This window comes from Eleutherodactylus coqui, chromosome 4 (assembly GCF_035609145.1).
Source record: "Eleutherodactylus coqui strain aEleCoq1 chromosome 4, aEleCoq1.hap1, whole genome shotgun sequence".
In the NCBI taxonomy this organism is placed as follows: Eukaryota; Metazoa; Chordata; class Amphibia; order Anura; family Eleutherodactylidae; genus Eleutherodactylus; species Eleutherodactylus coqui.
This window is the reverse complement of record NC_089840.1, coordinates 287,205,590-287,310,816: the sequence shown is the minus strand read 5'-3', so window position 1 is coordinate 287,310,816 and position 105,227 is coordinate 287,205,590. Positions and strand designations below refer to the sequence as shown.

The following is a 105,227-nucleotide window of genomic DNA, read 5'->3' as shown; positions in this document are numbered from 1 at the left end:
TTAGTGTCAATACGGATAGAGTCGGTAATCTGTCCGTTGTAGACCACGCTCTCTATGGCTATGAGGTTTACAGATATCTAGCCTCAATAGTCATTTTCTGTTAGGAATGTAGGCAAATCGATTAATTTCTATTGTCTAGATACTGCCTAATAGACTGCAAGGGCATTCCGCAGCTAAAGTTACAAAAGTGACCAAATCCCCATATAGTGGAGGAGAGGTGGTCACAATTATAACGGCTCAGTCCCTGCTGCTAGTGAAAATGCAACACTTTTTGCCCAAACTTATTCAAAAACTTCCCTGCCTAACACATTTAGTCGCAGGAAAGGAAAGAACAGATAGGCGTGTCCCATAGCCTTGATGGTAGACCAGGGAATGGCGTGCTGTCTGAACCAGCCCTGCTTATATCATGGGTCAGGCCCCGCCTCGGGGGAGTAACCCCAAGACGGCTGGCCTATCGGCGCTCACTGCGATTTGTAAACATCCTCAGCATGGTGTCCAAAGGTGTTCACCACAGACCTCAGAGGAGCGATCGTGGCCCCAATGTGGAGATGGATGAGGGCAGAGCACCTCTTATGGTTTGTGGGGCTTACTGATTACTTGGGGGACACCCAGGGGTGCTGGTAGTATAGTCCGGACCGGTGACAGGGGGTGGCAACCTTGCGTGACGCTCTAAGCCAATCCCCATAAAGCAGGAAATGATGCGCCGCTTCCGGGACGCGTCATGTGTCCACAATGTCATTTCCGGAACTCGTCATGCGTTGGGAACGTCATGACGTCAACAGGGCAAAGTTCGGCCGGCGCCATCTTGCTTGATGGAAAATATCCAAAATAGGCAAACCAATTGGCCATAGTATACGTGGAGATGCATTTTTAGATATGGAGATGCATTATTAAATCGCTTATTGCATATAGAAAAATTCAAAATTGCAATCAATTCATATTGTACTCGCATGATGCATGTGATGTATATTTTTAAATGCAGATAATTCATTCTCCATCCTGTACCGATTATGGCCCAAACACCTTAAAGGTACAATAACCTTTAAATGATAAAATAATGGTTTTACTGGTTACTGAATGGAATATTGTATTGTGATTGATATTTAACGTCAGAAAGAATATGGTATTATAAAAAACAATTAAGTGACAACTGTTCGCTGAGGCCCATTAGTTGGAGAGATTCAAACCGATAGATCCACCCAGCCTCTTTACGCAGTAACATGGAGTCCATATCACCTCTTCTACCATCGGACTTAACCAACTCCATACCCTAAAATTTTAGGCATTCAGGGTCACCCCCGTGGTGGTCCCAAATGTGTGTGGCAACTGACGTGGTCTCTTTTCTGCCTATATTGCCAATGTGGGCTAAAACTCGTCGTCGAAATTGTTGGCAGGTTTTTCCAATATATTGTTTCAAACAGGTACATGTAATCAGATAGATTACGTTTGTCGAGCGACAGTTGATAAAGTCTCTCGTTTGGTATTCAATCCCTGTTGATGTAGATTTGAAGGAGACGCTTTTCTTAATGTATTTACATGCAGCAATATTTGAGCACGTGAAAGTCCCTTTTGGTTTAGAGCAGGAAAGCCAGTCGCCCCGTGGTGTCATGGGGCTCATGTGGCTCTTAACTAGATGGTCACGAATGTTACGGCCACGCCTGTCTGTAACTTTTGGAGTTGTTGGTATAAATGTTTGTTTGTCTCTGTCGTTTTGTAGAATGTCCCAGTAATTCTGTAGGATCTCTCGAATAGCATTCTGCCCAGTATCGTAATTCCCTATTATCCTCATCTCAGAGGACGACTCCCGTTTTTTTTTGGATTAGTAATGTGTCTTATTTTTTAGTTTGATGGGGTATCCATGACCCGATTGGCGACGATACACCTCATATCTTATTATTGATGTCAGTAACTGTGCCCCATGTATACTAGTTTTAATAGTTAATTTAATAAAGGCATACCTTTTTAGATAAGTCTTCTCTGTGAAAAGGGCTTACACGCTACTAATTGGTACTAATAGGCATTAGTACCAAGTAGTAGTTTATGCAAAATGATCGCTCAAAAGCCATCTTTTGAATGATCATCTTTGTGTTTAAATGGGCCTTAACTCCCTGCCTGGGTCCCACAGGTGAGCCCCCCGCAGTATACAGCTGTTATGGAAGAGGTTCTGCAGCAGCTTCTTCTTTTTCCCTGTCCACTGCATCCTGAATCAGGGAGTTATATTCTGACACCTTGTTCCTCTTCTTTCCCGCTCCTTCCTGGATGAAGACAAGGCCGCAGGCCTTCTCCTCTGGAGCACAAAAATGGCAACTGCTTTATTTGAGTATGGGCAAGAGCTGCGTCCGTGGTGCTGCAGAGCACTGTGATCCACTCCTTCACAGGTGGGGGATGATACTTGGAGCTACCGCTGCCCCATCCCGACAGCGCAGGACAAAAGTGCCAAACTCCTCCAGCCGCGGGACCCTCTGATGCTAATGGGGGATGTGGATGCTCGAGCAGGCCAGGCCGCGATTTTCTATCCCACGGTGCAGCACTGGAGATACATCTGGAAGCTCCACAGGTGCCGATGAAAGTGACTGGAAGGCACAGGCAGGTAATCCGGCTCTTCTTATTTGTTGGGCTGCTTGTAAAAACTGCAAAATGTCTGTCTAATGGCAGAGCTCAGCCACGGGCATCTCCCTCCTCAGCTTGCCAAGCCATGCCCCCTATTTATGGATTTTATAATGGTCATAACAAATCAATCAGGACTTACAGCATTACATTCATGTGTAAAGTCAAGATGCAGCAAAAATGAACAAAACAGTTAAGAGTGACATTATCTGAAAGGTTTCTTGTATTATTAATAAAATAACATACATTGCACATTTTCCATTTCTTCAAAAACTGTAACCCATACTAAAATGGGATAGTTTAAACACAGAAAGACCACAAACGGATTTATTGGGTGGGGAAGGACAAAGAAAGCGGGAAGAACACAGAAGGAAATGTCGGGAAGGTGAAAGGGTTAAGGCTGTAATATGGCCATCATATGAGTAAACCCAAGATGGGAAATTAATATGAACTTCTTCTACTGACCTGGTCGGAACTCCTCATAAATCCACTGGAGGAGTAGATGAAACGCTTGATGTTAAACTCGATTATCTTGGGCAGGACCCCGCTCTGGCTGTTGGCTTCTATAGACGCATGGACTGCGAATAATGATACCAGGATGACAAAGTCTTTTCATACAACCCTTCACAATCCATAAGGGTAGCTGCCAACTTCTCATTGACCATGATCCAAGATAATTTTATCTTCGCAAAGTCAATACTAACTGAGGTTTTTCTCCAGGAGAAAGCAATTGCAGTACGTGTAGCCAGGAAACAATAGGATATCCATTTGGTTGTGTATTTGGGTATTTTAGGCATTTGTTTGCCACATAGAGCTTCCCAAGTCAGTTTTTGTAGCAATACGTTTGTTATGAAGAAGTTTGGATTATATACCTGAATCCAAAATCTTTGAAGCCTTCAGTAATTCCACGAAATGTGTAGGAAGGAACCCTCGCCTCGACATCTTCTGAAATATAACCTTGTTGTCCCTGGGAACATACTGGCTATTCTGCTTGGAACCAGATACCAATGTATTAAACGTTTATAGCCCGCCTCTGAAATAGCTACATTAATGGAGAGTTTTGTGGTAGAAATTGGCAATTCCCCGCCTAACGCCTCTTCTCACCTATGCATATATGGGAGTTTATCTGTGGGTGTTGTAAAGTGGGTGTACAACTTAGTAATTGTTTCAGAACCCGTGGTATTAGAGTTTCACAGACTTTCGAAAATAGTTAACTCTGACCCCGTCTATTGTCAGAACATACTAAGACATAATGTTTCATTTGTTGAAGATGAAACCTCTCTGAATGATGTCCCTGGTCATCCACCATCTAAACTCTGTTTTGTGCATACCTGGGAGGAAGGCAGGATTACCAAATATACTGAATATGGGAAGGTGTTGAGATATCAAGTTATAACTTTTAGAAAGTCTATCTTAAAGGGCCAGGGAGGAAGACAAGGTGGGGTTCATTATTGCCTTTTTATGCTTCGGCCTGTGCCATATGACCTCTTCAAGTGATTGTGGTGAGACTGCCTGTGCCCAAAGGGGTTTATCATGACGGGAGAAAATGGAGGTTAATTGTGCTAGTTGGGCCGCGTATAGGATTAACTGCTGGATATGACTGGTTAGACCAAATGAAGGACAACAGTTTGGATTGTAGGCTCTTCAAATCGGCTTCTGGGATAGGAATGGGCAAAGCACAGAAGAGGTATAGTATTTTTGGGAACCAAGACATTTTGATAGAGAGGATTCTACCTAGCCAGGATAAATTATAGGTTGCCCAAGTATTTAGGTCTTGTTCTAAATTCTTAATCAAGGAAGGATAATCAGCTCATTGTAGGGTCTCATAGGACTTTATGAGGTGTATTCCTAGAAAGGGCAGACTCTCTATGACCCATTGAAAATCAAGGTTAAGTTTTAGAAGTTTAAGCATGGGGTGAGGCAAGTTTACATTCATAGCCAAGGATTTGGTGTCATGGACCCTGAGGCCTGATATCACTCTAAATTTAACCGAATCTGATATATAAAAGATAGGAAAGTGAGAGGTGAGGAAATAAATAACAGCATATCATCTGCATATAGAGGCATTTGTGTTCTTGTCCCCCTATGTCGATACCCTTAACATTTGCATTCACTCTGAGCAACGATGCCAACAATTCTGTAAAAAGACTGGCAAACATATAACAATAAAGGGAAAAACAGGGACATGAGCAAATATCTCCTTATCTGTGTACATGTATATTCTGTAACATCAAACTGGGACATGAATGCTCAGCAGAGTCTTACCAGCATGTGAACTGCAGAACTGCTGCGGACTCACACTGAACCGCAGAACTGCAGAATGGACTTTATACTCGCAGACTGAAAGAAACAAATGGCTGAAAAATGCTCAAAACATGCAATAAGCAATACCCACATGTATAACAGATGGACTAGATATAATATGAGGTATTAATTTGTATTTTGGCCAAGATACTTGAGCCTGACTTCAAGGGTCCTTGTTATCTTGTGGGTCACTACTAGAGATGATCGAACGTGTCCGTTACGGACACTTACGCACCCGGACACCGGCTTTCCCGAACACTTCAGTGTTCGGGCGTAAATGTTCGGGGGCCGCCGGGGGGCGGGGGTCGCCGTGGCAGCGCGGGCGGCAGCAGCGGGGAACAGGGGGGAGCCCTCTCTCTCTCCCCCCCACTCCCCGCCGCACCCCCCCGCGCTGCCACGGCGACCGCCGAACATTTTTCGCCCGAACACGGAAGTACTCGCAAAGTTCGGTGTTCGGGCGAAAAGGGGCGGGGCCGAACATGTTCGATCATCTCTAGTCACTACACTAAGGAGACAACAAACCTCATGAAACCTGTCTGAAATGCGGGGCAATCGTTCCGACAGGGATGACCCCATGCGAGAATCTAGGGACCAGGGGCGTAATTATAGAGGATGCAGTGGATGTGGTTGCATCTGGGCCCAGGACCCCTGGGGGGCCCATCAGGCGTCTCTTCTCCATATAGGGAACCCAGTACTATGAGTAGAGCTTAGCCCAGGGGGGCAAGTAGGTAGGGACAGGGGTTGCGAGCAGTTTCAGGGACTTCCAGTATCCTGGACCCCAGTTCCCTGACAGTGAGGTTCGAGTATGAAAGATCAAAGGATTTGTTTTTGGTCCGACATTGTGACGGTGGTACAAGCGATAAATAAACAATCTGCCTTTTCACCTCCAATCTTGGCTCTGCTGCGGCATTTGGTATTGAGCTGCTTGCAGTGCAACGTACGTTTTAGGGCAAAACACATCCCAGGATGTCAAAATGGTGTTGGTGATGCCCTTTCTCGCTTTCAGATGGAGACATTCAGGGAACTACAGCCGTCAGCTGATGTCGAGGGGGTTTGTTGCCCTTCCTTCTTGTGGAACATCGTAGAAGCGAGCTGCTAACTTTGGTGCGGTCATCAGTGTTCAAGGCCACGTGGAACAGCTATAATGGAATATGGGCATCATGGTTGGCCTGTGCTGGCAGGGTTTTTCCGGATTCGGAATGGGCTCAGTCAGTGACTTTGGATACTTTGACAGGATTACACAGGAGGGAAGTATAAGCCAGGGTAGCGAAGCGCCAGTTGTCTGGCATCCCCTTTTTGCTGCGGTTACATGGCAGGAAAGATGTCACAAAGGACTTTGCTTTTAGACAGATCATGAAAGGTTGGAGAAAGCAGAAGAGGTGGGTAGACAGGCGTCGGCCTATCACTTTTTCTCTTGTATACTTACTTTTTTTTAAAGGTATTAGAGGGTGTATGCGTCAGTCCTTACGAGACTTTGCTTTTTCGGGCATGTTTTTTGGTAGCCTTTTTTTATAGCCCTTCGTGTTGGGGCCTGGTCCCTCCCAGTAAGCACAAACCGGATGGACTGCCAGACAAGGATATGGTGGTGATGGACAATTTGGTAAAGGTATGTATCAGAAGATCAAAGATGGACATTTACGGACGGGAAGAGTGCATAATGGTCAACGCTTTGGGGTCAGAATGGTGCCCTGTGTGTTTTTTGCGCCTATATTTGTCCAGTCACTCTGGTGATGGTCACTTGTTATGCCGTTCTTCCATTAACTCTCTATCAATTCTCATCTGTTCTGCGTTCGTGCATCAAGCTTTTGGGCCTGGATCCTAAAGAATTCGGTTCTCACTTCTTCAGGATTGGGGCAGCTACAATGGCAGATGCTTGTGGAGTGACTGCAGAAGGCGTTAAGTTCCTGGGCAGATGGAAATCACAGTCATATAAGTCTTATGTCTGCCCCGATCTGAAAGTAGTGTAGGGTCAGTTTTAAGTCAGGACTTATCAATTTTGTTGGACTGTTTTTCTTGTTGGTATTTCTTTTCTTGCAGCCAGCGGGCCCTGGAACGTCTGGATGGTAGGCCATTCTTACATTTACTGGGCTGAGAAGAGGGCAAGAGTTCGGTCAATTGGAGTAAACTTGGAATAAACTTCAGAATCCAACAAAGGTTATACTGTTGATTAATGCTGGAAGAACGATTTAGGTAAAGTGAAGGTGGGGGAATTGATAGCGCTAATGAAGAGTGATCTCAAGCGCTTCGGGGATTTCTCTGGGAAAGTAGTTTTAGTTTGGTCAGACATAGTGCCACGGAGGCTGTTTAGAGGGGCTAGGAATCCAGAGGGAATGGACAGGTCTAGAAAGGCTGTTAATGTTAAAATGTCAAAATTTGTACAGTCTCTAGGAGGGGTTGCCATTAGACATCGGGAGTTGGAGAAACAGGATTAGAGTTCTTTGAGGAGAGATGGTATCCACCTAAGCTATATAAGGCTGGACAATTTCCTTTTTAGGTAGCAGGATGGGCTGGAGGCAGCTAAGGTGTTGGCATGTGGGGAGGGGTGAAATGCAGCATAGAAATACGTAGCATCCTTTATGGTGGAAAGTGGCTTCCCATGCCACCATTGGTTTAGAAGAAAGGCGGTCCTTCAAGCCTGGTTTAGTTCTAAACGAACGCCTTATGGGACTCCAAGTTATTTGTGGGAAATCATGGGAAGTTTAAATAATGGTTGTCTGTAGTCATTATTTAGTTAGGAGGGAGCAATAGATAGTAAGGCTAAGAGTACCCCCAGTCCCACTAGCTCTCGTGCTGCACGTCCGCAGCTGGTGACGTCACCAGAAGTCCCTGAAATCTATTCTTTTGAATGGATTCATTCACACTGGTGATAATTTCCTCAGTGATGCTATGAGGAAAGAGGATACATAATAAATGGCAACACGTTCTATTTTTGCACGTTCCCTTTGGAGCGCCTCACCCAGAGGCGTAACTTGAAGCTCCCGGGCCCCAATGCAAAACCTGGAATGGGGCCCCCAACTATAATGCTTTATTCATAGTACTGGGCTCCCTATATGGAGAAGAGAGGCCTTATGGGCCCCCTAAGGCTCCTGGGCCCGGGTGCAACCGCATCCCCTGCATCCTCTATAGTTACACCCCTGGCCTCACCCAGTGTTTTCATTGGGATCTTAAAAGACATCACATGGCACTTACATGCGGTGTGATGTGCATCCGAGTGTGATGAAATCAATGGGAATCACCTGCGCTCCCAACCCGCCTGAGGATCTCAATTTTACAGAAGTGATGTAATATGTATTTTTGTCCAAAACGCTTTTCATCGCCATGGATAATACACACGGGGGCGAGCGCAAGATCAGGTGAGCTTCATGACCCAATATGGCGCTCCCTGTGGGAATCTGGCCTCGGGGTCCGCTCACACGGTAATATTCATGTCAGATTCCTGACTGACTACAATCTGGTCAGATATCACAGGTGACGATGGCCGACGGATTCATATCATCTGATTCACATGGACGATGTTCCTCTCAGACGGTCCGAGATGGGAAATCCCTGCCCGCCCCCCGCTGCTGCCGTCATCTTCACTGGATGCTTATGACATAGTGAGACCCTCTTACCGGTAAACGGCCAATGAGAATGTACTAGAAAACATGATGGAGTAACCGGAGTATAAAGAGCCGTATACCCAGTAGTCCCACTGAGAGCATGGAGCGGAGGTGCGCATGTGTGTCCTTCATCACCCCACACTTCATGGCCGGACTCACTGCTCATCAGGTAAGACCTGTCAGGAGGCGCCCTTCACGTCCCGGAAACCTGTTTAACCCCTTAGTGACCAAGCCTGTTTGCGCCTTAATGACCAGGCCAAATTTTGGAATTCTTACCTGTGTCTCATAACATAGAGATGAAACTTCTACTTTTATTTACTTTTACGCGATCGCCATTACCCAGCAAGGCTGTATATGTACATTACACACACACTCGGCTCCGCTCCTCCGTCTCACACACACTCGGCTCCGCTCCTCCGTCTCACACACGCTCGGCTCCGCTCCTCCGTCTCACACACACTCGGCTCCGCTCCTCCGTCTCACACACGCTCGGCTCCCCTCCTCCGTCTCACACACACTCGGCTCCGCTCCTCCGTCTCACACACGCTCGGCTCCGCTCCTCCGTCTCACACACGCTCGGCTCCGCTCCTCCGTCTCACACACACTTGGCTCCGCTCCTCCGTCTCACACACGCTCGGCTCCGCTCCTCCGTCTCACACACGCTCGGCTCCCCTCCTCCGTCTCACACTCACTCGGCTCCTCCCTCTCACACACACACTCGGCTCCGCTCCTCCATCTCACACGCGCTCAACTCCGCTCCTCCGTCTCACACACGCTCGGCTCCGCTCCTCCTTCTCGCACACGCTCGGCTCCGCTCCTCCGTCTCACACACGCTCGGCTCCGCCCCTCCGTCTCCCACACACTCGGCTCCGCTCCTCCATCTCACACACACTCGGCTCCGCTCCATCCACTCTCTGAATACATCCTCACACAGCAGTCCTGCATCCACTGAGCGGAGAGACCTGGTCATGTGACCCCCTTGTCTCCTCCCACACACTGATCACATGACAGTGACATCATCACAGGTCCTGTAAGCACAGAACAACCCCACGGCTCCTGTCCGGCTGCAGGTGGAGGTATGTGGGGTCACCAGCACTGGAGGGCAGATTAGGTCGGCAGCACACGGACGGGTTGGACTCGCCCCTGTGCCGGCTGCCATCGGTGCGTTCCTGTATTTTGCCCAAGCCCCCGCGTGCCTGTCATTTCCTTCTCCTGTACTGTGGGGGTCCGGACGGCTCGCTGATGGACATGTGCAGTACAGACTTTCCCGCGCCGTCGCTAGGAGATGAGGCGGGTCCCACCAGATTTCCGCAAAGTTAAGGTCCATTTAAACATAACGATTATCACTTAAAATTAGCACAAAGCCGTCTTCTGAGCGATAATCGTTGTCTAACTGCACTGACATCCTGCAGTTTTCGTTATGCCGTCGCTCACCGTTGTCTTTCAGCGTGCTGACATGAGCCTTATCAGGGATTCACAGCGGGATACAGCTGATACTATTGTTTCATCCCGCTCCCTGAACACAGGCGGAGTATGAAGAACAGAGCGGTCCAAATCCAAATTAGAGGTATGCGTAGCGTTTGGGACCCTCCTCTGTGGTTGTGGTACGTCTTTCCTTGAGTCCAGTTTGCAGTTTTCCGTGTTCTGCCTGAGTTCTTCAGTTCTTGTGTGAACTGAACTTAACAACCAGACAGACCCATGGACCGGCATGTTGCTGTTTTAGGAAGATAATACCCATATTTCTCCAATCCTGTACGAACCCAACAGGACCACGGCCACACATGGGGGTTATCCACAACAGCTTTTCCAGTGATTCTGCTGCGAATTCTGCAATGAATCTGCTTCAGAATCAGCATTATATAACCTTGTTGAGAACTCTCCATGAATTTCATACTGCACATTGGAAGGACTGAAACTTGGGAGGTCACCGAGCTCTAGATATACGCATTTATACTGAAGTGTTGTAACTTGTGACTGACTGTAGCGATCATGTGAAGATGCCTTCATCTCCAACATGGAGGAACTGACTTCACAAACTATTCACCTCCATCCCGTATAAAGAGAGAACACAACATCTACACTTTATTATCTCCTCACCGGTTTTCCCTTATAATATACAGTAATTGTATTATTCCAGGGGGTTTGTATGATGTTACATTGTCTCGTCTTCTTTCCATTGAGGATCCTCGGCTGATATCTTCTATATCAGATAATTATCCTGATTGACCCAACAAGGATGGAGAGGAACCGGGACAAGATGGCGGAGAGTATATTCACCCTCACCCTAGAGATACTCTTCCAGCTTACAGGAGAGGTGAGAGATTCTGGGGATGACGTCACGTTCCATCATTCTTATCTATACTAAAGGAATTGTCTAGATTCAAGCAAAAGCAGGACAATGTTGGGTAACAATAAAATAAGACTTACCAATTGGATTCAGTGCCGCCACTCCAGTTATTCCTGGCTTTGTTGACCCAGTGTCAGTAATGTCACGTTGACAACACATGACCACTGCAGCCGACTCAGCGGCTATTATAAAGTATTATTGGTGTCCCGTTAAGGGAAGTTATTGGCTGAAACAGTCAAGGGTTGTTGATGTGACGTCATCATTGCAGCCGGGTAAACAAAATCCATTGAAGTAAAACCGCAGCAGTAGGGCTGCAAGGCAATGTTACATATAACAAACTTTACTTATTTTTGGCTGAAATCAGACAACATCTTTAATAATAGATCTGACTGGAGACGTGAGGGACTCTGGAAATGTCTGCAGGGATATTTATGGATGTATCTCCCCATAAACAGGATTACACGGTAGTGAAGAAGACTTCTAGTGATGGCTGTCAGGCTCCGGTGTCTGATGGATGGGGAAGACCCCTGAGCCCAATCACAGGGCCTCCACCTCGCCCCCTGATACTGGAGGAGATCAATGAGCAGAAGATCCTAGAACTCACCAACAAGATGATTGAGCTGCTGACTGGAGAGGTGATGCTGCTGGGAATGCTGGGACATTATACAGTAACGCTATGGCGGTATAACGTAACTGGGTGATGATGGTATCATTGTGTTGTCAGGTTCCTATAAGGTGTCAGGACGTCACTGTCTATTTCTCCATGGAGGAGTGGGAGTATGTAGAAGGACACAAGGATCTGTACAAGGACGTCATGATGGAGGACCACCAGCCGCTCCCACCACCAGGTAATAGGACTAAATCCACACAGTCTTTATTATTTCTATGTAAAGAATGAATTTAAGCTCCTGTTCCATTCCATATAAGAAGAGAGAACAAAACATCTACACTTTATTATCTTCCTGCAAGTTTCCTCTTTTCTCCTCTGTATTATGTGGGGACACAGTTCTGCGGCCGAAGTAAGTATTGGAACTTACCCCCGTGTCCTTTCTCTGTCATCCTTGTGGGAAATAGGGCATCTTCTGCTGGGGAATTCAGGTATCCCTCTGCTGGGGGTTCTCTTAAATGTTACCTGTCCTTCCTCCTGTTTCCTCCTCGGCTCTGGGCCCAGGTCGCTGCTCAGCAAATGCTTTGCTGGGTATGGGGTGGGGAATGGTTAGAGCAGCTCCTGGGGTGGATGGCATGGCACAAGGGGCCCTTCTGGGTGATGGCCTGCCTCAGCTTAGTGATTGCTCCTGGTGTAGATCGCTGCAGGGAGCTGAGCCTGGGAGCTTGCAGTGCGGTTGCTCATGTTGTAGCGCTGGGCAGCTCCAGGCTCCATTACTCCAGGCCCCAGCCACGTTGCTTGGTTGACAGTTCTTGGCGTTGTTAAAGCACCAATTCTGACACCATAGTGGAAGATTCGAGACAGGTGTCGGCCAGAGCTACATGTTATGCTTGTTCTCGCTGCAATTCAAAATTTTCATGCGGACAATTACAGGTATTTGGTCTTAACTATATTTTGTCACAGCAGCCAGCCGTAGATCCCACTACAGACGCCCCTTCTGTGCAGCCCTCTCAGATCTCCAACCCAGAATGGCTCTCTGTCACTGGCGGTTTCAGGCCTTATTTGGGCATCCATGGTGATTCTGGATAAGTTGGACCATTTGTCCATTACAACCCTTCAGAATGTATCTGACAGAGCCAGCTCCATCTTTCAGGGTTGCTCCCATGGCAGGCCATGAAGGAGGTTGAGGTCCTGTCACTCACCTGGGCCTCCTGTCTCATCTTGCCATTCAGGGTCTCCAGAAGTGCACTCCAAATTTCACTCAGAACACAACAGTTGCTCAGTGGGCAAACTGTCTGAGTCTCCCTTTGATTCCAATCTGGATAAGGAGCTGACATCCAAACTCTCCGTGATGGTGGATAGTTTACAAGCCGTCGTAACAGATACCAAGCAGGTATCAGATCATAAGTTTTTTTTCCCTCCTCATGAGGACTTTGACAATGTGTGAATCAGAGAATGTTATTTTCCTGATAAACGCCTCACTGTGCCGAAGTGCTTAGACCATATATATCCCTTTCCAGATGAAGTAATCATAAAATGGTTGGTTTTACCAGTAGTGGATTCATCAGTGTCCCGTTTGGCGAAACATACCACTCTACTTATGGCGGATGCCTCTTTTTTTTTTTTTCCAAGACGTGTGTGATAAGAATATTGAAACCATAGCGAAAACCTTCTCTGCGGCACTGAGTTCGGCTCTTAGCAAAGCGATGGCTGAATAGGGCAAACGACTACACGGGTTTTCTCTACCATTTTTCGCCTAAGGAATGGGCAGATATGACGCATCAAATAGGCTAGGCAAGGAAGTTTATTTGTGAGACCTCGCTGAACGTGGCCAAGCTCTTGCCTCGCACTTCGGCAGCTTCAGTGGTCACACACCGTACTTTGTGGCTAAAATGCTGGGACGCAGATGCCTCCTCTAAAAGGTTGGTAACAAACCTTCCTTTTGTTGGTATGATGCTTTGTGGCACCAGACTGGATGGTAGTGAGTTCCAGAGGACTAATACTGCTCTGGAGAAGTCTTGGAGGCGGAATGAGAGGTTTGAAATAAAGGGGCGCTCAGTCTGGTTTCATTAGCAGAGTGGAGAGCCCGGGCAGGGTGCTGGATTAAGATGAGGGAGGCAATATAGGGTGGCGCTGTGCTGTGGAGGGCTTTATGGATGAAGGTAGTGAGTTTAAATTAAATTCTGTATTTAACGGGCAGCCAGTGCAGTGACCAGCACAGGGCAGAGGCATCTGAGTGGCGGCTGGACAGAAAGATGAGCCTGGCTGCTGTATTCAGGATGGATTGGAGGGGGTAGAGCCTGGAGCAGGGAAGGCCGAGCAGCAACGAGTTGTAATAATCGAGACGAGAGAGGATGAGGGCAGCAGTGAGCATTTTTAGAGTGTCTGCGGTGAGAAAAGAGTGGATTCTTGCGATGTTCTTGAGGTGCAGCTGACCTGTTCAGGCCAGAGATTGCATGTAGGGGGTAAAGGAGAGATTGGCATCGAATATGACCCCAAGGCAGCGGGCATCCTGTCTGGGAGTTATGGTGGCACCACACACTGAGATGGAGATGTCAGGATGAGCTCTGTTAGTAGAGGACGGAAACACCAGTAGGTCAGTTTTAGAGGGGTTTAGTTTTAGGTAGAGAGTGGACATAGTGCTAGAGACAGCGGACAGACAGTCGGTGATGTTTTGGAGGAAAGGTGCAGAGATGTCACGGGAACGTGTATAGCTGGGTGTCGTCAGTGTAGAGATGGTCTTGGGCGCCAAATCTCCTGATGGTTTGTCCAATTATGGCTGTGTAGATGGAGAAAAGGAGGGGGCCAAGCACTGAGTCCTGGGGGGACCCCAACAGCAAGGGGAAGAGGAGGGGAGGTAAAGCCAGCAAAGGAAACGCTAAATGAGCAGTCAGATAGGTAGGGGGAGAACCAGGAGAAAGTAGTGCCCTTTAGGCCAATGGAGCGAAGCATACTGAGGAGGAGTTTGTGGTCAACAGTGTCAAATGCTGTGAAGGGGTCGAGGAGGATCAGTAGGGAATAATCGCCGCTCGATTTGGCTGTCAGGATGTCGTTTGACACCCTTGTAAGGGCAGTTTCTGTCGAGTGTAGGGGTCAGAAGCCAGACTGTAGGGGGTTGAGATGAGAGTTCTCTGATTAGATAGCTTACAAGGTGGGAGTAAACCAGGTATTCTAGTAGTTTAGAGATGAAGGGGAGATTGGAGATGGGTCGGTAGTTGGCAGCATCAGTCACGTCAAGAGTCACCTTCTTTAGCAGTGGGGATATGATGGCATGTTTCGAAGAAGAGGGTAAGATGCCAGAAGTCAGAGAAAGGTTGAATATAGTGGTGAGATGGGAGATAACCACCGGGAAGAGGGACCGGAGGAGGTGTGAGGGGAGAGGGTCACTAGCGGTGGGGCAAGCAGAGGAAAGCAATTTGGAGACTTCTTCCTCTGTCGTTGGTCTGAGTACAGGCAGTGAGCAGGAGCTTGATGCACTATTGATGAGACAAGGGTCAGGGCTAGTCTTAGATTGGGAAATTATTTCCTGATGGATGTCATCAATTTTCTTTTTGAAGTAGGCAGCCAGCTCTACAGCACTGAGATCCGTCATCGGGGGCTGCAGTTTAGGGCTGAGAAGGGAGTGAAAAGTATCAAAGAGCCGTTTAGGGTTGTGCAATAATGAGGAGACTAGAGAGGTGAAATAAACATATATATTTACAAGATTACTTGGTTTCTCTTGCTGAGAACAATCACATGGTGCCACTGTGATTTTCATATGTTCTAACATGGCGCTGTATTTATATATTTTTTTCCATTTCTGCTTGGCTGCTCCTACTGCTTGCACACAAACTGGTTAGCTTGGTGGCTGCAGGGGAGGAAGTCAGAGGAGCCAACACTTTTTTCTACTTAGTGTCTACCTCATAGTAGCAGTAGCTATACCCAAGGTCTCCAAGCTGTGTTCCCCAATGAACAAGACAAGAAAGTGATTTTTATGTTAAGACCAAAATTTTGTTATCTTCAGTAATTGTATTATTTCAGGGATTTTGGGTGATGTTACATTGTCTCGTCTTCTTCCCATTCAGGATCCTCTCGGCTAATATCTTCTATATCAGATAGTCTCCTGATGGACCAAACAAGGATGGATAGGAACTGGGACAAGATGGTGGAGAGTATATTCAACCTCACCCTAGAGATACTCTTCCAGCTTACAGGAGAGGTGAGAGATTCTGGGGATGACGTCACGTTCCATCATTCTTATCTGTATTAAAGGGGTTGTCTACATTCAGACAGAAACCGAGCAGTGTTGCATAATAGCATAAAACAAGATTTACTTACCAATTGGATTCAATGTTGATACTTCAGCACGGATGGTTTATTTATTTTTGTTTAGCATCATGTCGACAACACATCATCATCAATATCGCTGCAGTGCGGTCAGTGGCCAATATATGCTACTAGCTTAACCCGACTTGATTTGTTAAAGTTGTTTACCTGCGGTTTGCACAGAAATTTTATGAAGTCGTTGTTACTTCAGAGCAACCGAAGTATAGAATATGTATTCACATAGAGGAGTGTTAGATTCTCCTCAGACTGCATGTACTGATGTCCCTCTCCTCCCTATTTACCCTTAAAGGTAACGCCCCTTTTTATTGAAATTTACGCCCAGACTGGAGGTTGCAGTCCCTTCTTAGCCTTAAAGGCATGCTCCATCTCTGCAGTTCATGGCCACTTACTTATATAGTTTACAGCCTTTCAGTATATGCACTCAGAGATCATTTCAAATTTGTATGACACTGGGAAGTTAGAGAATTAGATTAGGTACATTTCATAGGGGCATCACTTACTTTTGCACTTAGCATTGAATTAATTAAGTTTCAACCCCTTTACTTGTCCTATTTAGGACTTAACAAAGTTTGTATAAAATTTCTAGTTTGTAGGGTACAAATGTGTGTTATTAGTTACATCACATTGGGGGGTCAATTACTTTTGCACCTAAAATTGAATAATCAGGTTGTGACCCCTTTACTTTTCCTATTTATGACCTGGTTAGACCAAATTTCAAGTTTGTATGACACCGGGGAGTTAGAGAATTAGTGGCGAGTCAGTCAGTGATAGATAGATAGATCATCGCCGCAGTGCAGTCAGTGGCCAATATATGCTATTGGCTGCAGCAGTCAAGTGTTCTTGACATGATGCCATCACTGCAGCAAGGTAAATGCAATCCATTGGTGAGAACTGAAGCGGCAGGGCTGGTAGGCAATGTTGAATAAAATAAAGATTTACTTAATTTTTTTTTTGTCTAAAATAATAGCCCCCTTAATAACAAATGACTGAAGATGTGAGGGACTCTAGAAATGTCTGTAGTGATATTTATGAATGTTTCTCCCCATAAACAGGATTACACGGTAGTGAAGAAGACTTCTAGTGATGGCTGTCAGGCCCCGGTGTCTGATGGATGGGGAAGACCCCTGAGCCCAGTCACAGGGCCTCCACCTCACCCCCTGATACTGGAGGAGATCAATGAGCAGAAGATCCTAGAACTCGCCAACAATATGATTGAGCTGCTGACTGGAGAGGTGACGCTGCTGGGAATGCTGGGACGTTATACAGTAACGCTATGACTGTATAACGTGTCTAGGTGATGACGGTATCATTGTGTTGTCAGGTTCCTATAAGGTGTCAGGACGTCACTGTCTATTTCTCCATGGAGGAGTGGGAGTATTTAGAAGGTCACAAGGATCTGTACAAAGACGCCATGATGGAGGACCACCAGCCCCTCCCATCACCAGGTAATAGACAGGACTAAATAATCTTACAGCTTGTGAATCAGGATAAAGGTCTGATCCATATTGATGCTACAGAGACCCCTGTGAGGGGGAAACAGCAATGTAAGGCAATTTGCACAGCCAAGAAACCCGCACATGATTTGTGCATTGCGAGACGCACAAATCGCGCACAAATACGGAATCCCTAGAATGGTAGAGTTGGAAGGGACCTCCAGGGTCATCAGGTCCAACCCCCCGCTCAGTGCAGGATCACTAAATAATCCCAGACAGATATTTGTCCAGCCTTTGTTTGAACACTTCCATTGAAGGAGAACTCCCCACCTCCTGTGGAAACCTGTTCCACTCATTGATCCCCCTCACTGTCTAATATCTAATTTGTGTCTCCTCCCTTTCAGTTTCATCCCATTGCTTCTAGTCTTTCCTTGTGCAGATGAGAATAGGGCTGATCCCTCTGCGCTGTGACAGCCCTTCAGATATTTGTAGACTGCTATGAAGTCTCCTCTCGGCATTCTTTTTTGCAAGCTAAATATTCCCAGATCCTTTAACCATTCCTCATAGGATATGATTTGCAGACTGCTTACCACCCTGGTAGCTCTTTTCTGAACTTGCACTAGTTTGTCTACAGTATGTCTTTTTTTTAAGTTGGAGTACCCAGAACTGGACACAGTATTCCAGATGAGGTCTGACTAAGGAAGAGCAGAGGGGAATAATTACCTCATGTAATTTAGACTCTATTCTTCTCTTAATACATTTCAGAATTATGTTTGCCTTTTTGCTGCTGCATCACATTGTTGACTCATGTTCAGTATGTGATCTATTCGTATACACAAGTCTTTTTTTCAAATGTACTGCTACCTAGCCCAATTCCTCCAATTATGTATGTGGGTTTTTATTTTTCATTTTTCTTGTCCAGATGTAGGGCCTTGTATTTTTCTTTAACACCTTCCTGCTATAGTACGTACATTTACGTCCTGCAGCATCAGGGTATGCATGAAGACAGATCGCGTGGTGATCTCTCTTCATACAGCACAGGCACCAGCTGTTTATTACAGCTGACACCTGGCGGCAACAGCTCCGATTAGCTACGAGGCTGATCGGAGCAGTTAACCCTTTAAATGCCGCTGTCAATTTTGACAGCAGCATTTAAATCCCCCGAACATCGTCACCGATCATACATTAGGACCTGACAACTTCAATTGAGTAAGTGCCTCTATGTCAAAGAAATACAGAAATGACGCAAGCAGTCAGTATGCTGCCTAATTAGTGAATATGCCTTCTTACGATCTTGATTGGCTTAAAGGAGATGTCTCGAGGAAGCAGTGAATTTTTTTTTTTGCCCAGTCCCCCCCATTAAGTACACATTACTAAGCCCCCCTGTAAATGACATTTCTAGCTGGTTCGTACTTACCGTTCCAGTGTTTCAGCAACTTATAAAAGTTTCCCCAAGATGGCCGCCAGCTCTTTTCCCGTCGCTCGCTGCAGCCCGACGTGCGCGCTCCCGAGACGCTGTCAGCTGTGTCTCCATGGCAACCAGACGCCCCGCAGCCGCCGACCGGACCCACCGCAGCCGCTGACCAGTCACCCACCGCCAGGCAGCAGGTAACCGGCGCAGCGACAGCCCCCCCCCCGGCCCAGCGCTAGTTCCCCCGGCGCAGCGACAGCCCCCCCGGCGCAGCGACAGCCCCCCCCGGCGCAGCGACAGCCCCCCCCGGCCCAGCGCTAGTTCCCCCGCCGCAGCGACAGCCCCCCCCATCGCAGCGGCAGCCCCCCCCCGGCGCAGCCCGGCGCAGCGGCAGCCCCCCCGGCCCATGACTTACCAGGACAGCTGGACGGCGGGACAGCTCGGCAGCTCTGCACCTTCCTCTAACAGAGGAAGGTACAGAATGGCCGCTCCAGCGCGCTCCCGAGCAGTGACAGCTCGTCTGCGCATGCGCAGAAGAGCTGTAGCGGGGAGCACACTGAAGCGGCTCGTGCTGAATGGAGAAGACCGGACTGCGCAAGCGCGTCTAAAAAAGCAAGCTGCCGGCGAATTTAGACGGAACCATGGAGACGAGGACGCTAGCAACGGAACAGGTAAGTGGAATAACTTCTGTATGGCTCATATTTAATGCACGATGTATATTACAAAGTGCATTAATATGGCCATACGGAAGTGTATAACCCCACTTTGTTTCGCGAGACAACCCCTTTAAGTCATTCCTATCTCCGCCTCTGGGTGGGTCTTTCATCCTATATAAGCAGGGTCAGGAGCACAGACACTGCAACCTACCAAAAGGGGGCAGGCTTTATATTTATTTTGTGTCATCTTTATTAAGATTTTTTTCTCTGTGAGGCAACTTAGATTAGTACTAGCTATGCAACCACCTATCATCGAAAGGGCAGATACCGACATTAGAAGGAGGGGAGGTTTGCTTAGCTAAGGGTAGAGGCAAAACCAAAGTTCATTTAGACTTAGACTGCCAGCAAAAAGAAAAAACAAACAGACTATTCTCTTTGCTCTATAGAAAGGTGTAACAGGAGGTCTGGAGGCGATGTTTGTAGATGAGTGAGATCTACTCACTGAAGATACTGGGTTTCCACTGCTCATCCTTATTTATATCCAGCAGGGACCTCTGATTTACCCAGTCTCCATAGCCCGGACACCGTACACCTGCCTCAGTAATCAGACCAGACACGCTATCAACAATTCATGCCCTAATTTATAAGGGACTCGAATATAATGGGAGATATCCTTCTCTATCTAAGCTAGGGAGGTTCCTGATGAACTACTCCATTTTGTAGGGAAACGTGTCGAACCCGACCCTAAAAAATTATCAAATTTGATCCGAACCTGAACCTTAGGCAATTTTATCGGCATCCAGCTCACAGTGCGGAGCGATCTATCAACTGCACAGCGATAGTATGCGGTAACAGTGCAGAGTTATTTACCAACTGCACTGGGACATCGAGTGATATCACGAACCCAACCCTAAAAAATATTAAAACTGATCCAGTGTATTTGGATATCACATACATAGCCTTAGTAGATGGCTACATCGCATACTATACAGTCCTGATACGCAATTTCATTGTCTTCTATCTCACAGTGCAGAGTTATCTACTAACTGCACTGAGATATTGGGGGATATTAGGCACCATAGCAGGTGGTATGTTATGGTTGTGTGTGTTGTCTGAGTCCTAATTGTGAATGCATGTTGGGTTCCTGTTCCCTTCCATACTTTAGTAAGGGCTGCAGGCGCCTCTTTTTGTGTGCCCTGAGTTTTTAACCACTTGAGAATACTAATGAAATCATTTTAAAATTGTCTACAATGTGAAAGGGCAAAAATACATATTTGGTATCGCTGCATCTGTAAAAGTCTCATCCATCAAATTTATGCATTTTTTACCCCGCACGGTAAACGTCGTCTGAAAAAAAAAAATAAATAAAGAAGGCCAGAAATCCACTTTTTTGGTCACCTTGTCTCCAAGAAAAAAATGGAATAAAAAGTGATCAAAAAGTTGTATATATTCCAAAATGGTACCATCGCAAACTACAGGATGTCCCACAAAAAATTAGCCCTCGCACAACTATATCGACGGAAAAAGAAAAATGTTACTGCGCTCAGAAGATGGCTGCAGATAATTTTAAAAAAATGAATTGTCTTTGAAATGAAAAAAAAAAAAGTAGCACAGCAGATAATATAGTATATAAGTTTGGTATCGTAGTAATCGTACTGACCCATAGAATATAGTGATCATGTCATTTTGTTGCTGTTTGTGCGCCGTAGAAACCAGATGCACTGAAAGATGGCGGGATGTCGTTTTTACTCAAAGAATTTAAAAAAAGTTTTTTTTAGTACCTTATATGGTACATTAAATGGTAGCACTGAAAAATATAAATCCTCCCCCCAAAACAAGACCTCATACAGCTATGTTGATGGATAAATAAAGGAGTTACAAATTTTTAAAAGGGGGGAGGAAAAAACGAAGATGGGGAAAAAAAGGGCTGCATCTGTTTGTTGCTGCTGTTCAAGTTTTTCTAGATCTTTTTATCCTCTCTCTCTTCCCTAGTGTTAGCTATCCCTCCTAGCTTTGTGTTGTCCGCATATTTGATCAGTTTTCCATCAATTCCCTCCTCCAGATCATTTGTAAAAATGTTGACCAACACTGGGACTAGGACAGAGCCTTGTGGTCCCCACTTGATACATTCTTCCACTTGGATGTGCAGCCATTTATGACCACTCTTTGAGTATGATCACTCTGCCACCTGTGAATCCACCTAACACTTGTCTTGTCAATCCCTAAAAGCTATTTTCACTATTTAGTCCCATGGAGCCACAAAATGAGTCACATAGGAATGACTAGATTAAATGACCTCCGGTCTGCAGTAGGATTTAGCTAGTCAAAATGTGTAATGATAAAAAGTGTTCCTTACTGGTTGTATTACTAAAAAAAATATATAAAATCTGTTTTATTCTTGGCAGATGATGGCACCAGAAGTTCAGAAGGACATCTAATATCAACAGATTTTAAATTACATGTTCATGATATCCTACAAGATACATATGAAGAACCTGCCATTATCCAAGATACATCCTCAACCCCTGAGAACAAAGATCTATTATCTGATCTTTCTAAGCAGATCCTATATTTTTATCCATCACAGCAGAATAAAATTCACAGTAGCAGTAGTGTTGAACAGCAGAGATATCACACAAGGAAGAAGCCATATTCATGTTCAGTATGTGGAAAAGGTTTTACCCTGAAATCAAATCTTTATAGACATAGGAGAATTCACACAGGAGAAAGGCCATATTCATGTTCTGAATGTGGGAAAGGTTTTAACCAAAAATCATATCTTGTAAAACATCAGAGAATTCACATAAGGGAGAAACCATATTCATGTTCAGAATGTGGGAAAGGGTTTAACCAGAAATCACATCTTGTTAGACATGGGAGAAATCACACAGGGGAGAAGCCATATTCATGCTCAGAATGTGGGAAATGTTTTAATCAGAAATCATATCTCGTAAAACATCAAAGAATTCACATAGGGGCAAAACCATATTTATGTTCAGAATGTGGGAAAGGTTTTAACCAGAAATCACATCTCATTAGACATGAGAGATATCACACAGGGGAGAAACCATATGCATGTTCAGAATGTGGGAAAGGTTTTAACCAGAAATCACACCTTGTTAGACATGAGAGAAATCACACAGGGGAGAAACCATATTCATGTTCAGAATGTGAGAAATGTTTTACGGACAAATCAGTTCTTCTTAAACACAAAACAATTCACATACGGGAGACACCATATTCATGTTCAGAATGTGGGAAAGGTTTTACAAGCAAATCAGTTCTTCTTAAACACAAAAAAAATCACACGGGGAAGAAACCATATTCATGCTCAGAATGTGGGAAAGGTTTTAACCAGAAATCACATCTTCTGAAACATCAGAGACATCACACAGGGGAGAAGCCATATTCATGTTCTGAATGTGGGAAATGTTTTACAGACAAATCAGTTCTTCTTAAACACAAAACAATTCACACAAGGGAGAACCCATATTCATGTTCAGAATGTGGGAAAGGTTTTACAAACAAATCAGTCTTTCTTAAACATCAAAAAATTCACGCAGATGAGAAGCCATATTCATGTCCAGAATGTGGGAAAGGTTTTACCAAGAGATCAAATCTTGTTAGACATCAGAGAACTCACAAACAGGTGAAGCGATTTTTATGTTCAGAATGTGGGAAATGTTTTAAGCGAAAATTACATCTTTTTACACATCAAAGAACTCACACAGGAGAGAAGCCATTTTCATGTTCTCAGTGTGGGAAATGTTTTATTCAAAAATCAGGGCTGGCATACCATCAAAAAAATTCACACAAACTGTGAAGCCACAGTCATGTTTTGAATGCAAGAAATATTTTACGCACAGATCACTCCTTAAATATTAAAGAACTTATCATGAAAGTAGCCATTTTTCTTTTTTTACTTGTTATATTGACATTGGAAAAAAATAATTTAAAGCGCGCTGTAAAGTCATATATTTAACAAGAGAAAGGGAAAGCAATTTAGATAACCAAATTATTGGGAAACATATACAATTACCAATTAATATACTAATGTGACCTAAAAATGTGTTGTTAGTTTTTAATTGATGTGTACTCTTAAAACCCATGTCCTTATGTTTGGGCCTATTTTTCTTCAAAATGTAAATGTTAAGACATCGCAGACCGTCTCGAGGTGAAGGAGAGCTGGTGGGTATTTTATAAGGACAATTTCATAGGTAATAACTGAATGAAACATTTAGAGCAGTGAAACCGGTTATGGCTCCTCCCATCCATCCACCTCATTGTTATTGGTTGTCTACTAGAAAAGGTTTTTGAGATTACAATATGCAGATATGATATCACTACTCTTCGGCAAGACGACCCAACAGTCATATCTCAGGGGTAGATTGTATCAGAGGCTGAGCGCCTCACAGAAGAACATCAATCATTTCATTTTGAAAGGTTGCAAATGGGAAGATGGAACAATGCCTCCACAGTGCCACCTATTGGATGGCAGCATTCCTGCAAGTCAATGTAAGACCTTTTAACAAGCTTTGTAATAATGACTGGGAATAGAAGCAAAAACGAGGATCTTCTCCTAAAAAAAAAAAAGTAAACCATACACAGATAGCCGTTTTGTAATATTTACCCCTCATCAGTGTGCAGTAGGTAGCACTGTACAGACAATGTGTCGGTAGAAAAGACCTTAACTATACTCGCAATATAATAAGAATCAAAACTGTGAAGCAGGTCCGGACTATTGCCTGACCCTGGGTTTCACCCTGCCAACTTCTGCTGGGCAAAGCCAATCAGTATAGGGTCTCGGTTAACATATTTCTTGCTGATGCTGCAACTGCAAAGTCCAGCTGCGGATTGGTATTTTATGGACAATGGAGTGGTAAAGTGACATTGAAGGTGCTGTGGAATACCACTCACTAGAGACAGAGTCTCCGGGAAGATAAGGTTTATTCATGGCCCACCAGGAGCATTAAAGGGGTTGTCTCACGCCGAAACGTTTTTTTTTTTTATTCAATAGGCCCCCCCGTTCGGCGCGAGACAAATCCAAGGGATGGGTTAAAAAAAAACAACAGTTTATTACTTACCCGAATCCCCGCGCTGTGGCGACTTCTTTCTTCCTTCACCAAGATGGCCACCGGGATCTTCACCCACGATGCACCGCGGGTCTTCTCACATGGTGCACCGTGGGCTCTGTGCGGTCCATTGCCGATTCCAGCCTCCTGATTGGCTGGAATCGGCACACGTGACGGGGCGGAGCTACGAGCACCAGCTCTCCGGCACGAGCGGCCCCATTCACCAGGGTGAAGACCAGACTGCGCAAGCGCGTCTAAAAACGCCAGAAGACAGCGAAATTAGACGGATCCATGGCGACGGGGACGCTAGCAACGGAGCAGGTAAGTGAATAACTTCTGTATGGCTCATAATTAATGCACGATGTATATTACAAAGTGCATTAATATGGCCATACAGAAGTGTATAACCCCACTTGATTTCATGAGACAACCCCTTTAATTCATGGCCTACCAGGAGCATTAATACTTCCAGCACAAGCCAAGATAATGCTCCCAGGATGAAAGGGCCGCTCTGTTTTTATACATAAGACTAACAGTAAGGGATCTCTGGGAAAATCTATCAGCGATCCTGAAGATCCCACCAATCAGGAATTGGCAGATCCTACTACTCAAACCTCATGGCCATCCTTTTTATTGTATCGCAAACGTGCGATTTCCGTTGCTATTATCTTTCTTGCAAGACAATCACAGAAAATGCAAGCTGCAGCAATGTTTCTGCAAGTAAAAGCAGTGCTGACCCTCAGACATCTCAGGAAGAAAATTTAGATTTTGCTACAATTTCCTCACGGTAAAATCGCGATCGCCAGTCTGAGGGAGCCCTGACGGATATCAAGGCAGAGGAAGTTGGTCTGGCAATTCACGGGCTTCAGCCCAATAAGTTGAAAGATTCATAAAACTTAACATGCAAGTTTTATAATACCTTTCAGGACATCTTGGCTCCCCTTTACCTGAAATATTAATGAATGTTTATTTTTAGGCATTCTAAGTTAAAGGGGTTGTCCCGTGAAATCAAGTGGGGTTATACACTTCTGTATGGCCATATTAATGCACTTTGTAATATACATCGTGCATTAAATATGAGCCATACAGAAGTTATACACTTACCCACTCCTCTTGTTGGTCCTTCAAAGATATGGCATGCCAGGTAAGGGGACTTAATTGGCCAGATATCTGATATGAGAGATCAGAGAGCTTTACATTTGTGAATGTTTGGGTTGGCAACTCTTTTAAAGTTGTGTCCAGTAACCATTAAAGGGGTTGTCCCGCGAAAACCCCTTTTTGAATCTTATTTTTTTCTATTCTCTTTCTTTCTTTCATTGGCTCACTTGCCTGTCTTTCCTTCCATCACCCAAAAATGGCTTAGTTAAATTTTTGCTATTTAAAGAGGCCTTAAAGGGGTTGTCCCGCGAAACAAAGTTGGGGTATACACTTCTGTATGGCCATATTAATGCACTTTGTAATGTACATTGTGCATTAATTATGAGCCATACAGAAGTTATTCACTTACCTGTTCCGTTGCTAGCGTCCCCGTCCCCATGGTGCCGTCTAATTTTCAGCGTCTAATCGCCCGATTAGACGCGCTTGCGCAGTCCGGTCTTCTCCCTTCTGAATGGGGCCGCTCATGCCAGAGAGCTGCTCCTCGTAGCTCCGCCCCGTCACGTGTGCCGATTCCAGCCAATCAGGAGGCTGGAATCGGCAATGGACCACACAGAAGACCTGCGGTCCACCATGGGTGAAGATCCCGGCGGCCATCTTCGCAAGGTAAGTAAGAAGTCACCGGAGCGCGGGGATTCGGGTAAGTACTATCCATTTTTTTTTTTAAACCCCTGCATCGGGTTTGTCTCGCGCCGAACGGGGGGGGGCTATTGAAAAAAAAAAAAAACCCGTTTCGGCGCGGGACAACCCCTTTAAGGTTGTCCTTTTGACTCTCCTGTTCTTCATGTTCGCAGTTGACCGTTTCCTTTGGACTGTTAATTGTAGACCACTAGATGGATAAGGAGGTGTAGGAAGTCACTTTGAGAGTGGTGGCCTATGCCAAAGATATATCGGCACCTTTGTTTCCTGTGTCAAAAATTCGCTAACCCGGGGCGTGACTTGGCCAGCGGCGGGAAAGGAACGCACATTAGGAGCTCCAGACCGGCGCGACCTATATAGCGGCGTCCTGAGGCTCCACGGATCCCCACCGACCGCAAAACACCACCGCTGGCATCGCGGCACCAGGAGGAACAGTTTGAGACCCTCCGCGGGTCTCTAGGCGGAGGAGAAGCACTGCGGCCTGCCCGGAGAGGCGCATCCCTGGACTAAAGTTATAGGCACTCCCGGCCGCCGGAAGCGCTGGACGAGCGGCGACGACTCCATACTATAGAGCACAGCCCAGGGCTGCGCGGCTCCCAAGACCCCCGCGGGAACCACCGCGGCTACAAGAACGCCAGGAGGAGCAGGAGACAGAACGCTCCGGCCCGACCGAAGGCTGCGGGACCCCAGACCCGGGGAGTCACTCACACACACCTCACTGCAAAGGAGAGGAGAAGCGCCAGAAAGCCAGGGGACCCTGTAAAACAGCCGAGTGGGTTCACAAGGGCACAAACAGCAACACAGCATACACAGAGAGGGGCAACTTCAGCTCCCCTAAACAGCGTGTGCACACAACTGCCCTTCCCCCAAAGTCTCCCCACTTACCATCGGGAAGCAGACAAGGGAGGTGGAGAAGCTCCAGGGACACTACGTGTAGCAGAAAGCAGAGAGGCTGGCTGCATGCAGGGGAGAGAGCTGAGAGCTTGCTGAGGGAGCAAAAGCAGCCCTGCTGCCACCTTGTGGTCACTTAACAGAACAACACCCCACAAAAGTAGAAACTCTCCTCTCTGAAAGGGAATTAACCCCTTAGAGGAGCATAAAAATACATTCTGCAGACAGAAAAACAAGATTTAGCGCCTTTCCAGTGACTTGCTATTTAAATTAAAAAGGGGAAACAAAACAAAGATCCTCTTTGCCTCAACGGCCAGTTGGCTCAGTACCAAACTCACATTTTCACTTTCACTTCTGTGCAATCCGAGGGACCCTGAGGAGAAGGACCCCTCCATACCAAAGATGGCACAACAAGATTGAGTGATGTAGTTCCTCCCCACACACACGGCTCTAAAACAGCTCAAAGCAAGGCTACCTAGCGCCAATGGACACTTACAACTGCTCTAACTAACCTGACTACGTCTCCCGTGGCTCTACATAAATACCATCCCTTCTGGTGAAACAGTCGGAACAGTAAAATAGACTTTCTCAACGCATACCTTCAGATTCTATTTACACACAATGGTTAAACTCCGCACCAAAGCGATTGCCCCAAGAAGACTATCGGAGTTCTTCCCCCCGGGTCCATGGAGCGGTAGGAACAAACCGGCGACCCCCCCACCCGAAGAACCCCGAAACAGCAGAAACAACCATCTCTCAAAGCCCTGCTGCCCCATCACAAAACTCCTCCCCGGGCTCCCTATCTCCTTCCTCGGGCAGCCCTTACTCTCCCCCCAAAAGCGGAGGCAAGAGAAATGTTCAAGAATCCCCTCCAACTTCTCCTTCACCCAAGGGCCCCGCAGCAAAACAACAAACCGCAAGAAGCCCCACAACAATCAGCCACTATTAACAACCTCCAAGCTTACCCAGACTCCGAGAGCCCCTTAACCATAAACACCCTGAAGAGCATGCTAATATCGCTACAAAAAGACATCTCCAACGACATACAAAACCTATCTGGACAACTCCAATCCAATATAGACCACTTAGCTACTCGAACAGACCACATTGAACAAAAACTCGGAGAATTTACCAAAGCCCACAACGAGTTGGTGGACGCTCATGGTAATCTAGAAGACGAAGTAGCCCAGTTGCGAGAGAAGGTCGTTGATCTAGAAGACCATTCCAGAAGGAACAACCTTAAATTCAGGGGAATCCCGGAGGCTGTGCCTCCTTCCGATATACCACAGTATTTACTCAAAATGCTACAAACACTCCTCCCGGACCTCCCCGAAATAGAATATGCGATCGATAGAGCCCATAGGATTCTGAAAACGTGCTCCGTCCCTGAGTCAGCGTCGAGAGATGTCCTGGCAAGGATTCACTTTTACAAAATAAAAGAAGAAATCCTATCAGTGGGAAGACGTAGGGATACATTGCCAGCCCTATACGAGAATATCCAAATATTCCCTGATCTTTCAGCGGCCACCCTGCAGTCACGTAGACTATTCACAGCAATTACATCGGCCCTTCGAGAGGCCCACATCAAATATAGATGGGGATTCCCAACAAAGCTTCTGATCTCCAGAAATGGAACTCTCCATGTTGCGACTACAGTAGAGGAAGGCATCTCCCTCCTACAACAATGGGAAATCCCTACACACCAGAAATCCCCTTCCAGAGTCGAAAAAGACTGGTCGATCGCTGATAAGCGAGGCAAACATGCGTAATTGGTGCCTGGAAAACGCCTAGATCCATTTTTGTACTTCTCTATAGCGGAGCCCGAAGTGGATGGTTTGAGTATTCTATCCCCCCCTAAAGTTCATTCATCCAGTGCATATTGGCGCTGGGTGAACAATGTTTTGACTAAGTTTAAAATTAATGTTTATTTTCATGTTTTATTCAGTTATAAAAATGCTTCCAGGAGGTCTCCCCCCCCCCCCCCCCACACCGTCACACCTGATAGGCTAAGACGTCACGACAGTTCAGCTTACAATCCCCCTAACAGTCATGCCAGTTAACATTTCTTCCCTAAACGTTTAAACAGCCCTTTTAAACGTAGTATGCTCTGGAGGCAGGCCATCAAATCCCACTCCGATATTTTCTTTGCTTGAGACCCATTTCCTAAGGGACAAACATCCCCCCTGTAAACACCCTAAATTTCCACACATCTTCCTGGCTTCTAGCAGGGAAAAAAAGAAAAGAGGAGTAATGATAGCAATAAGCGAAAACGTATCATTCTCCCAAAGAAAACTATTTGCGGATCCAGCAGGCCGCTTCCTAATATTGGTATGCGAGATAAACAACACCATTTACACCCTGGTAAATGTCTATTCCCACCCCCCCCCCCCCCCCCCAATAGACAGGCTAAATTTTTTAAACACGTCATGTCGGAAATGGCTAAAATCCGGAAAAGGAAACTTAGTCATCGGAGAAGACCTGAACTCAGTGCTGGATCCTGAGCTGGACTCCACGGCAAGCAACAGGGCATATCTCCTGTTGCCCCGATTATCCATGCAGAGGGGCTTTACAACGTGTGGAGATGCCTTCACGGGTCAGAGAAGGATTATACCTTCCTCTCTGCGCCACACGTATCTTACTCCAGGATTGATGTATTCCTGCTGCCGAAGAAAGGCCTAGAAAACACCCTTCAGGCCGAAATCGAAACAATCTCATGGTCCGATCACGCCCCTATATCCCTGTCCCTCAGAGAGTCATTCAAGTACACCCCATCATCTCCATGGAGATTGAATGAATACACTTTAAACCTCCCTGAACACAAAGCATCTCCTAAAGGGGAGCTAGAGGTCTTTTTCGCAAACAATATAGGTTCGGTCCCGAACATGTCCACCGTATGGAACACCCATAAAGCTTTCATGCGGGGCATGTTTATAAAAATCGGAGCCAGAGCAAAACGAAAAAGAGACGAGGAATTCAATCGTCTGATGGGTCAAATCAAATCCCTAGATTCCTGAAATAAAAGAGAACCATCCACACAAAAGACAGCAGACCTGTTCAACCTTAGAGCAAAGCTCCAAAACCTATTAGCCACTAAGCACGACATCTCATTTCTAAAACTAAAAATACAATTCTACGCACACGATAACAGGACAGGGGCCTTGCTAGCAAAACAACTCAAAGACGTAAGAGCAAAAGAAAGAATCAGACACCTGTTTGACTCCCAAGGTAGAAAAATCTTCCATCCCCAAGGGATTACCAACGCGTTCGCGGCATATTACTCCTCCCTATACAACCTAAAAGACAACCCAAACATTCACCATCCCCATAGCGAAGAAATACAGAATTTCCTTCAAAACATAAATTTCCCCTGCCTCTCACCAGAGCAATTAGACTCCCTCTCTGCACCAATCTCCACACAGGAAGTATTGGACAGAATCAAATTATTAAAGCCTCATAAGACCCCTGGCCCTGACGGCTTCTCAAACGGCTATTACAAAAAGTTCGCTCCAACCCTAGCCCCCCATATGGCGTCTGTGTTCAATGGAGCAATGAGGAGTGGCCCCTTCCCACCTGAGATGCTGGAAGCCCTGATTGTCACCATCCCTAAACCTGGGAAGGACAAAACATCCCCGGCCAACTTTTGCCCCATCTCCCTCCTAAACACAGACATTAAATATACGCAAAACTCCTCAGCATAAGATTACTCTCAATCCTCCCCCTACTGGTGGCAACAAACCAGGTTGGACTTGTCCCCCAAAGACAGGCCCCTGACGGTACCCGACGATTCTTGAATCTTGTCAGGGTGGCAGAAAGGAACAGAACCCCGGCCCTGCTCCTGGCGCTAGATGCTGAGAAAGCGTTTGATCGCATACATTGGGGATTCCTGGAAGCCACCCTGGGAAAATTCGGTTTCTCAGGACCCATCAAATCTGCTATCTTGTCTCTGTACTCGGCCCCAACCGCAAGGGTCCTCTCCTCAGGATGCCTTTCCTCCCCGTTTGCTATTTCTAACGGCACTAGGCAAGGGTGCCCCCTGTCGCCCCTAATATTTGACCTGATCATGGAACCACTAGCGGAAACGGTCAGAGTCAACCGAAACATCCAAGGAATGAAAATAGCCTAGCAGGAACACAAAATTGGATTATACGCAGACGACGTTATCCTCGCCATCACAAACCCTCTATCCCCCCTGAGACAGGCCCAAACTGCTCTAGTCAAATTTGGCGAGGTTTCATATTATAAGATCAATGACACCAAATCTCAAATGCTAAACTTAGGCTTAGACGCTAAGACTACTCAGTCTATCTCAGAATCCTTCCCCTTTTCCTGGTGTAAGGGCTCCCTGCCATATTTAGGTATCAACATAACATTCCCTAGCTCCCTAACCTTTTCCCAAACTTACACACCACTTCTACATCGCATCCCAAGCATTCTAAGTAAATTCCGCAAACCCTTCATTTCTTGGGCTGGCAGAATAGCAGCGGCTAAAATCATGATTCTCCCACGTATATTATACGTCTTCAGAACGGTTACTATCCCGAACCCCAACCACTTTATATCAAAACTCCAAGCTCTCATCAACCAATTTATCTGGGAAGGAGCGCATGCCAGAATTAAATTCTCAACCCTGGCAAGACCATATAAGCTAGGTGGTATGCAAGCCCCCGACATTAAGCGATACTTCACCGCAGCTACATTGGACCAAATTAAACATTGGTGGATCCCTGCATCCCCCAAGAAATGGGTGGACATAGAAGCAGCAACTCTGGGAGCCCCCCTGATCTCCCTCTTAGGAGCTACTCCCGCCCCACCCCCTACCAAGCATTCAAGCGTCGGTCCAGATATGGAACCAATTAATCTCCTCAACCTCAGAAAAGGTGACGGCCACACTCCTCCCACTGAGATTTCTATCTTCCATCCTCCTGGATTTTGAATACGGGACCTGGGAGAAATTTGGAGTTAAAAAGATTGGAGACCTCTATAGAGAGGGGACCATTATGGACTTCCCCACAATAGGTAAGATACACAAACTCCCTAATAAACTAGGCTTTTTGCATCTAAGATTAAGGTACGCATTACAATCCATAGATGTTCACAAGCCCACATTCCCCAAAGCGGCCTTCACCTTCTTTTCATTATCAACAGAGGTCTCTGGAGGCATATCTACCTTCTACGAGTCTTCATTCTCCCAGATTGCCAAAACTAAATCAATTCACATGACTCTATGGGAGCTTGACTTCAAACAAACTTTCAGTTTGGAGGAGTGGAGCCGGGCGCTATCATGGACCAAAAAGATCTCACATGGCATCTCTCACTGGGAATCTTCCCAAAAGATATTTCTCCGCTGGTATCTTACCCCGGCAATAATAGCTAAAATGAACCCTTCAACCTCAGAAACTTGCTGGAGAGAGTGCGGTGCAAAAGGCACCTATTTCCACATGTGGTGGTTATGCCCCATGATACGGTCCTTTTGGAACCTAGTATTTAACCTAATACACTCCGTCACAAACCAGCACGTACCCCCGGACCCTCACCTGGCTCTCTGCTTCTTGAAAACAGACAAAATATCCCCTTTCTATTGAGCCATCACCTCACACATTATCCTAGCGGCACGTCTAGCAATAGCTAAACACTGGAAATCAAAAGAAGCTCCCTCCATATCAGAGGTTAGAAATTCGGTGGAACTCACCTTCCACCTAGAGGAAGCCTACTTGCGGGGATTTGTTTCCCAACACCCCCGTACATCCTTTTAGGCAACTTGGTTGGACTACACAACGAAAAAAAACCCTATAGAGAGGAAGGGAACCAGGGAAATAAATGAAGAAGGGGCCGTGAAGGATAGATAGAAAGGAGACTTCCACAAGCTAATGACTCCCCCCCCTACCTACCTCAAGCAACCTTACACCACTACCCCCTCTACCCTTCTTCCCTACCTTTTTCCAACCACAGCTTTAAAATTCAGAACCCACCCTAAAGTGAAATGACCTGTTAGCAGAACCCTAAAATGATCACCTCTTTAAAATATGGAAATGTACCTCCGATGTTTTTGTTTACGTCTTTATACTTATATATATTTTTGTTTATGTTCATGTTTTAATCTCAACACTGCTATGATTATTGCTCACCTATTAACCCCTTGAGTGGCACACCGGGAAATTTTCCGGGACGAGCTTCACTGCTCATAGCGACATAGCCTGGAAGATTTCCGGGCTATGTATCACTATGGGAGCTGCAGAGCACAATGCCACAAGCTGTGACAGTGTGTTCTGCCTGCACAGACCCACAGAGAACAAAGCAAGGGCTTTGAAAAACCAGCAGAAGATATTGCCGATATGCCGGCAATCTCCTGCTTTGTTTACAGGTTGCCATAGAGATCATCAGCTTGTCAGAAGCAAGCCGATGGTCTCTGTGGCAGGGAGAGCTGGTGCTTGGCTGTGAGAGGACAGCTAGGTACCAGCTCTTACAGTAGAGATCAGAGAAAACCTCCGATCTCTGCTGTGTTAACCCTTTACATGCTGCAGTCTATGTGACTGCAGCATGTAAAGGGCTGTCACTGCAGCATGTAAAGGGCTGTCACCATCGGACGCCCGGAATGTGATCAGGGGGTCCTGATGGGTCCCTGTGGAAGTCCCCTAAAGGGACAAAAAAAAAATTAAAAGAAAAAAGAAAAGTAAAAAAATTATAAAAAAATAATCAAAACACTTCTCTCCCTTTACTTTGTAAAAAATCAAAAATACAACCACACATGTGGTATCCATGCGTCATAATGACCCAGAGAAGGAAGTTAATACATTATTTAACCCCTTAATGACATGGCCCCTTTTTTCCCTCCCCGTTTAAAAAAATCACAACTTGTCCCGCAAAAAACAAGCCCTTATATGGCCATGTCAATGGAAGAATGAAAAAGTTATGGCTCTTGAGACGCAACTGCAAAATTAGTTGAAATTCAATGATTAGACCATTTTAAAAAACCTGCCCTGGTGGGCACGACAGGGTGGTAGGAAACCCGCCACTCAAGGGGTTAAGGTGCATCTTTAAAACTGTGAAATGTTAATTTTGAAAAATTCTAATAAAAACGCAATCATTAAAAAAAAAATTCGCTAACCCCCTACCATTCTTCTGGCATCAGTGCTCACATTCTGGGTGCTATGATGCTAGGAGTTCTAAACAGTGATGCTGCGGCCTCTGATTGGTAGGAAGTGCTAAACTGACTTCTGCTTTTAACAGAGAATTTCTATGACTGATGGTACGCTATATGTACAAATTACTTCAACTATTTCTTTGCTGTAGACTTGTCGTGGGCATTTTTTTTTGCATGCCACGCCTTCAGCTAACCTAAGCGGTCTATATAAACCAACACCAACTCCAAACACCAGCTTAGGTAGGTGTAAGTAATCAATCTGCAGTCACTGGAATGGGTAGTCTGGCCTTGAAATAACAGTGAGGAGATAGTTTGGCAACTTTGTTTGGGTTTGTTGGGCGCAAGCAATACATGCCTGCACAAACCTGGTCACTGCATTGTTGAACCATTGGGCAATGAAAGCAGAAGATAATATACCACACATTACCTCCTTTGACTGGTGAGTTGGCCCTTTTTACCCCTAGGGGCTGGTTACTGCAAAAAGGACAACAAAGGAAGTTGCTCTAGCTTATGTATCCATCCTTCAATTTCTAAAGGGCCTCCAAAGTCACTTCCATGGTGTGAGCCTAGACCTTGATGACAGCTATCTGTTTGGGAAGAGATAAAGCCAACAAAGTTCTACTCTGCCAAAATAGTGTAAAATCAAATGTGATTCCAAAAGGCGTACATTAACAGTCTTTCCTTCAGGTAGTTTATAGACTTCAGTGAGTGCCATCAACTCAGCATTCTAAGCAGACTTTCCAAGAGGGAGTGGTTTTTTGCCAATTACCTCGTTTTTGGTTACCACTGCATAGCCTATCTTCCTTGCCCATTTTCATGGAACCTGGAACCATCTACAAAAACTCAAATCTACATTAGCAATGGAAATTTCAACAGCATTTTTGTATAAGAGTTGTCTTTTCTTGATCTATTATGATTTATGGCCCTTTTACACAGGCTGTTTATCATTCAGATTCTCGCTGGATTGTGGAAATCTGAAAGATGATTGCTCAGTGTAAATTCATGCACCGTCTGAACGACAAACAGTCATTTATTCGGGTATTGTTCAATTTATGCATGTATAAAAACTGACCAATGTTTGGCCTGTGTAAACAGCAAGTCATTCATCTATTAGCGACTGCCTATATACTGTAAATGGAGGAAGGTTCGCTGGAACGAACTCCAGTCTGCTCTGGCTCCAGTCATTCAGCGATGATGCCTCCTGTGTAAACGCACAGGAAAGATTACCACTAGGGTGAATGTTGGAAGCATCTGCACTAGAGATGAGCGAGCACCGAAATGCTTGGGTGCTCGTTACTCGAGCCGAACTTTTTGTAATGCTCGAGAGCTCGATTTGAGTAACGAACCCCATTGAAGTCAATGGGAGACTCGAGCATTTTTCAAGGTGACCCATGCTCTGCATAGGGGAGGGTGTGTGAATTGGCTGAAAACATCAGAAAGTGATGGAAACACCACAGAAATGGATAGGGAACAGCAGGGGCAGCATGCATGGGTGCATCTGAGGCTCCCAGGTCGCACTATTAAGCCAAATTGTGGGCAAGAGCCTGGTGGTCACCCCCCTAACAATTTAGTTGGGCCAGACCATAATCAGCAAGGCACACGCGCTGGCACATCTTAGCTAAGCACCACACTAGGTGGAACAAAGGCCAATCACCGCCTGCGGGTTACACCACTGCCTCTCCTCCTGTGTTACATGCTGGCATTGCTGTCCAATCCCCCCCCCCCCCCCAGGACACAGACACAAGCCTGCGTCCACAGTGTACCGAAATTTTTCCCAGCGCAGCGTCCAGCTGTCCCCATCCCAGATGGGGTAAGGCACACCCCTTCGCTTACTTCACTGACGGGAGCTCAGTGACACCATAGGCTGGTCCTTCGGGCTCCTGACGTCCGACGAACCAATGCCGCCCCCGCGCGGAGCGGCAAGCGAAAGAGTAGCGGCCCTCTCCTTTCATCCTGGGGGCTCGGGTCAACCTGCGTATGTCTGGGAGTACTGGGCAAGAGCTGGCGGTCTTTGACCTATTTTCCCAAAGCGCTGAGAAGTGGGGATGCACACACTCGAGTCAACGCACCGCAGCCACTCCTCTGCCATCTCCCTTTGGGGCAGAGCCACTGAGTCCCCACTCTGCCTGTCCAGCTGGGGTAGCTGGGGGGCTGCTGTCCGGCCCAGGCACCCCCTTCGAACGGCCAGGCACACAACGACACCTCTGCTGGTTGAGGAAGCGTGCAAAGAGAAAAAAAATGAAAAAAAACGCCTAACACCCCACGGTAGGGCCAAACCTCCGAGCTCCAGGGGACGCCCAAAAAAGCGTCGGCAGAGGCCGATTTCGACGGAGCATTCCCAGCCACGAGGCAATGCGAAGAGGGTGTCAGAGAACCAGTATGAGGAAAATCCTGGGCAGTCCAGGCCAAGCGCTGCTTCCAGGATGGTGGAAGGAGCAGGCCTGTTTGCCCTGATAGCGCTGACAGCGGTAAAATAAGGCCTCGTACAATGTCATGACAAACACCTTGTCGGGGCTAATGGGAAAGAGCTGTGGTCTTTGACGCGTTTTCTCAAACTGCTGAGAAGGAGCGAGGATGCACTCAGTCACTGCACCGCAGCCTCCCCTCTGCTGCCTCCCTTTGGGTATTGCTGATAAATTAACCTATGATCATAATTCCTCAGATGGGGACTCAGATGCCAGTACTTCTACACATCTCCACAATTCAACAACCTATTCTAAAGCAAAAGATTTTTTACCCAGAGTGCGGGTGAAACCCTGAAATATTTGTGTACCAAGAGTAAAGGTGAACCCCTAAAAGGATTTGTTTACCAAGAGTATAGGTGCACCCTTGAAAGATTTGTTTACCAAGAGTGCAGGTAAAAACCTGAAAGATTTTTTTGAGCGACAGCTCGTACTTGCTTGATGGGATTCAGGTGGCGGTCCCAGCCCCTGCCTCTCCACGAGGGGCTTGTTAACCAGTGCCCCGGGAAAGACAGCATGAACTGTAAAGAAATTAGTGACCAAAGATGGACACTGGGCTGGGATACGTTTCCGTAAGCCGTGTGACCCTTTTAAAATTGTGCTTCATAGCTGACAAATCGCAGACAAATTAATGTATGATTGTAAGTGCCAACCCATGCCACCTCTATCGCAGCATTTCATTAGCCACAAAAGCCAGCACACCACAATTTAGTTGGGACAGACCATAATTAGCAAGGCACACGCACTGGCACATCTTAGCTAAGCACCTCACTAGGAGCAACGAAGGCCAATCACCGCCTGCGGGTGACACCACTGTCTCTTCTCCTGTGTTACATGCTGGCATTGCTGTCCAATCCCCCCCAGGACGCAGACACGAGCCTGCGTCCACAGCATACTGAAATTTTTTCCAGCTGTACCCATCCCAAACGGGGTAAGGTGCACCCCTTCGCCTACTTTGCCGATGGGAGCCAGTACTCAGAGGCGAGTATTTCTACATTTTTTATGAAGAAAACAACTCATTTTAAAAAGAATAATTTTTTTTTTACCAAGATTGCAGGTGAGAACCTGAAAGATTTTTTGAGTGAGAGTGCAGAGTATTTGTTTACCAAGAGTATAGGTGAACCCCTGAAAGATTTGTTTACCAAGAGTATAGGCGAACCCCTTAAAAATTTGTGTACCAAGAGTATAGGCGAAGCCCTGAAAGATTTGGTTACCCAGAGTGCAGGTGAACCCCTGAAATATTTTTTTTAACATAGAGCTCGTACTTGCTTAATGGGATCCAGGTGGCGGTCCACTGACAGGCAAGCTACAGCCTGTCCCAGCCCGTCTCTCCCCGAGGGGCTTTTTAACCAGTTCCCCAGGGAAAGACAGAATGTACCATGAAGAAATTAGTGGCCAAACCAGGACAATTCATTCTGTCTCGGTGTCAGATAGCTGGACACTGTGCTGTGATACATTTGTGGGTGTATTAAGCTGGAACCAGCACGTTTGCTGAACTCTAGTGGTGAACCTCTTCATAATAGGGGGCAAGAACCTGGAGGCGGCCCTCAGAAAAAAATATTTTGACAGGGCCTGGAGGCAGCCCTCCGAAAAATAATAGTTTTTGCAGAGCCTTTTGGCCCTCTGAAGAATTGGCTGTTCAGAGTGCTGACATGCTGGATTAGGAGGAGGAGGAGGATCAGAAAAGGATAGATCAAGCTATTTCTACCCTTTTTTGGGGTGATAGAGGGTACATGGTAATCCAGTTTCAGCTTAAAGATACTTTATGTTAAGTTGCTTTCCACTAGTGGAGAAGAGAAGTCTGGGGAAATCCAGCCTTTGTTCATCTTTATGAGTGTAAGCCTGTCTGCGCTGTCAGTTGACAGGCGGGTACACTTCTCCGTGGTAATCCCTCCAGCAGCACTAAACACCCTCTCTGATAACATGCTAGCAGCTCCAAGGCGTACAGCACAAGTTCATACCACGTGTCTAGCTTTGACACCCAATAGTTATATGGAGCAGAGGGATCATGGAGGACGTTGGTACGGTTGGCTATGTACTCCCTCATGATCTTTTTACAGTGTTCCCTCCTACTTAGCCTTGACTGGGGAGCGGTGACACAGTCTGGCTGGGGTGCCATAATACTGGCAAAGGCCTTGGAGAGTGCTCCCCTGCCTGCGCTGGACATGCTGCCTGTTCCCTGAGTCTCCCCTGCTTGTTGGCCACTGAACTACGTCCTCTACCGCTAGCATTGCCAGATGGGAAGTTTAGTATCAGCTTTTCCACCAGGGCCTTGTAGTATTGCATCACTCTCGTACTCCTTTCCTCTTCGGGAATGAGAGTGGAAAGGTTCTCCTTATACCGTGGGTCGAGAAGGATGAACACCCAGTAATCTGTGTTGGCCAGAATGCGTCTAATGTGAGGGTCACAGGAAAGGCAGCTTAATATGAAGTCAGCCATGTGTGCCAGAGTCCCAGTACACAACACATCGCTGTCCTCACTAGGAGGATGACTTTCAGTCTCCTCCTCCTCCTTTTCAGCCTATACACACTGAACAGATGTGAAGGAAGTAGCATGGGTACTGTCTGCAGTGTGGGCAGCAGTCTCTTCCCCCTCCTCCTCCTCCTCTTCCAATACGCGCTAAGAAACAGACCAGAGGGTTGTCTGGCTATCAAGAGGCATATTGTCATCCCCATCTTCTGTTCTATCCGCAAAGCGTGGGCCTTAATGCTTAGCAGCAACCTTCTCAGCAGGCAAAGCAGCGGGATGGTTACGCTGATAATGGCGGCATCACCGCTTACCATTTGTGTTGACTCCTTAAAGTTTCCTAACACCTGACAGATGTCAGACATCCATGCCCACTCTTCTGTGAAGAAGTGCAGAGGCTGACTACCATTCCGATGGGCATGTTGCAGCTGGTATTCAACAATGGCTCTACACTGCTCGTAAACCCTGGCCAACATGTGCAAAGTTGAATCCCAGCGCGTGGGCACGTCGCACAACAGTCAGTTGTGCGCACACGTGATGTACCTTGCTGAGCAGCTCAGACAAATTGGGGTAGTTTTTAAGAAAGTGCTGAACCACCAGATTGAACATGTGGGCGAGGCATGGAACGTGTGTTACTCTGCCAAGCTGCAGAGCCACCACCAGGTTATGCTCATTGTCACACATGACCATGCCTGGGTGGAGAATCAGCAGCGTAAGCCACAGATCTGTCAGCTCAGTCAAACCCTGTAACAGCTCTTGGGCGGTGTGCCTCTTGTCACCTAAGCTCAGTAGTTTCAGCACGGCCTGCTGACGCTTCCCCATGGCAGTGCTGCAGCGCCTCGAGCTACCGACTGCAGGTGACGTGCTCACAGATGGTAATTAACGCGTTATCCACTATCCACCTCATCACCTAATCGCACTGTTGTCATTTTAATAATGGTGTACCACGCGGACCTGCAAACTGTGAAATGAAGCTATGGAGCGTAGATATACTTCTCTCTCAGTAGCAGGCACTGTTTCACCCCGCCCAGGACCTCGGCTTCTGCCCACACCCTCATTCGGACGCCCACATCTACGTCCACGTCCTCGACCCTTACCCCTAGTGTTGATCATGTTGTATAATGCACTGCGTAAAAATGCTACGCAAACTGTGAGGCATTTTGGTAAGCTTTAAGCCAAAAATAGACAGTGTAAAATGGGTACAGTCTTGTTATATAGTGAGGATTGACAGGACACAGACTAAGGGTATTTTATGTACTCTTTAAGCCAAAAATACACCGTGTAAAATGAGTACAGTCTTGTTATATAGTGCGGATTGACAGGACACAGACTAAGGGTATTTTACGTATGCTTTAAGCCAAAAATAGACCGTGTAAAATGAGTACAGTCTTGTTATATAGTGTGGATCAACAGGACACACACATGGGCCTATTATGCAAATGCTTTAAAACAAATAAAAAAATGAAAAATGAGAGTTTTGTTAGTTCCTATATAGTCTGTGTACACCAGTAGAAGTATACTCTATAGAACCAGTAACAGTATGCACTATACAGCCGGGATGCTTGTGAATGCTTTGTGCGCACTACTGGTCCCAGGCAGCCAAACTGATTATGCACAAAAGTGGAGTTGTAGTCCTAAAAAGGACTGTTGGGCTCATGGATAATGGATCTAACCTACACTAACGCTCTACCTCATTCACAGCAGCTCTGTCCCTCAGCTAATCCAGCCTCCATGTGAGGCGAGCATCAGGTGACCTGAGTTTTTATGATCCTAGGTCACCTGATCTGGCCAGCCAATCACTGCTATAGACGAGCACAGGGTTGGCACATCATAGCAGGAGGTCCCAAAGACTCCCCTGCTTGTTCATCGGCTAAAAAAGCCGCTAAACATGTGGGGAGGAGAGGGTGAAATTTTCTCGAACAAAGTGTGGTGCTCGCTTGAGTAACGAGTACTTTCAAGTATGCTAATGCTCGAACGAGCATCAAGCTCAGACGACCATGCTCGCTCATTTATAGTTATTAATAATAACTTTAGATGGATCGGTGATCCATGAATTATTCCAATTGTCAAATTGGGGCGGGGAAGGAATTTTTTTCCCTTAAGTGGGAAAAATTGGCTTCTACCTCATTGCAGGTCTTTTTGCCTTCCTCTGGATCAACATTGGGGTTGATAGGCTGGACTGGATGAGTATAAAAAGCTTATGCCAGGGGGCTAGATCATGTATATAAATTTGTTTTGCAGTTGTATATAATGTGGTTTAGGTATGGGTATGGGTACAGGTGGTGGTGGGGAAAACCCGAGGTGAACTTTTGCACCCAGGTCCTTGAGCTTTGAGCTTCCACCTGAAGGTAACACCTTATACTAAGGTGGAAATATCAGAATTAGGTAGGCTGGTAGATAGCGGAAACACAATTTTTTTTTTACTTTTGCATGGTAGATTGTGAGAGAGAATTTGATGTTATAAACAGTGGAAAACTATCACTGGTATTTTGCAGTAGTGAATCGGTGATGTCTTGGGAATAAATATATAATTGATTGCCATCGACATTGAGATGGTGCTGAAATCCAAATCTGCTGGTAGTTTGTCCAAAAGGGGCTGCGTACGTTGAAAAGAGGAGACATAGGACCAAGCCCCGAGAAACCTTAATATCAAGAGGAAAAGAAAAAGTAGAGCTGGCAAATGTTATACTGATCGAGTGGTCACAGAGATAGGAGGAGAACCAGACGGAAGCATTATCATTAACCCCTTAGTGACTAAGCCGTTTTCCGCCTTAATGACCAGGGGATATTTTTGAAATCTGACATGTCACTTTAACATAGAATAACCCCATAAAGGTTTTGCGTATCCCAGTGATTCTGACATTGTTTTTTCACCACATATTGTACTTCATTTAGGTGGTAAAAATAGACTGATTACAGTTTGTGTAAATCTATTAAAAGCACTAAAATTAGGAACATTTTCAAAAAATTTTCTTTTTTTTTACATTTTCAACTGCAATTTAGGACAGGTAAATTTAAAATTAGTGATTAACATTTCGAGGAACATTTTGTTTTCCTGCACCAAGCCAAGATTGCAAAGGCTCATAGGTGTCAGAATGATAGATACCCCCACAAGTGACCCTGTCTTAAAAAATACACATCTTAATGTATTCACTGAGGGGGTCAGGAGTATTTTGACCCCACAGTTTTTTTTCAGGAGTTAATGCAATTTTGAGGAGAAAGAATAAAATGTCATATTTTTGCAAAACGACAGATAACCCCCACAAATGACCCCATTTTGAAAACTAGAGCCCTTAACAAATTCATCTAGGGGTGTACTGCATATTTTGACCCCACAGTTTTTGAATGAATCTAAGCAAAGCAGAAGAAAAAAATTATGATTTTTATTTTTTTGAGCAGTTGTGTCATTTTAAAAAAAAGTTTTTTTTGTACAGCACACATATATAAACGAAGACTTTCACCCCAAAATGGATTACCTCGTTTGTCCTGTGTTCAGAAACATATATATTGTAGCCCCAATCTGCTTACTGAACACATGGCTAGGCCTATAATGGAGGGAACACTCGTTGACTTTCAGGGCACAACTGGATACATTCTAGGCCCCATTGCTCACTTGTGCGGAAAAAACATCGACTCCCTAAAATGCATGAACCCCCCCCCCTGCCCTAAATCTTATCCATCCTCCTCCCATATTTGCTGCAAACCCAACACTTTTTTGGGGGGTATTTCTTGACCTCAGCGGCAGGGACGGGGTGTAAAGTGCCATCTCTGAGTCTCTGTAAGCTTGCTGAGGTGCGGCGGTCTCACACAGAAGACGCTCAACAAGCTGCTCCTGGAACTGCAGGAAGGCGAGCGTTCCCGGGGCTTGTAAATTACGGATTACAGGTAGCGGTCTGAATAACGCCATACTCACATGGCCGGATGTGGAATCCGCTTGTGGAGGCTAGGAGCGCATCCCAGCTGCGAGCCCTGCCGTGTAATGTACTGCGTATAACTGTGTACAACACAGGCGGTCATGCGCAATGCACCTTTTTCTGTTTATATTTTTCATGCCGTCGCTTAACGATGACGCGGGTATCCGCAGCTCGTACACAATGCAGTTATCAGGGAGATTGTAAATTTCCCCAGCAATCCTCAGCGATTTAAATCTGGGGGCTTTAGGTACGTAATTTCATCGTCCCTTATGAATATGATCCATGAGGAGAGATGAAACTTAATTTTTTTTGCTACTTTACATGATCGCCGTTATCCATTGGATAACGACTATCATGTGACCGGGAACTGCATGCCATGGTCGACGGTGACATCTCCCTGCTCTCGGCTACCCGTGCTAGTCAAGGAGATTTCCAATCTCCCAGACCAATCGCGTCTTCTGCACATGCGCTGCTACTTTGGCGCACATGTGCAGAACATGGCGGCAGGTCCTTTCAGGACCAGATTGCTACGGGACATCACGGAGGATGGGAGGGAGTAATTTTAGTTTCCCTCATGAATGCGATCTGAGGAGAGCTGAAACTTTAACTTTATTTGACTTTTTATTTACTATTCCATTGGATAACAGGATCGTGTGACCGGGGTCACATTTTGCAGCCCCTCATGACAAATCCTCCAGGTTGTTGGTTACCTCTGGCAGCTGAGAGCAGGGAGCTGTCATGCTCACAGCCCCCCGCAGATTTAATCCACATGGCGAGCGTATTTTTACAGGCCTATGGATTACAGCTCAGCCAGCTGGGATGTAAAAAGGCAACTGGCTGGTCACTAAGGAAATAAAGGGGTTGTACCAAGATTACACATTAACCCCTATCCAAACCCTGTGAGATAACCCTCTGATTGGTGGGGTTCTCACCGCTGAGACCACAGCCAATCTCGAACATTACACACATGCACGCCCCCCAAAATAGACACTAAACACACATATACAGCCTCCTTGTAGGCTCCGCTCCTCCATCTCGCACACACTTCGCTCCTGTCTCGCACACGCTCGGCTCCGCTCCTCCGTCTCGCACACGCTCGGCTCCGCTCCTCCGTCTCACACACGCTCGGCTCCGCTCCTCCATCTCGCACACGCTCGGCTCCGCTCCTCCATCTCGCACACACTCGGCTCCGCTCCTCCATCTCGCACACACTCGGCTCCGCTCCTCCATCTCGCACACACTCGGCTCCGCTCCTCCATCTCGCACACACTCGGCTCCGCTCCTCCATCTCGCACACACTTCGCTCCGCTCCTGTCTCGCACACGCTCGGCTCCACTCCTCCGTCTCACACACGCTCTGCTCCGCTCCTCCGTCTCAGACACGCTCGGCTCCGCTCCTCCGTCTCGCATACGCTCGGCTCCGCTCCTCCGTCTCACACGCGCTCGGCTCCGCTCCTCCGTCTCACACGCGCTCGGCTCCGCTCCTCCGTCTCACACACGCGCTCGGCTCCGCTCCTCCGTCTCACACACGCGCTCGGCTCCGCTCCTCCGTCTCACACACGCGCTCGGCTCCGCTCCTCTGTCTCACACGCGCTCGGCTCCGCTCCCCCGTCTCGCACACACTCAGCTCCGCTCCTCCGTCTCGCACACGCTCGGCTCCGCTCCTCCGTCTCACACACACTCGGCTCCGCTCCTCCGTCTCGCACACGCTCGGCTCCGCTCCTCCGTCTCACACACACTCGGCTCCGCTCCTCCGTCTCGCACACGCCCGGCTCCGCTCCTCCGTCTCGCACACGCTCAGCTCCGCTCCCCTGTCTCACACACGCTCGGCTCCGCTCCTCCGTCTCGCACACGCTCGGCTCCGCTCCTCCGTCTTACACGCGCTCGGCTCCACTCCTCCGTCTCACACGCACTTGGCTCCGCTCCTCCGCCTCACACGGTCGGCTCTGCTCCTCCGTCTCGCACACACTCGGCTCCGCTCCTCCGTCTCGCACAGACTCGGCTCCGCTCCTCCGTCTCGCACAGACTCGGCTCCGCTCCTCCGTCTCGCACACGCTCGGCTCCGCTCCTCCGTCTCACACACACTCGGCTCCGCTCCTCCGTCTCGCACACACTCGGCTCCGCTCCTCCGTCTCACACACACTCGGCTCCGCTCCTCCATCTCGCACACGCCCGGCTCCGCTCCTCCGTCTCGCACACGCTCAGCTCCGCTCCCCTGTCTCACACACGCTCGGCTCCGCTCCTCCGTCTCGCACACGCTCGGCTCCGCTCCTCCGTCTTACACGCGCTCGGCTCCACTCCTCCGTCTCACACGCACTTGGCTCCGCTCCTCCGCCTCACACGGTCGGCTCTGCTCCTCCGTCTCGCACACACTCGGCTCCGCTCCTCCGTCTCGCACAGACTCGGCTCCGCTCCTCCGTCTCGCACAGACTCGGCTCCGCTCCTCCGTCTCGCACACGCTCGGCTCCGCTCCTCCGTCTCGCACACGCTCGGCTCCGCTCCTCCGTCTCGCACACGCTCGGCTCCGCTCCTCCGTCTCACACACGCTCGGCTCCGCTCCTCCGTCTCACACACCCTCGGCTCCGCTCCTCCGTCTCACACACCCTCGGCTCCGCTCCTCCGTCTCACACACACTCGGCTCCGCTCCTCCTTCTCACACACACTCGGCTTCGCTCCTCCGTCTCACACACCCTCGGCTCCGCTCCTCCGTCTCACACACCCTCGGCTCCGCTCCTCCGTCTCACACACACTCGGCTCTGCTCCATCCACTCTCTGAATACATCCTCACACAGCAGAGTCCTGCATCCACTGAGCAGATAGACCTGGTCATGTGACCCCTTGTCTCCTCCCACACACTGATCACATGATGGTGACATCATCACAGGTCCTGTAAGCACAGAACAACCCCACGGCTCCTGTCCGGCTGCAGGTGGAGGTATGTGGGGTCACCAGCACTGGGGGGCAGATTCTACATGTGTGAGCCCGCAGTGTGTGGGCCAATGACCCTGCACACTTGCTTTCTTCTGTATTCCTAAGGTGACCAGATGTCCCTATTTATGCAGGACAGTCCCGCTTTGGGACCTTGTGCTGCAGGTTCCCGTCCAGTAATCACTCTGTGGTGCCGCAGCTGGATGCACACACTGACGGCAATGTGTGCCTCCGGCTGTGGAGACCAGGAGGAGGGTAAGTTTATGGGTCTTAGGGGAGCGCAGTACTATTGGGGCTTCTGTGGGGGGCACTATTATTGCTGGGGCTACTGGGGGGAGGTCACATGTGACATATGTCATGTATCGGCCTGGTGGTATCCACACCCATATGTCGTATAGATCATCATATTCGTATCTGACCTGCTTTATCATTCGGGATGGTTTTTCAATGTATAAAAAGTCTTGCTGTCTGTGAGTTTACAGATCAGTTGTCCCCAAAAAATGAAGAATTCAGGTTAGCAGCCCTGACTGGGGCAGATTGATGGGAGCCCATAGCAGCCAATGACAGCGCAGCTCTCATGAAGAGCTCTGTTGGAATTATAAGCTGGATTGTGATTGGTTGATATGTGCGACAGGGACTGTTTTATGAATCTTCCATCATCTGTCTTGGGGTCACTGGGACAGATTCAGGGTGGTTTCAAACGGGTGATTGTGACATCACCGCAAGAAAATCACGGCAAAATTGTGTCTTTGTTCCCGCGAAGTCAGCAGGAGTTTCTAATGTTAAAAATGCATCGCACGAAAATCACAACTTGGTGCTCCCTCTCTGCAGGGGAAGGAGGCTGGAAGAGTCGGGATCAGTGCTCTGAGCTCCCGCCCTCTCTCTGCAGCAGTCTCTGCTCCGACCTCTATGTAGTGGCTGGTGCTTGTAACTGCAAGTATGGCTCTCGTTGAAATTAACGTGAGCCATGCCTGCAGTTACAAGCGCCGGCCACTACATGGAGATTGGCGCAGGGACTTCCGCTCCAACCACTGTGTAATAGTGACACTGTTGATGGGCGCCCAATGCTGATCAATCGGGGTCCCAAGCCACGGACTCCAGCCAATCAACCATTGATGACGTAACCGGGGACCAGGTCATCACTAGTATTCTCCCTAGAAAACCCCTTTAGTTCCAACACTTTTTTTTAAATTTAATTTTCGCCATTGATCAAGCTGTTCGAGGGCTTTTTTTTGTGTTTTTTTTTCCAGGAAGTAGCGTGGAGCGTTGTGATGTCTACGGATTGGCCTCTACCATGTCTTATTGGCTCTATGCAGACAGTTGGTGTCGCACCTTGACTTCCCTTTAATATTGAAGCGCCAAGCTGATCTGTATTTATTAACTCTTGTGATGCCAGGTGAGAGGACTTGGGAAGTCGCTGTCTGACCTCTAGATTTACTGCTTTATACTGACATCACCGTTGTGGCCCCTGATCTGCTATAGAGGAGATGTGACATGCTGTGGCCCCCAACATGGAGGAACGGCCCTGGCAAACTATTCACCTCCTGATCCAACCTGCATAAAGAGAGAACAGAAGGCCTACACTTTATCTCTAGTAATTGTATTATTATAGGGGATTTTATATGATGTTACATTGTCTCGTCTTCTTCCCATTCAGGATCCTCGGCTGATATCTTCTATATCAGATAATTATCCTGATTGACCCGACAAGGATGGAGAGGAACCGGGACAAGATGGCGGAGAGTATATTCACCCTCACCCTAGAGATACTCTTCCAGCTTACAGGAGAGGTGAGAGATTCTGGGGGTGACGTCACGTTCCATCAGTCTTATCTATGTTAACTAGAGATGAGCGAGCACCCAAATGCTCGGGTCCGCGTTATTCGAGTCGAGCTTTTCGTAAAATTCAAGAGCTCTACTCAACGAACCCCATTGACTACAATAGGAGACTCGAGCATTTTGTATGTTGGACGCTGGGTGCCGAGTTTTTTTTTTTCTCTAGGTTTCTCTGTGTTTGTGTCTCTGTCTCTCTTAAAAAATTTGGTATTGACGCGTGCTGCGTCGCGGCGGGGAGGAGCCAAATACTGGGGCGGGGTCGAACACTGCTTGATGCTCGCTCAAGTAATGAGCACCATCGAGTAAGCTAATACTCAAACAAGCATCAAACTTGGCAGAGTATGTTCGCTCAACTCTAATGTTAATCCTTTCAGGACCAGAGATTTGTCATTTTTGTGCGTTTTTTTTTCATCCCTGTCTGTTCTATGGATTAGTACAATTAGGAGGATACTGAATTTTATATAGGCTTTTCCCCCTATTTTTAAAATGTAAATAATTTTTCTTAAACAAAAATTGCTTTCCATCGCAAGACCTCTAACTTTTTTATTTTAGAGTAAAGGCCCATTTACACTGGACGTATGTCAGGCAAACGATGCCCGACACTCGTCCCTGTGTGTACTCGCTCCCGTGCTCCTGCACAGGAGCGAGTATCACTGGCTCGCTCAGCAGGAGGCCGTGGCAGCTGGAGGAGAGTTCTCTCCTCGCTCTCCCCTGCCCCTCTCCATTCACTTAAAGGGGTTGTACCGAGAAAGCAAGTGACGGTAAGCACTTCTGTATGGCCATATTAATGCACTTTGTAATGTACATCGTGCATTAAATATGAGCCATACAGAACTTATTCACTTACCTGTTCCGTTGCTGGTGTCCCTGTCTCCATGGTGCCGTCTAATTTCAGCATCTAATCTCCCGATTAGACGCGCTTGCGCAGAAGGGTCTTCTCCCTTCTCTTGGGTCTCGGCACGAGTGGAGTTCTGGCTCCGCCCCCTTCTACGCATCATCGCGTAGCTCCGCCCCGTCACGTGTGCCGATTCCAGCCAATCAGGAGGCTGGAATCGGCAATGGACCGCACAGAGCCCACGGTGCACCATGGGAGAAGACCCGCGGTGCATCGTGGGTGAAGATCCCGGCGGCCATCTTGCTAAGGTAAGGAAGAAGTCGCCGCAGCGCGGGGATTCGGGTAAGTACTAAACGGTTTTTTTTTTTTAACACATGCATTGGGTTTGTCTCGCGCCGAACGGGGGGGCCTATTGAATTTTTTTTAAAAAACGGTTCGGCGCAGGACAACCCCTTTAACACAGCGGCCATTTAGTACTGAACAGCTGCTGTTTACACTGAACAATTATTGTTTAGGATTTTATGCAGCTTAAACGATAGACAATGATTGCTCAGTGAAAACAGCAGCTGTTCAATACTGAACAGCCGCTGTGTTAAGTGAATGGAGAGGGGCAGGGGAGAGCCAGGAGAGAAATGTCCTCCAGCCCTCCGACCCCCTTCTGGCTGCTCTATGAGTGAGCCAGCAGTACTCGATCCTGTGTGACAGTAAGTAAGTGCAGGGATGAGTGATGGGCATCGTTTGCCCGACATTCGTCCAGTGTAAATGTAGCTGTAGTTTTTTATTACCACCATTTTGCGTTACATACAATAAAATGTTACATTCATTAAAATATTTTTGATCATTTATTATTCAAATTTTTTGTGGAGCCGGGATTCCAACAAGAATTGTAATTCTAGCATTCCATTCCCTTTTTTTTTATTATTACGGCCTTCGCTATGCAGGATTAGTATTGTAATATTTTATTATATATACATAGTATGTGGGGTTTTCTAATTGTTTAGTATTTTATAGGAAAAATGGGAAAAGGTTTTGATTTTTTTTTTTTTTTAACTTTTTTTACGCTTTTATTATTCACACAGGGGACTCGAACTTGCAGTCATTTAATCGCTCATACTTTATACTCGAGTACTTCAGTTTTGCAGTATACAACAAATTCTGATGACAGGCATCTATGCATGGGAGCCCTTAGCAGGCTCCAGACTGTGATGCTAGCCCATCAGCACCCTCAGATTGTACCATTGGGGGTTGTCGATGAGGTGCAGGAAGGAGTCCTGCTGCCTGCTTAGATGCGCGGTCAGCTTTGTCAGCGGCACCTAAACACCTAATCGTGGCAGTTACCAGTGGCTGTTAGCTATCAGAAACAGTTGATGGCTTCCAGATATGGAATTAACTAATCAGCTGTTTGCTAGTTGATGCGCTTATGCGCTGAGCTGATTTCTGCAGTAAGCAGACAGCTCCGTTCGACACCGGGCTCGGTATTGTAGGCTAATTTCCCAGTGAAATGAATAGGAACTTCGCCTGTAATTCCAAATTCTGCCACTGCAATGGAAACGGAGCTATCTGCTTGCTGTAAAAATCAGCAAAGCACATTGGCGCACCGACCGGCTAAGAGGTTTTCAACGAGGGTCCTGGTTGACAGACAGCTGTCAAACTACTCTTAATGACCTATTCTGAGGATAGGGCATGAATAGTTTAAAAACTGGACAACCACCTTTAAAGGGACCCTCTAGGCCTGGAGAAACAAAGATGGCCAAACTACTTCTCTGACGACCTGATGCACACTGTACATGGTATGCCTCAATAGTCTGACCCTACATGCTCTCAGGTCGTACAGTAACTCACTCATATTATGTGGTAGATGGCAGTTCTACATAAGCTCTGTGGATCGTGTAAGTGATTACAGTACAGTTACCTTTAGTGACTCACAGGTGACGTCTGTATGTGAATGACTCAAAAGGATGGAGTTCATATTCGCGCATCTTGCAACCCACAAAACTCGTGCGAGATACTCACCGCATGCACGTAGCCTTAGGCGAATAACAGGGAGGAAAAACAGAGCAGGGCAATCAGCGCACTTGTGGATGTTGGAACTCTCTCTAACTCTTTCAAACTGATGCAGATGAATATTTATTTCATTATAGTCACATGCTGTGTTGTTGCTATTAGCAAATGGTGACAAGACTAAAAAATCTTGTCGCCATTTGAAAAGGAGTGGGCAGATTGATGACCACTTTGGTCTCCATCTGGAGCGCTGATCTAATGCTGCTGTTTTATTTATCCAGATACAGCAATGATGTCAAGTCGACAAATGTGACTGCTGGCCTATATAGCAGTAATTATATGGTATTATTAATGCTGTAGCCAGTAATTATCTGCTGCAGTCATATGTTGTTGACACGACATTACTGCTTCATCTGGGTAAGCAAAGCCCGTCAAGGAGAACAATAGTATACAAAGTCAATTTGTTAGCAGCACAATTTATGCCCACATTGGGTCGGACAGGTCTCCAGCAAAGCCCCACGTGGTCCTGATCCAAAAGTAGACCAAAAATGTAGCAAATCCAGAGAAATAGCAACGGAGGCAGCAGTTCAGGTGCAAATAAGGTGATCCTTTATTCCTCCCAACACAGACAAACGACGTTTCGACTCATGGAGTCTTTGTCAAGTACTTGACATGTGTTTCCCCATAAACAGGATTACACGGTAGTGAAGAAGACTTCTAGTGATGGCTGTCAGGCCCCGGTGTCTGATGGATGGGGAAGACCCCTGAGCCCAATCACAGGGCCTCCACCTCACCCCCTGATACTGGAGGAGATCAGTGAGCAGAAGATCCTAGAGCTCACCAACAAGATGATTGAGCTGCTGACTGGAGAGGTGACGCTGCTGGGAATGCTGGGACATTATACAGTAACACTATGGCGGTATAACGTGTCTGGGTGATGACGGTATCATTGTGTTGTCAGGTTCCTATAAGGTGTCAGGACGTCACTGTCTATTTCTCCATGGAGGAGTGGGAGTATTTAGAAGGACACAAGGATCTATACAAGGACGTTATGATGGAGGACCACCAGCCCCCCCTATCACCAGGTAATAGACAGGACTAAATCCACACGGCCTTTATTATTTGTATGTAGAGAATGAATTCAGTGGCTGTCTGTGTTTTCTGCAGGTAGATCCAGTAAGAGAACAGCAGCGGAGAGATGTCCCCAGCCTCTTCTTCCACAGGATGATCAGGTAGATGGAGAGAAGGTCTCATGAAATCTCCCCTCTGGTCTGTAGGACAGCTGGGAAGGTCTTGTGTTTAGTCTTATTATATGATTGATACTTGTGTAATGAGAAAGCTGGAGATGGCAGGATTACAGCCGACCGCAGACATTAGATCTCCGCATCTTATCACTATTTTCTGGTTCTGGAGACTTCTGGTGGGAATAAAGAAGCAACAGGTTGGAGTTATACAGGAGACCTGCAGCTATTTGGCCCAGATCACTACTGCTGTCATGTCATTCCGGCTCCTCATACTAATTAATGACCTTTTCTGGCCATATAAAACCTTCCACACAATTTCTCCAACTGTGTGATGACTTTTACAATATTTATTTCACAGCTGGTGAAACTGGAGGAAGATCCGATCCCTATTGATGCTACAGAGACACATGTGAGGGGGGATCAGCCGTGTAAGGAGGAGATCCCTACAGATAACCCCCCAGGTGAGACTACATGTAGAAAACATCACAGATTCTCCTCACTTCACGCTGGGAGCTCGATATCGGGCCGTGAATTCCCCGAGGATACGAGACGTTTTCATGTTGAAACAGCCTCACATCATTTCGGGGATGAAGGGAACCTCTGCCATTGCTGGCAACTCAGGTTCGCAGAGTTTCTCCCATTGTTTTCAATGAGAGACCTTGCATCGTATCGCGTGCACCTAGCATGTGAAAACAGTGGGCGCTTAGGGTTCATATTTGCGCATCCCTCAACGCACAAATCTTGCGTGATTCTGATGGCCGTGGGAAGGCAGCCTGACTGTAACAGTTTTGTTTAGTTTTTTGGTTTTTTTTGCTGAATCTTTTAAGCTCTTTTTTTTCTGCTGTATATTCCATTTTTCAGACAAAATACAAATTAAATATGGATGCAAGGCCGAATGCACACGACCAGGTTGGCTGGCATCACAGCAGGAAATGCCTTCATCCTATCGCAATGGGGCCGGCCTCATTGAAAGCAATGGGAGAACACTGCTATACTCTGTGACAGCAGTGGCAGGGGATTCACTGCAGGGATGAAGGAATTCCCTGCCGCTGCTGTCACATAAGAACAGTGTTCTCCCATTGCTTTCAATGGGGCCAGCAGCAGCAATGGAAGCAATGGGCAATATCGCAGGATGATAGAACATGCTGTGATGTGTCTCTCGCATAGCATTGCATTGCGGTGCTATGCAGGAAAACATCGCTTGTGTGTATGAACCCATTCAAATGAATGAGATTAATATTTGTGCATCTCGCAATGCACAAATCTCACATAATTTTATCGCCCGTGTGAAACCGGCCTAAAATTGATGAATGAATAGATAATGTGATGCGTGCTTACTAGAGATGAGCGAGCGTACTCGCTAAGGCACATTACTCGAGCAAGTAGTGCCTTAGCCGAGTATCTCCCCGCTCGTCTCTAAAGATTCAGGGGCCGGCGTGGGTGACAGGTGAGTTGCGGCGGGGAGCGGGGTGAGAGAGGGAGAGAGATCTCCCCGCCCGCCCCCGAATCTTTAGAGACGAGCGGGGAGATACTTGGCTAAGGCACTACTCGCTTGAGTAATGTGCCTTAGCGAGTATACTCGCTCATCTCTAGTGCTTACATTCTTACACTGATAAGAATAAAAGAATTTGGACAAAATGACAAAATTTGGTCTCCAGGAAACTCCCCCACTACGAAGGATAACTCGGTCAGCTTTGTGCTCTTTTAAGAGCTTCAGACTTGGCAGGATGTATTCTTGAATAACAAGTGTAACTTACCTGCATGCATTGCACCTCCCTTGTTGGGTAGCACCTCCTGTAGGAATGCCTGTCCTTTTGGGTAGCACCTCCCTTCTGTTGCTGCTTCCCGAGGGCTGAAGCTCGGAAGGTGGTGTGCCCCAGAATTAAATGAAGTTATGCTTTATATAGCACACTGCCAGGACCTGAGAGTGATCACCGCGATCCTTCAGGCCTGGACACACAAAGATAGACCAACCACTGCACTTACTACCTGATGCACCCTGTGCATAAGTATGCATCAGGAGTCTGAAGATACCTTTACATGGGCCAACTAATCACTCAAACGAGCAGTTATGGGCAACTGTTGTCCCATGCACACACAGCCCCTGATAGGGCACTGAATGAGAAGTTTCTCAGTAGTCACTCGCCACTGTGTTTCTTCTTACTCTGAAGGAGGCCAACAGGATCATCCACTCCTCCTCCAGGGAAGGAAGGAGCATGGGGGCTCAGTACTTAGCACTGTTGCTTTGCAGCGGTGTCCTAGATTCAGATCTGTCCAAGGAGATCTGCATGGAGTTTGTATGTTTATCCCTGTGTTTGTATGTGTTTCTTCATAATAATTACCTTAAAGTGCATACATTACATTACTCAAGAAGACCATACAATCTCCATGCAGATGTTGTCCTTGGTCAGATTTGAACCTTGGACCGCAGTGCAGCAAGGTGACAGTGCTAACTACTAAGCCACATTAGACCACCTTTTAAGGGAGAAGGTTCAACTAAAATGAACTGCCTTAGCTGCAGGTTCCTGCCAAACTGAAAGTTTTGCCAAAGTCAACCCGAAACAAGGTTTGACTGTTTTGGTTCGCCCAACACTATTCTTTAAAGCTCTCACAGGGAGACGTCTTTTCTCTTACTACCCTGTTTCCCTGAAAATTAGACATACCCTGAAAATAAGACATAGCATGATTTTTCTGATTTTTTTGAAGATGCAAAATAATTTTTCAGGCTCTTTGAGGATGCTTGAAATATAAACCCTACTCCAAAATTAAGCCCTGCTAACAGTTAATTTAAAAGGTCAATTTAAATAGTGTCCAGGCAGCTATACATGTAAAAAAGTTTAACCTTTTTGAACAAAAATTAATATAAGACACTGTCTTATTTTCGGGGTAGCACGGGTATATTACCAACGTCTTTTGTGAACCATAGATAGTGGTTTCTTTTCCTTTTGCTAATTTGTTTGATATAAAGTTTTTAGTTGCCTTTGAGATGGCTATTTTTAATAGTGTCCCCTGGGCACACACTCCTGCTGCTCTATTACACCTTGTTAATAATTTTTTTAAAAAGCCAACCCTCCCATATCCTTGAAATTATAGAAATGCTATAAAATATCACTACAACTGAAAGCTTATACTATTCAGAAATAATGCAATCCTTTTTATTCTTGGCAGCTGATGAAAACAGGAGCACAGAAGGACGTCTGATATCAGCCTATTGTAAAGTGGAAGATGATGGTTTCATACAATACACATATGAAGAGCCTGCAATTATCCCAGATATACCCTCAGCCCTTCACAGCAAAGATCTATCATCTGATCCTTTTATAGAGGTTCCATCTTCTGATTTATCACAGGCTATTAATCAAAATAAAATTTACAGAAGGGATTTTGAACATCAAAGTTTTCTCACAGGGGAGAAGCCATATTCATGTTCAGAATGTGGGAAATCTTTTCCAGCTAAAGCACATCTTGTTAAACACCAGAGAATTCACACAGGACCGAAGCCATATTCATGTTCTGAATGTGGTAAATGTTTTGCAGCTAAATCAGATCTTGTAAAACACAAGAGAATTCACACGGGGGAGAAACCATATTCATGTTCAGAATGTGGAAAGAGTTTTAACCAGAAAGCACATCTTGTTAGACATCAGAAAACTCACACTGAGGAGAAACCATATTCATGTTTTGAATGTGGAAAATGTTTTACAATGAAATCATATCTGGCTACTCATGAAAGAATTCACACAGGAGAGAAGCCACATTTATGTACGGAATGTGGGAAATGTTTTAGCCATAGGTCACATCTTATTAAACATCACAGAATTCACACAGGGGAAAAACCATATTCATGTTCTGAATGTGGGAAGCGTTTTAACCAAAGGTCACATCTTATATCACATAGGAAAATTCACACGGGGGAGAAGCCATATACCAGTTTTGAATGTGGGAAATGTTTTACAGATAAATCAGTTCTTGCTTAACATGAAAGAACTCACACAGGAAAGAAGCCATGTTCATGTTCAGAATGTGGGAAATGTTTTAAACAGAAATCAGAACTTCTTCACCATTAAAAATCTCCGATGGAGGAGAAGCCATTTTTATTGTCTAAATGTGTGAAATCTCTTCTTAACCCTTGGGTATGCAGTGCTACAAATGATGATATCTTTGCAATTACTTTGTATATCATAACTATTTTTCACTTGGTTTTTGATCCAACACACATGGGGTTTTCATTTGCTTAATCGGTTAAATAAATGCTAAGGTTTTTTTCTTAAATTATGCATAGACAAATAACTAGAAACATGGAAAACCATACTTTTTGGTTACTTTTCTCACTACAGTTTTTTGATTAGTAGTACATTTGCATATACCTAGAACAAAATATGTTACCTCAGTTCTCTGGAGCAAAAGAGTATCTGAATTGTGTATTTAACCCACAGCCAGGACATGCTTGCCAAATAATAATGTGGTACATTACTATTGCGTAACTTTTTTATGTTGCCATCCTGTCTATGCAATGGTAAACTGTAGTTGAAAAGGCATAATAGGCCCCAAAAGTAATAAAAAAAACTTGCCAAGATATTCAACAACGGTCATATTTTAATCACATTTTCCTTTTTTTTCCTTTTTGTTAGAAGCTGGAACCAAAAAAATATTTTTTTTTTTCACTTTTCTGTTAATTGATTTGAAATTACAGAATACACAGTGCACTAAGGAAAAGCAGCCCAATATTAATATAGTACGAAGATACCCCACTTGTGCATGCCAAGGCATTTTATAGTGCCCAGAGGTCAGGGACCCAGTACTGTGCAAAAACTTTAAACAGGCGTGGAAAAAATGCTGCAAAGTACCAGATTAAAAGATGCAAGTTTTTTAGCAAAAAAAAAAAAAAAATCTTGCTAACAAATATGTGCATGTTTTTGCCTGATGTCAGGAGGGTCCGGCAGCACCAAACCCCTCTGGCCACTACCATGAACAGCGCTTTTGTGCTGTTCATTAGGACCTCCAGGAGTACTTTACCTCCCTCCGTAGCCTCGGTCTGCCTGTTGCTGATTATCACAGGCTCTGACCTTTCAGGATCAGCGCTGCATTTACAGGATGTAAGCCTCCTGCGGACGGCTGGGTCGGATCCTGCTGCGAGAATTCTCGCTGCGGGATGTGAGCCATGCCCCTGTAGTGACCACTGCAACTCGCCTCCTCCCACCGTCTCCCCGCTGTGCTATGTGACGTTTCTGTGCGGGCCTCTTCGATTATGTAATGCAATCCTATGGCAGTGGCGGGATTTCCCGCAGAATTTCCGCTCGTGTGCAGGAGGCTGTACAGTAATGTGGATGTCAGGGGAGAGGTCAAAGCCTAGTGGGGTTGCAGCCCCACTAGAGGTACTGGACCAGTGCAACAGCCGAGCAAAGCGCGCCAAAGTGAGGGAGACCACGAGGGTTGCAGAGGGGTTGTCACAGATGGCTCTATGGCACCTTCAGACAGTGGCGCCACAGGTGCTTTGCTCGGGGGTTGTGCAGCGACCCAAGGAATGTACTATGGTACGCTTACAGGAAGGCCTGTTTTGTCACGCGTGACACCAGTACTCCAGCTGGACCCTTGGAATGGAATGCGGAAGAAATAACTGAGACAAGTCCAGTAGTTTATAGTAGTAATCTGGGAGTATGCAGATTTACTAAGCTGAATTTTTGTAACAGTAGAAAATATAATCTCCACATCAGTAGTTTGGAATGTTACAAGCAGATGCGTCAGTAATCAGTGATTTGAAATTGATGAAGAATACAGTAATATTGACTAAATTAAGAACTGACTTCAGCACTCTCTCCTTTCCTTTTCTCTGAACTGATTTGAAAGACCATTTCCCCACTAGTTGTTTTAACTGCCGGGATGATTAAAGTTTAGTAGAGTGTAGGTAAAGCAGAGTGAAAAGTGGCGGTAAGACTAATCCTGGCTTTGAGTTCATCAGGTTGTTCTGACTCACTGTTAGTAGAAGACAGACGTCAGAAAGGACCTCCTTCTCTCTGCTGTAGGGTGCCAAGGGATTGGAATCACACCTCACTCAACCTCGGGATGAACGTGCTGCTACTGCTGACTTTCTCCTGCATGAGAACCTCCACCTCTCCGACATGACTGGACTACAACCACTCCTCTCTCACTCCTGTATCTGCCTAACTGCTCACTGACTCCTCCTTTTATCTCCTCTGTTTCTTTCCCGCACTTTCTGGACTCCTCCCACTCTTGCATAGGGACTTGTGTTGTGGCTTTCCTTCCCTTGGACTCTGCACCAGGGAGATTGAAGCTGACTATCAGCCAATAGGATACCAGATGACATCAGAGCTAAGCTCTAGGCTTAGTGGAGGGAAGGGGAGAAACAGGGTTTCTCCTGCAGACGGCATCTTCTATGTCCATGGACAGCACATAGTCAAATGAAGAGGTAAGGCAGCACAAGGGAAATAATCTTCTTACCAGTCGATTTTCATATAAAAGGTCAAATCTTTTATTGTAGTCCAAAGATTAATACAACGCGATGTTTCGACCAATAGTCTATGGTCTTTGTCATGCTTGACAAAGACCATAGACTATTGATCAAAACGTTGCGTTGTATTAATCTTTGGACTACAATAAAAGATTTGACCTTTTATATGAAAATGCTTGATAAAGACCATAGACTATTGGTTGAAACGTCGCGTTGTATTAATCTTTGGACTACAAGAAAAGATTTGACCTTTTATATGAAAATCGACTGGTAAGAAGATTGTTTCCCTTGTGCTGCCTTACCTCTTCGTTTGACTATACCTGTTTGTTGGTCCCTGAAGTCCGGCATCTGGGTAGATGTACACAGTTGGATTTTCTCCCACAGTAGTAGCTGTTTCTGTATGCTGTTGATCTCCCATTCCAAGGGCGGCACATAGACAGGTGAGACAGGACAAGTGTTGGTGTGAGTGTTCTGTAGGACTTTCTGGGCCACTGCACCAGCATTACTACTGGGATGACTGGGGGCCACTATTTTTACTGGAGGATGTAAGGGACAGCAAGTGTGGACCCACTGTGCGAACCAACAGGTTTGACTTTGAGCTAAACCTGAGGGCATTATCCTGCTGACTCTCCGATCTTCACCCTTTAACCCCTGTACAGGGATCTAGCCTTACAGTGGAGAGCCAAGCAGGCCACTACCTCTTGGAGTAGTCCCAATGTGGTTGGGAGCTGACCCTTGGGGGTCAGCAGCACTGGTGTGAGCACCGTGCAAACAGACAGGATATACAGACGGGAACGGGGGCAGAGACAGGACCAACACAGAGCAAATGGGTAGGTAATGGATCATGGAACAAGGAAAATAGCAAGGCAGGAAATTGTGCAGACACACTAGCATGGCAGTGGACCTACGCTGGCAGCAGGAGCAAAACACACCAACGCTCAGACAATGAGGGAGGGTTCCCAGCTCAGCTAAACATGGAGATAATTGCCCATTAACCTACAGCTAAGCTGGGAGCACTGGAAAAGGTAACCCCTGCAGTACTGGCGAGAAGTGTGCAGCAGTTCACACTACAGATAAAGTAGGATGACACCCGCGTCTGCCATAAATAGCAGGAGGAAGACATGTATGAGTAGCTAGCCTAAGGGAGGGCACTATTGCTACTAGAGACACCATACTACTGGTGGGTACTATTACTACTGGGATCCCAGGGGGCCACTATTTCTACGTACTATAGGGGCTACTGAGAAGGAACATAATTACTATTGAGACCTCTGTGGCTATCCAAGTCAAGTTGAAACTAAATACTCCAACTCTTTATCCCACGAGGAAAGTTTTATTTGGTATGAAATATTTGTATCCTATTTTCTGTTGTCTAAACCTGGGTGCATCTTATAGTCCCGAAAAATACGGTAAGAATGTTTTCAGAAACAGAAGTGCAAATGGTTTATTTTAATCAATTAACAAAATGCAAAGTGAATGAACAAAAAAAGAAATGTTATGTGTGACCGCCCTTTGCCTTCAAAACAGCATTGTTTCTTATAGGTACACTTGCACAGAGTTTTTGAAGATTATGTGCTTGTGTTTCAGTCTATATTCTTTATTCTTTAAAAGATAACATATCTCCTCAGCCTCTGGAGGTGAGGGGAAGCTAGTTAGCATGATGCATATAAATGGTGAGGATAGATCTACACCAAGGATCCCAGACTTTGTGGAATTTGGACACTTTATGGTTTTGAGAAAGAGATAATTAAGCATATCACTGCACTGAGACTACGAAGTCTCCTATCCTTCCATATCATCGCTGTAAAAGGGAAGTCTAGGTTTGAGTTTGTACTGTGATGAGCTCTGTTATGGTTTCTATAGTTATATAATCTAGATGGTATAAGGGCTACTGCCTACATTACTGCAGTTTGTGTATTTCTCTATGGAATGTTGTATGTGACTTCCTATTGGCTGCAAAGCTCAGGTGGGAGATCTGGAGGGCTTGAGATCATAGAGAGCTGTAAGCTGGAGAGCAATTCTAATGGTACTAAGCCTTAAGAAAGACTACATTGCCGAAAGAGAGAGCTGCTAAAGGAGTGAAAAGTTGGCTTGGGGAGCTGTGCGAGACGTGTCCTGAATAATCGGAGCTTTTTAGAGACAGACAGTTGTACAAGAGAGGAGGCAGCTGGTGTTTGAGAAGTGCAGCCCCATAATGCACTGGAACTGATGTTGCAGAGAGAACAAAGCTGCAGGGACTTCAGCTAGAGAGACTGCTACAAAGGATTCACATCATCCTACAGCTCTGCGAATTGTGGTACCCTGAACACGCCTCCATAGAAACAAGTCATTACAGTACTGAACACACTGGAGATATGCAAGTGAGGTGGGTTCTCAATAAAAGGCCCAACGTGTGCACAAGAGTAGTGAGTTAAAAGCAGGCCTGCCAGTTAAAATATGCAAGCTCAAGCCAACACCAGAAGAACACCTATTCATCCACTAGTTGTGCACACGTTCTTGGACAGCAGTTGCATTACTTTTGCTTGTGTTTCTCACACTTTTGGTAGTTTTTAGATTCTGGTTCCTCAAAACAGATGCTGTACATGTGAAATTAAAACAAATGGAGGGTGGTTTCAAAGGTTTTAAAGAAGCTAACAAAAGAGATACTGCATTATCTTTTTACTTCACGTTTATCTTGGCAAAATCAGCTTCTTCTTCAAACTCCTCTAGGAACACAGGAACCCCTAATAACGGGATGATATTGTGAGAAACTGGAACATTGGTCTGGTTCATCCTCATCTTATCAATGGTGACCCTGATGTGATTTGAACACGCAACCTTCTAACTCCGTCTTTTGAACTCTACTCATCAATATGAATTAGCTAATCAAGTGCAGATCTGGTTTATTGACCACGTCTACTTCTGCTGCCTGTCCTGACCCTCATCTTGTTTCTTATTTGCAAAAGAATTCTGCATGTTCTAACTTTGGCTCTGTTCTTGGTCTACAGTACACCCGCTGGTACCATATCATAAAAAACCTACTCAAGTTGCACCAGCTGTCTCATATCGGAGATTATTTCTGAGTTGATGGTCTGGGGATCCCAACAGTGAGGACCAGATCCTGATTGGTGATGTTAGAGGGTGAAAACCTGTGGACCCCCAAGTGCAGTCCTTGTATCTAGCCAAAAATCCATGATTTTTGAGCATGGTCTGTTCTATTTTTTGCGTGTTTTAGCACTTTGTAATGCACCTCATCACCCATTGCGATTTTGACCATCAACTGGAAACATGTGAACCAGCTTTGTGTACAGATCGGCCGCCTTGAAGATGTGTCTAACAGAGGGGCATTGTGCAGAACATATTTTGATAGAAAAGAGTATAATTATAATTATATTCATGAACATAAAACAAACAAGCTCATCAGATTAAAAAAAAAACATGCACCACGCCAGTCTATTGCCTGACCCTGAACTTCGCATTGCTGGCTTCTGAGCAAGGCCGATCAGTAAAGAATCCTATTCACTGTGGAATTTCTGCGGATTGGTTTTATAGGATGAAGAGTAGAGATGAGCGAATCTACTCGGTTCGGGTGTTTTTGAACTCGAGCACCGCTTTTTCCGAGTAACTGACTACTCGGACGAAAAGATTCGGGGGGCGGCGTAAAATGGGGGGTAGCAGTGAGGAACAGGGGGGAGCTTGCTCTCCCCCCCCCCCCCCCCACACTCCCCTCTGCAACCCCCCGCTCACCGCCGGCGCCCCCCCGAATCTTTTCGTCCAAGTAGTGAGTTACTCGGAAAAAGCGGTGCTCGAGTTCAAAAACACCCGAGTACGCTCGCTCATCTCTAATGGAGAGTCAAAAATTATCCTCACTCTGGCTGTAGAATTTATTTTAATCAACTTTCAAAAAAGACAAATACTTTACTTTTTCCATCTGTCAACAAGCTTTTGTATTGCCTTATTACATAATGTTTTAGGCTGAGCTGTAAGGCACAAATACGCCGCTGTGATCACCTCTTCATCAGACGTGAAGCTTCATCCTCTTAGGCCTGTTGCACACGGGCTACAAAATCATCGCTACAAAACTCATGTATGAGAAGCTCAGGGCTTCCAATGGGTTCTTTCACACGAGGGATGTTTTGAAGCCTGAAAGAACACATTGGAAACCCTGGGCTTCACATTCATTTGCTTTGTAGTGAGATTTTGTAGCCATTGTGCAACAGGCCTTAGGGCTTCTTTCAGGAGACCAAACTTGTGATAGTCCAATGGGGCAAGAACAAGACAATAGGGAGGATGCTTTAGTGAAGACATGCATTGTCATGCAACAACGCAACATCCTTGGACAGTAGTAGGGATGAGCGAGTATACTCGCTAAAGCACTACTCGCTTGAGTAATGTGCCTTAGCCGAGTATCTCCCCGCTCGTCCCGAAAGATTTGGGGCCGGTGCGGGGCGGGGAGCTGCGGGGGAGAGCATGGAGGAACGGAGGGGAGATCTCTCTCTCCCGCCTGCTCTCCCCTGCTCCCCGCCGCGACTCACCTGTCAGCTGCGGCGGCCCCTCAATCTTTAGGGACGAGCAGGGAAATACTCGGCTAAGGCACATTACTCGAGCGAGTAGTGCTTTAGCGAGTATACTCGCTCATCAATAGACAGTCATCCTCTGCATTTTGTTTGAATTTCAGGCTTCGGCTCTTCAGTGAGCATCTCCTTGTGACGAACACTATTGAATGTTTAACTTTTTTCCTGATAATGTTCCAATACTGGCCCTTGAGAATCCCCAAAAATTGTAAGCCTCAATCTTCCAGCCTATGGTTGACTTTTTTCCTTGGTAGGCGGTTGAGAAGGTCTCTATTCCATACTCTGCCATTTACTCTCGGGCTGAAAAAACAAATCCCTGCACGCTGCTCTTCTTTTGTGCTAATCACAAGTGCGGCAACCATTTGTTCTTGCACTGCAGTTACAAATTAACTGACATAACATGTTTAAACCTAAACAAAAGTGACTGGGGAGTCAGCGACTTACAATGGAAAGCGGCCAACAAAAGGTTTAATTTAACTGGAGAGTGGATATTTTTTGACTCGCCCTCCTATTATGGCGATTGGATTTGTGAAATGACATTGAAGGTCTGAGGTAGCTTCGATACACATTTTATAGCTAGATAAGTTTGTTAGTAAAGCATCTAAATATCTCACCAATGCAAAGTAACAAGTCCCTCACCCCATTTATAGCTTGATTGCCGCCCCCCCCTACCCCTTATATAGCTTGATTGCCGCCCTCCCTACCCCTTGTATAGCCTGATTGCTGTGCTCCCTGCTCCTTTTATAGCTTGATTGGGCACCCCGACAGCCCCTCCCTATGACATATTATGATATTCCGGAGTTATTCAGCACTCCCCATTTTATTTCACCATATTATGCCTATATTGGAGGTTTTTTTCCCTGCAAGCTTTATTAGAGAGATTTACACAACAGACTAATGGCAAGTTTAAAAAAGATTTTACTGAACACTCGGCTGAATACAGAATGAAACACTAGTAAATCCGATGCGTCTGATGTGGATTGAAACTAGGGCAAAAGAAAGCTGTCTAGTTCAATCACTCATATTGGCGGCACCAACTTAATCGATGCTGGTGTCCATTAACGTCACTAACCTTAAAGGGGTTGTCCCACGAAACAAAGTGGGGGTATACACTTCTGTATGGCCATATTAATGCACTTTGTAATGTACATTGTGCATTAATTATGAGCCATACAGAAGTTATTCACTTACCTGTTCCGTTGCTAGCGTCCTCGTCTCCATGGTGCCGTCTAATTTTCAGCGTCTAATCGCCGGATTAGCCGCGCTTGCGCAGTCCGGTCTTCTTTTCTGAATGGGGCCGCTCGTGCCGGAGAGCGGCTCCTTGTAGCTCCGCCCCGTCACGTGCCGATTCCAGCCAATCAGGAGGCTGGAATCGGCAATGGACCGCACAGAAGCCCTGCGGTCCACCTAGGGAGAAGATCCCGGCGGCCATCTTCACCAGGTAAGTAAGAAGTCACCGGAGCGCGGGGATTCAGGTAAGCACTATCCGGTTTTCTTTTTTAACCCCTGCATCGGGTTTGTCTCGCGCCGAACGGGGGGGGGGGGGGGGGCTATTGAAAAAAAAAAACCCCGTTTCGGCGCGGGACAACCCCTTTAAGCTAGATGGGGCTGGATTTACAGCCTTTGATTTTCTCGTCCAGGCAGAAGCCCAACACTTTTATTTTTGCAGGTGTCCAAACAGCTAGATTTGGTGGCCCTGTTTAGCACTAACAGGGCATGAAAGCACAGTCCCTCTAATTGGCCTCATGTTTCAGAGCTGTATAGCAGATTAGTGGTCCTTTTCAATGCACTGGTAGAATGCAGATGGGTAATTGAGCTAGAAATGAGGAGTTATTAGATTCTAAAATGTCCTCATGAAGGAACAAGAATGCTATTTGATTCATATCTATAATCCCCAGATAAGATGGCATTGGGAGAGTGTCTTTATGAGGATAAAGGTTTTCCCTCCCACTAATCGATAGGTGGTCTTTCAGGTGGTCTTCAAGAGGATTTTAATACTACTGCAAGGCTCCAAGATAGAAGAGGTTCCAAAGCCAGGCTGGACCATGATAGCATCACATCAAATGGCATAGCTATTGAGGGTCTCCTGGTGAATGTCCACATCTGCCACACCCAAGGCACCATGGGGTTTCTTTTTCATAGAGCTTGATACTGCAGGTTTAGGATAGACATGGTCAATTTAAACAAGCAAGCCAACTCTTCGTCAGTGTCCACTATGGAGGTTGTGTTCTCTGACCATTGTATGATTTTATTTGTTCTGAATGCGGCACAGACTCCCAGGATCGGAATAGGCTTGTGTATGTTCAAATACTTTTCTTGGAAGAAGCAGAGATAACAGTCCTTGGAGGACTGTCTTCAGAGCCAGGTACCATTGCTGGATTTTTGAAGTTGTATGTCAGAGTGGTGGGAGATGTTCAAAAAATGGTTGCAACATTCTTTTGCTATCTCTCAAGCCTCCAGAATCTGTACAGGTACTGCTAAAGAAGCCGACTTTGGATGCGACCGATGCTGCCAACTACTGACCCATCTCAAACCTCCCCTTCATCTCCAAACTACTAAAACGCCTGGTTTACTCCCGCCTTGTAAGATATTTATCAGAGAACTTTCTCCTAGACCCCCTACAGTCTGGCTTCCGACCTCAACACTCGACAGAAACTGCCCTTACTAGGGTATCCAATGACCTACTGACAGCCAAATCGAGGGGCGATTACTCCCTACTGATCCTCCTCGACCTTTCTGCAGCGTTTGACACTGTTGACCACAAACTCCTCCTCAGTATGCTTCGCTCCATCGGCCTAAAGGACATTGCCCTCTCCTGGTTCTCCTCTTACCTATCTGACCGCTCTTTCAGTGTCTCCTTTGCTGGCTCTACCTGCCCTCCTCTTCCCCTTGCTGTTGGGGTCCCCCAGGGCTCGTTCCTCGGCCCCCTTCTCTTCTCTACACAGCCCCTATTGGACAAACCATCAGGAGTTTTGGCCTCCAATACCACCTGTACGCTGATGACACCCAGCTATACACCTCTGCCCGTGACATCTCTGCACCCTTCCTCCAAAACATCACCAACTGTCTGTCCGCTGTCTCTAACACCATGTCCTCTCTCTACCTAAAGCTAAACCTCTCTAAAACTGACTTACTGGTATTTCCGCCCTCCACTAACCGACCTCATCCTGACATCTCCATCTCAGTGTGTGACGCCACCATAACTCCTAGACAACACGCCCGCTGCCTTGGGGTCATATTTGACTCTGATCTCTCTTTTGCCCCCTACATCCAATCTCTGGCCCGAACATGTCAGCTGCACCTCAAGAACATCGCAAGAATCCGCTCTTTTCTCATTGTGGAGACGTTAAAAACGCTTACTGTCGCCCTCATTCACTCCCGGCTCGATTATTGCAACTCGTTGCTGATCGTCCTCCCCTGCACCAGACTCTACCCTCTCCAATCCATCCTGAATGCGGCAGCCAAGCTCATCTTCCTGTCCAGCCGCTACTCGGATGCCTCTGCCCTGTGCCAGTCACTGCACTGGCTGCCTGTTAAATACAGAATTCAATTCAAACTTGCTACCTTCATCCACAAAGCCCTCCACAGCGCAGCGCCCCCCTATATCGCCTCCCTCATCTCAATCCCTCAACCAGTCCGGGCTCTCCGCTCTGCTAATGAACATATCACACTTCAAAAACTTTTTAGACCTAAATATACAAGATGAACAAACTAAATTAATATACTGTAAAACCAACAGAGAAGAGATATAAATATAAAATTAGAATTAAGATAGACATAAATATATAAGAGATAAGGAATGGACATAATGAAAGAATGATATATGGTGGCAATAATAAATGAGGGTTACAAACTAGTATTGTCTGTAAAATATGGAGGAACAATGCCATATAAAAAAATTAGTCTTAGAAGGAGCAATATATAAAACGTAAAGGTAATATAAATGTATAATGGGGACCAAGGATGATATACGTAAAGACTCGAGCCATGCAAGGGGCGAGGCCTGGCTGTGGTGGAGTGTGGCTGCTTGATTCAAAGCTCCTGCTCTAAGAAGAGGCCCTCAGCCCACTAAACTCACTTCCAAGGCACTATTTAAGCACCAGATGGGCAACAGCAAGCGAGGAAGAACTCATTGCTGTGGGGGAGCTCAGGTGGGGACTCCCGCGGCAATGAGCGATTCCTTACCGGCGGCCACATGGAGGACTCTGCAGAAGAAGCAGGGGGTGCCAAACCACAGTGGAGCCTCTGGAGGGGAGTTGCCAGAGAGCTCTCCAGGCATCTCTCCCTAAGAACAAAGCACAGTGCACTCAGAAGGTGCACTACAGTGCCCATCCTCTACCTGGCAGGGGGCTCTGTGGAACGCAGATCAGCCTTCACCTAGCCATGTTGCTTTCCCTGGTTCAACTCCAGTTTGCAGGTCCATGGAATCAACCTGGGCACAAGATGAAAATCACCATCAGAAGGTACTACTCCACCAATCCATGCATTGTCGCGAACAAATATACCATCTGCTTCCCATACAGCTCAGGGGTCAACAGCCCACGGGATACTACCCCACACATCCTCCTCTGCACAAATTGATGTGACTCCTGGGATAGCTAATAACAGCCTTCCAGTGGCATCTGCACTGTACATATACACCCTATGTCTTTCCCAATCTTTACAGCAAGATAGCACTGCCAGGGAGCTGAGTGCCAAGCTCAGATACATCCTTATAAGGGAAGACATGGAAGCTTATATTACACATTTGGAAGCCTCTTACAGGTTCGAACACCACTCAAAAGTGCAGCATCTCGGGGAGAGAGTCTGTTGCGGAGGGTACAGTTTTTTTCCCTGTCTAACAGAGTAGACACTCATAAATTGGAATTGGTAAGAAACTGTGGCATGGGCCATATCATAACGGATTCCTTGGATGACTTAGAACACAGAGGCCGAAGGAACAACAGCCGCATAAGAAGCCTCACTGAGTCCATGGCTCAATAGCACTTAAGCTCTCTGCAGCATATTCATCAACATTCTGGGGGTGCCCCCAGATACCTCATTGGAGATGGACAGATTAAATCGCTCCTTGGGTCCTAGATCTATAAACCTGGAGCGTCCTTGAGTTGGGCCGCAACATGGCCCAAGGAGAAGGGTGAGGGGTAGACCTGCAGAAGCCCAATTGGTGGTTCTCCCACGTTCTGCTTAAACAGCGGTGGCTTTCCCGGGTTCTTTTGTTTGGAGCTCCTGGGGGGGGGTGCTGAATGTGGCTGTCTGTGGTTGGCCTCGCCTCCAACTGCTTGACTGCCCTGACTCTTTGGGATGTATATAGATGAAATGTATATCAGGGAGCTTATAGCTCTCCCAGAGGGCAGACCTATGGAGCTTTCTTGGGCACTGCCCTTTCACACTGATTGGGGTCGTGCTATGGGGTTTGCTGTTGCGCAGTGGGGAAGCTCCCTCCAAATTATGAGATCAGTACCTTGGGGCTGGCTCTTCCAGGAGCCTCATATGATGCTGGTACTTAACCATAGGCTCCCATCTATTATTGTTAGTTGGATGTACATGCCCTGTAGAAACAAAATGCATACAGTTATATAAGAATGTGGGTTGGGGAGCATTTCTCAAGGAGAACACTCCCCATAGAAAGAGCATCCTATACCGGGGGACTTGTACCTAACTGTTTCAGGGACAGTTATTAATTACTTTTCCTTCAAAGAAGTATAATCTCCCTTCTTATAACTGAGTGAGGAGCGATTACCTTAGTAATAAGTCTACCTAGCCGGTTGTTGGGCTTTCTGACTTTGTTTGTTACCTAGTTTCCATACTTTTTCTTCTCTAATTATTTCCCCTCACCACCTCTCTTATCTCCTTACCCATGCCCCCCTTTAAAACCCCTTTTTGAATCTTATTTTTTTCTATTCTCTTTCTTTCTTTCATTGGCTCACTTGCTTGTCTTTCCTTCCATCACCCCAAAATGGCTTAGTTAGATTTTTGCTATTTAAAGAGGCCTTAATGTAGCACAAAAGTGCAATCAACTACTGTATCAACTACACAAACCAAGAACTCATGTTGCTTTCTTTCGGGAGACTCATTTCCATTCCAGGCACATCCCTAACATCAGGGATAGGTATTATACTACATGGTTTCATAGTTTGAACCCTATGGCGGAATCCAGAGGAGTCTCGATCGCAGTCCACAAGGTAATACCCCATGAGATCTTGGACACGCTTGTAGATCCAGAAAGGCGTTTTGCATTCTTTAAAATTAAGCTCTGGAACAAATTATTTACATTCCCAAATTTATATCTTCCCAATCAGAGTCCCATGAGGACAGGTAGATCGATATTGGTACCAGAAGGGATGGTAGTACTGGGGGGGGGGGGGTGATTTTTAACTTCCCGCTAGACCAAACTACGTAGCTGCAGCCAATGACATCTTCCTTATAGAAGTACAACTATAAGTCATAAATAAGTAAATCTGATATATGGTGACCATATAAACTACACCCACTACTCATCTGTCTTGCCCCTCCTACCAACAAATGAACAGTGGGAATGAACTAGAAGAACATGATCATGTAATCAATATAAGGCTGGCTTCACACGCGAGACGCACAAATATGAACCCCATTCTTTTGAATGGGGTCATACACAGGAGTGATGATTTCCTACATAGCACCATGATGCTATACAGGAAGCAAATCGAAATATGTTCATTCTTTTTTCCTGTGCGCTTGTTTTCAATGGGGCCGGCGGCAGCATCTTACCATGTGTTAGGTGCATGTGATGCAAGGTCTCCTACTGAAAACAATGGGCGGAGGATTCCTTTTCCCAAAAAGTGATGCGAGGCTGTTTTGACATGAAAACACCTCGCATCCTCTGGGAATTCACATGGTAGAGAGCACGATATGGGGATGGGATTCCCGGTTCCATATCGCACTAGCCAGTGTGAAGTCAACCTAAGGCCTGTGTCACACGAAATGTATTTGCATGCACAATACACAGTGGATAGAGCCCATTGATTTCAATGTGTTCATTTACATAAGTGTATTTTCCGTGAACACTTTGCGCTTGCAAAACATATGCAGCATGCTCTATTTTCCTGCGAATTTGCACACGAAAATCGCACTTGTTGAATTAATCTAATTATCCATTTTAATGAGTGGGAGCATGCCTGCGTGTCTTTTTGTGCGCACAAATCTGCATGATTTGCGTGTGCAAAAAGTACAAGAAAACACGCAGATGGGTGTGCAAATATGCTGTGAGGTACTGAGGGGCGTGATAGTGGATGGTCGCTACATCGCCCTTAGGTTCCGCTATTATGCCTAGTAGGGCTGGAGGAAGTGTTTGAGTCATGAAAAGCCAGGAGTGAAATGTAATCTCCAGCAAGTACTTGCTGGAGGTCTTGTCTTTAAAAGTATCTGGGCCGGGGTTTTTGGAATGGATGTCAGGTTGGTAGTGGGGCCATCCATTCCACTTCCTCCACTCCAGGTTGTGGGCGAGGTCAATCAGCACAGGTGCTGAGGCTGAGCCAGGCTAGGTGTAGATATAAATAGCAGTGTGCACTGACACAGGGGGGAATAAGATGTCTGCTGGACTCTGGGAGCCTGTGATACCTGCTAGAGCTGGAAACCCTGCTGTGTGGTGCACCTACGGAGCGTGACCTGGTCAGGCAGGGACTGCCTATTGTTATTGCTGGATTGTTATTTTTGTGCCTGAAGCTAAGGCTGCATTTGTGTTAACTATTCTGGACTGATATAAACGCAGGTCACGCCTGCACTTGGACTTTATCCACTCGTTTCCGCCTTTGACTGCCGCACACCCGCACTCTACCGAGCTGTCCTCCCACAATGCAAAGACAGAAATTTCAGCACTGAGAAGCTCATCTGATTCTTGAAGTCCTATTTAATCTCAAAACTGAGCAGCAGAGAAAATGGAATTGTTAGGGACAACGAGTGTGAACCCACTGTGCCAACTAACTCGCTTGGCTTTGGGCTAATCCTAAGGGCGTTATCCTGGCGGTTCCCCGGTATTCACCCTTTAACCCCTGTACAGGGATCTGTCCTTCGCTGCAGGAAATACCTCCTGGAATAGTCCTGGTGTAATTGGCAGTTTACCCATGGGAGTCAGAGACACTGGTGCAAAGCACTGCAAAACAGTCAGAACTGCAATCAGAGTTTGGTCCAATGACAGGCAGGCAGAGTACAGACATAATTCAGGGAAAGTTCAAGCATTAAAGCAGACACAGGAGTCAGAAACTAGAGACATTTGCTATAGGTGACTCAGACAAACTCACACCAATACTCGGGCCAGGAGGAGGATCCCCAGCTCTGCAAAATAAGAGGGCAATAGCCTATTACCCTGCAGCTGGGCTGAGAGCGCTGGTGAGGATTAACTTCTGCTGTGCTGATGGAAAGTACCCAGCTATGAGCCAATTCATACAGGATGAGCATAGCAATGCCCGCATCTGCCCAGAATGGCACGAGGGCAGCAGACATGGGTAGCTGGCCTAGGAGGAATCGTCTCTCCTCTTGAGGCTTTGAAGGCCGCGTGAGGGGATGGAGGCCGCTGCCTCTAATATGCAAATTGCAGCAACACAATTTCCTTGCATTTTTCCATTCTGTATTATTAAGGAGGTTGGAAGGAAGAGCAGTGAGTGTAATAAATGATGATGTCTCCTTGTTTGTTGTCTCTTCAGTCCACTTTTAGTGACCCTGTAGGTGGGTAAGTTGTGCAGGATGAGTCATGTTTAATAGAAACATTTTGAAGGGGCACATACCTTCATAGCTTATATTACCATTCTGCGGAAGAGGAAAATAAGAGCAAGTCTGTGAGGGTTTTATTTTGACCAAACTTAGTATAGTTTTGATTAGTAACTTTTTAGGGTGCAATGAATTTATTGATTAACATTATTTAGGATTAGTGATCAATATAAGATTGGTGAGGTTCTTACTCTTGGCACCCTAATGATCGGACACGTGAAGGGCGACTGCTGCGACTTCTTTCTTCTAGGCACAGTGTTACAGATAGCAGAAGTCGACCCACTGTGCTAACCAGCCTGGTTTTTGGACCAAACCTGGTGTGGCTGGCAGCTGACCCCAGATGTCACAGGTAATGCTGCAATCCAATCTCAGATGGAAAATCTTGCCCTTAGCAAATCAGGAGGATGGGAAGACCCCATCTTAAAATCAGGGTAGGTGTCTGATAAGATCGGCCCCGCGATGGAAACTCGAGGCTAACTATCCCTGACAGGACACAGGGACGAAGTACTAAACATAGGGCACACAGAAAAGGACTGACCACAGAGATGGGAATGATGCACAGAATGGAAGGAAATGGACAAACGCACACAGGCAAAAGCACAAGGCAAATAACATACAGAATAAACAGTAGAAAACAAAAAAGTTTTGGAAGATGTTTTTATCCATGGTGTCAAAATAAAATACTGCTTTTATCTTGGTATCCACATAAGTGCCAGAGGCTTTTGTTTTCTATTGCTGTGGGGTGTGCCTGCACCTTTCGTGCACCCGACGTTTTTTTTATCAGTGCGGTGAGCTGGCATTTTGGATTTACAATACAGAATAAACAGCTACAGGAACAGGATCAAACAGACAAAACAGTCCTGAGAGAGGTGACTTAGAACTGCTGAGTGTCCGAGACAAACACACATCAATACTAAGGCAAAGAGGAAGGATTCTCAGCTCCCTTAAATAGGAAGGTGATTGCCATTTAAGCTGCAGCTGTGCTGTGAACACTGAGCAGGGTTAACTAGTACAGTGCTGATAGAAAGTAGAAGAAACAAGTACATTTATACAGAAGGAGCAGAGTGATGCCCAAGTCAGCCCAAAACAGCAAGAGGGCCGCATGCACCGGTAGCAGACCTAACAGTACCTCCCCCCTTATGCCCCCTCCTCCCCCTGGATCCATAAGCTCTGGACTCATCTTCTGGGGCTATGGAAGTACTAATATAATCAGAAATGGTGTATTCCAAGTGTGAAGTGAGGTCTTGAAGAAGCTAAATGCTACAATTCCCTATGGTGGAACCATTCTGGAGAAGATCTATGGCTTGTCATAGAGAACTCAAGTAACTTGCTATGCAACATCCCCCTGAAGACAAAGAACCCTGTCTAGGACCAAGCCGCCCACGACTCTGCTTTTGACACCTGTTGTGGCCAGGGAAACAGGTGGAGTTATTCTGTTGCTTGAGAGGAGTGACATTGTAAAGTCAATGCTTCCTTTTAGGTCAGCAGAGAGGAGACAAAGCATTGTTGTGATTAACCGGGTCTCTATGCGTTACCTTTGCAGGATACCGTAATGAGGAAGAATTCTCTGGCAGACCCTGGAGATTTTGAGGCACAGAGGAGCGACAAACAGGTTATATTGGAAGCAGGCTCTTAGAACGGCAATCTAAACCCCAATGTAACACCCTACCAGAGCTCCAAAGCAAGGTGGGTTCATGCATATGAAGCCAGGGCAGGCCTAGTAACAGGGTACTGGTGGTTCTCGGAAGAACCAAGAAAGAAATTTTCTCTGAGTGGAGAGTACCTTCTTTGAGATCCAGTGGCTCTGTGACAAACTGGATGGTCTTGGAGAGGTTACCTCTACTCACAGTTGTCACCACCCAATGTCTCTCCAGACGTCGGGTAAGAATGTGATATTGGTCCACCAAGGCCTGATTCACAAAAAATTTCCTGCCGAACCAGAATTCAGACAGGCTGACACGGGGAACTGCGTACCGGAGATGGATAACATCACAGGTAAATACAATCCTGGAGAGGACTAGTTTATACATAGGGTAGCTACTCCTACTTACCCTAGGCTCGAGAGTCTTACCGATTTATGAGGACAGGTACCGATATGATGACCTGGAGCACCATCGTAAATACACAGCTTTTTAGAGCATCTGTGCATGCACTCCTCTGTTAGTTTAAGCTGATCAACCTGCATGGGTTCAGGGTCACTAGACAGGAAGCTAATAGGCGGGACAAAAAGCGGTGTCTGGTACTCAGGTGCCAAGCAGATCGACCTCTTCTCCTGCATAGCCTCCTTTGTCTTCTCCTGGAACTGGAGATCAATTCTCGTGGCTAGGGAGATCAAGGCGTCCAGGTAAGTCGGAACCTCATGACTTGCCAAGCCCTCCCAGAATGCCGCTACCATAGCTTCATTGTTCCAACACAGAGGCCAGGGTTCTAAACTTAATAGCATATTGCCCCACGGTGAGACTGCACTGACTTAGACGTAACAGGGAGGAGGAAACCAAAGTAAGACGACCAAACTCATCAAACACCCTCGGAAACGTCTCCACAAATATACTTAGGTCATTGACCATAGGATCGTTTCTCTAAGAGAGGGTTTACCCATGCCAACGCCTGTCCGGATAGGTGAGACATCATAAAGGCGACTTTAACGCAGTCAGTAGGGAACTGGTGAGACAACAGCTCAAAGTGTAGCAAACCCTAATTAATAAACTCACGGCATAGACTAGGATCTCTCTCATAGCGTGGAGGGGCAGATAATTGAGGAGCGGATCCAGCCGCAGAAACTGACTGTGAGAATTGAGCCAGAGTTGTGTCTGCTGTGGAAGACTGCGATACCGCTGCATCACTAGATATGGAGTCTAGGTGAGCATTCAGATTGTACAAGTATGACAAGATCTGTTCTTGGCGATCTTGCTGCGGAACCAATTCTTGAAACAAGTCTGAGATTCCCCTGGGGGTGCGGTCAGCGCAATCCATGACCTCAGTATACTGTTACAGATAGCGGAAGTGGACCAACTGTGCTAACCAACCAGGCTGGCTTTTGGACTAGACCTGGTGTGGCTGGCAGCTGACCCCAGAGATCAGAGGTACCCCAGAGGTAACGCTGCAAGGCAATCTCAGATGGGCAATCTTGCTCTTAGCAAATCAGAAGAATGAGAGGACCCCTGCTTAAAAGCAGGGTAGGCATCTTGATAAGGTCGGCCCGAGCTGGAACCTCGGGGCTAACTATTGTGACAAGTTGGGGTTCACTCGCCTCTGGATCGCCGTCCACACGGTTAGGAAGTGGCGCACCTCACACGAAAATAGGCTCCAGCAGTCTGAAGGTTTCTTTATATCTGGCTCCTGCCAGCCTTTATTCGCAGTACATCAAACAGGTATCTCATACACAGCATACGCAGTCCATAAACACCCCACCTGGATGTGAGGTTAGGGTTGTCATCCCTGTCAACCTCGGGCCCTTTGCTGGTCCAACACAAAGTCCATAAACACCCCACCTGGGTGTGAGGTTAGGGTTGTCACCCCTGTCAACCTCGGGGCCTTTGCTGGTCCTCACTGGACCCCAGCTTGCAGCCTGTCCTGCACTGCCAAGCTGTAACTTCCCCATTGCTTCTGGCAGGAACTGGCTTATATGCAACCAATTCCTGCTACACCCATCAGATGTTAACTCTATCTTTCCCTTTCCAGGTATCAGACTGCCTGACTAGCACCCTCTGCAGGTCATTCTGATACTGCATCACTACATATCACCCCCCTCTTATATAGGCCATAGGCTGTATCGCCCTGTATCGTCTTCTGGCCCTCCAGGGTCAAAACTCCAGGCTCGGGGGTCTCTAGCCCTAACTGGCAGTTTCTCAAGCTCAATTTCTTTATGTTCTGTAACACTAAGAATCTTTTCATTTGCTTGAGCCTTTACTACCTTCACATTTTCCTTAGTGTGTACAATGTACTTCCTTTGCAGTAGGAACTTCACTCTGGTCCTCACCTACAGCAGTACTGGCTTTTCCCTTATCCTGCATCTCAACTGAAACAGCAACCTTCTCATCTTCCATATGGGATACTTCACATTGTACATAACTCGTGTTCAACTGTTGCAGGAGCCATTTCTTCAATCTGCACTTCAGCAGCGGCATGTGCCCATATTTCCACCTGTGTGCCCTCTATCACAGAGATACTTTCATTCGTTTGTACGACTTCCTTATCCAGGACAGGAGTAATTTCCGAGGCCTTTTGCCCAGTCTCTGCTACCATAGTGGCCGTCTCTGCTTCAGCAGTTTCACCTTCTGCCTTCTCTTTGGTCACTTGAACTTCAGAGGATTGCTCACCCTCCATCTGCAGCTCAGCTCTCACTTTCTCAGTGACTTTTCTCTGGTTTACAGAGGTGATTTCTTCCCTCCAGACTTTCCCAGTCTCTATAAACTGTTCACCTGTAGCTCCCAGGTCACCTTTGCATAATTTGGCATGCTTCACTGCTTGTGTCTCATTTTCACGATTTTTCAGAAAGGATTTTTCTTCTCTTTCCCGCCTGGACTGGGTCCTAGATCTCTCAAGTCTTTGAATCTTACTTCCAGCAACACAGCTTTTTGACTCCCAGAGCTTCACCTTTAACTTCTTAATGGACTTTTGAAACACCGCTGTTTCTTCTGACCCCACCTTCAGTGTGCATGTCAAGGTTAGCGCTTCAGTCTCTTTCTTAATATTCTCCAACAAGGTCTCCATTCCTTCTACCTGTTGTTGGAACACACTTTTTAGCTTTTCCTATACCAGTGTTCTCTTCTCAGCGTCTGTCTTGGTGCTAATCCAGTCTTGCATTTCAGTGTGCACCCGCTTGTTAAGCCGTTCTTTTGCATCTTTAGGAGACAATTTTTTCGCCTCAGTAAGCCACTGTTCACACGTCTTCTGTTTCTTCTCTCAGATGGACGCCATCTGATATTGGTCACCAAGCTCCACACTAATGTCTTCTACTTCCTGCTGAAGACTCACTGTAAACTTCTCAAGTTCATCATAGACATCAGTTTGATGAACAAACAGCTGATTTATCGCTTCCACTCCTTCGAGGATTTCACTGTCTTGCTCTTCAACCGTAACCCAGTATGCAGAGTACTCATCCAGCTTCTCTTCCAGATCTGACACCTGCGCCTGAAGTGTTGCAATCTGCTCTGACAGATTCCTCTTAGTTTCTGCATCTTCCTCTAACTACTTGAGGAACACATCTCTCTCATCTTGCATTATCTTCAGGTGTGCACCAAGACCAAGCCTCTGCTGTGTCTTTTCTTGCACCAGCCTCTGAGACTCTTCAGTCTGAGCTTCCAGCTCCACCTGCAGTCTGCTCACCATCACAGACAGCGCTCTCTGCACTCTGTCACCTTCAGTGACTTTTACTTGTAGTTCTTGAAGCTGCATTTCTACTGCATTTCTCTTGCATTCAGATGCACGCTTGACTTCCAATAACACCTTTACCTTTTGGGTCAGCTCAGTACACTCACTTTTCAATGTTTCTTTCACTTTTTCAATTTGCTTCAACTGCTTGGACAGTTCCCCCACAATGAGAGCATGACTCCATTCAAGCTCCTGGATTTGAGCTTCGTATTCTTCAGCTTCTTCGTCTTGGCTCATCTGTAGCTCGATCACCACTTGCTCATGAAGTGCTTCCTGGTTTTCCTTGTAACCCAGTATGTCTTTCAAGATCTCTGCCTGACTACAAGCAGCTTTCTCCATCTACAGTTTTTCCTTAAACTGACTTATCTGGGAATTCAATTCACCATTTTTCTTTTCTAACTGCATTTTCAACTCTGCAACTTGATTCTTCAAACCTGTAGTTTGATTCCGTGCATATGTAGAAGCTCTTTCTAACTTGCAACACGTCATCTCCAACTCTTGGGTTTTCATTTGCAGTTTCCTACAGTCCTGTTTATACTGCGCCTCCAGACATACTCTGCGATCAGCCTCGTCTCTGGCTACATCTCTGAGGTCTTGTATCCCTTCATGGGCTGTTGAAAGGCATCCCTCATATTTTTTTTTCTCACTTCTCATTTCTTCTAAGCTCTGTTCACACTGAACATTCTCCTGTTTCAGCAATACCCAATGATTAGCTTCCTCCTTTGCCAATCTCTTAAGGCGCTCATTCTCCTTTAAGAGAGCTGCATTCTCTGCTTTCAGCTGCTCAGCTTCCTGGAGAATACTTTTCTTCTCTATCAGGAATCTTTCTGTCTGCTCCTCTGCTAACCTTTGCCTCTTGGCCTCTTCTCTAAGCAGACACAAGTTGGCCCTTTCTTTCTCCAGCTGCGCATCATATCTTTTATTAGCAGTTTAACATGCTTCCTCAAGAAACTTTATGTAAGCCTGCATCGGTACAAATCCTTCCTGAATTCTAAGCAAGCCTTCGCAGTTTGTTTCACCCTGGACCTCAGAATGTGCACAGACTACCTCATCTGTTTCACTTGGAGAAGCCTTTTTTCTCTTCTTTTTACCTGTAATACTATTTGTCAACTGACTCTTTAGTTTGCTTTCACTACTCTTCTCTATCACTAGAGGCATATTTGTGCTGACTCTTACCTGGGCGTTAGCTGCACTCCCTACAGCAACCTGTTCACATTCTACCTTCATTTGAGGAGCATTCCTACGCATATCAGGCACAGAAAACATCCCACAATTCCCTATACACACATTTCAGAGTTAATGAAATTTCCATGCAACACATTATCCACAATACAGTTTTTGGACTTCTTTCCACCCAGTGCACACACTGCAGTTTTCCCAGCACCCTCCTACAAGGAAAACATTCTGTTATGCAGCATTTTAACCACATTGGCCTCAATTCCTTCACTGTCAAGTCCATATCGCACAGAACCAACAGTCTTTTTAGTAGTCTCACCACTCCATGGATTCTTATCACAGTCCTTCGGCGGGGACACCTCCTGCTGTGCCCTCAAAGCTCTGCAGTCAGCTTGTAACACAGACCAGTGGGGTTTTACTGGCCACTTTGCCACTGGACATCCATACATGCACAAGTCCATCTGTAAACAGCCGCAGCATGGCTCTTTCTGGTTGCCTCCTGCAACAACCGCCATCTTGATTGCACAGTCCATAATAAAACAATGCAACAAGTTCACTAACTTGCCTCGCAGACGTCCCCAGTCTAGTTCTTTGTTGCTCTCACAGCATCCGCAATTATTCGACCTCCTGGCCCTTTAAATGCTGTTCCCACAGAAACCATACACTCGGCCTCCTGGCCCTTTAAACTGCATCCAGCAGACATTCGTCGCCTCACGGCAACCGCACATTAACCCTCCTGGCTCTTTACATGCGTTGCTTTGTGCGCCACTCAACTTTGTGCCAGCGCATCCTCCACCATATATGACAAGTCAGGGTTTACTCGCTTCTGGATCGCCATCCACACGGTTAGGAAGTGGCGCACCTCACACGTAAATAGGCTCCAGCAGTCTGAAGGTTTCTTTATATCTGGCTCCTGCCAGCCTTTATTCAAAGTACATCAAACAGGTATGTCATATACAGCATACACAGTCCATAAACACCCCACCTGGGTGTGAGGTTAGGGTTGTCATCCCTGTCAACCTCAGGGCCCTTTGCTGGTCCTCACTGAACCGCAGCTTGCAGCCTGTCCTGCACTGCCAAGCTGTAACTTCCCCATTGTTTCTGGCAGGAACTGGCTTATATGCAACCAATTCCTGCTACAACCATGAGGTGTTAACTCTCTTTCCCTTTCCAGGTATCAGACTGCCTGACTAGCACCCTCAGCAGGTCATTCTGATACTGCATCACTACACCATCCCTGACAGGACACAGGGACAAAGTACTGAACATAGGGCACACAGAAAAGGACTGACTTACTACAGAGACAAGAATGATGCACAGACTGAAAGAAAATGGACAAATGCACATAGACAAAAGCACGAGTCAAATAACATACAGAACAAACAGCTACAGGAACAGGATCAAACAGACAGAACAGTCCTGAGACATGCAACCCAGAACTGCTGAGTGTCTGAGACAAACACATCAATGCTGAGGCAAAGAGGAAGGATTCTCAGCTCCCTTAAATAGCAAGGTGATTGCCATTTAAGCTGCAGCTGTGCTGTGAACACTGAGCAGGGTTAACTAGTGCAGTGCTAATAGAAAGTAGAAGAAACAAGTCCATTTATACAGAAGGTGCAGAGTGATGCCCAAGTCAGCCCAAAACAGCAAGAGGGCCGCAGACACGGGTAGCAGACCTAATACACAGCACTGTATGGAGCAGAGCTGCAGGAAGGCTGCATGATCCACAAACATCACAAGTGGAACAAGACACCACATGGTTTTCAAAAAGCTGCAGCTCCTACAAACAGATATGGGAAGGGGTGCGCGGAGTCTGACTGCCACCTGTCTGATATGGATAATCTATTCTAAGGACAGTTCAGAAATATTACAGTCTCAGGAAGCTATTTGAACCATTTTCAATAGTACACATATACAGCCCATTAAGTAAACATTACACACGTATGCGGCCCCCTCCGAGTACATTACACAAGTATGCGGCCCCCTCCGAGTACATTACACAAGTATGCGGCCCCCTCCGAGTACATTACACAAGTATGCGGCCCCCTCCGAGTACATTACACACGTATGCGGCCCTCTCCATGAACATTACACATGTATAAGGCCCCCTCCGAGTACATTACACAAGTATGCGGCCCCCTCCAAGTACATTACACAAGTATGCAGCCCCCTCCGAGTACATTACACAAGTATGCGGCCCCCTCCGATTACATTACACACGTATGAGGCCCCCTCCGAGTACATTACACGCGTATGAGGCCCCCTCCGAGTACATTACACAAGTATGCGGCCCCCTCCGATTACATTACACACGTATGAGGCCCCCTCCGAGTACATTACACGCGTATGAGGCCCCCTCCGAGTACATTACACAAGTATGCGGCCCCCTCCGATTACATTACACAAGTATGCAGCCCCCTCCGAGTACATTACACAAGTATGCGGCCCCCTCCGATTACATTACACACGTATGAGGCCCCCTCCGAGTACATTACACGCGTATGAGGCCCCCTCCGAGTACATTACACAAGTATGCGGCCCCCTCCGATTACATTACACAAGTATGCAGCCCCCTCCGAGTACATTACACAAGTATGCGGCCCCCTCCGATTACATTACACACGTATATACGGCCCCCTCCATGAACATTACACATGTATAAGGCCCCCTCCGAGTACATTACACACGTATATACGGCCCCCTCCATGAACATTATACATGTATAAGGCCCCCTCCGAGTACATTACACAAGTATGCGGCCCCTTCTGAGTACATTACACACGTATACGGCCCCCTATAAGTTAATTGCACCCATATATGGCCCACTAGGTATACATTACATCCATACACACTCCCCTACGTGGACAATACACACATATACGGATCCCTCTGAGTACATTACAAATGTATACAGCCCACTAGGTGTACATTACACCCATATATATGCCCCCCTAAGTGTACATTACATTCATAATGGGGTTGACAAAAATATGGAAACACCATATGAAATCCATGCCTTGAGTTACATGGAATTATAAATCATATTTCAATAAGACATGTAGAGACTGATTTTAAGTGGAGGTAATAATACACAGATCCTGCCGGGCAGAAGGGAGCATCTGCCCGAGCAACAAGGGTCCATTGGTCAGGGGTTTGAGGCACTCAGCTGCTGTTACACGGCAACTCCCTAAACCACCCAGAGCAGGGCAAGAGGTGAAGTAAACACAAATTTGGTGGGAAATCTCTTAGCCAAGCAGGGGTCAAAAGGGCAGCTCAGTGCTAATGATTAAAATCCCATGCATTTTGTTTGGAGTTTGCATTTTTTTATCCACCCCCTGTATATATGGCTTCCTTCGTGCACATTACACACACAGCTCTGCTCTTCCGTCTCACACACACTCGGCTCCGCTCTTTTGTTTCACACACGCTCAGCTCTGCTTCATTCACACTCTGAAAACCTCCTCATACAGCAGAGTTTTGCATATAATGAGCGGAGAGACCTGGTCATGTGACCCCCTTGTCTCCTCCCACACACTGATCACATGACGGTGACATCATCACAGGTCCTGTAAGCACAGAACAACCCCACGGCTCCTGTCCGGCTGCAGGTGGAGGTATGTGGGGTCACCAGCACTGGGGGGCAGATTTATGGAAGCCCATAGCAACCAATCACAGCGCAGCTCTCCTGAGGAGCAGGTAGTGCTATAAGCTGCGCTGTGATTGGTTGCTATTAGCACACGCTTCACCGGTTTGCTGCAGATTTGGTAGATTTTACCCTCTCAATTGAATTAAATCTGAGGGGATGATATCGCTGTAGGTCCCCCCCCCCAAATCTGCATTAAATCAGTGAGGTGAGCGCCGCCTTGTGGCCCAGTTACACAGGGGATAATTGTGTAAACGCAGGCAGAAAACCGAGCGCCGCGCCGTTCAGCGTAAACCGCAGTCGGTCATTTCTGAAGGACTGTCTGCTGACTGTGAATGAGGGCGGCGGGGAAAGAACGCTCCACCTCCATGCCAGCAGCGCTGTGAGGGCGCCCTCACACTGGTGAGAAAATCGCACATTTTTTGAGCGAGAGCGAGGGAAAATGCTGAATTATGAAACCAATGATTTTCAATGGTTTCATTTCCATTTACGACGTTTTCACTTAGGCGATAGAGTAAAAAAAATATCGTTGCCTGTCCGATCATTTCGTGATTTGCAATTTTTTTTTTCATCTCCCATGTTGCCTTATGCAGCCTCCATTTTATCGCAGTGCACAAACTAGCAATTTTTGTGCGATTTGATGCATTTTTGACATTAGAAACTCCTTTTGCGCAATAAAATGGCAGTCAGCGATGCGAGATTGTTCTCAGGAAAAAGCAGCGCTGACGCCCAGAAAACGCGGGAAGAAAGACACGATTTTCTTGCAGCAAAATCGCGATCGCCATTGTGAGGGAGCCCAGAGAGATGCCAGCGATGGTCACGCCTGTCGATCAGGATCGGCCGAGCAGCACTGGGATGGATGTCGGCCACCTGACCGCTCGGCCCGTGTACAGGGACCATCAGAAACCCCTCGTTGTCCGTCGGGCAGATTATTCTTTGTTATTTGCTGTTGCCTCCCCAGACTCCTTATGCTCCAGATGCTCCGGCCGTCTCTGCGCCGCTCTTATGGGATGAGTTGTATTAGTTGATGGTGTTGTTTTGGGTACATGGAATTTCCCAGTCTTATGAGTTCTGCTTCTAGCTCCTGCTCACTGTCTGTACTCAGGCCAATGACAGAGGAAGAATTCACCAGATTGCTTTCCTCTGCTCGCCCCACCTCTCCCCTCACACCTCCTTTGATCCCCTCCCCTCCTTCTTCCTCCTGTCCCTCTCCCCTCACACCTCCTCCGTTCCCTCTCCCCGGTGGTTATCTCTCATCTCACCACTATATTCAACCTCTCTCTGACCTCTGGCATCTTTCCCTTCTCATTCAAACACGCCATCATATCCCCACTGCTAAAGAAACCGACTCTTGACTCGACAAATGCTGAAAACTACCGACCCATCTCAAATCTCCCCTCTCTTCTTGACCCCCTACAGTCCAGCTTCTGCCCCCTGCACTCGACAGAAACCACCCTGACTAAAGTGTCAAACGACCTCCTGACGGCCAAATCGAGGGTTGAATACTCCCTACGGATCCTCCTCGATCTCTGCAGCATTTGACATTGTTGACCACAAACTCCTCTATCCTATGCTTCGATCCATCAGCCTAAAGGACACTGCTCTCCCCTGGTTCTCCTCCTAACTATCCGACCGCTCCTTCAGTGTCTCCTTCGCTGGCTCTACCTTCCCTCCTCTTCCTCTTGCTGTTGGGGTCCCCCAAGGCTCGGTCCTCGGCCCCCTCCTTTTCTCTATCTACACAGCCACTATTGGACAAACCATCAGGAGTTTTGGCCTCCAGTACCACCTCTACGCTGACGACACCCAGCTATAAACCTCTTCCCATGACATCTCCATCTCAGTGTGTGACATCTCCATCCTGAATGCGTCAGCCAGGCTCATCTTCCTGTCCAGACGCTACTCAGACGCCTCTGCCCTGTGCCAGTCACTGCACTAGCTGCCCGTCAAATACAGAATTCAATTTAAATTTCCCACCCTCATCCACAAAGCTTTCAACAGCACCGTGCCGTCCTATATTGCCTCCATTATCTCAATCCACCACCCAGCCTGCGCCCACTGCTTCGATAATAAAATCAGACTAAGTGCCCCCGTTAATTCGAACCTCTCATTCCCGCCTCCAAGACTTCCCCAGAGATGCACCGGTCCTCTGGAATGCACTACCCAAAACTATCAGGCAATCTCTGACTTACAAAACTCCATGTGTCCTCTAAAAACACCTGTCTTGAGGGAGGCATACTGCATTCCCTAAACCAAATCCCTCTGTACTCCGCCTGATAACATGCTCCTTGTCCTAGTGACTGCAACCCCTCCTAGCCGCCATCAACCACCCCCTGCAGTCACACCGATTGAACCACTATACGGCCTGACCATTTTCTATGTGTATAGCATCCCTCACTCTCCATCTCACCATACTGTGCACATCTGTACCCCCCATTTTCTGTAGTTTGTAAGCTCGTTGGAGTCCCTCACCCCTACTGTTTCTGACAATCGATTATGTTAGGGGGGTCTTTGATCAGACCATTCAGCTGATGCTGTCTGCTTCCGAATTAGTCTTAGATATGAGTACTCATTGACGACTCAGATGCGGTTAGCCAAAGAAGAAGTGGTTTATTCAGCAGAGTTACAGAAGTTATAGAGAAAAATTGCTTGCGTAAGATTTAATCACTGCGCATGTCCGAGGTCGCTGGACATCTGGATGAACAATTAATAATACTTCTTTCAAAGACACCTGGTTTCCCAGGACAGTACATCAACATATTATGATCAGTTTATAAAAGTAAAAAGTATTCAAGGATACTTTCCCAGAAGAGAAGAAAATGGGAGGATAGATAAGAACTCGTGTGAGAGAAAAGGGAGGATAGATAAGAACTCCTGTGAGAGAAAAGGGAGGATAGATAAGAACTCCTGTGAGAGAAAAGGGAGGATAGATAAGAACTCCTGTGAGAGAAAAGGGAGGATAGATAAGAACTTGTGTGAGAGAAAAGGGAGGATAGATAAGAACTTGTGTGAGAGAAAAGGGAGGATAGATAAGAACTCGTGTGATAACAAGAACAGAAAGAAATACAGAAAGATAATATTTCAGACGGAGAAATTAAAGCTTATTTTTCTCTATTTTATTTGGACAGGAGAAAATCTAGAATTAACCCCTCACAATTACTACATGTTACAGTGGTTTTGGTTGTTTCCTCCTGTTTTGTAAGCGCTGTGAAAGATGTTGGCGCTATATTAATAAAGATTATTGTTATATCCGCTAATTTCATACAGGTGAGTGCGATAATAGGCTGTGAAACTCGGCCCAATATCGCACTCGCCAACATGCGATTTCGCGATGAGAGGCATTTTAGTATCAAAACCATCTTGGCACTTCTTCATGCTGCTAAAAGCTATGAACTTGACAGTCACTTAACTTTTTATGTGTTGCAGGTGTGATCTCCGTTAATATCTGATCTGTTGATTATAAGGAAATCATTTTTTATGTAATAATAATAATAATTTCTGAGATTCTTGTGTGTTTTTAGTTATGTTTGTCCAAAACTATTTCTCTATTCTATTACAAACCAGTATTGTGTTTAGCAATATAGGCCAGAGGAATAAAGAAATAGTTCTGGATAAATGTCACTAAAGCACACAAGAATCTCATTACTCAGTCTTAAAAAGACAAAAAATATTCAGATTTTAAGTGCATTGAATGGCTGTGATTGGTTCATCAAACGCTGCAGTGATTGGCTGATCCGCGGTGTTTAAGAACCAATCACAGCCAGCGCTTCCTGGAGGTGGGGATTTTGTACCTCCAAACCAGGAAGCGTTGTCTGAAAACTACAAGGAAACCTGCCAGAGCTGTTGGGAGGGAACCAACAGTTGACAGTTTGTTCAGTAGGTCCGTTGTGTCTTGCAAATAGCTGGTTGTGTTTCTCACCAGTGGTTTGAGGACCCCTTCTACCCATCCTGAGATTCTCTCAGTGAGGGTTCACACACCTGCGCTAATTGGCCCCCGTGGGATGTCAGCTTTGTGTAGTTTGGGAAGTACGTAGAATATCTAAATCTGGGGTTCTCCGGTATCAAGTCCAAAGGTTTTGTGGAGCCCACAGACAGACTTCTGATGACTCTTCTCAATTCCATCATATATTTCTGAGTCAGGTCTTGATCCAGTCTGGTGTAATATCTGGTGTCTCTTAGCTGTCTGTCTGCTTCCTTTTTTTGTAGTCCAATGTATTCATGAGGATTATAGCACCACCCTTATCCTTGTTGTTTTTGAGTGTATAGATGCTTCCTTTTCTGCTTGTCTGGTATAGTAGATTGCACCTCATATCTAAGGCCCCATGTCCATGGGGAAAAGAAGAATTAAAATCCGCAGCGGATTACCCGCACACGGATCCGCGCCCCATTGGAATGCATTGACCACCCGCGGGTAGATAAATACCCGTGGATGCTCAATAAAAGTGAATTAAAAAAATTCTGGAGCATGAAAAAAAGTGGACATGCTCCATTTAGGTGCGGGTCTGCCGCGGGGATGGCTCCCGCAGGCTTCTATTGAAGCATGTGGAAGCCGCCCGGATCCACCGGAGACCCACGCCTGAATTAAACTCACCTGCTCCGGGTGATGCAGATCTTCCTTCCTTCACGGCAGGATCTTCTTTCTTCGGCCCGGCGGATGTGCCCGGCACATGCGCGCGGCAAACAGCCGGCGTGCCGAGCACATCCGCCAGGCCGAAGAAAGAAGCTCCGGCCGCGAAGAAGGGAAGACACGCACGGCCCGCAGCAGGTGAGTTTATTCTTATTTTAATGCCTCATGTCCACGGGGCAGGAGGGACCCGCTACGGATTCTCCATGGAGAATCCGTAGTGGGCTTGATTTTCCCCGTGGACATGAGACCTAAAGGAGTCTATATATTTGTCCAAAGTGGGGGTACGGCCAGGAGGGGGTGTGAACTCACATGACAAAATCAGCTGTGAAAATATTGCCTACATCCACAATGTGACGAGCGATCACGGTGTAGCTTGGCAGCACAGATAAGACTCTGCTGTATGACAAAGTGAGATATAGCGGGGTTCAGCTGGGTCAGCAGTTCCTAGGACCAAAACGAAGTAGAAACTGCATTCATACTCAGGCAAAGCATATGTTAAGCTGACTAGCGACCACTCTGGCAACACAGTTCGAAGACAAAGAAACTATTGAATAGTCACATAGACCTTAGCATAATAGCAAAGCATGTCTACAGGATGATAGTGTGTCGGTGCCACCACCCCAGTGGTGAGCACAGAAGGTCTAGTGATATGGCGCAAATTCTGTAAAGATGCTAGATGGTGCCAGAATGGTGAGCTGCAAGCAGAGCATGATAAGATGTTTCAGATCTCTTCTGTAATTAGTCATTTTTGATCTTGTTAAGCATATTCTCGTATTATTACATATTTTGTGATTTTTCACATTTTTTCTGCACTATCCATATATGTTTTACAACTTCACTGACTTCACACAGGTAGGAACTGCCTCTTCAACCCAAACAAAAGGAAAGTGGTTAGTGTGGGTCAGTGGTTAGCACTGTTCAACCAGGGACAACATCTGTGTGGAGTTTGTATATTCTTCCCATTTTTGTGTGGATTTCCTCCCACATTGCAAAAACATACCAATAAATAAGTTTAGATTCTTTGATATTGTCCCCATTGGGGAAAATACATCAAAATGTAATAGTGCTGCAGAATATGTAGAATGCATTTGGAAAGTCTTCACACCCTCCCCCTTTTTACATTTTATGTTGTGGCCTTGTGGACATTAAAAAAAAATCCAGTTTTTCGCCATCATTCTGCACTCAGTACATCATAATGAAAAAAAGTGACAACAGAATGCTAGAAATCTTTGTACATTTAAATCTGTACATTAAAAATAAAGAAAAACTAGCATTTTGCATTGACATAAGTATTCACACCCTGTACTCAGTGCTTAGTTGAAGCCCTTTTGGCAGTGGTTACAGCCTCCAGTCTTCTTGACTGTGATGCCACAGGGTTTGCACACCTGGTTTGGGGGATTTTCTACCCTCTGTCAGGTTGGATGTGGGCCGTCTGAACAGCCATTTCCAGGTCTCTTCAGAGATGTTCCATTGGGCTCTGGCTGTGCCACTCAAGGACATTCACAGAGTTGTCCCCAAGCTGCTTCTGTGTTGTCTTGGCTGTGTGCTAAGGATCATTCTGTTTTCGAAAGTAAACCTTTTTCCCAGTCTAAGGTCCCTTGCTGTTACATCATTCAAACTCTTGAACTGGCAAACTCCGGTGAAACTGGGAAACAGCGAGCGGAACTCAGAAACAGATGGAACTCGGAAACAGCGGACATGACTAAGAAACAGACATAACTCATGACTAGCAAACGTTCAAAACACTCAACCTCATACCTGCAGACTTAGCCAGATGGAATAAGTATAGAATTTACGATGTATTAGTTCATAAGTTGGCCAAGATACTTAAGCCCGCAAGCCCACTTCAAGGGTACTCATTATCTCAAGAGTCCCCACTCTAATGAGACAACTTCCATACGAAACCTGCCTGCATGCAGGGTGATCGTCCCAACAAGTACGGCCACACCCTGGAACCTAGGGACCTACCTAGACCTAAATGACATACGAAACACAGCAGGACTGAACACAGCCAGCACATGCACCGACACGTAGGAACATGAAATTGTTCACCGTGAACAAACAGAGGAAAGACCAGCAGCCTCGAGCAGAGAAGCCGGTATATGTGAACAGCAGACCGGTGGTGAGTGGCTGGCGGGAGAAATCCACACTCAGCCAGCTCAATCAATCCCCACCTGCGGGACTACACTGCTGGAAACCTATGTAGAACAACAGATCCATATAAACATAAAGATCTAAGAATATAATTTGCTGGTCCGAATGGTGATAATTGAAGGAGAGGCCAAGGGAGTTTGAATTCAGTCACTTCATAAAATAGTTAGAATTCTCACTGACGGATCCGACCCGGCCGTCTGCAGGCGGCCTAAGTAGAAACTCCTTCTGAAGTACAGCAATCTTTGTATCAGAGGAAAAAAAGTGATCTACTGCTATCAGCCATTGGTTGTGAGGAATATTTGAATAGAGGGACGTCACATCAACAGTAATGAAAGTGACATTGGAGTTCGGAAGGAATTTTTCCCCCGAATGGGCTAATTGGCTTTTGCCTCATTGGTTTTTTTTGCCTTCCTCTGGATCAACAAGGGGGGGGGGGGGTGAAACTAAATGGACAATGTCTCCATTCAGACTAGCATACTCTGTTGCTATGTTAGATTATTAAGTTCTCAAACCAGTTGTGTTGTATCCCGTAAGTATGAGGGTAATTGGACCACCTACTTTTGTAAAAGTAAATCAATGTAATGTGTCACATATTACTAGTAATCGAGTTAATTCCCAAGATAATGGGGCAGCCGGGTGGTTTGGTTGGGCTTTAATGTATTTTTGGAAGACGATAAAAGAATAGAAGTGAGGGTTGGTCCACCATCAAAAAATGTCTCTCTTTTTTCTAATTTAAGAGGCCTTGATTTTTTATGTATCTATAATTCCATTTTTTTGATGTGTTATGATCGCTAGCACGTGGGGATTGGAGGAGCCCCTATTATGTCAGACACTCTGCTTTTCCCGTTTATATTATCTATTTAAAGGTTCTTCATTCTTTTGCTCTTCTAACGTAGCCTGACGAAGAAGTCTGTCCAACTTTGTAACACGTAGCCCTAATAAAAATTATTCTTGATCCCCTCTGGCGTAGCTGATAAAAGACAGCAGCACTACCGCTGTTTTTTTTTTTCATCCACATAATCCTGTCTCTGAGCTCTATAGGCAGTTTTTGTCTGGTTCTGATTTTGGCTCTGATATGCATTGTGAGCTGTAAGACCTTATATAGACGAGGGTATCTTTTAAAATGCTGTTCGATCAACTGAATTTACCACCAGTGACTCCAATGAAGGTGTAGAAACATCTCAAAGATGATCAAAAGAAGTGTTCAATGGAAGTGTTCAAACAAAGGCTGGACAGACTGTCTGGGATGATTTAGTGAATTCTGCACCGAGCAGGGGGTTGGACCCGATGACCCTGGAGGTCCCTTCCATCTTTACCATTCTATGATTGTATGAAGAGGCCCCAGAGCTAAATTTCAAGTGTCATACTGAAGGGTGTGAATACTTAAGTCAATACAAAATCTTAGTCTTTTATAAAAAAAAAAAATACAAAGATTTTTAACATTCTGTTCTCACTTTGTCATTATGGGGTACTGAGTGCATAATGATGGGGAAAATGTGATTTTTTTTTTTTTTCCAATTTGCAGAAGGCCACAACATTACAAAATGTAAAAATAGTAAAAGAATGTGAAGACTTTCCAAATGCAATGTGTGCATTGCCTAAAGTGAGTAAAATAAAAATGACATCAATACTGAATTATCTTCTGAAGAGTTTCCCCTTCGTCTTCTCCCCATTCAGGATCCTCGGCTGATATCTTCTATATCAGATAATTATCCTGATTGACCCGACAAGGATGGAGAGGAACCGGGACAAGATGGCGGAGAGTATATTCAACCTCACCCTAGAGATACTCTTCCAGCTTACAGGAGAGGTGAGAGATTCTGGGGAGGATGTCGAAGTTCAGCATTTTTATTTATGATAAAGGGATCATCGAGTTTAAGACAAAAACGAGATATTGTTAAGAAATATAATGAAACAAGCCTGTGATGAACCTACGGTCATCCAATGGTCATGGATTGGATGGCAGACGGCAGCTCACGGGTCCAACCTATCGCCACCCTGACATGTTTCGCTTTGAGGCATTCTCGGGGAGCCAAAAAATATGGCTATGGTCACTATAGCCCTGGTTTTTGCTCCCCTGAGGAAGCCACAAGGTGAAACGTGTCGGATTGGCTATAGGTTAGATTTTAATAGGGTTTTGGTGGTGCTGATTTAGTAATTTCCACATACGCTTTTGGAAGTTGGCCGTCCAGGCCTAAGTAGTGTATATATGCACAATTACACACATGATACTAACTGATGACTGCTAGTCACATTTCATTGCTACCACCATTTGCCCCTTTATTTTAAATATTATTCAGTGTTGTTATTGTCTTTTTTTGAATAATTAAGTATTTAGATGATATTTTAGGGGATATTACCGATGGGTGTTTTTTGCCTTTGGCAATTAGGATTATGATAATAACACATGACTGTTGCAAGCAATCTGTGGCCATTTAATTTTCTTGGTGTACTGCTGAGGAGAATAAATGGCTGTTCATATGTTGTCAATTTGTGGTATTACATCATTGCTGAAGCTGGGTAGCCAAAACCCGTCGGAGAGAATCAGGGTTGTGGTGCTAGATCGAATAGGTAAGTAAGGCTTGTTTTATTCAGTTTGCTTGTTTTTATCTGAAACTGGACAATCCCTCTAGTAACAGATATTACAAGAAATGTGAAGGACTCTAGAAATGTCTGTAGTGCTATTTAAGGATGTGTCTCCCCATAAACAGGATTACACGGTAGTGAAGAAGACTTCTACTGATGGCTGTCAGGCCCCAATGTCTGATGGGCTCGGGGGTCTTCCCCATCCAATCACTGGACTTCCACCTCACCCCCTGATACTGGAGGAGATCAATGAGCAGAAGATCCTAGAACTCACCAACAAGATGATCGAGCTGTTGACTGGAGAGGTGACGCTGCTGGGAATGCTGGGACATTATACAGTAACGTTATGGCGGTATAACGTGTCTCGGTAATGACGGTATCATTGTGTTGTCAGGTTCCTATAAGGTGTCAGGATGTCACTGTCTATTTCTCCATGGAGGAGTGGGAGTATTTAGAAGGACACAAGGATCTGTACAAGGACGTCATGATGGAGGACCACCAGCCGCTCCCACCACCAGGTAATAAACATGATGAAATATCTTCACAGACTAGACATTTAACTAAAATGGCATTGTTTATTATTACTGATTTAAAATTAAGGCTACAAAAACACGTATTACGGAATACCACAATGCATGTGGGTACTGTAACTGGAGAATAATTTATTATGATTGGTGTATTGGGAGTTTTCCAATAGGAACTTATTCTGGCACACCACACCAATCAATTATAATTGGGGTTTATATATCACAAAAGACCCCAGTAGTTGGCTCAAACACTTGATGTACTATTTAGATCCCAATGGATGTTGTTTGGTTCAACGCGTTTCCCTGCCAGTATGGCTGTTCATCAGGACCCGTTAAATTTGTATTTAATTACCAGGACGCCAGAGTCTACTACTCAGACAACAATGAACTGACCAGTGCAATTGGAGTGGAGGACAAAACAAACTGCGTATTTTGGTCAATATTGTGGGGTTCTGATCACTCTGCTGAAGGACTAGCGACAGGGTTCTACCCTTGACGATGTATATATAAATACATGGTTTGTTTTGTCCTCCACTTCAGTCAGTTCATTGTTGTCTGAGTAGTAGACTCTGGCGTCCTCGTAATTAAATACAAATTTAACGGGTCCTGATGAACAGCCATACTGGCAGGGAAACGCGTTGAACCAAACAACATCCATTGGGATCTAAATAGTATATCAAGTTGTTCTGTCTTCTTACACGTTCACACAGTCTGACATTCCGTTTAACCATTTCTGTCTTCCAAATAAGCAAGCTGTTCTTCTTAATCTGACAGGTTTATTGGTTAACAGATCGTAGAATACGAGTGTGTTTTTGGTAAAACTATAAGAATACAAATAATCCACATAAGTAAGATGCATAGGAAGCATTCACTAACATTACATAACAGTAACATGAAGGTAGATGGTAAAATGGCTGCTACACATAGTGTTGGATGGTTAACTAAACAGTTATAACTCCCTGAGTAATAACACAACCGACCACTGAACAGCTCTGCTGTTATGTTATACTACGTTTGATACGCCAGCCTGGGTGCCCTAGATCTCACCCACCACCCCTGTCCCTGACTGCTTGCTTCCACTCCTGGCTAACCCTAGGCGGGCAACTGGGCGGCGCTCCCTACTCTCACTAGGGACCGAAAAGGGACGCTGGCGTACCTGGATGGAAAGGGTAGAATACCGACAGAAAAGGCAGATGTAATTAAAGGAGATGTCTCGAGGAAGCAGTTAAATTTTTTTTTTGCCCAGTCCCCCCCATTAAGTACACATTACTAAGCCCCCCTGTAAATGACATTTCTAGCTGGTTCGTACTTACCGTTCCAGCGTTTCAGCAACTTATAAAGTTTTCTCAAGATGGCCGCCGGCTCTTTCCCCGTCGCTCGCTGCAGCCCGACGTGCGCGCTCCCGAGACGCCGCCAGCTGTGTCTCCATGGCAACCGGACGCATCGCAGCCGCCGACCAGACGCCCCGCAGCCGCCGACCAGACGCCCACCGCCAGGCAGCAGGTAAGGCGCTAGCCCCCGGCTCCCCAGCGCTAGACCCTCAGCCCAGGTGAAGGCCCCGGAGCCCAGCGCTAGGTTCCGGAGCCCAGCGCTAGTTCCCCCGGCCTAGCGGCAGCCCCCCCCCCGGCCTAGCGACAGCCCCCCCCGGCCTAGCGACAGCCCCCCCGGCCTAGCGCTAGTTCCCCCATCACAGCGGCAGCCCCCCCCGGCCTAGCGACAGCCCCCCCATCGCAGCGGCAGCCCCCCCCGGCCTAGCGACAGCCCCCCCGGCCTAGCGCTAGTTCCCCCATCACAGCGGCAGCCCCCCCCGGCCTAGCGACAGCCCCCCCATCGCAGCGGCAGCCCCCCCCGGCCTAGCGACAGCCCCCCCGGCCTAGCGACAGCCCCCCCGGCCTAGCGCTAGTTCCCCCATCACAGCGGCAGCCCCCCCCGGCCTAGCGACAGCCCCCCCATCACAGCGGCAGCCCCCCCCGGCCTAGCGACAGCCCCCCCATCGCAGCGGCAGCCCCCCCCGGCCTAGCGACAGCCCCCCCGGCCTAGCGACAGCCCCCCCGGCCTAGCGCTAGTTCCCCCATCACAGCGGCAGCCCCCGCCGGCCTAGCGACAGCCCCCCCATCGCAGCGGCAGCCCCCCCCCGGCCTAGCGACAGCCCCCCCGGCCTAGCGCTAGTTCCCCCATCACAGCGGCAGCCCCCCCCCCCGGCGCAGCACTAGTTCCCCCGGCGCAGCGCTAGTTCCCCCCCGACCCATCACTTACCTGGGACGCTTCTCGGGGCTGCTGGGCTGGGCTTCTCCGCTGGGCAGCTCCAGTTTCTGCACCTTCCTCTAACAGAGGAAGGTGCAGAATGGCCGCTGCAGCGCGCTCCCGAGCAGTGACAGCTCGTCTGCGCATGCGCAGAAGAGCTGTAGCGGGGAGCACACTGAAGCGGCTCGTGCTGAATAGAGAAGACCGGACTGCGCAAGCGCGTCTAAAAAAGCAAGCTGCCAGCGAATTTAGACGGAACCATGGAGACGAGGACGCTAGCAACGGAGCAGGTAAGTGGAATAACTTCTGTATGGCTCATATTTAATGCACAATGTACATTACAAAGTGCATTAATATGGCCATACGGAAGTGTATAACCCCACTTGGTTTCGCGAGACCACCCCTTTAACCAACATGAACAATACTAAGCAGAACTGAGGCAGATGGAAAAACCTGGCGGACAATAGCAAATTTAGCAGACAAGATGACGGAGGCAGGAGAGCAACAGAGGCAGACTAGCTAGCACACTGAGGGAAACCAATAACTGGCAGTTATTGCAAGTCTCTGCCCGACCTTTAAACAAAAGCCTCCGCCTAGGGGCGGAGAGAGGGAAACAGCCAACTCCCAACAGACATAATAAAAGGGAGCTCGTGCACGGCAGCCACACTCACAGGTGCGCGTGCGCACGGTGCCACGCGCCACCAGCACCACGCCGCCGACGCTAGCCAGGCACCCACGTCCCCGGCAGCCGGACAACAAGCCAGGAGGATGCGCCCCGACCGCGGGACCCCGAACACCGCCGCCCCGGGAGGACCAGCAACCGCCGCATGGTAACATCTGTACAATATACCAACTCAGAAACAAAGATAGCTTTCTTACCAGATATACTTTTACAAGGATAGTGGAATTTGAAGAGGAGAGTGCAGAAGGCAGGTCTGTTCTCTGACTTGAAGCTGGAAGTTCCTCCTTCCCACAATGCCTTACAAACTACACATAATACATTAGTCTCTAGGACAGACAAACAAGGTGTTCTACATTTTAAACACTGCTAGATGCTGCTGTAAGCACTCTACACCTAAAATAGGCTGCCATGGCACTTCTAACCCTGCTGGGCAGAACACAAGCCTTTGAGCCAACTACTTGGGTCTCTAATTCAGATCAATAGTAGATTTTAATGGTCAGAAAAGTACAAAGGATTTCTCCTTTTTTGTATTCACTCGAAACTGCAACTTAAAAATGGATATTCCGACTGTGCTATTCTAGTTGTCCACCTAGTCCAAAGCCATGACCTCTTGTTACATGACCATACCACTTCCACCATCTGCTGTGCTTATTAGTAAAGTGCATGTAGCTGTTAGAGTGTGTGACACAGACCCCATCTAATAGCACTGACTCACAGGTCCTTCTAGGATTTTCCATTTAGAATTTCACTAGAAAACAGTGATGACAGGTACATATATGAGCCTAAGAAGGCCAACAGAACAACCTGGTGGCCCAACATCATGATCTACTGGTACTAGCTCAAAGTTGTACTATTAAAGTGTGATCTGATTTTCTACCACTGACGTAGATAATAATTGGATTTTGCTGCACATCTTGCTATTTGTATGGACAATTTATATAAAAATGTTATAAAATATTAATGTAATTAAAGGAGCGCTCTGGGGAATCTTTTTGATTATCAAAGTTGATAAAAAGTTTCCCCAGAGTGCTCCTTTAAGGTTGTATTATTAAATATATAATACAATCCATTTTATTCTTGGCAGATGACGACACCAGGAGCTCAGAGGGACATCTGATATCAACAGACTGTAGAGCGGAAGATCATGGTATCATACTAGATACATATGAAGAGCCTGCCATTATTCCGGATATACCCTCAGCCCTGCACAGTAAAGATTTACCATCTAAATCTTATAAACAGATGCTATTTTCTCATTCATCACAACAAATTAAAATTAACAGAAGAGGGGGTGAACGCCAAAGAATTCTAACAGGGAAGAGGCTATATTCATGTCCAGAATGTGGTAAAAGTTTTAACAACAAATCATATCTTGTTAAACATCACAGAGTTCACACAGGGGAGAAACCATATGCATGCCCAGAATGTGGGAAATGTTTTAGTCAGAAATCACATCTTGTTGAACATCGAAGAATTCACACAGGGGAGAAGCCATATTCATGTTCAGAATGTGGGAAAAGTTTTCACCAGAAATCAAATCTTCTTAGACATCAGAGAATTCACACAGGGAAGGCTCCATATTCATGTTCAGAATGCGGGAAAGGTTTTAACAAGAAATCATATCTTATTAAACATGAGAGAATGCACACAGAGGAGAAACCATATTCTTGTTCTGAATGTGGTAAAGATTTTAGTCAGAAATCACAGCTTGTTGAACATCTGAGAATTCACACAGAGGTGAAACCTTTTTCTTGTTCAGAATGTGGGAAATGTTTTAACCAGAAATTACATCTTATTATCCATCAGAGAATTCATACAGGGGAGGAGCAATTTTCATGTTCAGAATGTGAGAAAGTTTTTACATATAAATCAGATCTTGTCACACATCAGAGAACTCACACAGGGGATAAACCATTTTCATGTTCAGAGTGTGGGCAATGTTTTAACCAGCAATTACATCTGATTATACATCAGAGAATTCACACAGGAGACAAGCCATTTTCATGTTCTGAATGTGGGAAAGGTTTTACAGATAAATCAGATTTTATTAAACATGAGAAAATTCACACAGTGGAGAAACCATAGTTATCTTTAGAATGTGGGAAATGTTTTACAGGCAAATTATTTTCTCTGAAATTCTTTTGTGGCAAATGTCTAATTCAGAAGTCGTAATCTTTTTGCAAATCAGAGAATTCATACGGGAGAAGTTATTTTCAGATTCACACCACAGGAAATGTTTTACTTGGAAATCAAGCTTTGCTGACCATAATAAATGCTCATGAGGGTGAAGTCATAGTTCTGTCCTTAATGTGGAAAATGTTTTATCTACAGATCACTCATTCTTAACCTCTTAGTGACGGCGCTATCGACTTTCTAGATCCTGCTGTTGCAGGACGTGTATGGAGGGAGATAGCGCCGCTATCTCCCTCCATACAGCGCAGGCGTCAGCTGTTTATTACAGCTGACACCCGCGGGCAATAGGAGCGATCGGCCGTTCGGCCGATCGCGGCTATTAACCCTTTAAATGCCCCGAGCGGTGAGATCGGGGGAACCGTGCAGGTGTCATGGCTGCCGGGGGCCTTCTGAAAGGCCCCAGGGCTGCCTTAGCAGACTGCCTATCAAGCCATCCCCGTGGGGTGGCTTGATAGACTGCCTGTGAAAAAGCAGTATGACGTAATGCTATAGCATTACGTCATACTGCAGGAGCGATCAAAGCATCGTAAGTTAAAGTCGCCCCTGGGGACTGAAAGAAAGTTTAAAAAAAGAACAATAAAGTTTAATTTATTATTTAAAAAAAAGTAATAAAAGTTCAACCCCCCCACCCCCTTTTGCCATATTTGCAATAAAAACATCAAAATAATAAACCAAAAATACGTGTTTGGTATCGCTGTGTCCGTAAAACTCTGATCTATCAAAGTAATGTATTATTTACCCTGCACGGTGAACGTGGTTCAAATCAGAACATACCGCACAAAATGAGCCCTTCCTGAACTATGTCTCCAAAAAAATAAAAAAGTTATTGTGCGCAGAAAATGGACACAGAAAATAATTGTAAAAAATTAAATATCTTTAAAAAAAAATACAAGTACTACAGCAAAAAAAATACTATATAAGTTTGGTATCGTAGTAATCGTACTGACCCATAGAATAAAAATATCAGGTCATTTTGGTTGCAGTTTGTGCGTCGTAGAAACAGGGCGCACCGAAAGATGGTGGAATGTGTTTTTTTTTCCATTTCTCTCACTTAGAATTTTTTAAAGGTTTTTCAGTACATTATATGGTACAATAAATATTGCCATTAAAAAACACAACTCGTCTGGCAAAAAACAACAAGCCCTTTTACAGCGACGTCGATGGATAAATAAAGGAACTACGATTTTTTAAAAGGGAGTAGGAAAAAACAAAAATGGAAAAAAGCAAAAAAGCTCCGTCACTAAGGGGTTAAACATGAAAAAACATAATGGAAGTAGCCATTTTTCTTTTTAACGTGTCTTATTGACAAACATTTAAAGTCAAAATAAAGTCAGATGTAGTACAACAGAAAGGGAAAACCTTCTAGAGCACTAAATAATGACTGAGAAATGTATGCAGTTACCAATAATGTCTGTTATACAAAAAAAGCAACCCATCTACACTCATTGTCAAAAACGAATCCCTCCCCTTGGTGTTGTTGAAATTGAATGACACTTTCTCTGTGTGATTGTAATGGTGATATAAGTAAATGGCTACAATATCAGAGCAAAAGAATTATTTATTGGTGAAAACTGACCCCTTGAAGGGAGGCTCTAGTACCCTGCTGCACCGCCTCTAGTTTGGATAGAAGATGGGATACGGGTGGGCATGGAGGCTCTAGTACCCTGTAGGGCCATCTCTAGCTTGGATCCAAGATATGTTACAGTTGGGCATGGAGGCATACAGGTTCCGTTTGGTATCCTGTGGCATATTGCTCCACATTTGCTGTAATTGAGCCTTTAGATTGTACAAACTTGTAGACTTTCAAAGTTGGCATCTCAGGCAGTCCCATACATGTTCTATTGGCAAAAAATCTGGTGATAGGTCACAGGAGTGTGACAATGTTGTGGAAGCACTCCTTTGACACCTTTTGTGTGTGCGTCTGAGCATTATCCTGCTGGAAATTGCTTCTTGGAAGCCCTACCATGAGAAGCAACTTGTGGCTGCTGGATGTCCTGAACATATGGCTGAGCTGTAATTGTCCACGGTACCACTACTAGGGGTGACTGACTGTCATATGCAATGATTCCTAGACCATCACACCAGCAGTGGGAGTAGTGTGCCGCTCCACAGCAAAGGCAGGTTTGAGGCACTCACCCCGAGGTCTCCAGACATCAACACAGCCATTGTCAGTGCCCAAACTAAACCTGGATTAAGGCCTCCTTCCCACGAACGGATTTCCGCCGCGTAATTCGCGGCGAAAATCCGCTGCGTTGCCCGCAGCTATTAGGTTCTATTGAACCTAATAGCACAATGCTCACGATGCGTAATTCCACCGCGGAATTACGCACCGCGATTTCTCCCGTCCTCACCCGCAGCATGCTCTATTTTCTGCGGGTGAGGACGGGCTGTACGCACTGACGGCTTCCATTGCAGTCAATGGAAGCCGTCCATTCACGCTATCTCCCGCTGTAACCAGCGGGAGATAGCGTGAAAAAACGCTTTCCCGCCCACCGCCGAGCGTCATATGACGCCAAATGACGCGGTCCGGCCGCGTCACGTGACACGGCCGGCCGTGCACGTGACACGGCTGGTGACGCGAGGGCGGTGGGCGGTGACGGGCGGTGACGCGCGGCGGTGGGCGGGGAAGCGATTTCACGCTATCTCCCGCAGGTAAGTATAGGGGCTCTGGGGGGCGCCGTGACGGGCTTCGCAGCGGAATATTACGCTGCGGAGCCCGTCACGCTCGTGGGAAGGAGGCCTAATTGCTGAAGACAACCCAGATCCACTCCGTAGCAGTCCAGTTTCATCGTTCATGACACCATCGCAAATGGAGGTGACTGTGGGTGGCTGTCAAAGGTAGTACACGTAATAGACCTTGTGAGATCCAGGCAAGCATCTGGAAATGGTTCTGACAGACACAGGGGCCTGTCTTTGGATGGTGGACAACAAAATAGTTGAAGCTGCTCGTGCTTGTTTGGTGATCACACAATCCTCTTTGCTGGTGGTCTCGCGAGGGCGTCCTGAGCCTGGTCACTTTCTGTGCATCCACTTATCCCAACACCTCCTAACAGTCGGGTCAGAACAACCCATGTGGGGGACAATTAGTTGATGTGACCATCTAGCTTCTCACATTCCAATAATGCGCCTCTAATGAGTCCTCTCAGACTCATAATGGGGTGAAATCTCTTCTCTGTGTCATAGAGGCATCTATTGGTCAACAAGCTCGACACAAGCGGAAAAGAGGTCCACTACACATAAATGGCCTCTGAGAGCCCTTTTATAGGCCAAACATGGAAACACTTTTAGGGCCTCAGGTGCCAAGACTGTTCATCTAATCACACTCCAATCATTTACATATGTGCCCGAGATGATACTGCATGCCAAGTTTTGTAGCAAAACCACAACTCCTTGTAGGGGCTTGGTTTATTTTTGACAAAGAGTGTATATATCAACCATGTGTATAGAGTATTTCACGTTAATAGATATAATTGTGCCTCAAACTTGTTACTAATTGTTATTAAATGTTTACTTTTAAAACTTATGTACTTGTGTTTGGGATGACCTTTCTTTATTCTTTAATTGCTAAGCTATCTCCTCAGATCTCTGAAGGGGAGGGGGAAGTGGTAAGCATTTTGTGTATAGTGAGGAGAGCATTACACCAAGGATCCCAAGACTCTGGAATTAGTTGAGACACATTTTTGCTTCCGAAAATGATCATTTCATAGGAGATAATTGATTCAATGATATTACAGCACTGAGACAGACTATGGAGTCTCCCAAAATGTCTTATTGATGTAGCCAATCAAGGGTAGATCTCAATAAGTTTCTGTAGCACACCTACTAGCAATTAGAAACAGTGGCAGACAAATTGAAGGATGGTCAAGTATACCTCCAAATGTAGCAAAATCAGTCACTTTCCTAATCCAGAGGCCCTAATATAAAACTAATCTTTTCTGTAGAAGGTACTCCTCACACCATGCAGTGTTCAACAGATATTGCATATCACAGTAGTGATTGTGGATCCGCTATGCTTCAGAACTGATTGGACTTAGGGCTAGATCCAGGGGCCAACCACCTGGGCTTTTTCAGTTTTCACCCAACCAATCAGGATTAGGTCTTTGCAGTGGGGACTCCCATACCGTTACACTAGAAATAGTCACAGATAAGAGGCAGCTGCAGCTGACGTACATGGAGCAGGTTTAAAGGAATACGCTAGATGAGGGGTAGACACAAGGACACAGTTGTAAAACAGATGAGCAGTCAGGGCACTGACCCTTGGGATGACCTACATTGTGAAAGTGTGGCCAAAGTCTAAATTAACCTCTGAAGGACCCGGGTATTTGGGTTCTAACGGACCCTTTTTAGAGATGTTACCCATGTGGTGTTTTTTTCTTTTCTTCAGCTACCAATTATTTTTGCAGTGTTTTTCTTTCCATGGCATATAGGGCTATTTATTTTTTTCACTAAACTTTTTTTTTCTGTTTTTAGTTTTATTAGAAGTAATAAGCTAAAATATTATATATTTTGATTTATAATTTATTTTTTCAAAAAATTTGTATATTTACGCTAAAATGAAGTACGGCAATGGGTTCCTCATGCTTAAAACGTTTTGATATATAGTTTGCATAGTCTCGGATTACAGGGCGCATATGGCTACGGTTTTGGTTGACAATAGTGGTGGGTCATTATTTTATATATATATTATTTTTTCATTCTGCAGTTTTTTTTATTATTTTTGTAACTAGTTTTCTGTTTTTTTTTTTTATAAATCAATTTTTATTGAGTTTTATAGATTTTTAACCAACATTAAACCCAGAGGGTCTAGACATATTAGCGTATTTTCATGGCATTCTTCACTGGTATAAGATACATCAAGATATCACAATTGTCATCCGCTATTGTACGACTATAGGTCATTATGTCTGTTCCTCTAATAACGCCAATATAACTCATTTGCAATAATGCTCTAGAAAATTGAAAATGAAAAACTGGGGAGGGGGAGGGGGAGGGTGGTAGGAGAGGGGAGGGGGTGTGCGAAAGTTTTAAGGTAAGAAGGGGGGAGGGGAAAGAGCGGGGGGGAGTGGATAACCCTAGTATTTTTACCGTCCGACTCCATTCTCTTTATTGTTACAAATCTTTTGTTCCTAGGGCTTTCCTCCCGTTCTTAATTGGCAGGTTATTGTCCACTTCGTCCGTCTAACTCTGTCCGGGGCATCTCCACATTCGTATTCCACAGGTAAGGGGGGTGGGGTCTCTGTCTCATTCCCCCCTTTCTTTGTGACCAGAGGTTCTCCTTCTCAATGAGCCTTATGCGCATGTTCCTTATGCTGTATTTGATTCCTAATTTCTAGGGTAACTAGTTTTTTTTTTAACCTCAATATCCCCCATGACATCATATAAGATCTCTGGGCGGTCATTCACCTTGTCTTTTTTTTTTTTTCATTTCACACTTTTGCACTGTAGCTGAGGCATACATAGAAGCCCCAATTACAATGGAAAACAGCCCCCCTGTAGTGACAGTAGTCACTAACAGAGCTGATCTGGGTCTGCTAGGACTCTGCAGCTCTGCCGGGGCAGAGTTAACCGGTGGTCATGGGATGACAGTGTCGAATAACGTAAAAAACACTAGATTGCAGGAGCTGAAATTTTAATCCCATGCCATATTTTTTTCTATGAGCTAGAATTAAGGCCCGGGACCAAGCACTGTAAATTTGCTGTGCTTGGTCCTTAAGGGGTTAAAGAAATAAGGAAAACTGCATGGTTCAGGCTTGAAACAAATGCTAGAGAGATCAGGCAGAATCAAACCTTTGCAAAATAATGACACTGATTGCTCAGGGACTAGCTGCCTACAGGAATGCTGGAGAACAGCGGGAGGGAGCCGGACTGCTCCTGCTAGGTAATTATAAGACATCCATAGAATCATAGAATGGTAGAGTTGAAAGGGACCTCCAGGGTCATCGGGTCCAACCCCCTGCTCAGTGCAGCATTCACTAAGTCATCCCAAACAGATATTCGTCCAGCCTTTGTTTGAACACTTCCATTGAAGGAGAACTCGCCACCTCCCATGGTAACCTGTTCCACTCATTGATCACCCTCATTGTCAGAAAGTTTTTTCTAATATCTAATTTGTGTCTCCTCCCTTTCAGTTTTATTCCATTGCTTCTAGTCTTTCCTTGTGCAAATGAGAATAGGGCTGATCCCTCTGCACTGTGACAGCCCTTCAGATATTTGTAGACAGCTATTAAGTCTCCTCTCAGCCTTATTTTTTGAAAGCTAAACATTACCAGATCCTTCCTCATATGACATGATTTGCAGACGGCTGACCATCTTGGTAACTCTTCTCTGAACTTGCTCCAGCTTGTCAGTCTTTGTTAAAGTGGGGTGCACAGAACTGGACACAGTATTCCAGATTAGGTCTGACTAAGGAAGAGTAGATGGGGATAATTAGTTACCTCACGTGATCAAGACTCTATGCTTCTCTTAATACATCACAGAATTCTGTTTGTCTTTTTGGCTGCTGCATCACATTGTTGACTCATGTTCAGTCTATGATCTATTAGTATACCCAAGTCTTTTTCACATGTGCTGCTGCTTCGCTCTATTTCTCCCATTCTGTATGTATTTTTTTCATTTTTCTTGCCCAGAAAGACTTTGCATTTTACCTTGTTAAATACCATTCTGTTAGTCGCCGCCCACTGTTCAAGCTTTTCTAGATCTTTTTGAATACTCTCTCTCTCTCTCTCTCTGCCCTAGTGTTAGCTATCCCTCCTAGCTTTGTGTCGTCTGCAAATTTGATCAGTTTCCCATCAATTCCCTTCTCCACATTATTTTAAAAAATGTTGAACAACCCTGGGCCTAGGACAGAGCCTTGTGGTACCCCACTTGATACATTCTTCCACTTGGATGTGCAACCATTTATGACCACGCTTTGAGTACGATCACTCAGCCAGTTGTGAATCCACCTAACAGTTGCCTTGTCAATCCCATATTTGGTCATTTTTTTCAATAAGTATAGTATGAGATACTTTGTCAAATGCTTTACTAAAGTCAAGATATTCTATATCCACAGCATTTCCCTGATCAACCCAGTCAGTGACTCTGCCATAGAGGTAAATTAGATTCGTCTAGCATGACTTCTTTGTTACAAACCCATGCTGGCTCTGATTAATTACTCCATTTTCATCCAAGTACTTGCATACATGCTGTTTAACAATCTTTCCTGGTATAGAAGTCAGGCTCACAGGCCTGTAGTTTCCTGGATCCACCTTCTTCCCTTTTTTGAAGATGAGGACATTTGCCCTTTTCTTATCTTCTGAGACTTCTCCTGTCTTCAAGGAATTTTCAAAGATTATGGCGAGTGGTTCAGCAATTACCTCTACTGCTTCCTTTAGTATCATAGGATATAATTTATCTGTACCTGGAGACTTCATGTAAGTTAGCTAAGTGTTCCCTCACCATCTCTTCACTTATTGATAGCCTGCATTCTTTTATTCCCCCAATAGCACAGGGAAGATCAGTTGATGTTCCATCTACTTTCTGAGAGAAAACCGATACAAAATAGGAATTTAAAAGTTTTACTTTTGCTTTTCACATACTCCCCAAATCCTTTTTTATTGCTTTTGGCCTCTGTTGCAAGCCTCAATTATTAGCTTTAGCTTTTCTGACATTCAACTTGCCCTATAGTTTCTGCAGCCTGCATTACATTCTTTAGATATTCCCCCCTCTTTCCATATGATAAACATATTTTTCTTTGTTTTTAATATGTGTAAAAGAAATGGTCTAACCATACAAAAATCTCAGCGGTCCAGGTAGTGAAACCATAAACTGTAAGTGAAGTACTTACTTCACAGGGTGCACCCCTAATCCAGCAAGGCAGTAAAATCCCCCTGAGAGCACCCGTTCACCGGATGTATCAGATCAACTCCAGTCATTCCGAATAACAATTTTATTATTATGAACAGCAACGCGTTTCGGCTCACAAACTAGCCTTTTTCAAACATAAAGATAATAATAACACACACACATATATATAAATTAAAAACATACATTGTCTAACCTGTGTTTACCGTCTGGTCCTGAGGCATCATGTCATCGTATGATGACGCAGTTTGACGGTCAGGTGTCACATGACTGCGGCATTACAGTGTGGAATGCGAACGTGCATTTCGCTAGAGTACGGGATGGCGTAATCGTGCTATTCGTCACTAGTACATTCAAATAAAACTTTATCAGTGTACCACAACCATTGACACTTCATTAAAACTGTAAGCAGCCGGTGGCTAGTAAATCCAAATGGTTATTATGACAATTTATATGTACACAATATTGTTAATATACCATTTTACCTCAATTCTAAAATCTAAATCATGATAATTATGGTCTCCTATTTCTATTAAAATCTATACAT

General features: G+C 46.0%; 1 protein-coding gene across 1 annotated transcript; it reads left to right on the top strand.

Annotated features, from left to right (window-relative positions):
- The first annotated feature begins 11,560 nt into the window (after positions 1-11,560).
- LOC136626751 (zinc finger protein 850-like) lies at positions 11,561-97,393 on the top strand. Its single transcript, XM_066601757.1, has 15 exons — positions 11,561-11,705; positions 15,529-15,662; positions 16,843-17,022; positions 17,112-17,235; positions 21,696-23,112; positions 27,940-28,335; positions 31,572-31,924; positions 32,136-32,394; positions 51,311-51,500; positions 51,590-51,713; positions 51,796-51,860; positions 52,231-52,333; positions 55,041-55,802; positions 85,687-85,692; positions 95,985-97,393. The coding sequence occupies exons 1-15, from the start codon at positions 11,561-11,563 to the stop codon at positions 96,728-96,730; spliced, it is 5,004 nt and encodes a 1,667-aa protein (XP_066457854.1). The 3' UTR covers positions 96,731-97,393.
- The last annotated feature ends 7,834 nt before the right edge of the window (positions 97,394-105,227 follow it).

Excerpts from the sequence above, each read along its gene's own strand:
- LOC136626751 (XM_066601757.1), top strand. The coding sequence starts at position 11,561 with ATGGTATCATTGTGTTGTCAGGTTCCTATAAGGTGTCAGGACGTCACT. Across the intron at positions 31,925-32,135 it reads TCTCCTCAACCTCAGAAAAG|ATGTTCACAAGCCCACATTC; the intron begins GTGACGGCCACA and ends TACAATCCATAG. Across the intron at positions 51,714-51,795 it reads CCAGCCCCCCCTATCACCAG|GTAGATCCAGTAAGAGAACA; the intron begins GTAATAGACAGG and ends TGTTTTCTGCAG.